This window comes from Vanellus vanellus, assembly GCF_965231255.1.
Source record: "Vanellus vanellus genome assembly, chromosome: 6".
NCBI classification, from domain to species: domain Eukaryota; kingdom Metazoa; phylum Chordata; class Aves; order Charadriiformes; family Charadriidae; genus Vanellus; species Vanellus vanellus.
In genome coordinates, this window is record NC_138911.1 from 36,898,077 (window position 1) to 37,042,255 (window position 144,179).

General features: G+C 39.2%; 2 protein-coding genes across 2 annotated transcripts; both read right to left on the bottom strand.

Moving 5' to 3' along the window:
- Window positions 1–499: 499 nt before the first annotated feature.
- On the bottom strand, window positions 500–16,730 carry FAM98B (family with sequence similarity 98 member B). The gene is made up of 8 exons (XM_082485824.1): window positions 16,649–16,730; window positions 15,685–15,833; window positions 14,704–14,838; window positions 13,829–14,007; window positions 5,746–5,826; window positions 5,232–5,348; window positions 2,730–2,897; window positions 500–1,237 (listed from the first exon to the last, which is right to left on the bottom strand). The coding sequence occupies exons 1-8, from the start codon at window positions 16,711–16,713 to the stop codon at window positions 899–901; spliced, it is 1,233 nt and encodes a 410-aa protein (XP_082341950.1). The 5' UTR covers window positions 16,714–16,730; the 3' UTR covers window positions 500–898.
- Window positions 16,731–45,720: 28,990 nt separating this feature from the next.
- Window positions 45,721–105,073, bottom strand: SPRED1 (sprouty related EVH1 domain containing 1). Its single transcript, XM_082485334.1, has 6 exons — window positions 104,941–105,073; window positions 70,028–70,202; window positions 63,116–63,284; window positions 61,780–61,829; window positions 52,471–52,629; window positions 45,721–47,641 (listed from the first exon to the last, which is right to left on the bottom strand). Exons 1-6 carry the CDS (start codon window positions 104,970–104,972, stop codon window positions 46,982–46,984), a joined length of 1,245 nt encoding a protein of 414 aa, XP_082341460.1. The 5' UTR covers window positions 104,973–105,073; the 3' UTR covers window positions 45,721–46,981.
- Between the last annotated feature and the right edge of the window lie 39,106 nt (window positions 105,074–144,179).

Sequence of the window (144,179 nt, forward strand, 5' to 3'; positions counted from 1 at the left end):
GGGAGGAGAAAAAAAAAAACCCACAACTTCTTTCTCAAGAAGCTCAGCTTATTCAACCTCTGTGTCTCAAGGCTGATTCAGAAGGAATATATAAATAAACTCTTACCAGACATGATGGCTGCAGAAGTTTCCTGCCCAATCTGATCTTAAAATATTTTTATGAAACACCAATAAAATGGAAAACAGGTAAAATGAAAATAGACACTATCAAAACTCACCATGATTCTCAGTTTACGGTACACGCTCTGACCTTAAAATAGTCTCCAAGATATTTATGAACACACAAACCAATCTGATTATATTAGTTTCTGTAGAGTATTTAAGTCAGAATGTTACTTTTATGTGAAGTTATGGAAGAGTAAGAAACCCAATTGAGTAATTTTGACCAAAGCCTTAAGGATTTTAACATCTGACATTAAAATTCGTTTACACGTCCCACATGAAAACTAGATAAAAAGTCTGAAAGCAGCCTTCTAGTCTTTTAAAAGTTTTTCCATCTGGTTCTTAGGCCTATTTTGTGTTTTCTACACGGCATTTTGGAGCAGGGGAGTGGACGTGTAACATGCAATAATTAGAGGCCTGAACATTAAATAATATTTTTTGTTTGTTTAGAAAGGGTTTTATTCAGTTTTCTGAGGCTTATTTTAAATAAAATGACATCTTAAAAAACACCATATGAGCAGTACGAAAAACAAGGACTTTAGTCATCACATTTTAGTATAAAAGTTCTGTTCAGTTAACTAAAAGAATTCAATGACAACATCAGTTGGTCTAATGCAATGATTCATATGGTCATACCTAATTCTAACCTATACCCACGTTAACATATCTAAATTCCTGATACTGGTAAACACCACCACTATATTTTGCCAGTTACTCTGTTAATATTTACAGTATTTTAGTATCTTCGGTATCCTCCCCCTCCTCTTCCACCATATGGATCACCATAGCCTCCCCTGCCACCACCGTAACCTCCCCTGCCACCGTAATCTCCCCTGCCACCTTGGAAGCCACCTCCACCTCTTCCACCACCTCTAAAACCTCCACCTCCAAAACCACCACCACCTCCTCCTCCTCTACCCCCTCCACCCCCCCAGTTGCCCCTTCCACCACCACCACCTCCCCAGCCACCTCTTCCACCACCTTCTTGTCTTTTTTGCCAAGGAGGCATTTCGGGAGGAGGTGGTTCAATCTCTGTTGGTCTGCCTCCACGGTCAGGTACTCTTCCCATCAGAACCTGTATGGAAACATAGGTCATTTTTAGTTTTAAAAACCAGTAATAATAACTTGACAGAACACAGGGTTCTTCTCTTATGGACAAAGACATGCTGCCTGCTCTTTACAGGAAAGATTGTCCCTTCAGAGTAGAGCTTGACAGCAGAATCCCTATTTCCTCTTCCTGTACCTTGCCACAACACAACAGAACTCTGAAAGTGATCCCATTTTCCACCTGCAAAACTGAAATAACTGCAGCTAGCTAGCTCATATTACTTTTGTGAAATCTTTATGAAGAAAACTACATGCATATGAAGTACACAATATACTTAATTCACATATAATATATATTAATATATAAATATATATTCATACAAAAAAGACTCCTTAGGATGTGGCTTTTCTACTTAAATTTCAAAGGTCAAGTTCCAACCTAACCAGCTGGCAAACCCCAGAAACTGGTAAAATGATATGACACTCTACAAGGAACGCCAGTTTGCCTTAGATTAGAAACTACTGACACTCAGTAGACAGCTGGAATGGACAAAATATGTAACATGCTGCAGTAACACTTTCAAGAAAATAAAAACAAAAAGGAATCTTGACTTTGGTGAATATTACTCAGTGCAGAAAAAGGGAGACCGTACTGGACAAAGTTACACAAAACATTAAATTGAAGAACAAAGATATATCCAAGTAGGTCTTCTTGTTGTTGTTTTTCTATTTCCTAAACTCTATGTGATGAATGTTAACATACTCTGGCCAGTCCCAGGTACTCCAATTAAAGTCCTCTCAAGAAAAAAAACTTTCTCCGAGATCCTACCATAACTAAGAAATTTCAGAATCTTTGGGATCAAAACATATTAAAGAGTACCTATATGAAGCACAAAACTTTAGAAAAATCTGTAAATAAAGGATTAATAAAAGCAGGCTAAGTCACCGTTTGAATGGTGAAACTAATGTAATTACTGACAAGCTTCAGCTTTTACCATACACAAGAATGCAGTACAATGTTGATTTATTACTGTAGCTAAACCAAGTAGTTTTACTTTGCAGCAAAATGACACTTCCACAGAAACTTCTGTGATTTATAATATACTGATAAACTAAAGACACTGGTTTATGAACTGAACAACATACTCCTGGCAACAGGTATTCCAGGAACTGATACCACAAAGACTTACACATATCCTTAACTTGAGGTGTGCGGTTCCACTGAACTCAAGACGTCATTGAAACACACACGCACGCATGAGTACACATACATCTACCACCACTGTTCCTTCTCATCTAGACTACCGTTTCATCCCGTTGCATGACTGACTGTGTAATAAGATAAAAAATAAGTTGCTCCAATCATTACTGGAATGCTGCAAACCTTCTTTTCTTAAAGCACCAAGTATCTCGCAAAGAGAAATGAAAGTATTAAGCAAAGAGTATAATTCCAGAATTACTTTTGATAGGTCTGTAAACTCCCATGCCTTTTTACCACATCCCAGAAAGAAAAAGTATACCTTGTTGATTGCACAGACTGTATTTTCCCGTGTTGATCCACTACTTGTTCTTATGATCTTTGACAAATCTTCTCGAGCAGCAAGAAGGTGAGCTAATGTAATAGTTGACTTTGGCGATAATGCATAGCGCTTGGGCTGATAGATTCGTGCTATGTCATCTGTTTTTACCTAAATGATAAAAATCAAACTCAACATACTTACTAGGCATAAAACACAAGACACGCTTACCATAAACCATGTACTGGCCTCAGTAAGTTTCAATTTGAACACAGAGTGTAATGTCTGAAAATCTAGGTTATCTTACAAAATATAGTGCCAGTTGTTAACAATTCTCTTCATACTAATGGAGCTATTGTAAAAAAAAATGCTGCTGATTATGTTTAATTGATGCTGAAACTTAGCACCACTACAAAAGAAACTCTCGTATGCACGGGCATCAAACAGATTCTTTGATGTTTTCCAACATATCTAAGGACTAAAATTTAAGAGTCCAAACTGCTCTCTCAAGACCTTTACACAGCCATATTTAATAGATCACTTCTAAATGTGATGAAAACAGAGCAGCTTCAAAGGTCAAATTGTGGAAAAAATGTATCAATCTAGCAAAACACTTGAAGCCATGAAAAAGTGAGACTGAGAAGGGGAGAAAGTGATTTTTTCCAAACACAATTCAATATTTAATTTCCTTAACAGAAAAGAAAAATAAATGCACTTTCTGGGAAAATATAGAATGATCTTCAGAGTAAAAAAAAAATTTCAATCTTGGATGGACAAGAAAACAGGCACTGTTACTTTACATGACTGTTTTGCTAGGCAATTACTACACTATTTATGGATCCATTTCAGTCTGCAAACTTGCCCCTCTTAGGGACTGAACAAGTTAAAAAAAAACAAACAAAAAACAAAACACAAAAAATGCCACACCATCAAAAGCAGAGAGAGGTATCAATACCTATTAAATGACAGGAAAAAAAAAGGCAAGCTAACAAATAAATTAAATAGGACAAGAATTTGCCTTTTGGCTTAAAAAAAAAATATCTATATTATATCAATGTAAAAACATTTTCAACTCCTAAAACCTTCTTGGAGAAGTTATAAACAAGTATTTCTACAACAAAAATAAGGAAAAAAGATCAAAAATCATAAGTAATTTTGAGTTGCTATGTAGCCTGGTTACTTCTGTAACTATTGCACATCAACAGTCTTTATCAGGCATGTTCTATTGTGAAAGGGTACTAATTGTTTTTCCACATTGTTTGAATGGAATAATATCAAGTGACTTAACATTGTAGTCTGTTTTAGTCATCAGTTAACATCAATGATATTTTAGAAGCATACTCTAATTTTACTTAAATATACCAATTTGTATTGGTACCGCTATAAGGAAGTTATGCCCGTTGGGACACCTCCTGGCTTCTGTGAGCTAAATACCCTCCTTTTCCTTTCTTGCAGCATAAAGGCATTCACAACCCATGCAGAAATTAAATAGTGAGGCATTCCAAAGAAGCACAGCAGCATCTAGACTCATGTCTTCCAGTGATACTTAGTGGGCTTCATGAAACTGATTCTGTCTGCAGGTGTCAATCACAAATTGTGACACCAGAAAGACTTGGAACAATCCACACTTTCAGTAAGTTTTCGAAGTTTTAAGATTTATTCATCTGAAGCTTTCCACACAAACCTTTGGGAGGAAAGTTGATCTTGCAGCTCATAAGCAAAAACATCTGCCTCCAGCTTCCCACATGCACATTCATCAAATTACAAACTTTTTGTATCTTATCTCCCTACTTGCTTGGATAGAAACAATATATATTTCTATCTCAGACTGATTACATCACTAGTTTTTAATATACAGAGTGCTAGAAAATAGTACAAATGAAATGATCACAATTAAAATTATACCAGCAGAGAAAACCCAGAGGAGTGGTTTGGAATTTTTATCCACCTGAAAGATTACAAGTAATTGTGTGCTTTTCTCATGCAAGCTGCTGTTCAAATACCCTGTGCAACTGACCATCTGTTTATTCAGTAGCTTTGAATCCTAGATAGGTAGCAGTCACTGCAATCTCCCAGTCTTTATGGGCAGTCACCCTTTGCACCCAATCTATTCATGTTAAGGCCCAGTGTTTGTCTTCCTCTTGCACCTGCGTTAGAAATGCTGAGGTTCCCTCAGTTTACTTGATGGGGGGGGGGGGGGGGAAATATAGGAAAGAAAAATGGGGAGATGTGAACTTATTAAAGTGAGAAACCCCAACAGAGGATGCCAGAATTTATAATTGTGAAACTATAAACAGTCACAAAGGACAGACTGTGCCATCTGGTCAAATCCTTCCCCTTCCTCAATATCTAGGATTTGGATGTTACAACCCAGGATGAGAAACTGGTTGAAAAGAAGACAACAGTAATGGAAGTGTATTTACATGGTACGTATATTCAGTAGGAAGATCTGGGGAATTGTAGCAGACTCCCACCTACAGGAAGCAAAAAATACAGCAAGCTTACCTTTGCTCTATCAGACCAGCCAAAAGACTGTACTGTCACGTCTAGCCTCTTCATTAACATACGTCGGCGACATTCATACTCGCTGCGAAGGGCATCATTGATTTTCTCCAATCTTTCCTGCAGTGTTACAATAAAAAATCCAAGCATTCAAATCTATTTATACAAGTCAATTTAAAGTTAACCCCATTCAGCAACTAAGATGTCTACCCCCAGGTGACCACTATAAACTACAAAAAATTAGGAGTGCATCTACGTAGTGCTACAGCAGTATGTATATACAAAAACATTTTGAAAGTTAATAAGTGTATGAATCAACACAAAGTCTGTTTTATAACATTAATTCTGGAAGTATCTGATTAGTATTGTTAATATTTAACAATTGAATTTTAGTATTAGTATTTTCTATTTAGTAATAGAACAGTGAGTGTAAAATGGACAACGTTAGATGAAGCTGTATGCATTAATTTTGACCATCCTGTTAAATACAGAAAAGAAATGCAGAGACTTGTTTTACCACTTGGTCAGAATTCAGAGGTTTTGTTAGCAGTGATTTCCCCACATGGTTATTTTGAACTTTTGAAAGAACGTCCTTTATCTGAAACAAAACACATACTTCTTCTCAGAACACAAATGACAATTAATTTATTTCAGCACAATTCGCTGCAGTCACAATTTGCTACTCGTAAGATCAAACATTTGTTTCAGCAAACTCATAACACCAAATACGCATCTTCTGGCTTATCATCCATTACAAAAAGATTTCCTGAATACTTTCACTACATGACCAACCTCTAGACAATAATATTTTATGGCACACAACTTCCCCTCCCAATTATAACGGAACAATATCTATATGGCAAATTTGTCAAGTGCATATAGGCAGTAGGACTAGTTAAATTACTCATTTTACTTATTACTAAGTTTTGTAACTACAACTAAGGAAATGTAACAACTGGAAGCTAGGAGTTCTGTTGCCAAATGCTAGACTTGGCCACAACAATCTGGTGATGGGCGCTAGTAAGAAAAGCAGGATACAATAGGTATGCCATCATTCTCTCTCACTAATTTTCTTCTAATCCTATAATTGGTTCCATTTAACATTATGTTTAAATCAGCCTCGCTTATACTTCTTCCATTAGTTTTTGCATCAATAACTGAGGATGAAGTATGCTCTCTCTTTCTGCCTTCTAAACTCCACTGCGTTCTCCTCTCTCATTACAACAAACCTCTACCTCCTCTTCTTGAAGGAACTTCCTTTGGCACAGCTCTTCTACAACTGTTATCATCAGTGCCCACAACACTCGTACCTAACTTTCTGGCCAACTGATTTTTCAGCTGGAGTAGACTGCATACATATTATTATTCCTGCAAATTTTGCACAAAGTCTGATGGAGAGAAAACTACATCTTCATTTGCTTTTGTAAATAACTATAGGGAACCAAATCAAACAAGACTAAAACTAGAGTTAATTTTCTTTTATGTGTTGCAAGGAAGGATTGAGGTAGTGCACAATCTGCAATAAAACCTGTAGCTGAGGACAGCCATTAGACACATTTGCAAGAATTAAGATTTCATGTATGCACACATGCATTTACATTAAATTTATGATAAAGGTATGGTTCAAAGCTCACTCTCCCAGAATTATCTTAGTTCACCTTGTCAGAGTTTTGAGCTCTATGTAGCACAGAATTATCACCTCCAGTGATCACTATGAAAAAAAAAATCTGGAAGACAGAACTCAAACTCTAGAGCACCTAGTTAACTGATTAAAGAAAGCTACTTGAAAAGGAATACTTGATAAATCAACTCTCATATTTCAGGGGTTTTGTAATTACCTCCTCTTCCTTTTCTTTTTGCATATACCATGGAAATAATCTGATCTTGAATTCTGTGTGAAAATCAAGGTATATATTTTGTTCTTTTTACGTCACCTTTGGGCAGCACCGTGGCAAGTTAAAAACAAAATACCCTCCGAAAAGGTCTGAATGAGCAGATTATGGGAAAACTGTTTTGACTGGAGCAGAAAGGACAGCCTAGTGGTATCTGAAAAGTGGCCATCCAGTTACTGTAATATTCCTTGCTATGCTCCATCCATATCAAAAAAGAGGTTACAGTAAGTTCAGTTCCATGTACCCTACCGATCCCTACACTCCTCTTTCTCTGCTAATTCTTACTTCTTTGCAACCCTTATTTACTTTACAAAAAGCCCTCCAGGGTTGTCCGATTTGTCCGTCTTCAAAATGTAGCCAACTTGTTTTGATTTTAGTGGAGCATGTATATGATGCCTCTCAATCTACTTCGAAGTCAAATGCACCGAGCACAAACTATGCTTGAATTTAAACAAATGTCTGAAGAATCAAAACCTAAAGTTAATAATCAACAATATATTAAGATCAGCATGACAGCAAGAGATGAAGGAATCAGTAATTAGTATAGAACAATGAATAAAGAGCAGCTGAATTAAAAATACTATTAGGCAAGAGGTTTCTATCCATATACTGTTACGGTCAGAAATAATGAGTTGAAAGGTTCTAATGAGTTGAAAGGAAGAGAGTCAACCAAAATGAGATTGGCTGCTGGAAAAAAACAACATGACAAAACCAAAACAAATCCTCAATGTAATTTATAACTACAGAGTGAAAGAAAATCTGTAAACCAGTGATGCTGAACGCTATCTAGAGATTAGAACTATTTCAAGTTTGCAGCTGCAAGGGCAGCTAAGAGGTAAATACAACACTGGGTTCCACATGCAAACGCCATACATTCTGCCATGACAAGTCAATCACAATTAAAAGACGTAACCCAGCACTGCCAATTTCCATAGAATGAAAAATGAAAGGAAGTTTAGAGAGAACAATTAAGGAAGAGAATCAGTGAAAATCAGAACTAGAAGAAACAAGAGCAACTAAATCACAGAATGACAGAGGTTGGAAGGGACCTCTGGAGATCATCTAGTCCAACGCCCCTGCCAGGCAGGTTCACCTACAGCAGGTTGCTCTGGACGGCGTCCAGCTGGGTTTTTTAATGTCTCCAGAGTGGGAGACTCCACCACCTATCTGGGCAGCCTGTGCCAATGCTCTGCCACCCTCAAAGTAACACGAGGAGGAACTTCTTTAAGATGGAACTTCCTATGTTCAAGTTTGTGCCCATTACCTCTTGTTCTATCACTGGGCACCACTGAAAAAAGACTGGTCCCATCTACCTGGCACCCTCCCTTTAAGTATTTATAAGCATTGATAAGATTCCCCCCTCAGTCTTCTTTTCTTCAGACTAAAAAGATCCAAGCCCCTCAGCCTTTCCTCATAAGAAAGATGCTCCAGTCCCCCAATCATCTTCGTAGCCCTTTGCTGGACCCTCTCCAGCAGATCCTTGTCCTTCTAGAACCAGGGAGCCCAGAACTGGACACAATACTCCAGATGCGCCTCACCAGGGCAGAGTAGAGGGGGAGGATGACCTCCCTCGACTTGCCTGCCACTCTTCTTGATGCACCACAGGATGCCATTGGCCTTCTTGGCCACCAGAGCACATTTCTGGCTCATGGTCATCCTGTTGTCCACCAGGACTCCCAGGTCCCTCTCCACAGAGCTGCTCTCCAGGAGGTCAGCCCCCAACCTGTACTGACACATGGGGTTATTCCTCCCCAGGTGCAGGACCCTACACTTTCCTTTGTTGAATTTCATAAGGTTTCTCTCCGCCCAATTCTCCAGCCCATCCAGGTCATGCTGTATGGCAGCACAGCCCTCTGGTGTATCAGCCACTCCTCCCAGTGTTGTGTCATCAGCAAACTTGCTGATGGTACACTCTATCCCTTCATCCAAGTCATTGATGAATATATTGAACGGGACTGGACCCAGTACTGACCCCTGGGGAACACCACTAGTTACAGATGTCCAACTAGACTCTGTCACACTAATCACAACCCTCTGATCTCTATCTGTCAGCCAGTTTTCAATCCACCCCGCTGTCCATTCATCTAACCCACACTTCCTAAGCTTGCGGATGATGTGGGAGACGGTGTCGAAAGCCTTGCTGAAGTCAAGGCAGACAACATCCACTGCCCTCCCCTCATCTATCCATCCAGTCATGCCATTGTAGAAGTCTATCAGATCAGTCAGACATGACTTCCCCTTGGTGAATCCATGTTGACTACTTCTGATAACTTTCTCTTCCTTGAAACAATTCTTTACTGATTGGGAAACTGCCCCAATTTCTGCAATCTTTTATTTCCAAGTTAAAGAGAATACCTATGTAATTTTATCCAGTAACATGTTTATTAATGAAATAACATTTACAGAGGAATCTTTTTACTCATGAACTGGTCTACGTTCATGTTTGTGACACACTGTAAAGTCATACCCAGATTACTGAATCTCCACTTTACTCCCTCAGTCCCATCAGCAGGACTCTGAAGGCACGTTCTGCAACTATAATGGTGAAATAAGCTGAGCTGCCTTACAGTTGCACAACACATCATCCAGCTTTGATGACAGGGCTATGAACACAAGAGCTTTGACACACACCTGCCTGTGAGAGGACAAAAATACAACTCACGTGAGAATCTATGCACATTCCTAAACCTGAGAGTTGCCCTAGATTAAGGATAAGCAGGACTTAAAAAAACCCACCACCATAACACAGAAATGTGCAAGTTGAACAATACCAAAAGCACTGCCCAGATAAAAGAGCAGTGAAAACATACTCATAGAAATGTAAAACATTGCAACTGCCAAATCATCCTAAAGTTCTCACGCACTCAGCTGTAAAAAGCAAACCAATTAAATAAAAGCTAGATGGACACAAATGTATTTGACTATTCAACACACTGTGTAATCAATGACCTTGGTAACATTAAATATTTGTGGAATTGCTTTGGAAGTTGATACACTCTCTAAAAATAGTTCAAAAATAAATCACTTGTTGGATTTGAGACAAAAATATTGACTTCAAAATCTGCCATATAAAAATATACAGTTATTCTGTTGTTACCAAATAAAGCATATCTTGATATACTGAACATGACATTTCTCATCTGTTTTATAAGTCCATACTCTAAAAAAATGTTTAGCTCACATGTCATTACTATGTTCCATATATTTGTTAATTACGTTTACCCTCTGTCAAAACGGAGCAGTAATTTTTATGCACATTTGCACAGATAAACACCATACATGCATGCACCTCCAGGGTTTCTAAGATTTTGAAAAAACCTTACCTGGAGAGAGATGTCATTTTATTAATTTAAGTTAAACTACCAACACTTTAAGGAAGGAACATTGTCTTAATTAGTCATAAGGTGCACTTCACAATTGCAGAAAGATCACCTAAAATCTTAAGCACAGAGTATTTTTAACCCATCCCCTGCCTCTCTTCCATTTACTTGCAGATCATTTTCATTTCAATATTTACCTAACTTAAAAGACACTTTTGTTGGATCTTTATGTCTGGTGAACAGGACAACTCTTTCATCTTGTTCCCTGCAACTACATTGATACTTAATGTACAGGCACCATTATGTTTGCAAAACTCTTAAACACTAACAGTTAAAAGCAACACACTAACTTAAATATTAATAAATTCTAGTAAGTATTCCTAAATATTTTAAAAGATATTCTTCTCGTATTTCACTTAAATGTTATTTTAGCTTAGTTTTGATTTAATTTCTTCGGTAACCCTTTATAGTTTGTTCTCATTCTCTACTATTAGGGGATTACTTTTCACATATTACAAAACAAATAATGTGGGAAAAAATTAGAAGTCTTTTGAATAATATTGTATTAAGAAGTCTTTCATATAAACAGTATTAGAATGCCACTTAGTGTGAATTTCACATCTACAATCTTTGACTCGAAAAAAAGCCAGATCCAAACATGAGTTACAAAGCACAACACTGGCATAACTCCTGAATCTTTGATCAATGTTTATTTAGAATTTGTGGGGGTTTTGGTACTAAATTTCAGACTACCTCCCTGAGTTACCCTTTGTAAATATACTTTACAAGGGAACAGCATCTTAAAACAAAAAATTAAAAAATTACTATTAATTTTTCAATGCTATAGAATAAAATAAAATATATTCAGTAGTAAGAGGCTGTAATACTGTCAATTCACCTCTCACATTGTCTTATCTATGTTGATAACCACTACCCCAGTTTATTACAGGAGACGCAAATTTAAAAGGCACTTCCTATGACTGCATATTCAAAGTTTGAGCTACTATAAAACTCACAGTTTGAATTAAGAAAGCAATCCTAGTCTTCCAAATACACTGACAAATTATTAAAAACAATCAATGTTCTAACGTTCCATACCAAAATACAATGTGTGATCTGTCCCTTTGGTAGATTGCTGCTGCACAGCCAAACTATTCTCAGAACTATTCCCACAGCTACTGACAATGCTGAAGATGCTAGACAGAGACAAAGAGTAGACATGTTGAAATACTGCAGACACATTAGGAAATTCAATAAAAATACTAGATTAGCATGTAAGTTTCTATCAAAAATGATGTAGTATAATACTAAAAACCAAACAGTGCAATTTTACACAGGACCTACTTAAATCAGAAGCAACAAAATATTTGGAAAAAGAAATTGATCATTTCAAGTGAATTTTTGTGAGAATCTAAAAAAAGGTAACAAATGGCACTCTGAAAAAATGTTTACAAAGCCAATGAATTCCAATTGGTGGTATCACCATTCTAACTCAGCTCCGTCTACAAATGTGTCTAACTCTGTACTGTATCAAAATAACTCTGAACGTGTCCTGTATTAAAGTGAGGGATGAAGGACAAGGAAACATATAGCAGAAATTCTACAAAATCTCCTGAGAGGTAGGAAAAAATACTCTGTGTGTAAGGGACAAAACACACAGAGAACAAATTACACTGTTAATTTGGAGTCACAGAAGATGAACAAGCAATTTGGAGTCATAGAAGATGAACAAACTAGTTTTGCCACCTTTCTACACTCTGAAGTGAGTACAAGTGGTATAACCACTGTGGAATTGACAGACCTGAAAACCATCGCAAAAAAGCCCAGGCAGTATTATTAAAAAAACAAAACGAAACACAAAACACAGGCTTTAAAGATTTTGCTCATTTTAGTTCTTATGGAAATGTAACAGTTTACGTAAACTGTAACAGTAACACCCTACACACCAATTCAAGCCTGTGATCCCATCTGAAAGGAACTCTTGGACTTTGCAAAAGGTGGCAGACACCACGAGTCTAATAATTCAAAGAAAACTTTCTAGACTCTCTATGCATTCCTGAAGGAACTGGCCCACCAGGTCTGGTTTTGCTGTCCTGCAACTGCAGAAGTAGAGTTCTACCCCCATTAACATGGGATGAAACTAACTCTGTACCCAAGAAGCAAAGCAAGGAAGTGAGCCAGGCAGGCCACTGCCCCTGGCTGCAGCTTGCAAACCCACACGGATGTAAACACAGCTAATGCCCTCAGAGGGAGATCAACACTACTAGGCAAGTTTCAATCAATTAGTTACCAGCTGGAACTCTGACATTTTAATCCTCAGAAAACGGTGCTAGAATTGTTTCTTCATCCTTTCACGAATATTTAGTGGGAAGACTGGATATAAAGATTTTATTCAAACTAATTAGATCAAGCACAGTTAATAGTGCAGGAATAGGCATTTTCACTGTCACCTGGACGCTGCTTTATACAAATGAATCCATTAAATGTTTGGTCTTGTCACATTAAAGACGTACAGATGTAAGAAAACCACACAAGTAACAGTCCCTCTCCCCAAAAACTCTGAATGTTCAACTGCCCACTGGCTGATGAGGAGGAAGAAAAAGAAGAATAATAATAATGTAAAATTATTAAACTCAAAAGACTCAGCAGCACAGAGAGACTCATTCCGTGTATCTCCCATAATTCTTAAAGGGGATCAGTCTCCCACTCTCTCCCCAAACACTACGGAGAAATAAAGATCAAAACTTCTAGCTGCCTGACAGAGAAGATAAATTCCACCCCAAGAGCCTATTTACATTCTGCAGTGAGGAAGTCAGATTAAGGATCACATCAGTGAAATGAGTTAGAAACTAACAGGACACAACTGAAAGAACTATCCTGTGGAATACGGTTTAAGTTGGCTTATTCACTGGCTATTGGTATTTCAGGCATTTTCATCCTCTTCTGCAACTACGGAAATGGCACTAACAAACCAATACTTGCAATTGAGAAATTCATAAACTAAAAAGCAAAAATTCAAGTTCTGGATATTAAATTTAAATACATCCCAGAAATGACTGCAGGTATATAACTACACAATCAGTCATTACCCGAAGCCTTCTGCTCACTTGAGCACAGGAAAACTATGTTACTTCAATTCATAGCTTAAATTTGCATGGCAAAGTATGCCTTATCAGGTACATCGCATCCTCGATGAAATGCTGAAATACTTCGCCTCATAACTAAAACAGTTTAACTTAAACACTAGGCTGGCTTTCAGAATAATTTCTTTGCACTGGTCAGATAGGGCTTTTATGGATTAGACTGTTCGGCCCTTAACTCTAAGACAAATGCTTACAGAGATAATGCTTACGGTTTAACAACAGAGAGAACACATAAAAGCCCATACCTTTTGTTCCACGTTGGTTAACAAGAGAGGAATATCTGAAGATGAGGAGTTTGGCAGGCCTAGTGCATTGCAAATAGCTTGCACTTCCTGATTAACTTCATTGTGCTTTTCCAAATGAGAGCCTTTAATTTTCTTGCTGTGCAATATCTTTAAAGCCTGAAGTTCTGTACTTAGAAATACTAGAGAGAAAAGTATCAAATGGCAGATTTAGAGACACTTGAATATTTCTGCATCCACATTCTCATATACAAACACAATATTTACATTTGTAATACAACCATGATAAAAGGGAGACTCTTCCTCAGTTCTCTCCTGGACAGGGCAGTATCAGTTTCAGATTCTTTACCAGAACTAACTCTCACCTGACCTCCTACTTTCAGTCTACACATTGTATTTAACTGCTTAACCCAATTCTTAACCCCTAGCTCCTTGGAAAGTTTCATATTATCACACTGGTTGCTGCTGCTACTCCTTTGTCCAAGTCCAGCTTAAACCTAGACTTTGCTTCTCTCGATCCTGCTTTCAGTGCCTTCAAATCATGTAGCATTTTCTTTTAAGCTGCCCAGAAACCTCTCAGAAACACAGGAAGCAAGGTCTCAGTTTCAGCTCAGCTGAAACTGGATCAAGAGAGGGACCAGGAGGCCTCAGAACATTGAACCATACTTCAGAAAGAAATTTTAGTTTCTACTAAAATAGTTTTCTAACAGCTTTCTGTTTTCCACTTCTGCACAAGTAAGCCAATGCATGCTCAGCTAGGTTGTAATGATTGTACACGTATACTTAAATAAAGAACTATTTAATGTAAATTGTACAATAACGATAGAGCATGTATGTAAAATGCTGTAATGTAAATGGGAAAAATGGTTATAACTTACAGAGGAGTTTAAGACAATCTTCTTTCTCTCTTAATCTGTCCTTGATGTCTCCAGATATAAGCGACGAATACGGACAAGCCATTTCTCTCAGAAAGCCACTAATCTCAAGCTGGAAGCTCTCTATATCTTTATCACCTATGGGAATAAATAAATAAATGCAAAGCTAATGGCTTTTTACAGAATCATGAAACCGTAATCTATTTTTCTTAACTTATACATTTAAATTGCAGGTTTCAATAGCCCAAAGATTTACACCTACCACCCTAGTAACATTTTCCTTTTTCTTAAAGAAATCCTACATACAAGCAGACAAGCCCTCTAATAGCTAAAGCAATATTGTACTCGTGCTCTGAACGAGATGGTGATGCTACAGCAGTCTTTGAACACATGAATGCAGATGTACTTCACTAGGAAGTGAACAATTTATGTCACAAAACAGCATAACATTGTAAGCAATTTTCTGATGAACAAGTTACAGGAGTCACGAGCCCATTATTTTCAATGGTTGGCTTTAGTTTTTACTACTTTTTTTGTGAAAACATAAGCAATATAAAATCTCATCCAAGTTCCAGCACTCAACAGAAAGAATCAGGCAGCACTAACGAGCAACTCACGTAACTACATGCAGTGCTGAATGGAACGCTGCACTGGACCAACTAGCTGAAAATGCTAGGCACTGGAATTTAAGCCATCAAAATACGATTACACGTAACAACCACTCACAGGATGTATGAATGCCCTTTTCATATTTATGCAGAGCTAAAAAAAAAAACAACCCAAAGCACCTTTTTTTTCCTTTTGAAAGAATCTTCACAAGACCTTAATCTAAGAGCCACACACATGCAAATATCACCCTCAGTTTGTCTACCTTTCTGCTATCTTCTAAACTTCAACACTGTAATTTCACTATCAGCTGAACAATATGGGTCTAAACCCACTGAAGAAACACTAAATTGCTTTAATAAATTAACATTCATATACCGTCTGCTGAAGTGATGCTTTCTTCCATATTACAAAGTGACTTTATTTGGGAACCTAACCAAACGCAAAGCTCAAAAAATTCTGGTGAAGACAATCCATTTTCTGCTGCTTTGTTCAGGGCTTCCTCCTCCAACAGGGGACCCGTGTACCTGCACAGAGAGATAAACATTAGTGATGAGAACCAAGTTTAACATAAAATATACACCTTAGTAACCGCACTAGCAGAAATTAAGCTTTGTAGGTTACTTTTGTCGAAGAATAATTCAGACTTTTTTTAAACACGCCAAAAAAATGAGTGGTAACTGATAAATCGGTTTGCCAGAGAATAGGAGGCTGGCACTTTCACACATCGCGTGCGCACGTAAAAACAAGAGTTTCACGTCTCAATACATCCCAAACGGACAAAAATTCAGGCAGTAACCCAAGCGTTTACTCAAACAAATTTCCCCCCAGCGTTAATAACTCGCCGCCCCGGAGCACTGGCCATAAGATAACTGAAAATTAAACCAAATTTTACACTGTTGCCGCTCTGGGCAGCCCGGCCGGTGCCAGACCCGCAGGCCTCACAGAGGGGCTGTCCCCCCCGCCCCCCCCCGCCTCCCCGGTATGGCCAAACCTCACCGCTCCTCAACCCGCTGCACCCCACGACACCCCCACGCCGCCGCCGCGCTCCATTCCTCTTCCCCCCGTTACCAGCGGGACAAGCCCACCCCACAGGCCGTGACCCCGCTCCCGGGCGACGCAAGAGGCCCAGCCCCGCCGGGCCTCCCCCGGCACCCGCCGGAACGCGGGGCCCGGTGCCTCCGCCGCCGCCGCGCTCCGCTCCCCTCAGCTTCCCGCCCGGCCTCCGCGGCGACGGGGCCCCCGCTCCCCACACGGCCGGGCAGCGCGGCGGCGGCGGGCTCCCCTCAGCCTCTGGAAGGGGGAGACGCCGCCGCCGCTGGTGGTGGTGCTCCCCGATTACCCCAAGGCCTCCAGCGCGTCCAAGATGTCGCACTCCATCTTCGGCCCGGGCGCCAGCTCTCTCATGCCGGCACTTCGGCTCCCCGCCGCCCGCCGCGCCGCGCTGTGCCCTCCTCAAACCGGCCCCCCGCAACCTGCGCCCGCCGATGCGTTCCGCCGTCGCCGAGCACCGGGCGCGGCGGGGGGGAAGAGGGGGAGCCCGGGCCGCCCCCGCCTCTTCTCCCGGCGGCTGCCTCCGCCGCCCGCCGGGGCTGCGTGACCGCCCGGTGCCACCGGGCCGCACATGGCTGGGAATGACCTTCCGTAAAGGCCGGGCCGTTGCTGTCCTCCCTCACTGGGGAGCCTCCATTGGGTACCGCCGCCTGGAGAAACACAGGACCGGGAGAGACCACGGCCGCCCTTCTTTCGGCCTCCGGACACGGGTCGTGGCGGGGGAGGCGGCCCTGCCACCCTCGCGGCCTGCCCCACGCCTCCGCCGGGGGGTGGTTAAAAAGAGGGGGTTCTTAGGGCTGGACCCCTGCAGCGATCCCTCCCAGTTCGGAACGGTGAGGTGCTGCCTGGGACGGTGCAGACCACGACTGCAGGGCCCCCCTCGCCCCGATTTTCCCCTGTGGGGGACCCTCGGCCCTGCCCCGGGCACCAGCTCCCGGAGCCTGGCTGAGCTTAAAATCCAGGCTGTTTATGCTATTTTTAATAAATTAGGGAGGGAAGCTGGGTTAGGTGGGTTGTGTTGTACTGACACACGCGATGGTGCCGGCTGTGGGCACGAGGAGCAGCTCCTGCCTGAGGAGCGCCGGGATTCCGGCCGCACGTGGCCGTTGTGGCGAAGACCTCGGAAGGGGCGTAGAGCTTTGTAGGCTGTGCGGGATTTGCGTACTGTATGCAACAGCGTGGGATGACGCGCTGCGTCCCTCTGGGCACGTCACTTCTCAGCCCTGTGACCTGAGCATAGGAAGTTCCATCTAAACATGAGGAGGGACTTCTTTACTGTGAGGGTGGCAGAGCACTGGCACAGGCTGCCCAGAGAGGTGGTGGAGTCTCCCACTCTGGAGACATTCCAAACCTGCCTGGACGCCGTCCTGTGCAACCTGCTGTAGGTGACCCTGCTCTGGCAGGGGAGTTGGACTAGATGATCTCCAGAGGTCCCTTCTAACCCTGACCGTTCTGTGACCTGCAGGGATTTCCAGTTCCGGTACTGTTAGACCTATTAATTGCAAAACTAGAAGGCAGGTCTCCCAAAACACGTGGCTTTGTCTGATCTTTGATTTTCTTATGTCTTCTGTTTTGAGATGTCTAGGTTCTCATTTCCAAGCTTTTCTCAGTGACAGCAATGTCCAGAGAGAGACATAAGCTAGCGCCAGCTTCTTTTGTCTGTTTGGTCCCAAACTATCCCCGTTCTATCCCTCACTCACAGACACTTCTGGTGAAGCATCCCCCAAATTCCCTCTAAAACAGTATTGCTACACTAGCTCCTCAGAGTTTTTTATTTCCTCTAGCTCAGATGTAGACTCCTATCTTTCCTACTAACTAGAAAGAAAATTGTGCTTTTTATTCTTTTTTTACCAGTGTTGTCTTATATGGACCCTCAGAAAATCCAGCAGCTGAATCTGTGATGAAGACTTGTAAAGGCATGCAATCAGATGGAAGTAACTACAGCATAGATATTCTTAATGAGCAAAATCTCCACAATTTTTGAAGCAACTATTTTGAATTATTTCCATTCTGCAGTAGATATGGCTTTATTGAGTACTAAGCTTTAAAAAAAAAAAAGGGAATCAGGACAGCCATGACATCCTCCCACACACAGAGACAGAAATCTAGAAATTAGAAACATTATTTATGGCAGTCGGTGGAAAGAAGAGCATCTTAAAGTCTGATAGGCTTATGTCGACCATATGATGTACATCAGTGCCAGTAGCTCAGCGGTCTCTTTCACAGCTCTCAAGCGTGTCTTGCTCCATATGACTGAGCTTTAAGAGGACTTTTGTTTCAAATGGGTTATATAATGGGTAATAATTTGTCTAAATGAAGGAGGATGCACCTGAGAACTGAAATTCTGAAAATAAGAACTCTTACTGCCGTTTAAACAAACATTAATGTCCAATTAATAGAGTGAGAAAACAAGATATACAGAAACAGACAGAAATAGCCAGTTTTCTTTCCCTTTCTTTTCTAAAGTTGTATCTTTATGCTACCTACAGTGAATCATCACTGTACAGTTGTTCTGAGAAACCGAGTAGTTTTCATGTCACCCGACAGTGCACGCTAAGAAAAACAACTGGGAACAGCTGGAAGTGAAACTAGCATAACTATCGAAACTGAAAAATCATCTGGTAATTTAAGCAGTACTGCGCGGTACAAGTAGGTGGCAGCACTATTCCCTGGGTCTCTCCCTGTCCATTTTCCTACATGCCATAAATATCTTTTGCTAATCTCTGTTACAGGACAATACATAAACTAGTAATTTCTCCTTCTGTCTTTTGATAACGTTGCATACATATGGTTGCCAAGTGGATGCATCAATCACTGTTTTAATTCCAGAAGATTGTTTTGAAAAATCCTAACTTTTCTGTATAGTAGAGATATTATGTGTATGAGGAAATACAAGTCTGAATTTCACAAATTGTGTCTTCACACCCACAAGTGAAAGACATTTTTGGTTGTGATCATACACTCAGGTTGCCTAACACCTTCTCACAACTTTGCCATTCATGCCGTCCACAACTTGCTCCATGTCCATTCCAGACTTTCCCATCCTCCTGGGGGAGGAAAAAAAGTTGTGATAAAGTTGGCTAAAAAATATTTTGTATCAGCCTACGCCCACGCCCACGGGAGTGAACCTTGCCTTTGCTCCACGCCCTTTGTGATATACAAACAAGAACACCAAAGGAAGAGGTCTCATCGTACAGCCATTACTTTCGCGTGAAAGGCCTACGTGGCTTCAGCTAGGCCATCAGCACCCTAGGGCTTTTGGGGTTTTGTCAGGATTTCCTTTTCACTCATCCAGGGAGTTAGCCATCTCCCTCAGCTGTCAGGGAAGTCCCGGTGCTAGCACGAGGAAGGAGTAGAAATGCACAGCCAAGGTTAGAAAATGAAGATGGCACTGGATCAGCGCTGGCTTGCATCGACTTGAACTCATAGGAAATGGCATCTTAATTGAGCATGCAGCTGCGGTTGCCTACACCTCTCTTAAATATATTGGAAAGCACCCTGAGTTGAAAGCAAGGTGAACATAGGAATTTGGGGGTTAGGTCTCCTGCCAGTTCATATTAAATCTTTGCAATTACAAGTTGCCTGTAATCTTACTAAAAACCGAAATACATAACTCAGTTTTCTATTGACGTTAAACTAAGGCAAACCTCCACTACTTACTGAACTACTTGTATGAATGTGACGAGTCATATGTTGTTACGCTGTTCAAAACTGCTCAAGAAGTGTACCTACTGCCAGCAACATGGGCACGGGGCCCATGGGCACGGGCATTCTCATACTGCCTCACGGCAAGGGTGGGGTGGCAGGGTCCTGCTTACTGCTGCAGCAGGGCCATCATCTCCCGGTCCCCGCACTGCCAACAGAGTAGGCTTTTGGTTGTACGGGTTGCGTACAATCCGTCTGCTCCTGGTAGGGAAAGTAAAACTGCCCACAGGTACACTAGCTGCACTTTTTGAAAGATTTGGTTGCTTTGTCCTTCTCATATGCAGCACAGGAATAAAAAAACCCATCCCTGATCTCTTGAATTCAAATGAGGAGGAGGCAGACTTCCCCTGCAGAAGAGGTACAAATCATTTGTAGTACTGAGAAATGGTTAGCAGACCATTATTGGCCACTAGAGGGGATCACAGGAGTGGAGAAGGAATTGAATATACTACATAATAAATGCTTTCCTCTAACACAAGCTTGCCTACGTGTGATGTTGTACTGTATGTGTGCAGACTGAAAAAAGACAGTACTTTATGCATGCTTAAGCTGATATAAGAAGCTTATATTAATTGAGATTAAAACAGACCAATAACAGGTTTAATTGTTAAAATGAAATAACTTCTTTACACAGATTTTTTTTCATCAGTTTAAACTAACACAGGTTAAACCTGTTCAACTTCCATCTGTAAAAAAGTACTAGCCATTTCTTGAACCTATTAAAAAAATAGGCTCTGTTCTTCCGACTTCCTGAGATTTAAGCAAGTGTAGCTTGCTTGTTTAAAAAACAGTGTTAAATCACTTTTAATCTTTCTATAAACTCCTTCTTATCTTTAAGGATGATTTGGGAATACCCACTCCGGGCAGTATCAGTAACTTAATTACATCATTGTGGAACCAGACTGCAAGTTAAAATTGATCTGTATATAAATTACATCAATCTTGCAAATAAAGTAGATGTGAATGATGGGTATACTAACTTCACTGAACCTGAATGGATTTATACTAGCTACAAGAATCCTGGCCATCAGTTTAAGGGCTGCCCTACTGAAGGTGAAGCTGACCTCCCATCATAAACACTTGGTTTAGAAATCACCCTTCTAACATCTCCCAGACCAAACCAAGCCACCTGAAGGAGTGACATCAAAGTCTTCAGTCCAAAACGAATTGTTTCGAGAAATTACGCACAGTGATAAATTCTGCAGAACGATAATGTCAATTTCTTGAAAATGGACTGCTCTCAAACTACTTTCTTGGGGCACATGTCTCTGCACAGATGGTGGAGGAGAGGTCAGAACCAGGCAGTCACCAACGTCTTGCACAATGACTGCAACGAACTGACTAGTCCTCTTTTTCCAGTACTTGTCTAAGGAGACAGTGGCTTTTCATTGTCCTTGAGTTGGAATAAAATGAATAAGGCACAGTCTAGCTCTGAAATATCATATATTTAATTGCAGATAGTTGAAGTTACTGAGATTTTTGTCATTTACTTTTGAAGGTGTAGGTGTGGGGCCTAAGTATTTCAGCGAGATGTGCTTGTACCTTTTAGCATCACTGATAAAAATAAATAATTCCTTGCAGACCAGGCATCTACATTTATTTGCTTCTGGTTTTTGTTTGTTTGTTTGTTTGTTTTTTTCCTAGTGGTGCATTACAAGAGAGGTGTTATGACTTTTGAAAGAATCTAGCTTTCTTTTTGCTTAAGTGGAGTCTCACATTGAATATATTAATACCCAACAATATAGCAGGAAAGGTGCTGACCATCAGCAGCTTTACAAAAGGAAAAGCTGAGCGACTCATGGAATTGCCAGCACCTTCTGCCCCTGTCAGGGGTTATTCAATTTAGGTGTCTTCTCACTACCAAGGAGGTCATTACACTCTGAGGACTATTTAGTTCTGAAGTTTCTCCTGGATTTTTTTTTAAAGGAGAAAGTGAGAAGATGATTTAGTCTATAGGTGCCCAGTGAACGTTTGTTTGCAGAAGAGGCTGCTGAGTACTGGTCATAATTTTGTGGACATTATTGCATTATGAATGAGACTGAAGCCTCAAACTAGTGCAACGTAAGTGAGCAAAAAAAGGCAGACCTGCAGTGAGTCTGGCCTCTGTTACAGCAAATGTTCAGCCTGGCAGGACAAAGCAATGAATATTCCAAGTTCGTATTTCTCATTCTTTTAAAAATAAACTGTGCCCGTTTTGCTCTTCAGACCATATGGCATGAATCATTTCAGTGAAGCATTTATCACATCATGATTTACACTGACATTATTTCTTAGAAGTTAAGTGGTGGGGCTTTACTGTGAGGAGCTTCATGTATGACAGCCGTTCTCTGTTCTCTTTCACTTGTTTCACTGAAAGGTAACTTTATTCATCTCGGCTCAAAACTAGAGTTACAGGAGTGAAAAACCAAGCCGGGTGTTCCTGCCTCTAGGTTTTCTGGTTGAAAATTAATCTCTTCAAAAATGTACACAAACTTTTATTTTAAGCTTTTATACTCATGTCTGATGTAGTCATAGGTGCCTGTTTGATACTTATTCTGTTTTCATTTTAAGAAAGTACAACAAAGTCTTATGATAGTTCTTATGCAAATACCAATTTAATTAAAATATGCTGAATAGTTAAATGGCGAAAGCTATGTGATCAGGTGTGTGAGTTGCCTGAGAGGGGTTCTCTGAGGTCAGAAACCTGCTACCGAGTCCCCACAACCTACATCAGTAACTTTGGAAGGATGCAGAGTTCTCCAGGAAAATGTACGCGCCAGGGCACCACAGGCGCTGTGCTGCCTCCATAGGGAAACCGGGCATATAGATTTGCAAGAGCTCCCTCTTTCAGCTCATGACTCTCTTGTTTATCACTACCTGTTTCTTTGTTCCATGGATTTGCCACAGTTAAGTGAATTTTCTTTGGTTGTTTTTCCCCCTATTATCTTCTTTCTGATGAGAACAGAAATTGGAGCAAGGGAGATCTTTTGCATGTAGTAGGAGAAGATGATTTCTCTGCTAGTCGTGTACACAGTGTGACCTTGGGAAATCACTGAAAACTCTTCGTGCTTCAGGTGTAGAAAACAGTGTTATCTGGGTAGTAAAGATGGTAGACCAGAACTTAATAAATTTAAGAAATAATAATCATCATCATCATACTCTTCTCAAGTGATAAAATGTAAAGTATCAGAATATCTGTCCCAGTTAAAATAAAAGACAGGAAACACGGGATATTGTTAAATGATGAGAATAGTTTACCTCTAAAAATACCCAAAAGACCAAATCAAAACATCATAAAGTGGCAAATTCTGGGTCTTGAATGTAAAGCTGAGACTCTCCAAGTATGAGACATCCATTCCACTGGGGCTTGACTCACAAGTCATACTTCACAATTTGTAGCAAAACTGGATTCTTAACATATTGGAATAAAGATTTTTAACAAGCTTCCATCTGTTAAACCGGCAAGTTGGCTTGGTCTGATCATGCTTGCTGTTTTAATAAATAGCCAGCATCATTTTTCAAACCACAGCTTTCGAATTAGTTTGGAGGATTTCAACTTGCACTCGTTGTGGCCAGTCCTGCAAGGTTTAAGTCGCTTGCAGGTTTGGAGGAGCCTCCACCACAAAGAGGGCCCAACCTCACAGCCCGGTGGCTTGGAAGAAAGGCATACCAGTGCCATTTAGGAAGGACGGGCTGAGAAGTGACCTCAGGATAGCCACTTCCTTGACTAATGGTGTTGCAAATGAGACGTAATTGGTCTCAAACAGGAAGGGAGTGAACCACTAAAGTCCGAAAGCAACTCCCTGTCTGGAAGGTGTGTTTGCCACAGAAAAAAAAAGCTACTCTGTTAGCATGGGAAAATGAACTGAGGGCATATTTGTCTTTTTGTTGGTTGTGTTTTGTTTTTTTTTCCAACGGCACAAATGAAAATGTCAACAAAGAAGTGTGCATGAAATGAAATTCTTGCTTTTCCCTCTCTAAAAGAAGACACGCTTCTAATTTAAAGGCTTCAGTAGCGCTACACAAGCAGTTTTCAGGGAGCCTGGTAATGGAAAGACTTCAACAAGCAAGATTAGAACCCAACGTTTTGCATTCTCTGATGGAAATTCCCTTCTAGGTAGGGAATTAAGCACCAAATCAAAGTGTGACCTGAATGTACATCAGCATAAACTTGTGATTCTGAAACTGTAAACAGGCTACTCACCTCTGTGTGTGCTAACTCGGACAGTTGATATCAATAATGGGTACTTAGTGATAATGGTGTGAGGGAAAAACCAAGAAACATTCCCCCTAACTTACCTGGCTGACACATTTATCCCAGCACTCACTGCTGCCAAATTGCCTTTCCTTTCTAATCACTGTATGTCAGAATAGAGAAAATTAGTTCAACATCCTAAATTGTTTTCTCTGGACAACAGACATCAAATTAATAACCTGTTGTACTTATGGTTATTAAAAATGAAAACTGACAGAGTTTGTGGATAACGACTGAAAGCAGCTGAAGAGGAGAAAGGCAACAGGAGGCTGTGAGAGGGTGGGAGAAGGGACGTTTAGGGTATATATATTTTTTTTTTACCCTTTCATATAGTAGTATTAAAGGTTAAAGCAAAGTTAAGATGAATGCTTGTGGTCCAGAGTAAACCATTCAAAAAGCCATCAAAGAGAAATCATAATGGCACAGGTGATTAAAAAAAAAAACAACAAACCAATTAAAAAAACTACTAAATATTAACAGCTAAAAAGATACTCTGGCTAGAAAGGCTGAGCACGCTTGCTTTATGCCCCGTGCCTCTGAAGTGCTGAGTACGAGGAGTATCCAAAATAGGAAGCGGTAAGGATTTGGATGCTGGCCTCCAACGCATACCATTAGGTGTTTTCTCATGAGACAACAGAAAAAAAATGAAATGTCCACTCTGTTGTCTCTTCACCATCTTCTCTGTTTCTACATCTAAGCTCATGAATTTCAAGATACCGCAAAGCATGGGAAGTGTTAAAGGTTCAATGGTTGCTCAAATAATCTAATGTACGTGAAGCAGCTGAGCTGACATGGCTAAAGTAATAAAAAATGCAGTAAATTAAAGGAGCATGAAGCATTTGAGCCCAAATGATTGAAGTCTGACAACATTAGAAGCAATTTAAAATGTATGATGTAGCCTTTAACGCATACAATCTTCCTCTCATGGAAAATTTAACACACATACATGCGCACATACATACATATACGTACGTATGCATAAAAACGGGTCACTGTTATACTTGAGGCTGGGGGTGGGTTTTGCTTCTTAGGCTCTCTCTTTCAAATGATTTACCTATGTACTACTTTTGTAAAAAGTTCTTAACCTAATTCTATTGGATTCTCCTAGAAAAAGAAAGAAGGTATTTTTAGAAAGCTTATTTTACTTTGCCTTGAACCGTAGCCCCTTTTTTTTTTTTTAAATAGTAACTCAGCCTTTTAGTTTTCTTTCACCTCTTTCACCCCCTCTGTTGCTATTCCTTGAGAACTGTGGGTGGCCGATGCAGCAGTGAACATCACATGATGTCACTTAGCAACATGATGTTCATAAATAGCAACAATCATTTTTCTAATGGCTATTTTTCCCCAACAAGAAAAATGCTCAGACCCAGTCCATTCTGACAGTGCCAAATTCTTCCTCTGACCTTCCGGCATATTTATTGCTTATACTTTCTTTTTTGGGGGTCCAATTGCAAATGCATCACAGCTGATGCTCTTAGAAGGCTCCTAATATATTTCTGAGCTTACTGGTAACGTATAATGACAATAATTGTTAACACCCTTGGAGCTCTTTAAGAACAGTCTCCTCTCCCTTTCCCCAAATATCTGCATTGCATAAATCTCAGATGACCTCAACATACTGTTGATGAGATGAAATCAGAAGGGTCATCCACAAATGACTTTTTTTTTTTTTTAAATGCCTTTGGGCAATACTCAGGAAGCTCAGAAATTTTTCAGTTCTTTCAGAAAGAATCTGGCAGGACTTTTGTGCATCCCCTTAATATTAGTATAATCCTTCAAAATATTGGCTGTGCCATGAAGGACTGCCTTTGCTAAATGATGGAGTTTTTCCAATAGCGTACCTTCACATGAGTTATTAAGACAGAAACCAAAAGATAAGATTATAAACTAAGAAAAGCAGAATTGTGCAAGCCTTTGAAAAGGATCTTGCAAAAAATTGCTTAGGAAACACAGCGAAATTATGCAACCACCTAAGCCCAGCTTGTCCCCAAGGAGATCTCTGTCTGAGAGCACAGAAAGAACCCAAATGCTGTCTGCGCAGCATCAGTTCCCCTCTCCCCAACCATATGGCTGCTCCTCAAAGAGCTGGGGGCTCTGTAACTGAGAAGAGGGAGTAATGTGGGTGAAACCGAGACACTGTCATCATGCGTGTGTGACGGCTTCCACAAACCCTCCAGCTACTCTGTAAATACTCTCCTCCTTCTCACTATTTGCATTGCTAGTTCATACACCAAAGTAACTAGTGGCTAAACTGCACAGCCGGGGAAAAGTGTCTGGATTTCTTGCTCACCTTATTGTTTTTTATTTCACTTTTTCAAAAATATAATATACTATGGAACAGAGAAGTAAGGAAGATTCAACTTCCTTTTTATTTCCAAGACGTCTTTTGTCATTCATACCTTCTTTCCGTGGAGCTGCGTTTCATTTCTAGAAAACTTGGGGAGAGGGGAAACCTACATGAGAAATATTTAGCCCACAGAGCTCTATACATCTCTCGCATGGCTGCACCATCTCCTGTCAGCAGACTGTTGTTACCTGAGCCACTTCAGGGACACAAGCTCATATCTGGAGGGTGACAGCAGCAAAACTACTATGCGCAGTCGTGAAATTTCAGTGTGTCTGGCGGGAGCCAGAGGAATACAAACTGTGAAATACATCACTTCCTCTTGTTTGAGGGAAGTAAGGAGAGGGGTACTTAATCAACAGCCCCCAAAGAGTCTACTAAAACCTTTAAACTCATCTTAATAGGAGAGGCAGATACAGTGATCCCTGTAATACATTACTTTCTACTGTTTCTTCCCACAAGCAAGAAAAGTTAAGACTACTGTCGTGAAAGATGAATTCATCCAAACTGGGATTTGGTGTAAATTATGCAGACTGAGAAAACGAAAGAGAGATTACAGCCTCTTCAAATGCATGTTTTACTCCCTTCCAACGCAAGAAGATTTTTTTTTTTTTAATTTACATTTTTATTATTATATACACAATGTGATTCCTCAAAGAAATCATCACGTTCAGGACGTGCTGGCTGGAGACATAAGAAGAGCAAGTCCTTAGCCTGATTACTTCTCAACATATTTTTATTTGCCTGATAGTCCTTTTACATATTATAGTGTGAATTAGAGTTGGAAGACATAGATAAATGAAGGACAGTTTGTGGGGTATAACAAAACAAAGAATGATAAATGAGCTGCGATGAAGACGATTTAGGAAGGAAGAGTATTTCGTGCTCTTTGTATGTCAGTAGATGGTGCCCTGTATGTTATCTACATACACAATGTATGTGCACAGAGTGGTTTTGTAGACAATGATTATTATGTAGCCTTCCCCTAGTGGATTGGAAAGGACTTTCAGGGAGAAAAATTATATTAAATTCAAGCTATTTATAATTTTAGCTATATTAAGTTCAAAATATACATTTTGCCTCTTATTTTCTTTCTAACTCCTCTTTCTGTTCAGATGCGTTCTTAGAGGGCTTTTGCTTCAGTAGATGTTCTGGCTTCTGCATCAGCATATAAGATAGCAACTACAAACAAACTAGTAAAGAAGTTTGCTTCCCAGCTTAACTGATATTCATTGTAACCCCCATACACACAGCTACATGTAGCTCCATACGAAGATCCATTTAGGTCCTCATTTGAGGAAGATATTCCTTAACAGTCTTTCAAAACCCTAATTTTAGCAATAAACTTACTTTTAATACATTTTATCTTAGCTCTTGATGCTGATCTTCACAAATTTTCATTTCCCTGATTTGTACCCATCATTAGGTGACACCTATACACAGGTTAGTATTTTTTAAGGGTTCTCTTGTAGAAGCTCAAAGCTCATCCTTGCTTTATTTTTTTTACAATGTAGACACCCATTCAGACATCAGACTACCTAGAAAGTTTCCAATTATAAATATGAATAAAAAAATAAGTAGTGTTGAGACACAACCGGACCTTGAGGTGTGCTGTTTCCTATTGGCTCTACTAAGATGAAGGGTTTAGCATCTTGCAAGATAGGAAGCTCTTTGTTTGGCAACAGTTACAAATCACAGCACGTACCAAGTATACAAGTTGTCAATGGCCCACTCTAGTCCCATGATGTCAATGGAAAAGTTCCTTTACTCTAAGACAAGTTGAGTACACTGTATTGGCACTCAAGGATCTTTTCACCACTCCTTTCTCGCACAGGGTTGGTGCTTCTTGCTGTCTTTCTAAACATAAAAGGTAGTGAAAAAATATTTTTAGATGGAACAAAAAAAAAGGTTTGGTTTGTGATCCCACTGAGACACTGCTGTGTTTCAAGAGGAAAAACATGGTGGACAGAAGGTAGGAATCAGGATAACATGCTGTAGCAGAGTTTCCAGGTCAGTTTTGAGCTCTGTCAGTCTCCTTGCAGACCAGTTAATGGAGGTGTTCAAATCTTCACGTAGGTTTTGCATGCTACCAGCTGTAATGTAAGTGCCCAGCCTAGACTCCATGAAGCCTGACAAGACTTAGATGTTGAAGGGTGAAGTTCATAAGACTGAGTGATCCGAGCACAAGACAGCTTGGTTATCGAGTAGGACACATCGAGGGGTGGGCAAGGGCCTAAGTGTCCCTGTTCTTCTAAGTAACAGTGAAATTATTTTTTTAATAGCTAAAAAAAGAGAGTTGGAGGTGGTACACTTCAGCTCTCTATTCCAGCATTTTGTGTATTGTGGGAGATCCAAATTCAGACCTCTACTGTGTAGCCAACAGGCTGAGGCTTTCTCAGGCAAGCCCTCTTCTTGAAGATTGTCAGTTATGAGTAAATTGGTTTCACAGAGAAATTTCTAGAACCCAGTCCTCCCCTGCCCAGCTGCACGCCTTGAAAATGCACCTTTTGGGCACGGCAAGTATGTGTTTTACAGAAACCAAACTCTGCTAAAGAAATTTGTCAGAGCACCTGATGGATGGAGCAGTCACCTAGGAGCCATCACACCAGCACTGATGGGGACCAAGCCTGGGACCCACAGCCCGAGTGGTTACTCGGACAGGCCCAACTATTGGGACCACCTCGCATGCCCGTCTTACCGGAGAACTTATACTCCAGATTTAAGTAGTAAATCAAGAATCAGGGATAAAAAAGGATGAGGAACCTCTGTTTTGTGAATCCCAGCAGAGCTCTGGAGCTGCCCAGCAGCTACCTGTTTGCAGTGGTTGCAACTTGATGCGCCTCTATGCCTGTCCAACAGATAATATAACTTCACACATGGAATATTAGGTATTGACTGACTTTAGGTGTCTTTCCGTGTTGAGTAGATAAGGCAGCTGAATATGTCCGTACATGCCTACAGAGACATTTGAGGAAAAAAGGCTTGCTCTGAAGTTAGCCCACAACCCCTATGAGACTCAGTTGGCTGTTCATGAAACGGGAATATTATCACATCCTTACTTCCTGGAAGTATTGTAAAGGAAACCACTTGGTAAGATTCAGAAGTGCAGAGGCAGTACAGCTGTATGGAAGGGGGAGAGGTTAATGTATTTGATAGAATAAGACACTTCCCTGAGGTACAGATTTCAAGAGGAAGAAATATATTTTCAGCCGAAAATGTTAAGTAAGTTTTTTTCTAGATAGTACAACTGTAGTAAGCATTTATAAAGAAATGACCAACTCTGGAATCAGAAGGAAGATTAACAGCTTCAGTTTTACATGCTCGCAGCCAAATTCTTTTCTCACTTTGTGGAATTCATCCAGGCTTCTACTCTCTAGCTTTAGTGAGTTACTCCAGATTTAAACCAGTGTAAGCAAGGGCAAGTTAAAAATACTGTGCCACAATTGGCCTCGGAAAATACATTTCTCCATGACAGACACGAAACTGACTGCTGAGGCAGACAGCATGTCTTGCCCATAATCATTTTGTATTTGCTTCTTTTCCTCAGTCCTTAAAACGAGTTCATGACTTCATGACTGCAAGAGTAAATACATTATATAATGAATACACTTTTTATTCGATATTTGGAGGAAATTAAAGTCAATGTGGTACGTAATAATACTGCATGGAAAAAGCAATGATAATTATCTGATGAGAGAGTTAATATGAAGGGTACTCAGTTAATCCTGTGGTTTGAGGTAAATGGCAGGCAATCAAGTAAACCTAATTAACATCATAAAACAAAGAAAAACAGCATTAGCCCACCAGCTCTTGGCTAATCTATTATTTTCTTCAGAATACCATTGCATTAAAAGGTTAGGGTGCATATACTCAAATAAACCCAATTCCATAAATGAATTAACACAGTGTACTGCTGAAAAAAATACCAGTAAAGACATTTTGTTCCATTTAGAAGATATTGCTTATATGGATTTCCTTTTCATTGGGAATAAGAAAGTTTTTTTTTTTTTTTTTCGTTTGGTTTTAAATGAAGCTAACATGCTTTAGCCAAATTTGACCCAGACTGTCAACCTGTACTATTGCAAGCAAGTCCTTATTCATGCAGACAGATCTTTGGAGATGAGTTTTGCCTAATGGCATTTCCTCCCCATTATTCTGGTAGATGAGCATTGCACAAGGAGAGGGGGATTAGCGAGAAAAAGAGACAAACCACACAACCATTGCAATAATAATGATATCATATTTCAGAGCAGACAGTTAAATGAGAGCAACTCTGCTGCTTTAGGTGCACTTCACCATTTGCATCAGTAATCACTGAAGGTGAAGCATCAGCAGCTGGGAAAAGCTCCTGAAAACAAGTATATTTTCTGTGGATTATATTTTTGGTAGGGGGGAAGGATTTGTGACATTTTCTTTGGGGTTTTATAAAGCTAATATACATAATGTATCATTAAATTTGATTTCTTGTCATCCTGTTGGTCCCTTCTGCTGTTCATTAAAACCTGGAGGACTCTACATCACTGGTAGATAGTCTTTTCCTGAACGTAGCACTGTGGAAGAGCATTATGAGATATGCTTTGGATGTGACAAGGGTCATGTCTTCATACATTTATACACAGAGACTTGGACAGAATATCAGAGGAGGGACATTATGAAACCTTTTTAAAACTGCCCATTTTCCCAAATGTACATAGAATGAGCAAATGGGACTCAGAAGCATTTCTGAAAAGGGAATATTTCTTTTCCTTTACATGAGCCACCTGAAGTGAACAGAGTTTCATCTCTCAGATGAGGAGGATTACCAGATAAGAATAGCTGTTTCATGACCTAGCATGTTCTTCCTAGGGAAAAGGGTAATAGAGTCTTTTTTTTTTTTTTTTTTTTTCTGTTCGTAGAGTACATATATGCTGCTTAAGAATAAGCTGTTCAGTTACTTCATTATGTTGATTGTTAAAGGGTAAAGGGAGTAAAATAGGGTGCCAGCCCTGAATCCTTGTCCCTCTTCAGTCCTGACCTGGCAGGTGGTCTTTCCCAGGGAGAGTTGGCGGGGATTTTGCCATATAAATGAGGAGTGACTGGGAGGGCACATAGAGTACCAATTGTCCATCTACTGGAAATCTCTGTTACGTTGTTCTGTAAACATGCTCAATTTTACCTGGATTTCTTTATCTACAAAAGGAAGAAGGGCATAGAAGACGACTGGAAGAGAGAACAGTTTTTCTACCTTAAACTGAGGATTTGTGCAAAATATTGGGTGGTTTGACCATGATTTATGAAATTCAATGAGCCTTAGCTATAAACAACAGTGTTTTGTTTCACATAGATGTGACTATGATTGACTTTGATTAACCTTTCTATGCATTTTGTGTTGTCATACTTTAACTCTATTGCCCTTTTCCTGTGAATCCTTCATGGTTTTTTTTTTTTAGATTTATACAAAATTTATCCAACTATTAGCCTTTATTGGGAACTAATAGAGTAGAGAACTCACTATTAAGAAAGAAAGCAAGTTAAGAGGGATACGTGCACGTAGTAAAGAGGTGGCATGGAATGACAGGAAAAGGGCAGCAGCTTTAAATTAAGAAAGGAAAATGATGTAATAATGATTAAACCACAAAACAGAACTCCAACACAGTGAATGAGCAATGAAAATAAGGTAATAAAAAGGAGTACTGAACTAGCTCATGAGACATGTTATTACAGTGAACATTATGCTAGCAGTGTTTGTTTTGCTTAGCATTATGGCCACCTTCAAGGTTGCTATGACAAATGTGTGTGAGCGTTTAACGGAAAGTGAACATTTTTTTTTTTAGCTAAGGAGGCATCCACCAGCTCTCTGCCTACTCAATTTCCTAAATTATGTGCCACATAAATTTAACTTTATTGGCACTAAACAAATGTTAACATTAACCACTTATGGCTTAAAACAATTTTGGAAATATTCCGTGTGTTTCTCTGTTGACATTCCCCAAATCCATACATTGAAATCCATGCAGTTTGGCTTGAAAAAAAGTCTTCCCTTAAAACGTATAGCACAATAACAACACTTAAATAAGAAGTTCTACTAGCTACAGGACTGATCCGGAGATAAAATGAATATATACAGCTTCTACTGGATTTAAGGGAAACTAAAGTTATTTTCATAACTGGCCTTTCAATGACATTTTTTTCAGGGCACTGAAAGAATCTTATTCATGTGTGACTAAGTGACACTAAAATTTATGCAAGCTTCTTACAGCAGAGGGAGTAAAGGAGGAAAAGCACAACAGGGTTTCTCCATGCGACGTACAAAAACATTATCAATGTGGTTCATTCATTGAGCAATGACAAACTCGGAGGCCCATTACCAGCTGGAGCGGCTGTAGTGGACCAAACAAAGAGAGAGAGAGGAATTGGGACAACCACAGTCTGAAAGCGAGCTAAAAACAGAGCACCACAAGGCCATTGGAACACAACACACAGGCATGTCACACATTGACAGTGCCCCTTTCTGGGTTGTTGTGTAGTGATCCAATTTCTAAAGATTAGACTAGCTATTTGGGAGCTTTGGTGGCATAGGAAGCAGGTGAGGGTTTCCCACCCGGCCTATCAGGACACGCGGGAGGAGCGGGAGAAGGCTAGATTAGCCTTGCAGCAGTTGAAGCTGTGTAGGTAGTGCTTAATAATGTACTAAAATAGTGAAAACACTAACTGGCAATAGAGTGGGGTCACAATGGAAGTTCTGGGGCAAGAAAGAATGCTGGAGTAAAAAAAAAAAAAAAAAAAAAGAATATGAGAGCAGGGAGCCCATCTAATCAGACCTCATCATTTCAAAAGGAATAGATCAGTTTCCTCTGCTGGGACCTCAAGCTGAAGGTACAATGATTCTAACCTGATAACTGAAGAATTTTGTGATACTGTTGTTGGAGACATTGATATGCACTTTCTCTTTCCTGAAACGTTTAGGAGATACTTTCTTTGCATGTTTTTTCTCTTTGTTCCTAGGGGATGACTGGTAGAAAACTCTGTCGTGGTCCGTGCATCTCAGCACAAGATTGCAATTTCATTGTTGGGGTTCCTAATGAAATGCAACTCTGTCCCTGCTAGACTAACAAAAAGCATCAGGAGGCTTCAAGTCACACCACAGGAACCTGTAAGACTACAAGTGAGATTGACCACGTTCTTGTCTGATGTTTGTTGTCAAAGATTCAAGCTCGTAACAGATCTCCTAGCTGGCCATGACCAGCACGACCCTGTCAAAAGGACTCTAAAGCAGCACACGTATAGACAAGACACTTCTACAAACATTCTCAAAGTTGATGTCCTTCTAATGCTACAGGTAGAAAATAGCATAAGAGCGTAACCATGTACAGTTGCTGCTCAGGACACACTGTATGTAAGCAAACAAGTGACTGAGAACAAGAGAAAAAAAAAAACCCAAAACCAAAAAACACTTTTCTGGGATGTACTTGGTGATGGGAGAGGAGCTATGGAGATGTTGCTTGAGATACCACATTCTGTTTCAACATAGGATTGGATATTTTTGCCATTCCTGGGGACATGCTGTGGTTCACGAAGCTCTGCCCTGCTGAAGAGAAACTTTTCATGCCATGTCTCCACAGAGTGCTGCGCGAGATATTTGTGTTGGTAGAAGAGCTGGAACGGCTGTGACGGAGTTGAACGCAAGAGCAGAACTCATGCAGGGGTTGAGGAAGGTTGAATACAAAGGTGCCAAGGTAAACCCCATCTCCGCTTTCTCATTCTAGTCCATTAATGGCTTGAAAAAAATGGAAGCAACCGTATACAGTTGATGTTTAGCCCTCAATAACTCATCAGGAGCTATTTCACCTGAAGATGACTGTCAATAAGCCATTTAAAGACATTGTCCACGGTGTTATCTCGCTGGCTGATAATCTGCTGCTTGCTCACTGACATAGCTACAGGATGTAAAAGTCTTCAGCAAGCTAAAGTTTTTGGAAGAAACCAAGGCTGTGCACTCAGCAACTCTTCGCATTCACCCCATTGCATATGAGCCCAGTCAACTTTTTAAGCCATTTTACATCCTGAAAGTCTAATATCTGTGACCACTGTAAGTTACCATATTCCAATATTTAATTCACTTGGAGGATGCTACCAAAAAAAAAAAAAAAACCCAACTCCATTTGGGGACAGTCTTTGCTTCAGTCCTGATTTGATATCACAAATTACTGTCAACTGTCACATTGTCAGTATCATAGACTGAGAAAGGTAAGACTAATTTTTCAGGTATTGTGATGATACCCAATGACATGGCAGGCTTTTGAATAGTTCTGCATTCTAACTATGTCCACTGATACTAAAAGAAGCATCTGTTGATACCTACCCTCCTCTTGATGAGCTTTCTCCACTTCTGTAACGAATCAAGATGAGAGCGAACAGACAATCTCTTATGATCTTCCTTCAACTGTCCCTGTAGATGCGTTATTGGCAAGCTACTTCCTGTCCAAAAGGGAAGCAAAGTACTCACTGAAAAATTGTATTAGCATCTTGTTACCAGCCACATTTCAGAAGTTGTTTAAAGTCTGGTGACTATCCAAACATGTCAGCAGCTGGTGAGCTTACTGCAAGTAGGGTTGATCTTCCAAGTCAGTGATATAGTTAAACCCTAACTACACCATGTAGTGGAAACAGGAAAAAAAAAATTAATTGCAAGATGGACTGTGGCCGATAAGGTGCCATCCGATCATCCATGTCAATATGCAAACTGAAATTCCCCTTGGGCTGCATCACAGATGTCAAAGTTCCACCAAGTGCTGGCAGCGTGTTCACCAAATGCTCTGACAGCCAAGACTCTCTTCTCAAGCGATGTTGTGATAGTCTGTCAGTCGCTCTGTTTTTGCAGACATGAATCACTCATGATGTCAGCCTTTCCTAAACGACCTTCGCAACACATGGGAGCCGTTTCATTTAAATGTTCTTACATTCAGTTACCACACACAGTTTTGAACCGGGCGTGCTTAAAGATCTTTTCTACAATATAATCATTAATTACACTAAGTGAGATTTTTCACACACGCAAAATTTTCAGAAGGCAGCTAACCCCAGAGGAGGTCCACAGGCGTAGCGGGATCTAGGTTTGACCATTCACGTATCTGTATAACTGATATCTTGCAAAGGACAGTTCTTTAACCAACAGCCTGATAAGGAAGTCTACATTTGTTAAAGGTTCCTTTGTGGATAAAAGATGGTAACACAAACTGTCACTGATTTAGTCCATGCTACTTGTGAATTGAAGAGCAAGCCCATATGCTGTTCCACCCAGGTTTCCAAAAAGACTCCACCGCGTTACCTAAAGATTGCCTGCTCCATGAAGGGGAAGGCTTCTATATCATCCTCAGAAGATTAAAAGTAGATTTTTCAAGTGCGGCTGCTTAGGAAGAGAGTGAAAAAAACCAAGGGATCAGGGACTTGAAAAAAGCCATTGCCAAGTGCAGGTGGCTTTGCACTTGAGATGTAACTGAAGCCTAAGCCCTAGGGGTCTGTTAAAGGTAACTTCTAGATCGTGCTTCAGCCAGTTAGAAATAGCTGCACTGGACAAAGCACATCGTAAATGTTGGTTTGGAAGATCTAAAACTACTCTAAGCCACCTAGAAATATAAAGTGCAACTGGTTGAGCCCGTTTTCTAAATTCTTCTAAATAATAGTAACTGTCCTAATGTACCGTTACAATGCAAATCTGCTAGCATTCTCACCCTCCTTTTCCCTCTAAATGTAAACGTATATGTTAAAGAAATGGAAAGGTAGAAACAGAGAAGCTGAAGAGAGAATGGAGGTAACTATCGCAGCGAAGGAATTTCAGTAGATACGTATGGGCCACACGGTCAGGGTGTGAAGTCAGAGCAAGCCTTACAGCTCCCAGTAGCTGACAATCCTAACTGATGCCAGTGTGACATTTCCTCCTGCCCAAAGGTATATTACTGCAAGACCGGGGAGTGGTAGCATGAAAAAGTACAACCAACACACCAAATCCCATCTTCCCTCAGCTTATACCCCACCTGGCTGGAAGAAGAGACCGAGTTGCCTTATGGTTTTGGATTTGGGTTTGGCTGGTTGTTTTTTGTTGTTGTTGATCTTGGGGCAAAACCATTCTACTTTACTTACACTACTGTAAGGTCTCAAGGCAGTGTTTACCAAGAAATGAGATCTGCAATTAATAAATATAGGAAGACAATACTGTCAGTGGTTAGAACTGCCGCCACACTCCTGAATGCTTGAGTCAGCTCAGAGGTATCAGGCTGAACAAACGAGGACAGAGAGGAAAGCGAAGAGGTGACAGGTCTAAAGGGAAGAGAGACTTCAGGAAATAATTAAGCATTTTTTGGAAAGATTGGACTTTTCTCTCAATGGAGAGAAAAGCTACAAGAAAGCATGAAGTCATCAAGGATAGCGCAGGAAGGACTTGAGTCACAATCAGCACGTTACTGAGTAAGCTGATGAGCCAGAGTTACTACTTCAGAAGTGGCCAGAGGTAAGCTAGCGGGCATCCATAGGCAACAAGATACCCGACAAGCAAATGATGCCGGTCGGGTACTTTCAGATTTTCTACAAACACAAAAAGGGCCAAGGTCTTTAGAATATATCATTATTCTAAATTTTGTAAGACCGAAACATGACTAGGAAATGTGAACAGCCAATTATATAGTTAAAAACTATTCTACCACTTGAGACAAATGTCTGTCTGAAACCAGGATGGATGTTTGTGTGCAGTGATACTACTTTAATTTTTTTTTTTTTTTTTTTTTTTTTTTTTTTTTTTTTAAGGAGAGGCATGAAGGGGAATGACTCAGTCTTCTCAACTCTCCACCCATCCTTTGGCTCCATTTTGTAGTAGGTACAGGGTCCCAGAGCCACAGCCAGAACGAGCTGCCAGCTCTGCGTGCTTTAGGACGCCTGTGTCCAGTCTCACCCTGACACTGATGCTTCAGTCTAAGCATGTGCGTTCGCCTTCTACTACACTCTGCTCAGGCATTTTTGCTCAGGAGACTTGCCTCAGTTTCCAGCCAGGTTTTAGAGATGTGTTTAAGATAGATTGGTAATCTGGAAAAGGTTTGGAGGGCCAGATTAATTTTTTTTTTTTTTTTTACTAAACTATCTTAAAGTTAGTTAGCAACTCTGGGAAAACATTTTCTGTGCCAAAAGAGCATGTGAAGCAGCTGTTCAGTACTTATGCAAACACCTGTGCATATTTTTAAGCTTACTAACAGTTGGAATAGCTTTCCCTCTCACCTCAATACTATGCTAATACTTATTACTTATATTGAAGCCTTTGTTCATGAAATGTATTCATATTTTAATAATTCTGTCAGTGAAAAATATTGAGGTATAATGATGACATGACTAAAATGACAAATTTTCTATGGTACTTGAAATATTCAAGCATTAAGAGTAGGATTTGCCTCCAAATCAAAGGCAAGATTTATTAGGCACAAGATCGCATCTCTTTTCTGAGACTACTCTCTTGCTTCTCTAAAAAAAAAAAAAATAAAAAAAAAAATCTTTGTTTTTCTTGAAAAACGAGCCACAGAATCGCTGAAGCTGTAAGTGACTTCTGGAGATCACCTAGTCCAACCCCACCTGCTCAAAGCAGGGTCAGTTTGAGCAGTTTACTCCGGGACATGCTTAGGCGAGTTCTGAATGTCTCCAAAGATGGAGACTCGTCCACCTCTCTGGGCAACCAGCTCCAAATCCACTAAAGCCTTCTGGATACTCTGTCACAACTGTGACTTTAGAAATATAAGTTTACTTTACTAACATAGCTAACACAGCGATGTCTATACAAGTCTGCCACAAGCTAAAATTATTCAGAAGTCTGAATACCACCGCCACTTCAGAACAGGGTGTTAATTGAAATGTCTGGAGAGCAGTCAACCTTCAATATCAATCAATTAGCTATTCATCTGTGCAAATCCCAGACGCGCTATTTATGAGAAGTGTTCTGTACTATGACCTGGTGGGTTTCAGAGACAGTGGAAGAGCCAGGACCTGGACTATAACAGACCTTACATATTAATTCAGGTACACAATGAGGCTCAAAGGCCCCAGGGAAGTCCAAAGCTGCATAGCTGTATTCAGAAAGTTTGAATCCTCTTGTGAGGACTGTATCGCTTGTCAACTCATCCAGAAGTTAATTTTGTGAACAGGACTCAGACGATGCTTCTCCTCCTCTGCTCTCCCTCTCCATTCCCATTATTCCACACACAAAATTTAACCTCTGTCCCACACTGTACCTCTTCAGCTCCAGGATCACCATTCTCACATCTCATGCCTCCACCAATTTCCAGGTTTCTTTGGACTTACTGAAGACCACTAAGCCCAAGGAAGAAGGAATAGTCATTTCATCATTCTCACGACAGAAGTAGCCCTGAAAGAGAAAGAGCGCTCTCCTTCATAAGCAGCACTTTAACACATGGCTGTAACGTCATGGAAGACAAGAACAGTGGATCCTGCGGAGCTGGTGAACCAACAGCATTTCTAGTGCTGTTGAAGGCCAACAGTGACAACACTCCCAAACTAAAGTGTTCCACCGTGTTGCTTTCAACATAGTTTCAACAACTGTTAAAATTACTTAACTGTATTACTGATGTGATTGTTAGGGCAGGAGAGCAAACCAAGGGTTGTTTAGAGCTTCAGAAATGGTTTACCCCCTTCCCTTGGAAAGAGTTGCCCAGTAATGTACTGGAGAGTTCATCCCATTACCCATCTTATAGACAGTCAAATGCAAATAAGCAAGAGACAAATTAAAACTTCGGTAAAACCATATCAGACTTGGAAACCAATTCTTTGGATTGGTCAGCTGTGGCCGGATGCCCACATAACAGAGAAAACTTCTCAGCATTACCATATTCAAGAGAGATGCAATATTTTGTACTCTTTTGGCCCTTGCGATACAACTTTTAAACGCTGTTTATAATGGGCATTCAGTAATCAGCAGCTACAGTCATCAGATGCACACACAGCCTGTAAAAACTCCATATGCCGGCAGATCAAGCTGAAGAAGACTTCAGACAACATAAAAGGACAAAGGAACAAGTTATGGAAAAAGCAAAGGGAAGATCAAGCCACTGGAACACTTCCCTCATAGGCAATATAAGGCGACAGCAGAAAAGCACCTAAGCACATTGGCAGATATGAAGGGACAGTCAGCTCTGGCAAAGGGACAGTGACAGCTGCTGACAACAGTAATATTGTTTCACAGCCCCTTTTTACTTCAGAAATAACGAAAATAGTCTCACGTCCTCAGTTTGAAAGAAACAGTTCACCCCACTACTTGCTGTTTACACGGGATACAAACCGGCAAGTTACCTACCTCGGGGGCGAGGAGGTCTTTAATACCTGTTCATGGATTTGCTTTCTGCAAACGTAGTAGTTGGAAGGAGAGAGCTCAGCCAGGACCGGTTTGGCTGGTCACAATATTGGACTAGGGGAGAGCAGCCCCTAATTCACGGCCAGTTTTGCGTGCCACAGGATCTTAACAGGCTTTCTTACAGCTCACTGTAGCGTTGACTGGAGAAACAGACTTGATCGATCAATGCTGTATCTATGTTTAAAAGGATCATTCCTTTTCTTTCAAACACTTACTGTCGATCCCACTAAATATAGTTCTACCATCACTCTCCCTACCCCCCCCCCCCCCAGTATTTTCTATTGTTAACAAGCTCATTAACATCTGCATATTGTACCTTGTGGTGCAATCAGAACTCTCTCTTACCGAGGTTGCTCATTATCATGGAAAGCAGCTAAATCTGTCTTTCTATAAGGTCTCCATTTTTAGACAGCAGGTGAGACCACACCACCTTTCATTTAGGAGTTGTTTCATTATCTGCCATGTAGGCCTGGGTAGGAACTAAAAAGAGCTCCCCCCCCCCCCCCCCCCCCCCCTTTTTTTTTTTTTCCTCTGCATCCATCCTACCACCAAACACTGAACTTTCTGGTCAGCTTACCTTACCCCAATACATATTACTTAAAATCAGAATGCAAAAGATTTTCTTTTTTTGTGGTGGTTCTAAAAATAAATAAATAAAAGCAGTAAATGCCAAACATGAAATAATTGTTCCTGTGCATTACTTTAAACTGACATAAATAACTGTACATTGCTAAAACCACATGAGATCTAATTTGGTGGGTACTGCGATGTGCCTGGAGTCTGCCAAATCACCACTTAGCTGATATCACAATTCATCTGAGGGGCTTATTCTGTCAGTGAAAGTCATTATCTTCTCAAATATTCCCAAATTTCTCAAGTCAGGGCACGGGTATGTCGAGCTACAAGCTTCTTGAAGAACTGACTTACCTCTTTCATTCTTTTCCTTCCAGGTAAAAGCAAATATTGCTAGTCATCCACGTTATGCAGTACCTCAAAGCATATTTTAGTCAGATTCCATTGTGTGTGAACGCACACACTCTCCAACCTCAATTAAAGGTATGAAACATGGAATTATTTTTTATTCTCATCCGTTTACTTGTTATGCGTGTTTCCAAGCTATTAAATTACATTCTATAGCTCAGTGTTCCCAAATGATGGAAGTGACTAAAGTCTTTCCGTTCTGGTACAGGAGCGCATAGTGATCCACGACAGTAAGGCAAAAGGTTCAAGGAACAGTGATACGAAATACTATTAGTTGTTATATGACAAGGACTAATTGAGATATTTCTATGAACTCTCTTTAGAAACTGGCCACTAGGTCTGTGGTCTACAGACTCTGGATTAACTTCAGTTTTTAATTTAATTTATGAACCCCAGCAATTGAGTTTGACTTACCTGTCAATAAAAAAAAAAAAAAAAAAAAAAAAAGCAACCCCTCGCCTATCCTTTTTTTCTTGTTCAAAACCAGAAGATTGTGCATTATCCATGACATTATGGTGGATTTGCCCAAGATCTAATGCTAGGGGTTTGATTTTTATGAAACCGTGTTTAATGCTGAGTCACTTCATACGTGGTCTTCACATAGTCCTACAACATTCTCCATTAGCCTCTCACCTTGTTAGTCACTTATTTCATTCCCCTGTTTCCTTTCTCTGGTAGAGCTGCATTTTCAAATCGCCAGTTAAAAGCTCAAGTACCAGCAGTTAATAGTCCATGTAGTGATTACAGCCAGCAATAATAAAATTCTTCGAGTTTGAAACTGATCAGACGAACAGCGAGAACTACTTTATCAGTTGTAACCAATAAGAAAACATTGGCAAAAGCTGGAGGCAAATGCAATTCAATTTAGAATAATTCATCCTAAACCCCGACCACTGAGCTTTCAAATTACAGTCTCGCAGATTTCTACACATTCATCTTCATTTTTCATCACTGACTGATTAGTTTTCCTTCCTTTTCTGGTGTACATCTTACTCTAACTTGCACAAAGCTTAGAATTATATTCAGAGATACACATTTTTGTGGTGGGGTTGAGTGGAAACTCAAATAAACATGATTTATATGAAGGAATCTTGCCCTCCATAGCATGACGTCAAGGACAAGTACTGCCGTGGATACAAAGCAAGCTCGTACAAGCACGTTTTTGTTTAAAACATTATAGCAACTCTTAAAAAAATAGTTTTTATGATGAGAGATGGTGGAGCTTGAAGGTAATACAATGCTTGCTTGACTAGCTTTAAAATCATAAAATGATTCAATTAACATTTTGCTTAACCAGTAAGCAGAATACGATGGCAAAATGATTACCTCTATTTACAACTTTTTATTCTGTTCTTGAGCTGCAACATTTAATTTCATACACAATGTTTTGAGTAATTCCAACACAAAATGGAAAGACATGTCAGTTGTTTCATTTCAAGATAGTTTTAATCAGGTAATTACAGGAAAAAAACCCATTTAAACAATTTTTATGGTGTTATCTGCTATGTCAACTTACAAGGATATGACATAACAAACCAGTTACAAACAAACTTAAAGGCATATTTACATTATATACTCAAAGTAACAAGCTATATTCATATTCATAAAGGAAACACCTATGGGATGAGTTAACTAAATTATACATCATTTAGTAGAAAGAAATAGCAGTTGAGATTTAATGGAAACAATATACACATGAGGCACTTTGAGGTCATTCGGGTGGAAAGCAATGGCACCAAGCGAAAGAAGGGTAACTATGTACATCTCATACTGCAGCTCTGAACATGAAGGCCTCTTCTTCACCGAATGCTTTGATATCTTAAACGAACCACAACTTTTGCAACTAAGAGAGAGAAGCTTTCAGGGAGGAAAAAGAACCCAACAAACAACAAACCCCAAACCAAACCCAAACAAGTCCCCCAACCCCTCCTTGTCTTTATCAGTGCACCAAAGGAAATGGAAGTTCTACCCACGCAGCTGCTGCACTAACAGAACCATAAGGAACCTTTTTAAAGTTATCGTTTTGTTGCCAGCCACCACCCTTGATCTTCATTTTACTAATATGAATGTATCACTGTACTGGCTGCATACTGTGCCATAAGCTCTGAAAAGATTTAAAGTCTAACTTAAACCTGTGCAATATTTACCCGGGAGTTCAACATTATCCTCCAGGTACACATGAACAGATCATTCTGAAGAGAACACATCCGAAATGGAGTGTTATATTCCAACACGCAAAATTAAGACATTCTTCAAAACACCTCTGTTTCTCTAGAGGAAACTGCACTCGTTAAGATGGTTCAGAACATCCTTTACATAAGCTCTGGAAAGGCATCCGAGTTTTATGCCATCCTTTGCTGCTGTTTACTAAACAGTAACCATAGCAATTGCAGATTATTATCAGAACACTGCTTTAATCTTCCATACAGCTGTAGGTATACCCTTCCCAACTACTGAATCGTGTGTGCGAGCGCACAGACCCACCTGCGCATACCCCAAACTTGATTCGTATCACAAACCAAAAGGCCGTATTCCCTCTGCATGAACATCTGAACTCCATCATTTTGCTGTGGGAAAGAACCTCAAGGGGAAAAATAAATAAATATAATAATAATAATAAAAAAATATTTCTTATGAACCCAGTGACAGAATCAAAAGAATTTTCATTTCATTCCTGATTTTTATGCTCTTGCGTAATGGGCCATCGTAACCATTTTAAACTTAACAAAACACACAGTTAAAGCATTTTTACTTTCAGTCAATAATGAAACTTAAGAAGCATGATGAGATAAAGAATCACAGTAAGAGTCCAAATTACAATTTTGTAAATTCATAACTAAAGCTTAACATATTTTTGTAGCTTAAGTCATGCACCGATAGCCAGTTAAATTGCCATGTAATCAAACACTGTGCCTGAATGCCACTGAATGTTTTTCCCCCAGTAGATGGTGCACGAGCGCTGCTATCGTCTAACTTCTTCCCCCTCACTTTTCAAGGGGAAACACTTAATTTTCACGGTAACTGAGTCTTTCAACAAGTGAGGGACTTAATATTCAGTGATGGTTTCCAAGGCTTGGGCCTCCCCTCCAAGCAACACAAAGCTCTGCTGCTACATGCCCGACAAATTACAGTTCTGATGTTACGGGTGAGGGGAGGAGTAAGGATTGGGGTAGAAATGTCTCTTTTCCCAAACGCTTAAAGAAAGTATTTCAGAAGAGACAGAACAAACGTTACAGGCCGTCAAAACCCAGAGCTGCACAGATGTAACAGCCCGTTCTGGAACGGGTTTGCTGCGTGTCCACCTCCACACTCCTCATCTCTTAACTGCAACAGTGGGTACGATCCCCACCACCAGAAGAAAAAGTACGTGTGCATCCTACTGAACCTGAGCCTTATGTAACCACGCATCTTCGCAGTCCTTTTAGTCGCTCTCAAACCAGGCACACAGGCTGGCACTCCCAGCACAAGGAGAAAAAGGGAACGCGTGTCAGTTCGGTAACCCTTTTTTCAGACGGATCAAGTCTTCAAAGAGGAAAGCAAAAGGTGAAAACATTTTAGCAGCAAAGTGGTTAAGCGCAAGGTGAAAGATATTAATGCAGACATTCGATAAAAATATTAAAGCGTATGTGTTTCATATAAAATACAGTACAGGACCAGGAGTTTCACTATGTTGTATAGTGCTCAGAGGAAACTGTTAAACTCATTTATTTTTGAAGTATATACACAATAGAATTCTACAGCATTTTCCTATACAGCCAGCAAGTTCTTTTCTTAGGTTGTTCATACCTCTCTTCACCTTGAATTAGGAACTTAGCACTTGCAAATATTAAATTCCTCTAATTCACTAGAAAAACATCACCTTTTTTTTTTTTTTTTTAAATCAAAGTTGGTTTTAAAGTTAACAGTCTATTCTAGGCAACCAAGTTTAGCTGAAAATGTGTGAAGCACGAAAACCAACCGGAGTAGCAGCTTTCAAATAGATAAACAGTAAAACCCAAGACTGCTGCTACCATGTCATATTCTTGGATTTAATTCGTTCAATCAACTCTTAATACAAAACTAGAAGCTCTTCTGTAACTTCTACAGTTATCAATATATTTGTCTTCTTTTCAATGTGAAATAATACTTTGAGATGATCTATGTACACAAGGTGGTCAATTCAAGCTGTAATATAAATATAAATGTTTTCTTTTAAAAAGTATTTTACAGACAGATAATGCTATATACACTTGCTCATTTTACTTCTGGGCTACAAAGGAAAATTAAGAGCACTGATACATGCAGAAAGAAAATGTACTAAAGAAACGCATAGGAAGTGAGAAAAGTCAGTCGTGCATCTTTTAAAGTCAATTAGGTTTTTTGTTTGTTTAACGACAAAGGTATATATACTGAGGACAGTCTGTCCCACTCCAGCCAGGATATCAAATAGGCACCTCCGCTAATGAATTATGACTGTTTTTAGTGCTTTACGTATCTTTAACGAGAAGTAAATGTTTCTGACTTTATAACGGAGCAAAGCATGTAAAGTTTTCAAAAATTCTCCACGGGTTAATTGGTTAATTCTTATCTGAAAGTTAAACAGTTAGTATGCACAAAGCCGTAACAAGTACCACACACAATATACCACCGTGCATACACATACACAGGCACACTCACTCTCTCTCTCTCTCTCTCACTCCCTCCCCCATCCTCCCTCCAAATTTCCTCAATTAAGAAGTTCACTCCAATTTTGCCTGGGCTGTAATTTATTTCTCAAGCGAAGTCTTTTGTTGCTGTTTTTGAACAAAACACACAGTACTTTTGTTCGTGCCCATTCAAATGAGAAAAAGTTGCAGTTCAAAATAATGAAAACAATTTCACTTTTGTTATTAATCTTTTGTTTTAATCATAGTACTTGATAAACAGCTGAACAGGATCCTAGTTTAACAGAAGGATAAACAAGAACACTGATGACAATTTGTTACAACTGCCTTAATGTACCTTTCGCTTAATGAACATTTGAATATGCAATAAAGCATTTTTGGAGGACACCCCAAAAGAAAACAACTTGCTGGTTGAGCAACAGAAACAACTTCCTTTTTGCTATTATGTTGAAATCAAAGTCATTTATATATAAAAATAAATGTTATGTTCTAACAAGAACATTTTAGACAATTACATCTGTGCTTAACAAAAAAATATTGGTCACTGAAGACTAGAATAATTAATATTTTAAAGGTTTTTAGATTATCAGAATGTATGGATACGACTCAACACAAACTGTAGCTGAAGGGAAACAGGACTGAAAATATCAATTTTTCCATCTGGAATAAAAATGTGACTAAATTAACTAATTAAATATTTAAAATACTACCATGGAATGTGACAGTAGATATGGTCCATACCTACTATATCAGAGGGAAGGAAAGTTTAACATGTAATAATTCGTACCTTACACATTTAGTTAAATATAAACATTTGTTATTTATACATAAAGTCGCTTCCAAAAAACTATTAATAAGTGATTTAGTTGCACTTAAAATCAGTTTCATTTCTCATTTGCCGAGTATTAACTTTTCTTAATCTTAAATCAACTGTCACTAGTGCACTTTTAGTTAAAATTTCCCCTCAGGTAAGTTTTAATCCTTTTAAAAGAGCCCCCTCACCTAAACCATGAATGTACAAAGTGGCAAAAGTTAATCCCTTTTAGTATAATCATAGTTTATATACTCATTTTATAGCCAATAATAAGAATAGGCTTTCCTTTGCAAAATCTCCTTCACAACTTGCAACAAACGCCACGCGCTCAAAGGAAATAGTTAGGCATGGCTAGCACTTGTAAAATGCCAAGGTCTGACAAGTCTTGTTGCTTCCTCCACATCAAGCATCTCTTACACGAAAGAAGATTCCCTTCAGCTTGCCAAAAAGCTTCCACAAATCCAAGTTAGATGCTTCCTGGAAACCAAGATTTTTCAGCTCTGTTTGGCACACGACCGATTCATCCCGCAGCTTTATGCTTTCCTCCACAGCACCCACATACCTCACCACAGTGATGGCATGCTCTCAAGGGGAGGTAGCAGCACATACACGGAGCAATGAACGAGAGCGCCACCAGCGCTAACCAGCGTAAGCAGAACTTGTCATCACTAGTGTCACACGAGCACGGGTCAGAGAAATCTCCTTCAGAGTCTGACATGCAGTGATACAGCATGCTCTCTGCGCAAAGCATGCAACTAACTTGGTAGATACATCTTTTAATAGGATCTGGCGCATCTTGACATTTTCCTCTGCCATTATCTTCATGATTAAACCTTTCCTGGCAGTATATACAGCGGGAACGCTCACCATCCTCTTTTCTTCTTTTTGAGTTTTTAAATTTTGATGAGGAAGGCTGAGTTTTAAATACCACAGAACTCTTTGAGTCTTTCAGGGAATTCAACTTAGTTCCATCCCCACATGGGTATAAATAGTCAGATTTTTTACTGTCTGATTTAGAAAATGGTATATTTGAGTCTACGTCATCCCTCTCCAGGTCGTTCTTCCACATGTCAGGATGCCTGTAGTCTGCATAACGACGTATCAAAATGTCACGAGGGTTTATTCTAACAATTTCATCTTCATCCTGAAAGCTAACGTGTCTGATGGACTTCAGCGGGACCTGAAACGGCAAAGCAAGATGGGTTTACTACAGTGAAGTCCCAAATTTATGTCCGCCAACAATGTAAAACTTAAAGAATTAAAAACCAGGATTTTTTTCCTTGCTGCTTGAAGGTAAAAAATTCAGCTTATCTTCTTCCTAGTACGATTTACAGACTTCCCCACAATAACGAATGAGCCTTTTGCACGATTTTCAACCCATGAGCTTTAGTATTCTTTCCTGACTTTTTAGTACCTCATAACGACTTTGGATATTTTGGTACCCACATAAAACTCGATACCAATTTTTGAATTATGCTCAAAATTCAGGTTTTAACATCTTACATTAGCAACTAATTCCACACATCAATCACGCCTTACGCGAATTTGCTGGTTTCACATCTGTGATGACGCACTGCTGTAGGATTAACTCCCCGATACATTCACTTTGAGTTACTCGTATTACCTAGGAGAAGCTTTCCTCTAAGTTTTCAAACTCCCTCCACTTCTGCAACATGAGTATTGAATACTGGTTACTTATTCTCAAAGCGGTATTCTAGGCAAGGATTTTGCCATATGAAGAATAATACTCATTAGCATGATCAATCAATAACAGTAGCTTCTAAATGCATCTCCCCTTAGCTAATATACAGTAATTAAATTGATTAGTTTAGGACACCAGCAGGCAAACACCCAAGTACTACTTTAATTCTCAACTTGTAATGAACTGACCATAATTCAAGACCTTTTACCTCAAAAGGCAAGTAAGAAGTAACATGCTAAACACATACAAAACAAGCAGCAGAGAGATAAGATAGAGTTCTTGTTTATTCTGCCTTACGATGAAAGGGCATGGGGGCATGGAAAAGTTGTTGAAGGTGGCAAATCTGAATCATCCAACTCAAAATATTGCAGACCTTAGATATAGCTGTAATACAGCGGACTGTCCCTAAATGTTGCTAAAAATCACACTACGAGTGACTTTCAAGAAAAGGTGCGAATAATGACAGGATAAAAATTTAGCACGCGTATGGAAGGAGCTCCTGAAAATTGCAGACAGCGCAGCAAAAAAGCGAAAGTCTCAGTATGTCCCAGTATTCCTGCCTTACAGACAGGCAATTATTTTCCTACACTGTAGGGCTATTATAATCGGAGCCAGAATATAAGCGAGCTTCAAGTCAAATTGCGCCTTTTTCTCCTGTCAAGTGCACAGCCTGCAAACCATCTCACAGAAAAGACTGAAAAAAAGAAAATCACTCCCTAGCCCATTAGCGTTACAAATTCTTCCAGGATCATGAATTATTTGGGAATGCAAATTTGGCATCAGTATCATTGCTTTGAGAGCGTTTACCTTATTAGTACTGATCAAATTAATGAGAATTAACGTGTCACCATTCTATAGTCTAAGACAACAGTTGAACTGCATGTTCCTAATCTATTGCAGTGTGTAACAGCCAACTGCTGAAGATGATTTTTTAAGTTGATACACCGTATTTCATTTTGCACGTGGCTATGCTCTTACTACACCGAAGTCTGCACACCCTGGTTTTGGGGTAGGAGGCAGAGGAGGGAAGAGGGAAGGCAGCTGGGAAAGAGGAAGGAATAGCTTCTTAAAATACGCCAGCTTCTGATTACGTAAGAATATCGGTAGCCTGCTCTAACCATCACTTCCCTGCTTGATAATCCTTGTGTGATATATTTTAAGTACAGAACTGTAATTAGAGCTGCTTTGCCCTGGGAGCTTCAACTGGAGTATGCTAACAATAATAATTTTTTTTTTCTTGGCTCCAAGCCACGTGGTTGGACTTCCCACAAGGTCTTGAGGATACAGGGTGAAGAAAGGTTATATCCTATTCAACTAACATCACCGCTCTTCCGTACTTCCCCAGGCTCCAATGTGAGCAGTTAGGCCTCCCCTTTGCTTATAAAAGCAGAGTGCTTCTCAACTCTATTCTGTTTTCAAACAAGAGAAAGAGCCTATTGTTTTAGCATCAATAACTAGCTATGGCTAATTGGCCTTTTTGAACAGTTAACACAGCATAAATTTAAGGGAAAAAGCAACAAAAATGTCATTAAAATTCTGTATGTTACAGGCATAAAGGATCCTTACCCCACTGTCCATGCAGAATATTACGCATGCATTTAAGACATTAAATAAAACCCATTGTTTAAAAGAAAAAAAAACCCAAAACCTCAAACCAAAAACCCCACCCTCAACCTCCCATTCCCCAGACAGCTAATAACCATTAAAGATCACTACAAATACTAACAACTGTAAAACTGACCTCTCCTTAGTCTTTGAAGGCTTTTTGTTTGTTTGAGCAGAACACACCACACGCATAGAACTCATTTATTTTTTTCAAGTCCCCAGCTAAACACCTACTAAAATGCTTAAGGTCCGACATGTTACAAACAAAGCAGCATTATGTTCTCTATGCAACTGATATTAAGAAATCATTTTTTAAGAAAGCAAGTGGGAAATGCTGAAAAACAAGCAAACAGGAAGACTGTTGGAAAAGCTTTATTTATAATGTGCTTGCGTATTGAGTGTTTAATAGGACCTATATGAAAGCACGAGGTACATGAAACCTTAAGAACAACACACAATCCAGATTCAGTTAGGTACAAATACCTGCAAAATTCAATGAGAATAATGCACATAGTCCTCTAGCCATTCAAAATTATAACTCAGTACAAGTGCCATCTCTGTGTAACAGCTGAAGCAGGAAGGGAGGAAGAATATTACAGCAAACTGAAATTCCACAGAGAATCTCATTATGAACTTCATTAGCTAACTGGAAATTAGGCAGAAAGTTTTTGTTGACGTGACTGAACTCACTAGTATTCCACCTTACTTGAAGGGGAGCACCTTTAAACAAGGCATGGACGCTTGCTTGGTACTGTAGCCTTCCTTCACTGTCTCTCCTTAGATAGACCTGGTTTCGCTCAGCTTGCAACTCCACAATACGAGGATGCCAGCAGCTGAATGTATCATTGCAAAGTACTAAATTTAAGTTAAACACACATTGGTCTATCAGAAGTTGAAGAGCTGAGGGACTTTAGGTGTTTTTTAGTACCAGTCAAAAGTATTACAGCTAAAGATCTGAACCGTCATTAATCACTTGTTCAGTTTGAGCATGTACTTCTTGAGCTATTCAACTTACAAGCACAGTAAGAGTATTCAAATTTATTTATATAAAATTAAAACAAAATAGTTATTTACCTCAAGATCTGCTGTGCCACACAGCCACGTGCATGGAGTTCAGCAGACAGTGCAGTGTGTGCACATACTGAATGTGAGATTTTGTTGACTTGCCTATGTTCTAAATGTGCGCACCACAGGACCATGCAAAAAGCATGGAGTGTCGGATGCAGGTGCTGCTACAATATGAGAAAAATATTTTAAAGAATATCTACTTAAATTTCCATAGAATCTCCCATAACTCAGTCTACAAGAAGTGATTTCTAGCATTGTCATTTCTAAGAAATTTCTATTTAATTTCTATAAGACAGGCACTAGCCAGTATACCACAGTTGAAATAATTGTTTTCTTAGTGGCCAATTCTATATGTGCTCTTAAGGCATACAGGTATTTCAGCTACTGCACTTTTCTTTACAACTCGATGAAGACTAACAGCATGTACATCAGAGGTTGCAGCTAACGCTTAACAGCTACTGCAATACCCATCTGTTCTATTCTAAGAAATTCTTAAATTCTCTTTGCAAGTAAATGGGAAGAGGCAAAAATAAGGTGACGTATACAAAGAGATAACTGGAGCAGATCAATGATTAAAAATCAGAAGTTCATAATCTCAGGCTCTTTAGTTAGTTCTCCAGATAATACTGCTTCTTTTGCCCAATAAAGCAGTTAGAAAGCAGCTGATACAAGACTTTAATACAATCCTATCTTTGCAAGAATGACCATGGGTATTAAAAGCTTTATTTCAAGGAGCAGAACTACTTTCTGATGAAGTGTCCACAACTACTTGAACTTGCATTCTGCTTTGACTTCTGCTATTAAGCTTCTTCTAAAAAGCTTCCCATGTGTTTGCTTGTAGGCATAAGACCCTCAAATTAATTATTATCCAACTCGCTACAAAGTCTACTTCTACAGTCTACAAAAACTGTCAGTCCTTTGAGGCTTAGAAAAAAGCAATATGTATATTGTTAAAGGAAAAGCTGTAACACCGCCTTTCTAACCTAATGTTGTATGAATAGGACCGTATCTGTGCATCAGCCTTCCTCATGTTAGCGTTTTTCCGTTTTAAGAATCTGTTTACCAATAGCTTAATACTTTTCACCCATAACTGATACACTGTTTTCCTTTCTGGACCAAAATAGAATATTTTAATTTAATAGGCAGTTAGAAAGCACAAACAATGTTTCACTAAAAATATTTAGCAAAGGGACCCACTGTGCATGTGCATGTACCCAAGGTATGCATTTTAAGGATACTTTTCAATATTTCTAATCAAAACAATATTAATATACATGTAACCCAGATTAAGCTGAAGGTCAATTAACATTTTCTGAACAAATTTAAACAGCTTTTCAAGGCTGCAGATACAGAAGTCTGTAACACAGAAATCTGACTTCAAAGAAAGTGAAAGGTCTATTCATATAGTCTGCTGCACTACAAACATAGGTAAATACCTTCACAAAGCTTTACCTCTGCCATAACAATGCTATAATATTTCAGCTGCAAAGCTTATATTGATCATTGGAAGAAGCTGAGAGTATAATACTATGCACACAGACTTAAAATGAAAGTGCTTTCTTGTCAGAAACTACGTACTGTGCCATTAATGCAGCAAGCAAAGTAAGAACTGCGTCTTTTGTTGGTAGTCTTACCTGGTTAGGTTGGCTAGGAAAACAGGCTCTCCTGGTGTTGAAATCCTCAAATGCCGAAGACCTTAAATTTGCACTGTTGTAAGGTTCACTGGTTACTACAGTTTCGTGTTGGAAAAGGTGATCTTTCATTAACGAACCTGATGTATTTTCTTGAGTAGCCTAGAATACATAAGAACTCCCTTGAAATGATTTTGCATTTATACAAAACCCACACCAAAACCACCGAGTTCATACATAAATGCATGAATATTCTACACAACATGTTAGAGGTATCTATAAAAACAAGTATTTTTAAACACACATTTTTAAAATACTTATAAGTAGGCAATTATTTTCTTTACTATGAGTCAGCCTTGGAAAAATGAGAGTTCCTTCTCTGCAGAGCATACACAACTTGGGCATTAGAGCTATGTGCCTTTATAACTCAGTTGCCAAATCAGATGGAGGAACTTTTTTAAGGAGGGAGAGATGAGACCAGTTTCCGAGATTATGCTTTCTCTAACTACCCACAAGGCTGCCAGTATTTACAAATATACAATTGGAGGAAAAAAATTCTGAGATTACTAAGGCAAAAGCTAGTCAGACCTTTTAATAAATTTAAAACAAGATCAGCTGGAAAGGAACAGAAAGTCAGTTTTAACATATACTGGCTCAATTAAAATATCTAATTACAGCAAGTGTGTATTAAACAAATAATGACTGTCTTTTTGAAATTAAGGCTATATCAGGCAATTTGATACAAAAATGAGACCATGTGGCAACATATAATGAGATATCTGCACAGGATGTGTGCCACTCAGAATAAGGAAGAGGAAGTATGTTTGGGTGGATTATTGGCTTGTGAGACGATCCAATTTCTGAAAAGAATAGAAAAAACAGACAGTTCTCACTCTAAGCTTAACTGACTGGGATATACTTAGGATACCATAGAGCACACTGATAAAAATCCCACTGGGCTGCCAAAAAATGTACTGTAGAATGTTTTGTTTGTATCTGGAGATGCTGTAAAGTTAACTGGCTGTCATCATCTGATAGCACTGAGAAAATTCTGCCATCATCCAACTTCCAGCAATAAGAACATTTCAGCTTTATTATAAGGATTTGTGTATAGCAAGAAAATATTAAGGGAGAAACTATATAAATACTGCAGAAAACTACTGAGGCAGAGGCAAACCTGATGCTTTGGCAGGTTATGTACTAACACTGAATCATTAGTTCTCATTATCAAAAACCTTAAGGAACTTATTCTGGGATTACATTAGCACCTCACATACATAAAAGCCTGATGGACCAAGTTCTAAGACATCTAAATAAAGTGGAAGTAGCTGGTCTGCAACTGATCTTTAGGAGAAAGAAAATCATTACATCACTAAGAATTTATACATTGTTCAGAAGCACTCTGCGTGGGAAAACATTAAAATAAGTAACTAGTTAATGATCAGCTTTAATTAATACTAGAGAGCATACACCCCATGAAAGACAATAGCTAAATCAGGTTAAAGTTACACTAAAAAATTCTGAAGACAGACAAAATTCCAGAAAGAAGTACTTTTTTCAGATCCTTAAGCATGCCAACTCCACTAAGCAATCGACCCTGTTGTCAAAATTAAATTTTCTGGTCAAACGCTGTTGGGAAAGGAGTACAAAAGAAATGTTGAAACGAATGGCAAGAGTTACATTTCATGGATGTATACTTATTTTAAGAGGAAAAAGCATCAAATATTAGTGCAATATCAAACATCTTCCTAGCAGGAGGTACTCCTGCAGATGCATTGCCCAATGACATAAAAAGCTTCCAAAACACTGGTTCAAACCACAGGAGAGCTGCATTCAGAATGAGGAAGAAATGCCTACAACTATTTTTGGTTTGAGCAATGTTATTAATGCTTACAAGCAGCTACTATTTAACCTAGGAACACACTTAACAGCTAGAAGCCATTTTACAGAAACCACAGCGAGAAGCACCACCTAACCCACTTACTCCCCAGCTATTATCAATGTGAGTAGGTCTAGGGAGAAGGATGAGAGCTGCAAAAACTACTACTCCTTCTTTCCCAGGGAAAAAACACATACTACCCACAAGCCAGTCTTTACCCCAGGATGGTATATGTAACAGCCTGCATTATTTCCTGTCCCTGCAGGTGATTCGCACCTTTTTTTTTCTTCTGAAATAAACTATCTACACTATAGGGCAAAAAGGACGTGGGCACATGCTCACATAGCGACACACATGCTCCCCTTGGCAGTCAAGAACAGCTCCATCTAATGAAGGATACAGGCACTGATCATCGATTACAGGGCTAACTAGCAGTGCCAGACACTGATGTACGAAATATAAACCCTAATCTTAAAGCGAGCCTTTGTGCCCTATACGCAGCAATTATAAAGGAATGCTTTATAAAATTCCACCACAGACACCACAATTCAAACTAATTGACTTCAAGGACAAATTTGGGGGTGGCAGGAGACAGAGAAAGGCATCTGACCTTTGTAAGGCAAGAACTTGTGAGACAGCTGTTCAGAAAGCACAACGCTCAGCCTACCAACGTAGACACTACAGGTAAGCAGACACAGCCTAACTGCTGGTATTTATGAAAAATTAAAAGCAATCAAGTCAGTTATGGTCCTACTTACCCTATAAATATTCACTATGCAGAACCACAGAAATGCCAGATGAATATCCTGAACTCCGCGTTTTTAAATAATCTGATAGCTTAGATACAGCCAAACCACATTTATTAGTATCAAAAAGGCGCTCTTTGGATGACACTTCCTGCTCCAGTGTGATGTTTTACGACAAGGTCATAAACACCTGAAACCCCACATTTATAACGGAAACACTGACAACCTGAAGGGAGAGGCCCTAGAAACAGAAATGCTATTGTATTGAAAATGCATTTGAGTAAAAAGCAAACATGTAAAGTTTTCCACAAGAACTAAGCTTGGTATATTAAATATACTGAATATTACACACAAACACAGATGCACTCATTCCCCTTTTCTACTGTCCAAAGCAATTACACCGCCCACATTCAATATCCTTTAACCACAGCCTGCAAAGTACAGTACTGGCATAGGTTATTCAGTATCATCTGTAAAGTAACCTACGCCAGTTTTTAATGCACAACGGAAATCTGGTTTGCTCCCAGCTGCTGGTATAATAATTACTGTCCTATGGTTGCTAAGAGATACTCTGAATTTTTTTCCAAGACTACTAAAACATTTCTGTGCGCGCAGGCAAAAGGATGCTGGGTAAAGCAATAAAATGACTCCAGCTGTAGCTCTCCAGCAGAATTCAAAGCCAGATGACAGCTGTAGAGAAAATGAAAACCAGACCGAGCTTCTCTTCTTCAGATTTTCTCTCCTTACTTCTCCCAGTTTGCCAGAGTTAAGTCTGGGAGAGAATTCAACATTGTTCTGCAAACATTGTTAAAAATGTTCTGCTCTAAGTAAGTTTAATGATTACACAGAAGGATGGATGAGACCACATTTCCGTTGCATCCCAGTTCTTGTATTTACTTCCCATGAGGCCTGAAAATCTGCTGTTTGATGCTAACCAACACAAGAAGCATTTGAATGGTTTTTCCTTAATTTTTAAATTGTGAATAAATGATAGAGGTTTCAAAAACATCTGAATAACTTCCTTCTGCCTTAGCTATTTCTAAGACCGATGGAACAACTATTTTCATATTTGGCAAAGAAAATCTATTATAATCAGGTATGTATTTCTGACACGGACTAAAATATTACCTAGATTACTTTGAGTGTTTCGTACGGTTTAAAATAAAAAAAAAAAAAATAAGGCATTTGACATGCCTCTTTCTTCCAAGGCTGTTCTACCTGAATATATAAAGCATACTAGAGGTTTTTAGGGACTCCAAGGAAGGAACTAATAAATTAAAACAAAAAGCATAACTGAGGAAATAAGAGAGAGATGGAGATGTAAAGAGGCTGTTAGAGATACTGGTGAGAAAAAAAAAAATCCCCTTCTTTTTTGAATACTACTCCACAAAAAAAGCTTAAGAAACCCAAATAATTTTGGCACAATATACTAGATTTACTTTAAATGGATAATAACAGTTAGTATTACTTTTAGTTCTAGGAACCACACCTAGCCAATATATTAAGTGCACCAAATATTACTAATCCTTAGTGTTTTATCATGTAGTATTTTCTTCTCCATAAAAACAATACAGTGTCAAGGGTAAATTACTTCACATTTTCCTTATAAAAATAACTTGGCATTATGATTTGTAAAATAAAAATTCTGCGAGTCTTTTGTTATAGATAAAATAAACTGAATGATCACTAAATAGTGCATTTACAAAGGGTTCACTAAATAGTGTATTTAAAGAGGCACGTGAACCATTTATATCCTCCTTGCCTGCACCAGAACCACTTAGGATGCATGTAAGTTGCAGGCCTTCTCCCATTCATATTGGCAAAAGGCCCAATGTACCTATTTCTGAAAGAACAGGCCAAACCCTTTCTGCTTATAATTTACCAGTCTACAGTTTTCTTCTGCCAGTAGTAAGAAACCCAAAAGCATAAATGCTCTATTTCTTATTATTTCACAACTGTTAACATGTGTTGGTGGCCTACAAATAACGCCAATATGGCTGAATCAACAAAGCCGGAAAGAAGTTAAGACTGAACTGATCTATTTTTCAGTACTCAAAAGCAAGAGGTACACATTTCAGTACCCAAACCCCACAAAAATACTTCTAGATGCATAAGCTCTAGATTTAATTTAGTCAGATTTACTTCTAAGAAGAAAACATTAGTCTGATTTTTACATTTTTTTAGTTAAGCTAGGTAAGTTTTAGAGCAAGAAGTTTATATTTGGTAAAGGAAAAGAATCCGAGCCAGTCTTTGAACTGGCAAAACTGACTTAGACAAGCAAACTGAGCAAACTGACTTAGACAAGCTGCTTGCCTACTGCATTCAAAATGCCTGGTTTTATACCAAAAAAATCCAAACCTCCTACCAAAATAAATTCCCAGTGTGTATTTCCATATAAGTATATATACATTCCCAGGATCCATTTACAAACATTACAGGAAGCCAGATAGCTCTGCATTAACTCATTTGTGTATTTCTATTTGAAATTAACCTAGTAAGACTAAGGCTTGTTTAATGATACAATCAATTTGCATAGAATATGTTCATTAAACAACTAACAGTAATTGTAATCATTTAATCAATCTCTACAAGCAAGTATGAACACCCTTAAGTGATTATTTTTTTATACTAAGATTTTAACATTGTTTGTGAACAACAGAGCATCTAAAGAAGCTATAATGAAGCTATGTCTTCTTAAAATGGTGAATTTGATCTTCCGTAAGAAGAATGCTTTCCCTGTGAGATCTTATTTGAAGAATGTTAAAAAAAAAAAAAAAAAAAAAAAAAAAAAAAATCAATCTAGAGACCCAAGTGTCCTGGTTTCAGCTGGGACAGAGTTAATTTTCTTTCTAGTAGCTGCTGCATTTTGGATTTAGTGTGAGAATAATATTGATAACACATATTGTTTCAGTTGTTGCTAAGTATTGTCTACATTAGTGTCCTGGTTTGACCACGACAGTTAGTCAAGGACTTTTTCAACTTCCCACAGAAGCTGAGAAGAAGCATAGACAGGACAAGCTGGCCAAAGGAATATTCCATACCACAGACATCATGCTCACTATATAAAGGGGGGTTAGCTGGGGGGCAGAAATTCGTGATCACTGCTCAGGACAGGCTGGGCAACCAATCATCAGGTGGTGAGAGCAACTTGTGTTGTATTGCTGCATTTTGTATATTCTTTTACTATTATTGTTATTTTCCTTTCCCATTATTGTTCTATTAAACTGTCTTAATATCAATCCACGAGGTATTTTTGCCTCTACTTTTCTCCCTCTTCTCCTTACCCTACTGGGAGGGGAGTAAGAAAGTGACTGGGTGGTCCTAGTTGCTGGCTGGGGTTAAACCACGACACCAAGACACAACATAGCAAGCAAAATGCTAGCTTAGAAAGCACAGGGTCAGAGTTCAATTTTTGGATTTGCATCCAAAGAGTTACATGTACAAGTTTTGGACAACGTCCATTTCTGTTTTGTACATCTATATAATATGATAATACTTATTACAAGTAGGCATTGAGATTTAACAGCAGTGCCACTGACGAGATTAAAAAGCTGTGTGTTTTGATCTAATTTGGATCATTTTATTTGGTCTCTGTAGCACCAAATATAACCATTCACTAAAATAACTTATGAAGCATGTTTGGCTTTCTTCATCTCGAAGCATCTTCATTTAAAAAAAAAATCACAACACCACCACTGTTAATAAAATTTATGTACAAACTACATACTATATTCATACTTCAAATATGCACTAAATATAGAATTTCTGCTGTGTAAGATGACTAGAACAGCATAGGCAAAACACCTTGACAACAGATGAAATAACTGACAAAGACCTATTAAAACTAATATTTTCAAATGTACCTTGACAACATCCTGGGGACTTTACCTACCATAAAATTAAACTGAAGAATACCAATACATATGACAGTTATTACAGGTTATAGGCAAAAATATAAGTGCATTAACAAATATGCTATGAAAAGTGTTATGGTTTAGGCTGGGCTGGCCACTCAAACCAGGACAGAAGTAAGCGTGAAATAACCCTTTTCTCTTTTTGATATTCTGCTATTTTAGAAACAACTTATGACTACTTAATATTTTTAATTAAACAGAGCAGTTCCACTGCTTATCTTTTATACTTCATTCCTTAGAGGTTACAAAGTGCAATTCTGGAAGACTGTTCTGATGAAACAACAAACATCCCATTGCCCTCATATCTAAGTGTCAACCTGCTCTTTAACATTCTATCCACACTCTAAAACTGCCCTTGCATAGACTAACTCAAAAATATTACTAGAGACTTGGGAAAACAGCTTACAGAATAAACGTGGGGGGAATCATTAAGCCTTTTAAACTATAGTGGGGTGGGAAGAAGGGGGGACAAGCATTGGGGACATTTGACTCTTCAAATACATAATACATTATCTTTAAACAAAATGGTCTTACCAGTCTTTCAAGTTAAGAAAAACCTGGGTTATCAAGTTCCACTTACAACAGGGGAAAGGAACTAATCATTTGGAAGAGAATGTACACGATTCGGTATTTCCAAGATATTCTTGATTACTAGACCTAGTGCCTGTAACTAAAATGCTGTAGCCTTTCTATACCGACATTCATAGCCCTGCAATTACGGCTCTGTTATTGATACATAAACCTGATTTAGATGAAACATAGCTAAACCAGGGTAGTTTCAGCCTTCCCTGCATTTCTTTTATTTTCCCCATTATGGTCTTGTTATCGATAGTCAATTCTAGTATCATTTATTTTACTTTGGTACGCAGAATTATGGTAAGAGAGATTGGCTAGCTTTTTTGCCTCTAGAAAACAGGTAATTCTTGCCATCTATCCACAGCACAAGTCCACAATTAAGCAATGTGTATAATGGTGAAATCATGAAATATGTTTTCCTGTCTGGAATGTAACAGATAATTCGACCAGCAGTTTGCACCAAACAGGATTGTTTGTACCTGGAAGTTATATATACAGAGGTGTTTTTTTAAATGAATGTATTTATTTATTTTTAAATTTATAAAAAAGTAAATCTACATCATCTATTTAACATATCTAAATATGTCTATATTTACATCTATATAGAATAGATGATGTAAATACACTTTTCTCCACTTTCCCAATAACAAACTTTGCAAACATAAAGAATCATAGATATTTGCTTCAATTTTGGCATCCTTATACTGAAATGTAATAACTAGGCAGCATAATCAAGAGGTAATTAGTTTTCTCTAATCTCATTAGGCCTGTAGAAATTGCTCAATTATTAATCCTTGCAACAAAGCGTGTTTAAACAAGTCTTTTAAAAGCTGATTAAGGATTGCATTAACTTTGGCACACATTTCCTCCACCTCGTCAAAATCTCATTCCTATTTTAAATCCAAAATATCTAATATTTATAGCAATTTTACTTTAAAGTGCTTTAAAATAAAACACTGCAAATAAAGAAGAACAGGTGGTTGCACAGCCAACACTTACGCAGAGATACATTTCTTCCACCATAAAATGGAAAGAAGTCAGGAGACCCTTCTGCATTGCCACTGCATTGCAGTATCCTTTCTAAATACCCGACTCTCAGTCTCCTATCATAGTTTGATTCTGACCCATATCTTCAAAGTAGGCCGCTAATTTTCTTGATTTTGTGTTGCAGAGGTTCTACACTGCATCTATCTACACCAGTAAAGAATTTAATATTGCATAAATGATAAAACCCTTTCCCTCAAGAAATCACTTAGCGATACAATCATTTTTCTGAATAGTTGCTAAGACCCCTGAGTCAACTTGTTTCTGTGTCAGCTTCATATTATTTTAAATATCTGCACTCTGAAAACTGAACGTATGTGTGAATAAAGTCAAAACTCCCTGAAACTGTAAATAGGAAAGAAGAGATGACAAGCACACATACACAGAAGTAGGTTTTTACTCAGTTGTATTACAGCTATTTACTGTATACATATATCTCCATATTTTTTTATACTGGCTTTTTCGTTACACGGATTCTTGGATATTACCAGGCAGTGCTATACATCAGTGTTACAGTACTTGATACGGTATTTGTGTAAAGCGTTGTAAATCTAAAGCATGGTGGGAGATAAGTTTTTACCTCTTATGCCATTATGACCTAGAGAAATTGAATGCTGCAAATAAGGATCAATAAAAATTGGAGTCTCAACAAGTGACTGCTTTATCTTCAGGGCATTTTTAAAAATCACCTGAACTTCCATCCTTGTTTGGACTAGATACTTTTAACTTAGCATCTTTTCAACTCTAACCATACAATGTTAGAAATGTCTATCATTGCAGAGTGAAATCTAGAAAAACAAATAGAACGTGCACGTAAAAGAAGATTCCTGTCCCCTCTTCCCCGCCCCCGCCCCCCCTCCCAAGAATTTTTCATGTTCATGAGTTCAAAGAGGACACATAACCTAGAACAGACATTGTAAACTTAAAAATTAAACTCAGGATGGTTAATCATCCTATTGATTAAATATTGACTACTCAGTTTAGGACAGATAATACTGTAAATCCTCTAGATAACTGTTATGGAACTTATTTCATTAAAGTGAATTTTGCTATTGCTCTCATTATGCTTATTCTCACTAATGGAAACAAAAATCGATCAATGAATTTCTTCAAAAAATAACTGCACAATTAATTTAAAAATTTTAATACTCACTTGAAAGCAGTCTTCTGCCACTTCAACATCATTTTGGGAGGGTGGATAACCTACAGAAAAAGTTAAAAAAAAAATTGACAGGGTTATTTTCTTTTTATTTACAGTTTACTGCTTCCAATAGTCCACACCATCCTTCAATATCGAGCTGTGATGACATGAATATGCTTGTTTACTTTTTTAACCAGTAAATCACTGTATTTCAAGTGAATTTTAATAAATACCATTCATTTCTACATTCTGTATTTTATATACTGAGTATTCCTAGCCACACTCCTCTCTCTCGTTCGCACCTTCCTTGTAAAAGCATTTTCAAAGTGTCATCAGAAGTCAGAAGCAAGAGAGTACATTCCTGTTAATGTAGCGTTTTGAAAATTAAAGGCAGATACATTTGGTTGGCATGAATGCATGCTGTGCTGCATTTTGCTATAAATCAGCAGAAATTGGAACTGCGAGACCCTAAGAGAGAAAGAGACTTACATGTTCTCTAATTAATTTCTCTTGCAGGGATATGGATGATACCAGCACAACTCAAAGAAGTCATTCTAGCATGTCAAAAAGCATTTCAATTCATAAACATGTTTCTCCCTTTGCTAATATAGTAACACACATTAAATCCTTAAATTTACAGCACAGCACAGAATATTTGGTTTAAATTTCTCCCTTTGAGTTACTTTTTACAAGCCCGAAAGAAATGTTCTTTCCATTCAATAGACACCTCTTCTCTTCCCTTCCTCCCTCTCCCCATCCAGCAAAACATTTATCATACTTTCAGCTCAGAATTGAGGCTTGATCTTACCTTTGCTCACTAGTTTCCATATTACTATTAGAGTAAATGCTTCTACCATCCCATATAAACTTCTCCTAGGACCTACTCTTTTCAGCTGGTCGTAAACAAACAAAACTATTAACTGAAAGTGTGTGCAGATGAAAAGAGAACTCAACGGGTCTCAAATCAATCAACTTCATAGCTTATCCTCTAAGAACACAGAAGCTGTAACAAGCTTCTGAGAAGAAGATCCAAGTAAGACACTATAACATTCTAGCTTCCTGCATTTCTTCATCTCTAAAATAAGGCAATGCTTTATGATATAGTGACGTTTTGGGGAATTACCTTATTAGTGTTTGTGAAACAATTTAAGACACTTGGATGAACGGCACTTTAGAAATGCCAGAAGTACTATTTAAAAACTGCTAAAATCTCAATATGTTATAGATCAATCCACATCCTTAAATACTGTCAGAATTAACGTTATGCAAAGTGCTTTGACTTATCTCATTTACTAAACACTCAAAACACACCCCTCTCCCCGCCAACCCCTTCACCTGAAATACATACCTTGAGAAATATCCTCTACCGCTCGCCGAATACCTCTGTCAAATGCTCTTGCATCAGCAGGACTCTGAAATGTGAGGCCAAACTTTTTGTCATCAATCTTCCAGTGGTAAAAGGTAGGAGTAACTTTGTTGTAAACGAGGTCCTTCTTTAATGTGCATTCCAAGACCACCTTCCAGAAAGAAGACAGGAAGAAAAAGTATCACTGACTAATGTATCAAATTTGAGAACAACATGTCTTCATGAATTACCTGAACATACACATCGTAAGAGCAGATAAAAGTCTCTGTTTAAATTTTTTCCAGTTACAAGGATGTAATTTTAACTTTGTTTCCATTATGGCCAAATTATTCACTAACAGTTACTAATAGGTGGTATGGGTTAAGGATACTATTTGTATACCAAATAAATCTTCCCAGCTTCAAAAGCATCTCATACCCGCAGCGCACTTCTGTCAGTACCGACCTGCTAGACGTTCAGCAAATAAAAATGGCCACACCCCCAAAAAAACATTACTGTACTGATATCAAGTATTACTGTATCACTAGGAATTTCATTTGTAAAATTTCTGAGCACTGGACTCACTTTATGTTGCTTTCAGGCAATACCTGTTTTCTCCCAGAAAGGCTATTACACAAGAGAAAATAATACAGGAGAATTGTTTTAAAAAATGAAATTAATCAAAACTAAAATCTTTTTGTATGTATTACTGCCCAGACCTAGACACAAATATATTTATGGCTCTTGTTCAACTCTAATGAGAACAGTAATTAGAAATAATTAACAGATTATTTGGCTACAAAACCATTACAGGTATACACACACGCGCAGTTATGAAGCAAAATTGCAGCCTTCACATCATTTCCCCACTTTAAATTGGCTGTTTTTTAAGATACATTTGCATATTTAATTTACCTGTAAAAATTGTTTTATGCAACATTGTTATATTGAATGTTTATTGATTAAAAAAAATCCAAGGCAAACAAGAAAGTACGGAGGGACATACACTGATCTGCTCCTGGAGCACTAGGTATAATAAAATGCACAGCAAGACGGCCTGTATCTCTGTATTACTTCTAGATTCTGAAAACCTACACTGAGAGGTGAATGAGGAATTTAAATATTTATCATTTCAACATTAATGTATTTTCAGAATTTTCAGTTTTATTTTTGTTACATATGCAGCTTTTTGAGGGAAAAATACAAAATTTTTTACAGCATGTGGAAAATTAGGTTAATTATAAATGCAACTGAAAAAAAAAAATTCATGTTTAAAAAAACCTGTCTGTACTATGATTATTCTTACATATGCTTTGTGTTCTTCCTCTCCTTTCATTGTTTCATTACATAGGCAAAGAGGTTGTTTTTCTCCTGCTTTTCATTATTTATTCCCCCTACCCTATACCCCACCACTAATCATCTTGAGTTTTACTGCCTTTTAGCTCTGTCTCTAGAATGATGACATTCCTTCCACACACAAACTCTTTAAGCATTAAAATAAGTTTTGTTATTCTGCTCCAAATTCCCTAAATGGTCAACAATACATAGATACTACTGCCTACAAGAAAGCATAGGAAGGAAGGATGGAGCCAGGCTCTTCTCAGTAGCAACCAATGATAGGACAAGGGGTAATGGATTCAAGCTGGAACACAAGAGGTTCCACTTAAATTTGAGAAGAAACTTCTTCTCAGTGAGGGTGACAGAGCACTGGAACAGGCTGCCCAGGGAGGTTGTGGAGTCTCCTTCTCTGGAGACATTCAAAACTCGCCTGGACGCCTTCCTGTGCAACCTCATCTAGGTGTTCCTGCTCCGACAGGGGGATTGGACTAGATGATCTTTTGAGGTCCCTTCCAACCCCTAGCATACTGTGATACTGTGAATCTATTTGCTGTAGATGTGTAGGAAAAGGTGCTGCAGCAAAAAAAAAAGTATCATTCTGCAGTTCTAAGGTGTATTAGAGATCGTTCTTTGTTCCTTTTGATGATTTCAAACTTGCTTCCTCCTAAAAAGAGGAGGAGTTAAAAATGAAGATTTCTCACACCACTGCATTTTCTACGTCTGTGAGCACTTTTGGGGGATCTCTACTATATTAAATGCAAACTGCTTTCACGCTGTATTTTGTGTGTAGTTTCACCCAAAATATCAACAAAAAGTTCTGCAAGACTGGTTCTACAGCATCTCAGTGAATACCTGCTCTCAAAGGAGTCTATCCAGATTACTTTATACTGAAAATTTGTACCGGGATGACAAATATTTTTACAAGATATTAACACTGGAGATAAACTACCGGAGTAAACTGCAGTCATAGAAGCTACCCCACCAAGTCTGTGATGCCAATAAGATCATAGCTCTGCAGGTGTGCGCACCTCTCTAACTCCTGTTCGTTCCTCACACTAAGGTGGGTTTGCATAGAGGCATTTAAGTGTGGCCTCCGATAAGCTGACTTTCTGGCTCGAGCGGCTGGAATTCCTTTGTGCTCCAGGTTCTCTCCTGCTGATCTGTGATCCTTCTCCAGGCTCTGGGCATCTATTGCTGGCACTGGCATCAAAACTGGTAGGAGTGGGATGGACTGAGGTTCCCCTCCCCTAGCGATTTTTGTTTGAAGGCCTCTTCAGTCTAGTCTTGGGACCAACAGAGCATGTGGCCCCAGTACCACCATGACCCTGTGATATGGTTATTACTCAATGCATGCTTTTTTTTCCAATTCCAGAAGTAAGAGGTAAGGAGTACACTACATCCCATCAGAATCAATCTTTTCTCAAACTTTAAAGCCAATTTAAAAAATAAACGATACATTATGTTTTTGAACAGCAGATTTTTAAGAGAACAGTATTTATAATCAGTTTCAGCTTTGTATCTCTCATTTTACACAATTACCAGTTCTTCAAAAGAAAGATTTTAAATTTTGATTTGTCACTCCTGACTCACAATCCAAAAGACACTAGTCACTGTTTTTTTCCTCCTTCAGTAAAAAAGCGCATGTTAAAGGACTGGAGAAGAAAATAAAACAGAACAGAGAAGTCTATTAGACTTTTCACTCAAGAATGCAACATTCACCAAACCCTAAAACAGCTTGAACCTAATGTATGTTTAACACTACTGCTATTAAGATAGAAGAGAGCTACTGTAAACACAGTAAAAGAGAGGACCAGACCTGACCAGGTTAGGAAGGAGCACAATTGTTCCAAGCAGACTGGCTGGAGCCAGATCTAGGAAGGCGAGTATAATAAAGGAGGAAACGTGTAATTATATCAAAGTCTTCACAAAATACCCTTACATTCCAAAGCAGATCTAAACAACCTGAGCAAACTAGCAGGGAGCATTGCCTCTCCTAAATTAATTCAATGGTGCCACCACTTTGATTTTCTTCTCAGATAACTAGGATGCTTTTTGTGAACCCCGTGAGATGTTTTAAATAGCTCAGTACTGCACGAAAATTTTGGAAGTTCCACATATAGCCTGAAGCTGGTTCGTTAAAGGGTCTGACAGCAATCTAACTCTCGGGTATATAAAGAAACGATAAGAACCCCCCACCCCCAACAAGGAACTTCAAATTCTGATGTTGAGTCCCAAAGTATTTAATTCATACAGCTGACTTACATGCACATACTATAAAATTAGGACTATAGATCTCAGTCTGTATTTAATATGTGGAGAAATCTCCACATGGCAATTGCAATGTGCTGTCAGAAGCAGTACTTGGAGAAGCAGCACCTAAAGCTAGTTCACAAGAAATAGAAGAGATAAAAGATTTCTCATTCTTTTTGAGTATAGCCATTTAAAAGACACCTGGAAGATACCTCCATCAAATTCTTCACCTATGGATTTCAAGTTGGTTTAGAGTAAATTCCACCTTTCTACTGACACATATGTTGAACAGTAATACTGGTGTTATGTTTCCCATATATCTTAAGTAAAAGCCATAGATACAAATTCCATTTACTCTCTAACCTGAAGTATTTCAAAACCCATGCTTCTCTGCGTCCCAGAAAAGTGCTCCAAGTTTCACGCTGTAAGTGTTCCAGGGTAAGGGAATTTCTGCATCTTTTCTCAAAGCTGAGCCAGTTCACAAAAGAAAGACTTACTGCCCAGAGGGCATAAAAATACATTCTAGTTCTAAAGGTATTTTTAACAGTGTGTAATGTGACTTGGGGAGTAGGGGGGAAGACTCCATTCGTAAGGATTACTTTCTTCTTTTAATCCACAGAAGTATTTTCAGAAATGGCTGTGTGTACCTTGCAAAAGTGAGTGAACTGGAAATCAGTGGTCCAGCTGACTGAGCCAGAATGACTTATAGATACTACAATAGAGTAAACATTCCTGAAGACACATGTGCTCAAAGTCTTAATAACTGAAATGTTCAAAATTGTTTAAAAAACTTGTTTTAAAACAATATTGCTACTTTCTCTTTGCAAATACAATGGCAGGGCAACCAACTAAACAGCATACAACTAACTTAAAAGATTCAGATATACAAATTTACACACTGAGGCCATTCTAAAATGAGATTAGAGTGATGTCTGAGCACAGAAACAGCAGATTCAGTATAACTTCCTCAAAATCAGAAGACGATCAAAATACTTGGCCCCTACTCAATAGTAAACTTGAACCCTTAACAACTTCCACTTTTACTTCATTTTTAAAGAATAAAAAATAGCATTTTATATCACTGAAGTAATCTTCCACAGTCCTTTTCAGGGTTGCCTCTTTGAGAACACAGCCTTCTCCACTATTTCAGCTGGAACAGACAATTACACTTCAACTTCTTCATGTTGTTTTCCTTGGTCTTTTCTTTGCATTATGAAATATAGTAGTCACCTGTCAGTTCTATTGGACTAAAAACCCAATTGTTTTGGCTTCATTAAAGAAAAGGCTAAAAATTGCGCTTGAACAGCGAATCCACAGGAATATCCTAAGAACAAATGTGAAGCCATGAACTATATCGAAAGCACAAGGATCAGAACCGTTTTAGAATAAGCGACTGGATCCCTGTCCAACAGAATGTCTTCCAGTCCCTGCTACAGTCCTTCTGAAAAAGTGACACGACTTAATAATGTCCTCACATACCGTGGTGTATCTTGCTTCTTTTATGCCAACAGGGGTCTTGTTGCATACTGTGCAACTTTGTTGTTTATTCATTACACTGTTGCTTATAAGCGCATTATTTGAAGGCTGAGGAAATACATGCATACATAGCTTCCTTTTATTCTATTACCAAAGCATCACTGGCTTTACAGTATTCTTCCTCACAGCCTAAATCTGTATTTGTTGGTTAGCTGAGCTTTATTCAATATACATTGGATAGATGTTCTTCACAGCTTAATTTCTTTTACACTATGTTTTTGAGGGGCTGACTTCTAACAGCAACCTCTTACAATTGCAGCAAGATCAAAATCTGCCCTGACAGACTAGTAGGTCACACTTGGGGACGGGAAGGTGGGACAGATGGACACAGGACAAGACACACAATAAAACAGAAAAATAAAAACAAACCAAAAATCCTTGCTCAGGACAATAAAGGCTCGGAAAACATATTCATTAACATGAGCTAGATTTTGGACAGGAAGAAGAGCAGGTACATTGTACGTTTAAGCCTTCTACCAGAAGTGGAAACGAAACAAGGCTTGCCCAGGGGAAGCAGGAGTGAGAGCACAAACAGATCAGGACACTGATGCCTCCGACATTTTCATACGCACGCTAGAGAAACATTAAACCAGCCTTCAGTTCTGAGCATTTTATTACCCTCAGATTCCAAAGGCAAGCTGTGAATGTCAAAAGTATTAAGAATTAAAGAAAATTGTCAACTATTTCTAAATGCAATTAGGCTCCTCAAAACCAGCCTCAATAAGGCTAAAAAAAGTTCTAAAGGGAACTACTGCAAAGTGAGGAAGGAACTGCAGGTGCACATAGCTGTGCAGGAACACAGGGTACTAATAGCACTACGCCTCGCTGAAACAACTGAGTCAGCAGAATTTCTATTTATATGCTCTCTTCCTACAACAGTCATAGTCAAGGCAGAAAACTCAGCAGTCCTGCCTCAAGGGAGAAATTGGTATGCTTGAGAAAGAATCAGCAGTATGGTATAAGAAGTAATTCTACTTTTTAAGCTTACACAGGAGTTGTAAATTATCTGCAGAAAATAGTAAGTTCTCAATAAAGTCATTAAGATGGAGGTTTTGTGCTTTCCCCACTTCTCTTTGTTTCCACAGTAAGACACCCCCCCTCCCCCCCCCCCTTCAGAAACCTATTTGGCACACAAGAAACCAAGCAAGCCTTAGTAAGCCAATTTTGTCTTCCGTAGGTCTGCACCTAGAAACAGCTGAGATCCTACAGCACAGGTTTCCTTTTGTGAGGCTGACTTTCGTGATGCTATTTAAGAGAAGTTTATTACTGGTATTTTATTTAATGTAGCTGATAAGTCAGATCAATTTTTGGACCTGTCAGCTTCATGCTTTCTTCCAATACAAAAGTTGTTCTCATGTAAAGCAGCTACTTTTTGTCATAGCCAAATTCCACAACTAACTGAATTACCAAGCAATTCATTCAGATTTTGTGGTTTTATCTCATTTTCCAACACTCCTATTAAACACTGTATCATTGGTGTATAACCAGGTTAACAAGATTTAATTTTAACCCTCCACTGGGAAAAACTGAATAGCAAAATGGATAGAAATATGCAGTAAGAAAAAATATGTTTTAAAGTTTCTTAGACACCAACATGCTTCATTCCAGAAATGCATTATATTACACCTAAAACAAATAATTGGCTCTTTAGGTGTATGCAATCATTGACATGGATAAAAGCTCAGCTTTTATATAAATTTACTTTCTAAGCTAGACCCAACAATAAGCAAACATCTATTCTTAGGTCCTATGTAGTTTTAATAGCAACACTAAATGGATGTAAATTGTTACCGTTTTATCCCTGAGTCGTTCTCCATGGATAAGAAAATCAGCACAGCTATTCTCTTCCTGGGGAATGACTTTGAAGACTGTGACACAGCTTAGTCCACCCCCTCCAAGTGGTAACCATCCACCACTTGAGTCATCCCGGGTCATCACCACAGCTCGCACTCGTGCATAACTATTACTGGAAGAGATGCAAAAGAAGAAATTAGTTTTCCATAAATGCAAATCAGCTAAGTCTAGTTAAAAACTAAATCAACAAACCCACAACCAAGATCACGGTAACTAACATCGTGGAGGTTCAGTCACCACTTCCATAACAGTCACCTAGAAGAAACCAGTCTAAGACAACCCTCTAAAAAATGTTCCTCTGTACTTTTATGCCTTCATTAGGACTTCTGGGAGCTTACACGCGATTCCTTGTAAAGAAACTTAACCAGACAATATAGTTCCTCAGAGTCAAAACTGATATTCCTCTAAAAACTCTACAGTCAGTGATCTAGCTAGAGAGGGCCAGAGGCAGGGAGAGCATAAGAATCAACTCCCTATTTATTTTAGACTAATCGTGAAGCCAGTCAGCCACCATGAAATTGCACAGAAAAGAGAACAAGAAAGCAGAAGGAGGTCAGGCCTTCTGCCACTGAAATCTGAACACGAACAGGCTTCTAGCCAGAAACCCCACTCCCCTTCGTCCCTCCCGCCCTCCTCCCCACGCACATAACCCGTCCTTTGCAAGGGTAGGTCAGGACACACACACTGTGGGGTTTGACAACAGAACCAGTTACAGCTACTTAAACCCTACTGTTGGCAGCATCTACTAGCTGGTTCTCTCCTGTATTCACAGTGTGTGGAAAATTACTTGCATTTTACAATTTAACAGCTTTTTCCATCATTTAGCATTTTTATAAAATAAATGGTTATCGCTTCATTACTTAAAAGCCAAATTCTTTTTTCAGAGTCTTGGAAAAAGTTTTTGGTGACCTTTCATTTCTCAGCTTTTATTTCTTTCTTTTAAATTAAACGACATGTTTTAGTTTTGGTTATGAATTTGCTGCTACATCAACTGGAAAACTCCATGGTTTACCAAGGAAGTTATAAGATTCCGCATTTGAAGTATGGTTTACTGCATCAATGTAATAGTGCATGAATGAGTATTCCAACATTTTAAAAGAAATAAGCTTCACGATATCTTTTGCAACATATTTCTGATTGAGGGTTTAAGTACTCATGCCAGATAGCATTAGTGATGTCAAATTTAAGGACTGAACAGGAAATTAGAAGAGGACAGATTTGCTCCTTTTGTACAAAAATATTTGTGATCTAAACCATTCCCTAAACTGTTGTATTTTTAAAAGATCACTGCTTTATCCCCCCCCAATGTCCCAAAATAACTGAAGGTAGGCTTTTTTGCGTAATTAATATATTACGTTCTCACACACACATATGATTCACACATCTGATTCACTTACATATATATATAAAAGAATTTTGCTGCAAGCATTTGAAGCTTAAATACATAATGGTTTGCAAAATGCGAAATAAAATAAGACTATCCAATTTTAGCTTATAGGCAAGTGAATTTCTTTATAGACTTTGCTTGCGCCCCCCAGAAAAAAGTCTCCTCCTCCCCCTAAACCTCATAGTTAAAATGACAGTTCAGTCAATGTTTCTCACCATTTCTGTACCAACATCTTTTAGTAACTCCTCCCACACAGCAGACAAATATAATCAAGAAAAATCCAGTCCTTCATTGTATGCATCTACCAATTCTAATACCTGCAAATAAAAATGGCTATATCTCGATGCTTAGTAATAATACTGAAAGTTGAATCATCCATTGTTCTCTATCACTGTATTTCACTCAGAGGTAAGCTCAGATTGTAGTTGTACACTTAAGACACAGGTAGTGATTTGTCTCTTGTTTCTCTCAGGTGAAGAATCTTTTCTGACAGAAACTGAAGACACCAGGAATTTCCTGTGAAACAGTAAGAAACAGGACACACTAACTGGTTAAACCTACACACTCTTTTTGCTATTCTCCACTCAAGTGAACCAGAAATTTAGCTTTAAAGTTATTCTTTCTATAAATTTTGTTGTAAATCTGAATTAGAGCTTCCTTTTGTATACCACTGGATTGCAGCAGGAGTTCAGTTAAGCACCGTTTTGGGGTATCGCAGAACTTCACTCAGGCTACATAAGAAAACTTGACCTACAACAGATTAATTTATTTTAAAATGAAGATTTACATTCCACATCCATTTTCTTTTGAAGAAACTGAGACATCTAGTCCAGTCTAGTTAACAATCATGTTTTGCTTCCGTATTTTCTATTCTTTAAACCGTTTTAAACAACATTCATCCTTTCAAGTATTTTACAACCTACTTTGAAATCCACTGCAGCAGTGGAAGAGCCCAAATAAAATTCCCCAACAGGTAATATTTAATGAATAACCTCTTAAATTGAAACAAAACAGTTTTTCCAGACAACCATCCTGTAAATTAACTAGACAAATTCATTACTGTACTTGCAACAAAGCCAAAAATATGAAGAGATTGCTCAATTTTGTGGTGGTGTTTGGTTTTTAATATTTTTTACATTTTAAAGGAACTCACGATTGGTAATGACAGCTATTTTTAGTAACAATACAAAGCTGGTTTGCAATTAGCTGCAAAGGAGCAGCAGGACTTAGAATGATTTCCATTTCCAGAATCCTCTGCAAACAAAACAGCATCTGCCTGTCACACTACTGGTGCTACTGAAACCACCTAGATTTTTTGGGTCTCTGTAAGTGTTATAGCCCCATCTACTCAGGAGAATTTTAGAACAAATTGCTAAAATGCTGGTGTAGTTTAGCTGTAAGAGTGAGGGCAGACAAGGCACCACTCCTAGAACCTGTCATTTTTACCTACTCTTGCAAGTTTAGCAGCTCTATCAGGAATATCTAAACAAAAGAAAAACCAAACAAACACAGAAATCAGTTGAGCATTGCTCTTATGAACTTTTTACTAGACATACCACAAGCACATGAAATATAGCACGAAGAGCAGCATTGCAACAACAGGCATACAGTGATACCTACTGTATCACATCCAACCTTTACCCAAGATCCACTGATTATGGTTGTGGCCACTGGAAACTCTTGAGGCAGGCTTATAGGAAAAGCCAAATGGTATTCTATCCCTAGGAGCATGCTGCTTCCCAAGAGGCAGTGCTGAGCACCAGTGAAGACTGGGGACAACCACACCATAATCCAAGAGCAATTCCAAACAACTATGGAAACAGACCTTCTCTCTAACAGCTGCGTGCCCATGGAAAGGAGATGAGAGTAGGGTATTCTTATGTGATTACAGTGAGTTATAAATTGTGATGAAGTGTGTGTGTGTGTGGAAGTTATCTAGAGTATGTTTTTCCCATTGTAGTTGGGAATCATCACAAAGATGATTCTTGCACCAAAATCAAAAGCTGGAGTGGTGTGAACTATGAAGCCTGAGAAGGCTTGACGGGGGAGAAACAAAGGGCTACAAACTGTAAAATGGACAGGAAAGATACAAAAGTTGCAGTTCTTGCCTGCCATCAACTCTGTTTTTAAGAATATCAAGAACTAAAATCTGACCACAGATTTTAAAGGCTCTCTCCTCCCTCCATAAGCTGTGTGTTTCTATTGTTGCAATGCTCTCGGGCCCAAAACAACTTATGACCTGGATGACCAAGCTGTTGTTTGAGCCCAGGAAGCACTCCACTGATCTCGACAGGCCGGGACCTTCAGCTCAGCAACTAATGAACAATCCTCCTTTTGGTGGCGGGGGAGGGGTGGAGAGACACAACATCACTACGGCTTTTTTTTTTTTTTTAAATCAAAATAATTTATTTAAAAATTTGAGGTATTTCTTATGTGTAATATCAAGCCAATTAAAGATACCAAAACATTATTACAACATTTGTCCTTTCTTCTATTAACGATCCAAAAGAGAATGAAGGTTAAGAATTTTCTGCCAAAATATTTTTCCCAGAGAAAAGGGGGAAGAGATGTTGGGGGGGGGGGTGGGGAGAGGAGCAGCTATCTTGCTGCATTACATTTATTTTAACTCAATTTCAACAGTATGCAAATCTTCCCTCTCCTAGATTCCTGTGATTCCTATTAGGCATTACCATTCTTTTATTTGTATTGCATCTTGCACATTTCTATTTCCATACGGGACTGAAAAATAGTAATAGTGATCTCAGAAGTGTTTGTTAAGACAACTGAACTACAACTTGTTTTTCAGTACTATAAATCTACTACTATCCCCATCAAGAAACCTGGATCTTCAAGTGGAATTATAAAATGCAACATACAAGAAACTGACCCTCTTAGTTTCAGTAAAAATATTTAGCATTATGGTTCACTTTCAAAGCTGGAAAGCAGATTTACAGAAAAGGAACGCAGATTTCAGGTGGACACCAAGTCGAACATGAGCCAGCAACGTGCCCTTGAGACAAAGGCGGCCAACAGTGTCCTGGGCTGCATTAGAAGCATTGCCAGCAGGTCAAGGGAGGTGATCCTTTCCCTCTACTCAGCACTGGTGAGGGCACACCCGGAGTGCTGGGTCCAGTGCTGCACTCCCCAGCACAAGAACAATATGGAGCTACTGGAGGGAGTCCAGCAAAGGCCACAAAGATGATTATGGGACTGGAGCACCTGTCTTTATGAGGAAAGGCTGAGAGAGCTGGGCTGTTTAGCCTGGAGAAGGAAAGATTCGGGGGTATCCTATCAACATATATAAATACCTGAAGGGAGGGTGCAAAAAGGACGGAGTCAGGCTCTTTCCAGTGATATCCAGTGACAGGATCAGAGGCAATGGGCACCAACTGAAACACAGGAGGTGTCATTGCAACATCAGGAACCACTTTTTCACTGTGAGGGTGCCTGAGCACTGGCATAGGTTGCCCAGAGAAGTTGTGGAGTCTCCATCCTTGGAGATACTCAAAAGCTGCCTGGACATAGTCACGGGCAGCCTGCTCTAGGTGGTCCTCCTTGAGCAGGGGGGGTGGACAAGATGACCTCCAGAGGTCCCTTCCAACCTCAGTTATTCTGTGATTCTTTCATTTATTTAGTATCATATTCCAAAGCACAGCAATTTCAATAAAATACAACCTTATAAATATAACTAATGTGATTAATTTATGAGAATTCATGATACATTGAAGTAAGAGTTGTCACTGTGCACAACTGCTATTTAAACACTTCTGACAAGGCTAAGAAAAAAAAAAAAGGCATGCTGAATTCTGAAAAATCGTGACACACTGCTATGAAATTACACTATCTTTACTGGCATGCAAGTAGCAGCTCCAGACTGATCTCCGAACGTGAACTGGTCATGGATCAAGGCTCTTTACCTTTGACTGGTCCTTTACACACGTACTTTAACCCCTCCAACTCCTGGTGCAATATACTTGTGTTTGTAGCCTCACCCGAAGAGCATACATGAACCACACTTGGCTTTTTATGGTTCTTATTATCCAAACAGCTTAGCAGATGATTTTATGATTCCCAGCTAGAGAGGTGTTCATGAGTACGTGCATGCCCGGTGTACCAAAAGGCAATATCAAACCACTGAGCTAAAGACTATTTTACTTGCAGATAACATTTGTTGAGTATTGACTCAATTTAGAAAAAAATAATTAATTTCACCAGTATCACATAAACATACCAGTACACTGCTAATGATATAAAGCCCTTTGTTACTAAAGGTTTAGAGAACGACTGCCACTGGCACAAAACATTAATGACTTATCCACAAGAGGAGATGTAAATATAGCACAAGTACTAAAGACGACATAATTTACAAGAAGAAAGCATGACAGTATACCCTATTAATTTTTATTAAAAGGAAACTGCTGTATATACCTTTTTTGCCATAATAAACACTATTACATGAGGCTCTGCCTGACATGACTGTTACCTTTCTCCTCTCAAAATTGTACCAGCAAATCAGAATATACACCACACTATTATGCTAGTAGAAGGCAAAACTTTACAGATTTTCTCCTTTAAGAGAGAGGCAAAAGATATTCTTCGCAGTAAAGACAGGAGGTACAGCAACCATGCCTGTCTATGATGCCCAGGAAATTTATTTTTGTGAGAAGCTTAGGAAGAAAAGACATGGATTTCCAAGAAGAACTATAGACAAATACTGTTACATCTAGAATACTGGTACCCACACTGATTTAAAAATGAAGAGCTTTGGACTTTGACAAAATACCTGAATGGGACATTCCTGCTTTAACAACAACAACAAAAATATATATATACACACACACTTACAGAAACCTGAACTACCAAGCAAAATAGCTTGAACCCAAAATGGCAGAAGGCAAAAGCTACACAGGAAACTGTATTATGCAAGGAGGGGATAACTGGTATCCTGAAAGAGCCAAAAATACTTGATTACACAATTATTATTTAGCAGGAAAGGTTTTAAACAAAAAGACGTTTGACAGTGCATAAGGGAAAATGAGACACAAATGAACAAGTGTCCAAAACAGGAAACTGTCAAAACAGTATATTGTTATGAAGCGTTCACTTGGACACAACATCAGAAAAAACCAAAACAAACCCACTAAAAAAAAAAATAGCAGCACTAGAACCAAATTTCTATTTGAATACAGATAACAAGATTTGTGATCGTGTAAAGTAACTGATGCTGCAAGGAAGAATGGCTACTACTGCAAGAGCTTTTCCAAAGCACAAGAGCACATGAAGAATGGAACAGCTATTAAAAAGATTTGAAAACCATGAAAATTACACACAAAGTTGACATTTGACATTTCTGCGAATAACGTTAGCCCTGCTCCCCAGCATCTTCTCTTGTTTAATAAATTTAGCTAGTTTCTGTTACTTCTGTATGTCATCCATGAGGATTGGTTATATAAAGCAACTTTTTAGCAGATTAAACGAGATCATGACACATTTGGATTCCACCTCTTTTAGAGAAACTGCCTTCTGGAGGCCTACAGTTTCATAATAGTACTGGTTCTGTAACACCGTACAGTAAAATTCATATTACCTAGAAAATTTTGCATCTGGTATCAGATACACAAGCAAATAAAAAACCCAAACAAACTTATTTTTCTTTCTACCCTTCCCCTCAGAAGTTAAAAAGAACCAAAGTAACATTCAAAGATGGGTCGAGAGGTTCTGGACACATGGAGCAGAACTCGGAGAAGAGTAGTATATAGTGCGTAGTTCCCCTTTGTAAGAGTTGGTGGCATGAGCCGGACATGGATGACGCATTTTAATGACTTCCACAGCTGTTTGCTTATCAACAGAGAACTGCTGGTACCAGGGACTCCCAGATAAAATTCCACCCAATTTCAGGCAGATGGGATAACAGAATTTGAGTGGTCAGATCCTGCTATTCATATGCCCCCAAAGCTTAACAAGATTCCTCCAAGACAACCTACATTTGCCTCATTTTTACAAGATGACATCCATAAACTCCAGAAATATGCACTCTTCATCCCAGCCTGGCTTCTCCTCTCTCTCTGTATTCTCATAGTTTTTTCTTCCTCCAGAATTTCTGAAGATCCAGAGGAATCTCTTCACTCCATTTATAGCACAGAAGTGACTGTACCTCTTCTAATTTTGTGAAATCACTAACTGTTTCTTATCAAGTAGCAATCAAGCTGTTGGGTACTGATGCCATGTATTAACTGTGACTTGCTTACCATGGAAACACGTAGATAAAGAATAAAAAGCCAACAAACAAAAAAAGAGAAAGTTAATTTTTTTAGATAAGAAAACTTACCATTTCTCTCCAATCTTGCACAGACAGAGGAACATCCAAAGAAACTATGGAAGACAAGCTTTTAATTTTCTTCGGCACTTCAGCAAACTTAGGACAAGCACAAGTTTGTAGACTAGGGCAGATTCCACTGAAACTAAGACAACTTGATACTTCCAGTAAGTGTCATCAGACAACATCCATCCAGTCTAGGAGGAGTATTTTTTTAAAAATGAAGCTTACAGATTGAATTGTGCCTTTTATTTTCCTTGGAATAGCAGTGATTACTACAGTTTATGATACGTAAATTAAGGAAAGTTTTTTTGATAATTGTATCTTAGCAAGTCAGAATTCTCTCTTCTCTCAGGGCTGTTTTCGTCCACTCTTACATACTCAGAAAGTCCCTGACCTTCACTCAAGTATGCAAATACAATTAGATCACCCTCATAGTCAAAGCTATTAGTCATCTAGCCTTCAAGATAAAGGATGACAAGACTCTGGAGACCCTCTTAACAGGAGATGTGAGCACATTAATCAACGTGTCATTTTGTAATAAAGTTCTTGACCACTAAAATAAAATGAAGGTAACTAATACATTCAAAGACCATAGTAAGATTACTTATGAACAATCTTAGCTACTCTAAGAAGGTATGACAGGCTGTACTGAATATATGTTACTTTCAAACAAGCACCTGTGAATTTTTTATTCCACCGCTCCTTGCGCTTAAGAGTAGGGCTCCACAAATGTCCAAAATGCTATTATTCTCCTCCTAACACACCTATGAACTTATTTGCAAACATAAAGAGCCTGCTGTACTTTCTCTAACACACTAATAAACATTGTCGCAGATTTTATGTTTACGTGTCTGAGTTTCTTTCAGCTTCACCTGGACACTACACTCTTTGGAACAGGGACCATTTGTAATGAGCATAATTCAATAAAGACCTGAGTGCATGATGGTATACAGTATATACAGTTTAGCTGGTGAGCTGTTACATACTCTTAATCTCTTGACAATGCATTTATGGAAGAAACAAGCATCAGTCCCACTCAGATTACTCACCTCAAGCAACACTTCGTGTTAGGCAGGCAACCACAACACTTAAATTTTAATCTTGTCACATTAAAACAAATTTATAAAAGGTCCAGTTCATTCCTGGCATGTGTTTCCTACTCAGCCTGCACAGAAAAGGAACACAACCTGAAACCAAATAAGGCATATCCACGCTTACAAAAATAATCTTCCTTTAACTGTCTTGCTGAGCTGTGAGATTGTTAATGAATGCTGTATAAGAAATAGTGTTTTAAAACTAGGTGAAATAAAACTGTAACATCACTTGTTGATATTGTTCAATCTAAAGCTTGTCTCAACATTTACACTGACGTAGCTTTTCAAGGACTTTAACCTGCCCATATGAAAGTGATCTTGCAAAGCACATTATATTCCAGGAAAGTCCCTAATACTATGTTAAAAAGAGTGATTTAGCAAGAAAACAACAAACATACAAAAGGATGTTTCAAACACACACAAACAGACAAATCATATATGTCCACACTAACAAAACAGAAAGACTACAAGCCAAACTGCAGAATGTTTAACAAACAGCACCAAAATCAGAGTGAAAAAGAAAATCTGAACAAGCCTTAAGGAAGACAGCTTGTGAACTTACACATCTATTTTAAAGGTCTATGTTCAGTGACCAAGAGGAAGCTACTATTCCCTTGCTATGCAGTACCACACTCTGCAGTTTGAACCAGTGTTTTTACATTTTTAACAAACCATGAATATTTGGGATAGAGGAAATAAACTGAGACAGAGAAGTGAAAGACAAATGCAAAGACTTCTATTACAATAATCCATCAAAGGAGAGGAAACAGAAGATTAACAAGGTTATACAAAATGTTTTAATGGTATGCCCTTCATATTTGCAAGATGTCGGCATGAACAATATGACTTACGTAGATCATATAATTATATATTGGCTATGTTTGATAATCTCAGCAATAATTAGCATCATAGCCAGCAGTCTCAAGCACAGAAATAAGTGATTCACAAGTCCTAAGGTCAGAGAACATAGGAATGTTAATAGTGAATCAAAATAGTGTAACTAAGCCTTGTGTAACTACGTTCCCTGCTCCAACTACTGATAAAGTAATACCTTTTACAAGTTTCTACAAAAAGCCTTATGTAATGAATACACGGGTCATGCATGAACATAACATAGAGCAAAACAGAACACTGAAAGGCTTCTCAGTTCAAAAGGAAGATTTAAGTTGCATTATTTGCTGCTGTTCCAGAAGAAAAGTTTAGAAACTTGTAACCAACTGCACAGAAAAAGAATAAAAAGTATATGTGCATTCCCCCCGTCCCCAAAAATACGTAACACAACAAAATAAGAATACATTCACACTTCATAAGTAATAGCTAGTGATGAGAACTACAATAATCACCGAACCTCTCAGTCTACTCAGTAACTGAAAAGGGATCCACAAGCTAGATCTTCCTTGTTTTGGCAAAAACAAAGTCCTAAACAAAGGGTTACAACACTGAGATCATGAGTTGATTTAGTGTTATGATTATATCTTGTTGCTTCCTCTTTGGACTTTTCTAAACCATTAATACCATTAGAAGTTATGGGTCTGGGGTGGGACTTCACCGCAAGCAGGAAGTTCTGAAAAGGGTGCTGGAGATAGCCAAGTCAAACTACACAAAATATATGATTAGAGCATCAAGAAAGCAAGTGCAACATGCCCCAATGCAAGCTCAAAACAGTTTTTAGACAGTAGAATCCAAGCAAGGAGTAAAACAAAGGTCATTCTGCTCCAGTCAATCTAGGAGACAAAAATGTCATGTAGGAACGAGGCAGGTTTTTTTTGGTGCAGCTCTGACATCTATGTTGCACAGTTTTACTAAACAAAATAGACTGCTGTCCAATCTAAAAATGTTTTAAGTGGCTATTTGCCAGTATTACACAAAACACGGTAAAATAAAATAGTTTATAAAATAAAGTACAAAATTGATACATCGTACTAAGTCAATGAGACATACATTGGGCGGTTCCACAAATATTTGTGTTCTTGTATTTAACAGTACTGAAAATGAATCCTGACTGCCTAAGTGAGGAAATTGCATAGCTCTGCTTAGAGAGACAGAAGACATTACATATTCAAAAAACATAAGGAGAAATTAAACTTGTGGAATGGACAAATAGGTGTAGATAGTGAAAATCAAACTCAAGAAACAGGAATCTAAATTTGGCCGTTTCATTTGTACCCCTGTGTTTTATTATGGACTTTTGCTCTTATTCCATCAACTGAAGGACCTTCTCTATTCACATCCCAAGCACAGGGTCTACTATTAAAACAGTAAGAATTACAAATAAGTTTCCCTCATTATAAATAACAATGAATTTTGAGTACTTTTATCTGCAATGAGACTGTCCAAATAATCTCAGTAAACCAGAAGTCATTAACTGCTTTACTAGCTAAAGAAAAGCAATCAGCGTTTTATTATGCATCCTGAAAAGCAAGGTCAAAAGGCCAATAACATATTACAAGTAACTTCTGTAGTGATGCTAACAAATAATCTCTAATTTTTGAGCCAAAACTTTCACTATTTAGGGACTTAAACCTAAAGTACTGGCTGTATCTTAAAGGCTCATCTGACAGAATTCTGTAGACTTTGTTCACAACCCAACGTTGGGAATGCATTCATCACATATAAGCTTTACATACAGGATGTACAAGAGTGGTTTTGAGGGCTCTGCTTCTTGAATTTGGTTGCTCAAACATCAAAAAAGTATTGTGTTTGAAGGGAAGAAAGAATATTCCCTAGTCATGCAGTAATTCCTAGACAGAATTCCTCTACTTTTTATCCTTCCCTCCCAGAGTTATTAAAGAGTTCTTATTTTTAAAAAAAAATTATTGGCCAAAAGAAAAATCAAGAGAGAAGTGATTGTTTGAGTCAAAGGATTCTAGAACCGCGACACTGCAACCGTAACTACCTGATTACTTAAGTAGCTCATCCGTGTTTTCTTCATCCATATGTTGACTGGGAAGTGTTGTGTGACCAGTACTCAACACAACCATCTCTGAGGCATTCTCACAAAAGACGGAGTAAAAAAAAATGACATTGACTATTCCACATAAAAAGCTGATGTTTAAAGAAAAACAGCTGACACAGTTGTTTCTTTAGGAAGCACAAAAAAGAAAAGATTGCACAAGAGTTATTTAAGGGGAAGAAAGGGGAGCTAAAAATGCCAGAACTCAAGTAACAAAAATGAAGTAATAGATGTTTCAAAAGTCAGCGACATGAAAAGATCAGGGGTGGGGGAAGAATACTGCTTGCATAAATTCTTCCCTACCAAGTAAATAACATTAAAAAAAGGGGGGTTGGGGAGGGGGGAGGAAGAGACGGATAGGAGATAGAAGAAATTGCACCTCCTTTTCTCAAACAAGAAGCAGACACATGGGAAAAAACTGGGTGCCCTTCTTCAATGCGTGCAGCACGAAGTATTTGGTTTTAACTGTATGCCAGAAGCAGAATCACAAAGCATATCACTGTTCAGCATGCAATTCTTATGCTATGGCTTTCTATAATGCATTGATTTTTTTTCTGCATTAGAAGGGAAGTATAAAATGTCATAGCTAAATCTAAACTAGTAAAAATTTGGTTAGGTTGGTTCCAATACCCACCCCCCTCACCCACCCCCCAGTAAAATACTGAAATTTTTCATTTATAACTGCATATGGATTAAGTAATTGCCAGCCAACACAAGCTATTGTATCAAAACTATTAATATGATATAGATTGTAAGTAACACAGGTGGAAAACTGCTAGGGATCATGAAGGAGGGGAAAGAAAGGTTCCAAGAAGCATTTGCAGAGCAAGTAAGCAGAGACAGATTAAAATGCACAGCAATCGGATTTCTTCTTATTTTTCCTGTAACCACTTTCTGCAGCCTGATTTAAGGAGGTCCTTCAACGGAGACTGGTAAGGGAATACAAAACTACTGATAGTTCTACACTATCTCCTGTTAACAAATCCAAGGCAACTGTCATACCTGCACTACCTTTATTGTCATAAGCATTTTAAAGTAATATGATTTAGCATTGGTGCTAGAAACACTCTCCATCCTCCTCTTGCCCTGAGCATTTATTCCTGCCATGCGCTTTCTCCACTGCTTCTGCAACTTTGCAGTGATCAACACCAGGAAGTTCATTTGAATCAAGAGTAACCCAGAAGAAAGGTTGACTTCAGTCCAGAACAATCATCCAACCTTAATCAGTAGATGACTGATTTTGGTCACAAGGCACTCTCATAACTGCCCAAAGCGGTTCCGTAGATAGGATACCTCAACACAAGTTCCAGAGCAGCGTCTAAACATGTGTATGAGTGTTTGCTTCACCGTTAGCAACTGCTGCCAAACTCTCATTCACTTAAGTTTGTACGTATGTGGAAAAGGTCAGTCACATTCAGGCCAGTTGGAGTCTGACTGCTTCTCTACATGTATGTATTTTGAGATTAAGCCACAAGCTTAATCTCATGAACATCAATGATTTAAGTCACAAAGTTTGGCACACTTCATCTCTTTCTGCAGTACTAACATAACTTAAGTCTTAAATTTTCCTTTTTTTTTTTTTTTTTTGGCTTCATGCACATGGAATGATAAGCACCAAACATGTAATAAAGTTATGAATACTTTCCTTCCTCCCAAGAAATGTACATTTTCGGTCTCTAAATTCTTACTGTGAGAGGTTTTGGCCTTCTTTGTACTTAGTAAAACCCAGTTTATATTCTAACAAAACAGATTGATTTTCCTTTATGTAATGACTGAATACACAAACGAAAAGCCCTCTTGATTCCAGAAGATGCAAGAGGATTAACTCTGGTAGTGCAGAAAATAGATATTCTGAACACTGCAAAAAGTTTATTGCTGAAAACTGAGATGCAGAGAAACCACAATTTTCCAGAAATACAGCTGAAAATACATCACAATATGAGAATCAATTATAAGCACATCCAACCGGCATGTAGCTTTTATTTTTGGTATCATTAATCCATGTAAAACCTAGTATTTTCAACACAGAGAACACAAGGAAACAAGCACTATCTTGCTGCAGATTAAAACACTGATACAGCATACCTGGCCAAACTTTTATACTCATAAAACAGTAATTTTGCAATAAAGTAACACTAAAGATTGTAGTCCTACTGTATGAATTTAGAAGTCTGAATGCAAACTGTAAGACTCAGCAAGGGTTAAGAGTACTCAGTCTGGATCTTTTTATTGGAAAGGAGTTATTGCAACCTCTATTTGGAAGAAGTTTAATATATACCAAACAAATTTGATTTGTCTGAAGTGATTCATCAGCTCATCTTCACTGATGCAGAGTCACCAATATTCAAGGAAATATCACCCAAAAAAAGTTTTAAAATAGAAAATTAGCCTTTAAGAACAACCTAGAAAAATTCATTTGACAAGTGAACCTTTCCTGCTAGAAAACATTTATTCATTTTAAGGAATACCAAAAACTGATGAAGTGACTACACCATTAACTACTTGCAATGGAGACTCTTTAAATTTTACTTGAGACTAGTCAATTTACTGGTACAATGCATTTTCCAAACCACAGTACTACTGGCATCATGAACCACTGTTACTTGTTGCCACTTTTTTTTTGTTGGCATTACTATGCCAAGCACATAAGGGAGAAGAAATACAAATCTCACCTCTTCAAAAGAGGAAGAAGAAAAAAAATTACACGAAACCCCTTAAAGTTTTGCAGCTATTTATCCTTTAATAAGGATCATCATTTACAGAAATTTATTCAGTATTTGTTGAGAATGTAAGGAAATACAAAATCCATTCATTTCAGGCTTTAAACACTGGGTTCCAGTACACTGGCACAGAGAAGAAAAACAGTTTCCAGATTACACTCATGCAAGCATTTTGACACAGACAGATGAAGCATCTCCACAAGACAAATTAAAGGGCGATGCTCCATTGAACAGTTATATGATAGGAGTACAGTATACTATGCATAGCACATAAATGCTACATAGATCTCTCATTTTGTGAGCTCCTTATTAATTGCAAGATGTCTAAACAGTCATACATGTAGAGTTCTACCTGTGACTCAGCATCTGTAGGTCTGCAGCAAAAATAATTTGATTTTTGGGATAATGGGAAGGCAACTGAAGCTAATCACCTTAATCCAACCTGAATCCCTATCCCTTCCTTCTTCTCCAGACTTGGGGCACAATTCTGCTACTTCCTGTGTATTAACTCAAACCAGTATGCAATTGTGAATTGAGCTGGTTCTGCAACTGAAACAGAAAATCCATCATCCCAAAGATTGTTCTGACAGATCAGTGCCCCAAATCACCAGCAGTCATGCGCCCTTTAGATCTAAGGCCAAGGCTGTGTAGATGAATGCAAACTACCCCTTTCAGTGGCAGCCCAAAACTATACTTCAGCATTAGAAATGCAGATTTACACAACTATTTAAAGACTTATCTAAACTATTCAATTGGGGGGGGGGGGTATTTATATATAAATTCATCTTTAATCCAGAGAAAAGCCATAAAGTTATTCTCTAGTCCATACATAAATTCTAATTCTAAATAGTTTGCTTTTTTTGTTTGTTTTGTTTATTGCTTTAACTCTGGTTTAAATCAGTTTGAAACTGATGACCAATAACACAGCCATTTGTCCAACGTAAAAATCCATTTGTTCTTCCTCTACAGTATGGAAACAAAAGACAAAATTACCCCTTTTCCTTTAAGAGACCCAGAAACAAAGAAAAATTCTCTGTTGCATTTGACATATTTCAGTCACTGTAGAACTGTGGATCTATTATACACACACTTTCACCACCAGGTGCGAATCTTAGGTCTCATTCAGTCAGGATACCGCTACAGTAGTGTCTTCCAGATACAGCCAGTAAGTGCTTACATTCAGCTGTACATAAAGTTTGAAAAAAACCCAGAAATTAAAAACAAACAAAAAAATGAAGCCATGATTAACTTCATAAACTAGAGGCTGAGAGCATCACAGCCTTGTCTCAGATATGAAATAAATACTTTTATCATTTTAACGTGAAATTAGACCTATAAGTCTATTTATGCGTTTACTCTTGATCCTCATGTTCTAGCTTCCTGAGCAGCAGTTACACAGTTAAAACCCGATGCCTATTAGAATAAACTTCTGGTGGGAAGTGCTAAGAATTCACCCCGCTGCCTACCAATCTATCCATAAATCTGTTCTCACTCCTACTTCCTCCTGTCTGTTCCTTTCTGGAACAGGAGTAGGGGGGTTGGGAGTTTGCCTTTCCTCTACTGGATCACAGTTGTGTACATGAACTCTACCGGACCATATGGCAATCTCTTTCAATTCGTAAGAGGCAAAACAAGCTGCCTACAAACCAAATCTGAAGAGATCCAGGTAAGAGAAAGCATGCGGAAACCAGTGTTCACGTCTCCGTGTTCACAAAGACTGGTTACTAAATTCTGCCGATATATTAAAGCAACCATAGAAAATGTTGCTTCAAGGACAAGAGCCGCCCTGCCCATACTCAGACGAGCATTTACAGCACACTCCAGCTTCTCCACCATACACAAAACTCGCTAGCTGCCTACACGCAATTTTGAGTAGTCCGGAGAAAAACAAAGACTCAGATGCATTGTTCAGCATGCAGGAAGGCTTTGACACATGAAGAAAATTACTGTATTGAAGGAAACCCAGTGCCTGTTTAACGAGCAACGTGTGCAGAGGATGAGCCTACTCGCAGGAGAGCAAAACTGAAAAGCAGAAAGGTTGAAAGCTGAAAAGAAACCTCTGTAGCTGCCTAGAAGCTGCCAGGCGGAAGCAGGCCAACCAGAAACCTAGTGAAAATGGATTTTCCTTTTGTGAGAGGAAAACATTAAAATTTTATTGAACATCAAAGTGCAAAAATCCAATAGGAAAACAACCCCCAGACAGAGCACTTCAGGAGAAATTCCACTGTTTGCTCTCAGTGAAGAGAAGTTTCTCGCAAGGGCCCAACCTTTGGATACATGAAGTTGTGTTTAGCTCTTCAGTAAAACTAGGATTGTTTGATCAAATACACTGGAACAGGATCTTGCTCATTTCCTTTTCTGGAAAGTTAAAACAGATTTTTACAGAGATTGTTTTTTCAATCTTACAAAATAATAATTGCATTTTACAACAGCTTTTAGCCCAGCAACCAAGTTCTTGTGTAAAATAGTGCAAAATTTTGTCTACATTTCCATACTAAGTTTTAGGCAACATGACTCATGCAAACATGCAAGGAACTGAAATAGCTCCTTCAGCTGGACCTGCGTAATTTTTACTTTTTAGTTTAATTCAACTAGTAGAGTCATTAACTACATAATTATATTTGTATAACACCACAATAATCTAATTTTCTTATTTTAACTTTACTATTCATGACCAGGTTCTGAAGTTCTTTACAACCACATAGGTAGCCTATTGAGAATAGCAAGAAGCAACTATATCAGAGGGAGAAGGGTGCAAACAAAAAGCAGCATAAGGCACTGCCCATTACCTGCCCTAAAGAAACACAAAAAACACCAGAGAGAACTGCCAAGTAGCTGGAGATATATCCAGGATCTGCCTACATTAAAACATAACTACAATTAAAATAAAAACTAGAGTACCGTTTACTATTGCATCATTTCTTTTTCAACTTTAATATTGTACACAATGTGGGGACAGACATGGGCCACATAGGATAAGACTGAATCATATTCTGCCTTTAATTGATAAGTATTAATGCACCTGTAATCTGCAATCACAGACCCATGACAGTGTTATTGTAAAGAAGCCTTCACTCCTTATGTTAAGGTTAAATATTCATCCCTCTCAATTTAAGAGATTTGAACATTTCTCTCTGTCCACACTTCATAAAAAATGACGTAAACAATTAAAGAAATAAGGAATGAGGTGGCCAAGAGATTTTAACAAAATCCCTAAGCACTAAACAAAACTAAGCTTTAAACTAAGAGGAAGCTTGACCACATCTGTATTTGCCTTAGACAGAAAAAGTCATCCTTTACTGAAACACTGTTCTAGACATGACTAAAAATTGCCACTTCCAGAATAACAAAGAAAAACAATTTTACTTTCATTGATAAGCAGCTATGAAAAGAAGGCAGCTTTGTATTTTCTTGGTTCTGCTTTATGTCATAATTCATGTTATGAAGATTAAACATCCAAAAACCTCAAGGGTTCAAATGTTAGTGTGAAAAAGTTGATGGGTTATAATTCTCCCTCACTTAAACCTTACAGTGAACACCAGCAAGAGGATGCCAAAGATGCCACTAGCGTATTACACTTTTACCCTTTCAACCTTCAGAAGATGGTTGTAAAAAAAAACAAAAAAAAAAACAAAAAAAACCAAACTCACAAACCCAAACAAAGCCACTTTTGAAAGAAACTTCAAAATCCATGTTTAGCAGCAATGAGTTAAAATACGAACCAGTCCAAAAGTTAAAAAGTTAAAATACTAAATCTTAGAAGTCCTACAGGGCAATATAGATTTCAGAAAGCTCACAGAACCTCTTTAGGAACAAGGTTCTCTAATTCACGCCACAATAATTTAAGGTTCAGTTAATGTCAAGCACCATTATTTCTTAAGGGCTTTTCTCAAACAGATTATATGTCAAATAGATTTAACCCCAGAGATGTAACATGATCTTATAATAGTTATGACTAAATTACAAGTTTTAAAGTAGACAGCCATCAAAGTAAGAAGAACAGGCAACCGTGGATTCAGGAAATGTACATTCCCCCATAGTCAGCTAATGGCAACTTTAATAGGATGTGATGGATTCTTCTCCACCAGGAGAAAATACTGCCTGCATTTCTGCTTCAACAACCCACGCCAGCTGACTAATGGAGTTATATTTTTGTCTCATATGAGGACGGTTACTTGCCCATCCTCTAGCAGTTGCAGAATGAAACATTAACAGCAGCTGTGGGGTGAACAGAAAAGCTGCTCTATTTGGTAGCCAAGATCCAAAGTACAGGCCTTTCCCCTCGAACAGTAGAGCTCATTTTCTGTCACAGGGTGACGAAAAGACAACAGAGAACAAGACCACTTTTAGGGCTTGAAGTAGCTAACTGAAGATACTTTTAAGGAGTAATAAATCTTCATGGGGAGGAAAAGTAAAAGATTCACACAAATTAAAAATAGGGTTCTTGGACAGATAAGAGCCCTTAGGAGATCAGAAGAAGTTATTAGAAATACTGGTGGATCAAAACAGGTTTCTTAAAACAACTCTTATCAAATCCTACTAAATGTAAAAACCCTTTACCTTGGCGTAATAACAATCCTAATCGTAACAGACCGATCCCAAAGAAACACTTCTGCCACACTACTGAATAATCAGCATATGCCTGCAACTAGAAACATCTTTTTATGCAGGCACTTGGGCTTCAGTCCTGCAAAAATTTAAATATATCACTCTGGGTAGACCTACAGATCTGTGGAAGTCTGTAGAGTTTATCACACGCATAAAAGCTAACACATATTTATAAGTCTTGCAGGATAATTGCTTTTGGCAGAATATAAATAACATTGCTCTAATGTGTTTCAGCATCATGGTCTCCTGCCTTAAGAACCAGGCATTCTGGTGAAGCCTGTCATTCTTCATATAAAGACTGGCAGCTGCATAGCCCACAGAGACATTTAAACTTCTCTTTGCATTTTCTTTAAAGTTTCAGAACAGCATTTGGGCACTCTTTAAAAGTAGCAAGAAAGCTAACAAGTGAAGCTGATAAAAACTCTGGAAATGCTTTCTGACTAGTGCCATGGATACCACTGGTAAGACTGGAAGCAATTCTTAGACAAACTATCTATAGCTTCCAACACTTCCAAACAGTACATCAATTAGGCTGTAGAGTTTACTAGGTATTTTTCCAGAACCCAGTGCGCTGGCTGACAGGGCAATAACTCAATATGAGAACTAGTCTTAATAAAGGACTCTAATGTTCACTGTACTATCCTTCAATGAAAAAGCTTAAAAATCTGCTACAAGAAGAGCTTTCAAATAGCAAGACAGGCACCTGAAATAATTTTAGAAATTTAATGCCAGTAGTTTGCCTAATTGACTTTTAAATGCATACCTAAAACTAGGCCTTAGATTTCTCTCCTTGTCAGTCTTCTTTATCTGTTCAGCATTGTCTTACTGTCTCTATTGCCTTTCTTTTTAACTTCTAGCAAGGATAAACTTGAGCAAAGAAAGGGAACTTTGGTAACTGTCAATGCCATTGAGAGTTAAAAGAATGGTGTATATCACCTCCTGCAGTCACTACTGCTTCTGCAAGCCCCAGTTGGAACCGTCGATCTGTCTTGGCAGAAGCCCCAGTTCTAATAAGAAGAAAGGAATTAATATATCTTGTAGACATAGGTAGCTCTTACAGCAGGTTTACTTTTGCCCTTCCATTCCCCCTCCCCCCCTTAATTTCATTTGATACCTTCATCTCTCTAATCCTACCTTGAAAAAACAAGACAGCTTCACTGATGATACATCATCACGATTTTACAGCTGAGAAAGTGTTGTATGCAACAAGAACAGCCCTGGTGTAATTTACTTCTAAGAAATGGTCTGCAAGAAGTCCAACAACGCTAACAGCAATGAGGGGGAAAAAAAGTATTGTAAAATACTCAGCAGCTCTCTCAAACCCATGATTTCACATTTCAGTTTGCACTGCCCTGGCCCAGATAACTAGTTAGAAATTCCTTGCATTTAATTGATTTCTATTAAGCACATTTTGGTTTGTGTACAAAAATGCCAGATGGACCTACAAGTAAAGGGAACACAGATAAATTTTGAAGTATTCACTTAACTTTTAATCAAGAAATCTTTTGTTTGCACCTCAGATGTATCTACTGTAAAGTAGCATCTCAGAAAGTAGGTTAGATCTGATCATAAGAATATACAGTCTTTGAAACATAATTAGACTGCCCTTCTGTCCTGGTTTTCCTTTTCCTCCGCTGCCTGTCTCTTTGAAGAGGGGTAGAGGGGAGCATCTGTCGGTCCCATCTGGGGTCCCTCAGGTCCCCAGTAGTGGATTTTGGCCTAAACCACGATACCTTCTGATAGCCAAGGTGGAAACAAAGCAGTTTCCAAGTATTAATGAGCCAGCCCTGACTGAATGGAGACTGAAGGAAGGCAACAGGCGATCCTCTCCCCACTTCGTGAGGTCCTTGTTCAAGGCCGAAGCCCAAGAGCACCAGGACCTCCCAATCCCCTTTCTCCTTCTGCTAAAACTCTACTTTAGCATCAGAAAGCAAGCAGTTGACACTGACGTGACCATAAATTCAATGCATTTCCTAACAAAACTGAATTGCTAAATTCCTCCCTAGAACATCATGCTTACCATTTTATCTCATCACTTTATTCACATGGTTCTTCCAAGACAGTTTCAAGAAAAGAAATACCCATCCAGTACACAACACTGAAATACTCTGTTTAGACACTAAGAATAATTTCAAGTTCTAACACGCAAATGTGAACACCAAACCATACCAAGAGATTAAGACTGAATAATCTGGCATAGCAATTTCAATTTGCTTCAATTTATGAATGCCTGAAAACATTGTATTAAGTACAGATAAGACATCCAAAACTGAAGTGCTGCTAAAGTAAAATGAAGTCCTACCGAACAACCACATGGTGAAGTTCTCCACCAAAGAATCAAAAAAAAAAAGTAATATATTTCAGCTCAAACTTCCTGATAAGGAAACAGATGCATATGGAAGTATAGCACGTGGAAAAGTCAGAGAAAGGACGTCAACAAGAATTTTTGCCAGATCCTTTATAGCAATTCTTATGTTTTTACATAAAGCAATAGTATCTTAAGGCAATAGCAGCATTACCATCTTAAGATCATAAAATATGGTACTAAATCAGTATTAATTTGTGATGTCCTTGGAACATTTTGTGCAGATATTAATTGCATCTCTGAAGATCTTCAGTATCTCAGTTATCAAGTTTCCTGAACATTTTCAAAGGGAGATTTCCAGTCTCCCAGAAAGGAGAAACTGTAGCTGACCCCTCTGTAGTTTTCAAGTAGTTCCGAACTATCATCTGCCTTGTCACAAAAACTTCCCCAAAACATTTCAAACCACAAATCTGCTTTACCATTAAAAAGCAAACAAGTGAGCAGTTAAGTTCAGTGCATTTTAAATAAATCTACTCCCACTCTCCCTCATTAACTGATCTCAACTGTAAATTTGCTTTAGATGCTTTAAGAGGTGGCTATTAACTACATAGAGACTAAGTTATTTTGTGTGTCAAAATGACAGCACTGGTGCTATTTATTTAGTGAAACTGGATTTGTCTATGTTGGTAAAATGCAGGGTATTAATGGAATTCTTTTTATTTCTATTTTAAATGGCTTGGTACTTATGCAACTTTAGCTTATTCTGAAATACTTCACAGGTTGACAGAAAGGATCTGGAAAAAAAAAAAAAAAACAAACGCAAGCCCATTGTGAAGTTAAATATTTCAAATTATGTAAATAGTCTATCAAACCCCATTAAAACAAACTCGGCCATAGCACATATCAGTAATCCTACTACAAAAATTCATACCATTTGGGGGACTGGGCATTTAAAAAGTTTAGATTTACATCTCTTAAAAACACCCACAGAATTATGAAGATTTGCTTGTGAGTACCTGTGCCGATTTGAGCGACACAAGACTAATTTATCTTCTAATGCCTGGGAAAATTGCACTTTTAGAAGACTCTAGTGTCTTAATTTGTGAAAATATTTATTTCATAGCCAGCTACGGTATGTGGGTTTCAAGGCCTCAGTGTTTTCGAGTTAGCCAAGTGCAGGGATGAGGAGGAGCAAGACCTGGGCACTTTACCCAAGCTGGCCAACAAGATTATTTCATACCATGAATGTCATTCTATATAAATTAGAAAGTTTGCTGAGGAGTTCTGTCTGTCCCTTGATGGCTGCGATCCTAAGAACTTCTTGCCCCAGTACCAGATCCCTAAAGCCTTCCCTTCCTCCTGAAGTTGTTGCACTCGCAGTGTCCAATATTTTCTGATTGCTGCTGGGAGTACACAGCTTCCTGCTGATCAAATTGGCTGAGTATAATCCTTGTATATTTTATATTGGTATTAGTATCGGTTCTTTAGTATTATTAATGTTAATTGTCTAGTCTTATTCTATGAAATCTGTTTATGTTTCAACCCTTGGGTTTCCTCCTCCCCCCCCCCCCCCCCCCCCCCGCTCCCCTTCCTGTGTGTGGAGGGCTTATTGGGTGATAGAATTGTCTGAATGACAACAAACTGTTGTGGGTTCCTCAAACCATAGCAGTACCCTTTTCTGCAGTTTTACAAAGGAGCATCAACTTCCAAACCTTCAGAGCTACAAACATAATTCCATGCAATCGCATGAGCTTTCTTGTGATATACTAGAATAATGCATAAGAAAGGGTTAGAACAAGAAAACTTCCTACTTTTTGACCAGCATTGTTATTGCCAAAGGACATATCCCAAAGTCAAACAGAAGCAATTCCTGACAAAATTATTTGCTGAGCTATAATAAGAACTCATTATGGAAGAAAGCAAAAATAGTCCTTTGGAGACCACCATTTTATAGTGCAAATAAAGACAACAGAAGTTGCATCCTACTGAAAACACGATACAAAGAAACTGATGGTTTTGGTTAATGATAAAAGCTTGAACAGAATCTTTCAATTTAACTGTTAAGATTCCATTTCTCAGGAATCAAATATACCATTTTATTAAATAGACAAAATAAGGGAATATTTGTCTCAGGCAAGGAATATCAAAACTGAAAAAAAAAAAAATCCCCTCTTACCAAATACACCCTAGATCATAGATGTTAATGCTGCAAGTGGGAAATGACAGTTATGCTTTCTTCACTGTAAAATACCTAACTGTAAGTTAGACCAGAAACAAAAAATGTAGAAAGCAGATCCTTTCTACTGTAGGACACTATGATTTCTGCACTATCTGATTGTAATTGCCTTGGAAACAAACTGAAGCAAGTTCAGAAAAGCTGGCCAAAATTACTCTTGCCCTTGAGAAGTGACACTTGTTCCTTCCTTTGACATGTGACAGTTAATTAGGATCTCTCTTGCAAGTTCTCTACTGAAATGATCTTTTCCTGAAGCACATAGCAGAGATTTGGATCATCATGCCTTATTTGGGATGATACACTGATCAAAGCTCATTGTTTGCACCCTCCAGCTGGAAGGAGCATGAGAACCTTAAAGCTTACTTAAATCTTTTACTTCATCCATTGAGCTCTGGTTGTGGGGATCAAGCTCATGCAGTACAGATTTGCCAAAAGACAATTCTATATCTTGCAGTAGCTGATCAGGCCCAAAAAAAAAAAAAATCCAGCTGAAGTAACAGATTTGGTAAACTTATTTCGAGGTATTCCACAAGTCTAACCCATACATTTTGATTTTGTTCAGAAAAGAAGCTGTATCTATAGTTGTAGTTCTACGTCAGGAAGATTTGTTCACAAACGTCAAAAAAGTTGAATTTTCTGTGGTGGAGAAGTCACTCAACACATTGATTTTCAACATTTCTGTAATGTCTTCTCCTTTCACTGCCTGTGGGAAGCATTCTGTCTTTCTACAGCAAAGGAAACACATGTTTTTATTTCGGTTATGTTTTTGTTGTCCCAGAGTGGCAAAACCCAGGCTTCTTGCTAGCATTGCTCAAGGGTAAAACCCTGGTATTAAGACCTGTAAGGGTGCTCAGTGGGCCAGTCAAAATGTCTCAAACAGACATTAACCAGTGTCTTATTTTCCAGAGAAGCTTTTCAGGATAAACTGTATGAGAACACTAATACAGAGAAATGCTCAGAAAAATGCTTTCCAAAATGCTAAAAACAAAACCTACAAGGATGTGTCTCTCCAAAAGCCAACACACTTCAAAACACAGAAAGAGATACCACTTTCACCAGTAAAAAAAACCCCAACCAACCCACCAAAAAAAATCCAAACAAAACCACAAAACTAAATAAAGTAACTAATGCAAGAAAACTACAATTTTAAAAAGGTACAGCAGAGAAGGAAAGAGGGGAGAACCTGAAAAGCTCCTCTAATTAGACAACTAAGTCTATCAGTTTTCCTCTAGTTAACCACAACTTACTCCAGAAGAAGGATATTAAAAGGCCCCCACAGGAAATTACACTAAACTACAGCATTCATGTCTTGTTCTGGACTAGCTTCCTTGAATAGACCTGTTTTTCACGCGGAATTCAACTACTAGATGAAGAAGAGCTCACGTTTTCTATATTGCTTCAGGGGAGTAAGAGTGGATGTATTCTCCCTTTGCAGGCAGCCATGACAGAGACATGAAAGGCAGTGAATTCCTGCACTGTCAACCCAGGGAGTTCAAAGAAAAACAAACCTGGTTTTGTATCTGTGACAAACATACAACATGCTTGCACAAGCATCTCCTTTACACCGTGCAGAGCACCCTAAGTATACGACACAAGACACTTAAAAGCACGTGATAAGGCAACACTACTTCAGCTTCTTCTGAAACCATTTCCAAAAAGTCCACTTCGCCCCCCGCAAACAGCCTGAAAACAGAGAAGCATCGGAGTCCCATAACAGGATTCCCTCAGCCCGCGTGTAGCCAGGAGGCTGGGGTGCAGGTATGGTCATGGATCAATTTTCAGTGCCCCTGGCAAACGCTTAACTGATTCCTGCAAATCCTCCATTACCTAACGCGGGGCTGTTAACATGCACGATTCTTTTCCATCACCATAGTAACAAAGCACGTACATTTTAAGGTGCATATGGGGGCTCTTCTAGAGGATGTGTCAAGTTGAATACAGCTAAGACAATGTAAGATATTTTAAGCTAAACTCGTTCAGTACAAATACAGAAAGTATGAAAGTACTGTGCTGGAGATGATCACAGGACCGTTTAAGCAGTGGTTACACATCCATTAAAAAGTTTTCTGGAGGCTGAAAGAAGTAGAAGGTGAAACAACATTGAGCCAGGACATTTATGGGCCTTAATGCATAAGAACAGCTGTGTAATAACAGCCTGATTTTAGACGCTCTAACTTCTTCATGAACCACAGAACAGAACATAGTAAAACATTTTAAGGACAATACACTTTTACACTTCACCCATCAATTTCTAAAAAAAAAAAAAAATAATAAAAAAAAAGTAGTAAAGGAGATCTAATTAGAAAAACATATTTACTGATTAAGAAATGACAACCAACTGGCATTTTTGTTTCAATGAGCACTGCAAGTACTTTGCACTTACATGCCTGAAGTATGACACTATTCCTGTAGGATACACGAGTGACACCACAGAAACACAGGCTTAATTGTAATCCATATGTTAGGTGCCTCCACAGTAAATATGCCCATACATGTCAACAGCCTAACTGGCACTCTGTGACTAGCATGCTAGACACACATATCCCATAGTGGCATGACTTCTCATAACAGATGTCATTATCGCCTTAAAAGAACCAAACCAAAAGCAAGTTCAACATAACAAATGTATTATTCCCCCAAATAACTTCTCATGCTGTACTAGAGAGAGCTTCCAAATTGGGGGAAAAAAAAAAACAACACCAAACCCCCAACTTTCAGATAAGGATTAAGAAAATCACGCTAGCAGAAAGAATATAAGAAACAGCATGCTACAAGTCTGGATAGAATTACAGCAATATTACCAACATCTGAAATACTCCCCTAGTTAAAATCTGAAGATTAAAGACTAAAACCAGACTAAAATACAGAAACAAACAAACAAACAACCTAACAAACTTGTTAGAACATTGTTTTACTTTTTGGTATTATCATTTATAGAATTTTAGCGCTTATTAAGATGCCATCTTCAATTACATGGCACCACCTGCATATGATCAGAAGGTGCAGTCCTCCTCTCTGGCACAGGATGAGCAGCAAACGAGGCAAGGGGCTGAAACAAAAGAAAATGGGTGTTTCCTAGGATTGAAGTTTTGAGAGAAGAACCCAGGCAATCTGATTATATTCCTGGCTCTGCCTCATTATCAAAATAATCAAAATTCGTACCCCCTGACCACATGAATTATATTTGCACAAACAATTTCAGTTCTCAAGCATTTCATTTTGCAACTTTGCATTCCCTTGGCACACTCACTATGTACCACTGGTACCAGCAATCATAATTTCTTTGACAGCTTTTTTTTTTTCCCCTTAAAAAAGTGCAAAATTAAAGTAGGAGATAGCAACCCCATAAATTTTTGCATAACATCAGCAGCACAGATCAGTAGCATTTGAACTGTAAGTGGAACTTGTAACGAGATAGATAATTGCCCCCTGAAGAGGGCACAAACATACCTATGCCAAGTCTATCCTACCAGGAAACTTCCAATCTATTCCTGGTCCTAAAGGGAGCAAAACCCAGTGATAAGCAACAGTAACTAGAGCTTAAAAACATACAGGTTTGGTACATAAAGTCAGCCACTTAGAGGGATTAAAAAAAAACAACAGGATTTCCCATTTTAAATGTATAGGCCTCAACTCTAAATCCTGAATTAGCTTCTTTACACCTTTCAAAAATATGTTCCTCTTCAAGGCTCAACATATATCGGCCTCAATCACAGGCTTCCTATTAAGGCACGCTTTACTGGGATCCAGAGTAAGCATACCATGCACAGAAACAGCACAGAGTACTTCATCATGTCTGAGAGGCTGAAAAGTTTCTAGGAAGCTACATAAAAATGCCTAAATCAGAGCAGGCTCTGTACTCCCACCTTTCACTACCCTTACTTAATCCTTTCAAAAGGTTAAAGAGAGAGAAATCACTTCTGCCCTCAAGGTTTGTACTACTTCACCAAAACAGTCCTGCACAATTTCTGAAAGAAAAAAATCCCAGGCAGGAATCCTCACTGAGAGTTATATCTTACCAATTCTGGGTTTATTTAGGGAAGGCAGTCAGTCTCAGTAACAATTTTTAATAAACTTGACACTAGTTTTCAGTAATTACTTGGTTTATTAATGAAATTCTTGATACTTCTTGTTGCTACACTTGTTTACTCACAGCATTTGACTGTACTAAAACTGAAATAAATCAGTTTCATTTTTGCTTTGACAAACTTCAGTTAGCGTCGCAACTCGTCTGTTCAAGACAAAGAAAAAGGGTAATTGTCAACAGTTGTCAGATCATCTTAGGGAAGACCTATTTATTTGGTACTGTTTTTTGGTACTATTTTTCTGGAGTTTCAAAAAGAAAAAAAAAAACCCAAGAAGAAGAAAACAGGACAACTCTTCCATGACTTTAATGACGCCTGCTCTTGCAAACCATTCAAGCCAAACATCATCTCACCTCACAGAATTTCTTCAGGGGTTCTAAATAAGTGTTTGTCTCACTGTAGCAGAAGTACAGATTACAAGACTTCCTCACCTAACTAAAACATCACAAACAGCAGTCAGCACTCAAAATTTTCAAACACAAGAATGAATACCTCGGGGTGGGGGAGAAGAAAGATACCTTTACCACCTCATTTTTAAGACGGTTTAGATGTTTCAACAGTACATATTTGGGGAACTCTTGTGTAGTACACAAAAGAAAAATGTTTTCTTCTGAATGGAAGTTCGACATCAGGCAGCAATACAGAATGGAGCACAGTAACTGCCGAAGTGTCTATGACCTATTTTCCTTGTTTGAATTGAAGTATTTACTGTCATATGACAGTGAGTTCTTAGAGAAAAAAAATGCTTGTGATCTCCTCGCATGTATAGATGCATTTATCATCATTGTAATAATTTTTTTTAAAGTCCCAATAATTTTCCTCACCTTATTTGGAACATTACGAATTAGGGCCTGAAACTGTATGTAGCAAGTCAGTTATTACTTAAACTGAGCCACATTTATAAAAAAATTTAGTACTCAAAGCACTTAAACGCATGTTTTCTTGTCTCTTAGCATATCTAAAGACTTGTTCATCCTTTTTTGGGGTGTTTGTTTTTTTTTTTTTTAAATTCTTTTCCTGTCATATGTAAGAGAAAAAACAGTGACTATAAAGCACGGCATTTAAATAAATTAATATATACGTTCTTTTAACAAACTGATATCACAAACATCAGCATGAACATTATGTAAAAGATAAGCTTGAAAAGATGTGAAAACATAAGCACTTAAAATGTCTACTTACTTCTTACAAGTAAGTGCTGTTCTATACCACCGTCATCGTAGAGACTGATTCCTATTACAGATATTTTTCAAGTAGGAGTGATACCATGTTTATCCTGGTACCATATACCATAAAATATGTTACCATATACAGCATGATACCACCTCATGTATGAGAAAAGCCATAGGGAGTAGTGCCAGCCAACAGATTTTATTAGATCATAGTCTAAGCACTAGCAAAAAAAAAAAAAAAAAAAAAAAAATCTTCTCTTACAGAGTACAAGAAGAGTAAGCGCAACAAAGTATGTATTGCTATTGTCTTAAGTCTAGAAATATATCTTAATAAAGCATATCAAAAGAACATCCAGTCCCCTTCCTCCCCTCAAAAAAACCGAGCATCGCTAAAGATTGTACCTTCTAATACTTTTTTAGGTGTGTTTTCTAACCAGTCTTGGTATTCAGCAGAAAAAAAACGTTGGAAATAACGTTAATTGTTAAATTAAAATTTTGAATATTTGTACCATATTAGTCACCAATAATTAACTAAATACTTCACAACTAGAAGTGCTCTCAGAAAAAGGAATGAATATTTTCAAGGGAGAGAAAGGAAGAACAAATTTGGTATTTTCAGGGACCATTTAGTTTTTGTTTACAACCAATTCCAGCCATTCAGTAACTGTGCTAGTTCAAATTTTCTTGCCTAAATGTTGTTGCACATTAGAACAGAGAGGAAAAAGACAAAGATAGATCCTTTTTAATATATCCACAAAAAAACTGGGATCCTCAACAACATGGCAATTCCCAGCCATCTTTCAAATTATTTTAAGGAAACTGCAACGTGTTCCAATTGAGAAGACGAAGGGGCAGAAAGCAGACATTTGAACATTAGAACACCACCATTTAAGACAACATACATTGTATGCTGTATCATAGTCACTTTTCTCAAATAAGGAGAATGAAAAATGAAAGAGACAAAAGAATTCCCCCTTTCCTTTTTAAATTTCTGTCAATATTCTGAAAAGTATTTTTTGTTTCTGGTGTTTGTCATACACCATCATGTCATCACCAATGCATAGGATTTCTCCAGATATACACAAGGATGAGCAAATAACAAACAAAAATGCCAGTGTTTAGCCTAAAAACCACCAGGAATGCCCTCAGCTTTAATCCTGTGACTTCCGACCCTGTCAAGATATATTCCTTTCAAGAAACATGTCTACTGTTGAAACATACACTAACATTCTCACTGGTACTTTAACACTTCAAGAACATTAAATTTTGAATGAACAAACAAGGGAAACACTTGCCATTTTTTAATTCAACTGGTATTGCTGGCTCCAGTTATGCTGAAATATCCAGAAAACATTTTTCTGCAATACCAGAGTAATCAAGCTAAGCTAAAATGAACCTTTTTTTTAAATAAAAAAAAATCATAAACAAAACCCCCCTGACTACCAGATTACGTAACATGCAAATTCAGTTTCACCTTCAAAATAGTGTCACATAACCCAATGCCAAAGAGAGAGCAAGAAGCAGTTCATAAGATTGGAAAAGCCTCCCCAAGACTCTATAAAGAACAATTCCCCCAAAGAAAATATATTAGAATTACAATGTTTTCATATAATCAATCGGTTTAGAAGATGCTTTCCTAAAAAAAAAAAAAAAATAAAAAAAAAATCTTCCTTTTTACAAATTCCTTATGTTACAGGATGAAGAATTCCAAAGTCTATATATGCCCTTAACAGCAAAAAGAAAATTACCTGGCTGAAAAGTGTTAAAATTCTCCCAGAACAAATATAACCAAACTAGTTGGCTTTACTTTCTGCGATATGATTTCACGTTCACCTTTCAGTATTTGGGCTCTTAATACAAGGAATTCTGAAGCACAAATGAAGTATAAACAGTATTTTCATAAATACTGAAGGAAGACATGAACATACCAAATAAGTATTTTATTTAAAAAATGTAGTTCAGCTTTACTTTTTCAAATCAACACTTGAGGATGTTTATAACATCATCATCTAGAGGCTGTTAAGCACATCGCATTATAAACTGAAGAAACACGGAGTGTATACTAATCTATTAAATTATCTAGGGAAATGAGCATAAGATTGCCTATATTTATGTAGCAAAACAACAGGCATATGACAGTCCAAATCTGTAAAAATACAGTATGTAAAAACAAGTCGAACATCATTCCAGTGCACAAGTATTCCCTGAAAAAGAAAGGGGCCACCTGCAATACAGAGGAAAGTAAACAAGCCAATAAAGCAATGCTCCTACTTTTCAATAGTAGCAACTCAGACTCCATCTTAAGCCTGTCATCATTCATCCCTACTGAATGGAGACTACATAACGTAACAATTATTCTGTTTTACCTAACACTGAAATTCAGTAGTGTTTCTAAACAGCAAAAAAGGGATTTTGGTACATTGCTTGCTGACCTGCCTGCTTTGACATTATGTTAAGTTGCACGAACAGCAAATTGACCCACGAGTCCACAAATCCTACTAATTCCTTCATTTAAAAACTGATAGTATTTGAGAACACCACATTCTGTTCATGCTGACCACATTGATTGCAAAACACAGAGTGGAAAAATATAATTATCTGGAGATACAGAAATACTCTCATTTAACTAATATCTAACTGACAAATGCAAAAACATCATTACAAGAACAATGTAAAAATCACCAATGAAGACTAATCTGTGACAATCAGAATTTTATACGGCTGCCTTCTATATGTTCATGACTGACAAGAAACCTAGAAGCCCTTAATGCAGCTTTTTAATTAATCTTTCCCACCACCACTGAGAATTTAACGTTATTAACTGAGGTCAAACTGTAGACACCGCAGATACTTATATCTTACACCATAAAATGAAGTTTTATAAGCAAAGAATAATGCTCAATTACTAGAATATTCCTGGTAGCCACAATGACACAAAATGCATTGCAAAGTACCCGTATTCACCCTTATATGCCAAGAGATTTGTTAATGAATTCAAGGCCATTGATGTAATCAATTATCCTGATAAAATTAAACACAGAGAACTTTTAAAATATGATGAGGTTCAATTTGTAGATCTGCCCTATTTTCCCAAACTGTTTATTTGGAGTTTCAATCATATTTCCCAGTCATTTAAAGTGACACGCTTGTGCTCTGTGCAGAATCAACCGAAGAGGAACGATGACTCTAGCCTCATCAAAAATGAACCGAGAAGGGAAATATTTTTCTTATTTTTCTTCTGATATTTTAACAACCAAAGTAAAAAAAAAAATATATATATATTCTTTGAGAAAAAACACTGTTTATAGTGCTTTGTAAGGTTATACACATTTAGCTCTATAACAACAATGACTTTAACCAAACACTGTATGTGAGCCTTCCTTTCTCATTTTAAATAAAGATTAGTAATCTTTCAGGTATTCTCTTAGGTAGCACTAAAAACAAAGCCTCTTCCACTCCGCGAATATATAATTAAGGATTACCTTAGTGTAATTTGTTAAGATAATGAAATAGTGTATTCACGAGCAGTGAACATCACCATTTTAATACTGGCAACCACAAAACAGTTACATCAAACAAATAAATTGTCTGCTTCAGGGATCCTTCATCACTATTGATTTGATTTTTTGAAAGATTTCAAAATATTTAAAATCAAAGTTAATACACTGACCTCTTAACAGTTCACGCCATAATAAAAACATTTCTCTGTTATTCTGATATTTCAGAGGATTCTTCAGCTACGGCATAAGTTAAAGAGAAATGACGATAGCTAATCTGCTGTAAAGTTCTCAAAAAAAAACAGACAAAAATGAACCACATTGCTGATCTCTATCGATTTAGTAGTCTTCACTGTTACCTGTATTTCTTAATAGGCAACATTTTCAGACGTCTCATTGGGTATGACCGACTTCCTTCTATACTATGTCGATATCTTGCAGATGTAAGACAGTATTGTTCAATAAAATGCAAATTACCCCAAATGGATTAACATACTGGCTTGAAAACACGTTCGCAATAATGAATTTGATTTTCAACATTTTATTTCTGAGTCAGTATTTCTGGTGGGCAAAATATTTCAGCGTTTTCTGAATAAAACTCTTCCCTGCTTAAACGTCAGGCGGTACAGCGAGAAGGTACTTCCGAACTAACGCTCAAACATTAGGAGCTAATGAACAAACACAAACCATAAAAACAACTCCCCCCCCGCCCCCGCATCTTTACAGCAGCTTCCCATGCTCGCAGCCATAAGCCCTCTTTCCGCTGCCCTCTCCGATAAACCTGCCGGCCTGGCCGCCTCTCCCTTCCCATGCAGGTCTGATCTGCCAGGCTGCTGAATGCAGACACTGTACTGCACTGTGAATGGACAGCCAGGTATTTTATGAATGGAGCGGATCACGTGCTCCCAGCACCTCCCCGAGCTGATATTTCCCACATAACTGTGTCAACAAGCAGCGAACAGCACATATTAATACAGCAGGTCCTGGAGACCTTCCTCCGCCAGCCGCTGGCTACTGGCTGCTCCTCAGCACAGCAGCAGCAGCTGCTTTAGGCACTGGGCAGGGCAGGTTTTGCCGCAGGTCAGCGGTGATGACAGCAGATTTCCGCCCCCCCCCCGGTTATTTTTTTTTTTTTTTTATGAATGGAGATTGTGGTATGCAAATGAGAGCGATTCACAAAAAAAAAAAGGAAACATGGCGGCGGCCCCGGCCGCCGGCCCCGCGGGCGCCGCAGCGACTCCCTCTCTCTCCCTCCCTCCCTCCCTCCCCCCCGCCCCGCTCCGCGCCCCGCGCAGCTCCCGGCCCCGCTGGGCTCTGCCCGCGCCGCTCCCCGGAGAGCGAACCGCCCGCTTTTGGGAAGTGCCCGGGAAGGTGCGAGGGCTGCGCCGGGAGGGAGGGAGGAAGGCAGCGGCGTGGGAAACCCGACCTCCCGCCGGAGGAGAGCCGACCCGCACCCCCCCGCGTCCGCCGGGCGGCTGCTCCCCCTCTCCGCCGACCGGCCGCCTACGGATACAGCGGGCGCCGCGCTGCCTCCCCACCGCCATGGCCGCGGCCGGCACCCGCATCATTCATAAAAATCAGCCTCGGCAACACACCGACATCGCAAACCGGAACGCTAAAGCCCCGCCGGAGGCTGCAGCGATCAACCTTAAAACTTCCCGATCACAGAAAAAGTTTCAAAATACTTTATATTTGTTTCCCAATGCCATAAAGAACTCGGATGTTTCCTGACAAATATCTCCTCCGACCCCAAATGTATTTCACAGACGGATTACATGCAGGGCGATGCAGCCGCAAACATACACTCTCCTCTGGATTTCTTCCAAACCAGTCACATTAAAAATATTAAAGATCCTTGAACTGCCCCCTTCTTTAAAAAAAAAAAAAAAAAAAAGTCCCAAGTGCTCATTAAAAGGAAAAAAAAAAAAAAAGGCTTTAGGGTAGGTTTAAGCTGTATTTACACTGACTGACTCATCCAATTAAAATTCAGGAGCAGTTTCCTGCAGGATGAAGCTCCCACACACTAGTTTCCATGTGAAATATCTACAAGTAATAGGATATTATCAGAGGTGGTACGTGCCGATACCTCTCTGGGCACTCCAAACCCGTCCTCCCCCTCCAAGACACCATCGTTACCTGCACCGTTTTCTACCAGGCTTTAATTAAACCACGCTTTTCTGTCCGCTGGCTCGCAGCCCTTCTAGACCGAGCTCCTTCACAAAGAGGGAGCTTCTGGGCTTCCATGTACGCGAGCAGCAATGCGCAGAAGGCGCAGGGGGAGGCCAGGACACGATCGTGCGCGGCCAGCGGCCCCCGCGGGGCGCGGAGCCGGGTGGGGGGGGGGACACGAAACGGGGACGCGCCGGGCCCCGGCAGCCCCTGCCCGACCCCAGGGTGGAGGGGAGAGCCGGGGGAGGGGGACGGGGACGACGACACGGGGGGAGGGGGGGTGGGTGTCGGGACTGGCCGCTTACTCGTTGTTAGAAGTCGCCGTCTCTTCGCTCATTTTCTCCTCACCGCGATCCGACAGGGAGACGGAGCAGCACCGACGCAGGCAGGGCGCAGCCAGAACTCACCAGAAACTTCACCATTGTTACCCCCCCCCGGCCTGCCGCCCCCGGCCAGGGCACGGGCAGGGCCGTGAAGTGAGGGATAGGGAGGGGAAGAGGCGGGGGGGGAGTGGGGGGGGGTGGAAAGCGATCTTTATCCTGGAAACACGAAATCCCGTTGTCCGGCGCTGGAGCGTATTTCCCCCTGTCTTTAGAGATGATGATGACGATGATGAAGAAGAAGGTGGTAGTGGTGGACACAGCAGCAACAACCACGGATCTTCTGCTCTTCAGCTGCTCCCAGTTAAAGGGGAACGGAGCGCTGGAGGCACGGGAGGGCTCCCCGCCGCACAGAGCTGCACCGCACCGTCCTCCCGCTGCAGCTCATCTCCCGCTGCAGCCGCCCTCGCTGCTGCTCCTGCCCTCTTCCTCCTCCCTCCTCCTCCTCCTCCTGCTGCTGCTGCTCGGCCGCCTCCCGCGCCCAGCCGGGGCAGGCGGCGGCGGCAGAAGAAATTCCTCCACACACCGGAGCCGCCACAGGCCGGGGCAGGCGGCGGCGGGGGGAGGGGGGGGGGGGGAGGGAGGGAAGGGGGAAAGGAGGGGGCCGAGCGGCTCGGTGGGGGCTCTCCCACCCCCTCCGAAGCGACGCCGAGCACTGCGGAGGGCGGGCGAGCCGGCCCCGAGGAGAAGGCTGGCGGGGGGAGGGAGGCGTTTTAAACCAGCCTGGGGGTGGGAAGGGGGGGACGGAGGGGGGAGAGAGAGAGAGAGAGGCGGGGGGGAGGGGGGGGATGCGTCACGGCTGTTTGTGTGAGGAGCCGAGCGGGGAGGGAGGAAGGGAGAGAGGGAGAGGAGCTGCCGGGGCGACAGAGGAGCCCCCGGCCGCAGGACTTGGGGGGGGGGGGGGGCGGGGGGGGAAGAGGAGGGAGAAAAGGACCCCGGGGGAAGTTTCAGCGGCAGCGCTGCCTCCCCGGCAGCAACTCCATTAGAGGCCGCCGCCGCCTCGGCTCCTCGCAGCCGCCTCCGCCCCCCTCCTCACAGGAAAACTGGGCGGAAGCGTTGACTTCAAGCTCCTTCCGCCGCCACAGCTTGATCCAAAATAACCACGGGGGAAAGGGAGGAGGGAGGAGAGGGAAGAAGGCGGGGGGGGGAGGGGGAGGGAGGAAAGTAATCCCCGTGACCCTGCGCCCGCCGCCCTCCCCGCGGCGCCCGGCGGCCGCCCTGCGCGCGAGTTTCCTGAAAGTAGTTCCTTCTCTCCCTCCCTCCCGGCGCTGCCTCACGCGCTTCCCGAGGAGCCGCCGCACACGCAGGCACGGCGCCGCGGAGGGATACGCGAGCTGCTGCGGCGTCCCCCTCCTTCCTGCTCCGAGGGCGCGGGGCCGGGGGTTGCTCCCGCCCTTGGGCTCGCGCCGGTCCCAGGCCGGGGCGCACAGGCTCAGCGCTGCCGGCGGCTCCTGCTCGGCGCGGGGCTGCCCAGACGCCCCCTCCGCACCCTCCCTGGGGGCCGCTGCCGTGGGCCGGGGCGGGCGACCCGGGGTGTGGCGGGAGCGGGCCGCTGGCGGAGAGGGGGCCCGGCCCAGCGGCGGCCTGCGGTGGCCGGGGGGCTCCGGCGGGCGTGGCTGAGCGCCGGTGGGTCGCTGCGTTTCCACTCTTTAACTACTTTTTTTTTTTTTTTAAAGCCGAAATGAATGTAAACGCCTCTGGGGAGCGCGGGGGGCTGGTGAGGCGGGACACCTCCCCCGCCCCGTGTCCCGTTCCCCATGGTGGCCGGTACCGGTGTCTCCTTCCCCGGAGGCCCCCGTCAGCCTCCGCGTTCAACCGAAATGCCCCGGTAAGGAGGACGGACCGGCGAGCAGAGGAACGCGGTCACGTCGGCCTGGATCTGCTCCGCTTCTCGGTGCTGCCGTGCGGGGCTGTGGGCAGCGCACCGCCTCTGAAGATGGGGTGCGCGGCCCACCGTCGCCCGGCGAAAGGGGACCCCCTTTCTAATGAGTTCATTAACTCTAGATGTGGGAGCGGTTCTCAGCGGGTGCCGGCACGGGAGGGTGTGTGGCACCTTGGCTTGGCCTCTCTTGCTGAATGTGCGCTGAAATGGAGGCGTTCGTAGTTGGCCCAGGTGAGCCGTGAAACCAAGAAGCGGCAGCAACCGAACCCAAATCCCTTTTGAGGAATTTACGTGGGAAACGTGCTGCTTGATCTGACGGAAAAGTGGAGCGGCGCTGCAAACCCCGAGGACTCAAAAATCATGAGTCAGACCATCAAGTAAATTAGATTATAATAAAAGATTACATTGTGGTTTTTGTTTGTCGGTTGGATTTTGATTCCTTCCTGCCTAGTCTGTGTGCGTGCTTGCCAGCAGATACCTCTCGTTGTCCGAAATTTATGGAGTAAAATACTGTGGCACTGCTGTAAGAGACATCACTTCCCCGATGTGCGTTCGTTATTCTCAGCTTCTCGTGTACTTCCTCACTTTTCCACAGCTGCTCTCCAAGAGCCTTCTCTGTCAACTCTAATCCTATTTCAGTGTTTCCTGTAACTGCCGGATTTCTTCCCAACTCTGGTGGTGTCATAGGAGCAGCGATGAGCTGTTCTGTCTTCCTGTTTGAAAAAGATGGGGCGAGCTCCCTTGGCAATAATAACGTGGCCGATTCCCACACTACCCTTAGTTGGCTGCTTTTCCCAAGGAAGGGAGAGACTGGAACATGGGAAATCGGGAGAGGGAGTTGTCACCATTTCAAGGGAACCTGGAGTTTTCAAGGGAACCTGGAGTGCCTCACGTCATCCTAGGCCAGACTACAAACTTGCAGCATCTGTTTGAATGCACAGAAGCAGAGCAGTATTGCATTTATCAAGGGTGTTTGTTAAGGAAATTCTTCCTTTTCATCTAAGGTTCAAAAGACAATTTGTCTCTGGGTCTTAATGATGTTCAAAGATTTTTCTTGAAGACTTCTTTTTTCTATGTGATTGAAAACTGTAAGAAAATGTTGCAGTGAGGAAAAAGCATACACAGTTTCAGTCAGGTTTTTATTTTGAGGGGTGGTTAGTTAAAGCATTTTAAACATAAATTTATTTTTATCTTATAGCAGGCAAGAAGAGGCATGTTTCAGTTCTAGATAGTTTATGTTTGTCGCAGTATTCCTATGGATTGAAATTCCATGTTTCTATAAGAGGGTTCTACCATAAGCATAATGGAACAATTATAGCAAACTGCTATCACGCTCTCTCCGATAAAGGGCCTAAACCACAGGTTCTGAGCAGCACACATCCCAAACCTGCCGTAATAATGCTTCCTTCCTCATCTGGGAGGCTTTTGGAGGAAAGTTTCCAATTGTTTTATAAAAACTTTTTTTTTTTCTAAAAGAGTACACTCATAAATGGATCAGTTATTCACGGCACAACCTCATCCAAATAGTAAAAATACATTACAAGCCCATTTTTGTACAATTTCACAATTCACATGAATCAAATTGAGTATTTAATGGGACCCCATGTAGTGTTTTAAAATTCAGCTGTGGGGATGTAGTATTACTCTCCTCAGCAATGAGAATCCTTTCAGAAAACTTTCTGTCTTGTGACTGGCAGATAATGTGACTTCCTGCTAATTTAATTCTAATTTTCTACTGGCTTCAAGGTTGAAATATTTAACATTCTGTAAGGTAATGGTTTTATTAAGATAATTTGATTAATATGATCCTGTACAAGAATACTCAAGAATCAGCTGAGTTTGTCAGATGGTGGTGTAACTCTATTCAGATGCACCTGGAGAGACATGATGATAACAAGAAAGAGCGTTAATCTGGGGGTTTATTTTAAATTCCTTAAATATATTTAATGTAAAAATAATTCTCATTATGGCAATTCAATAAAATGAACTGTTGTGTAATATACCTCAAACCATTTCAGTCTCCTTAAGGTTTTTGTGTCTTTATTAAGAATAAAATGTGTATTCAGTTGTCAACTGAAAATGTGAGACGCATCCTGCGACTTTTAGTTGTCTGTGTGGAGGAGATTGAGGGGAGAAGGGCCCACCGCTTCTTCACCTGTGGTGGCTCTTCAGGCTCTTCAATTTCTGCAACCGGTCTCATGCCGCAGTACGCGTAGTCTTGCGAGCAGTTTCTCTCCCTTCACCTGAATATCATAAAGAGGGCAGAAAAACTGCACTGGTCTGTGTCTTGATTTTGAAGAAATCCTGTTTGTTTACCTCTGCCCAGGTTGGAAAGATCAAAGAACACAATCCTGGAGTATTGGCGTCTTTTTGCTGAACAGCGGTTGGTTTCAGGGCCTTCCAGGTTTGGTTTTTTTTGGAGCAGAAATAAGTGATCAGGTGTTTTCAATGCAAATGGCTTATTTCAGAAGTGCGAGTGAGCTCTGCCTGTGCAAACGGGGCTGAAGCGGGCTGGGCACGGGTGACACCGCTCAGAAACCTCAGACAAATGGCCGCCTCATGTCCCGAGCACCACGTGTTTGGGGGTCTTGTCTTTCTTCGTATGCTGTGTGCCTCTTTGCTTTCTGATGTTCCAGACTTTACAGTTTAGGTATCCCGAACTGAAATCTGACCTTCCTGTATATGACCTGGAGAAGGTAGCTCTAAAACAGCGCTTCTAGAGCTGCTGAGGTGTACTCTCTCTGTGGCGTAGGTACAGGCATGACTCCTGAGCTAGAGACAAGATATGCCCAGTATGGAATGGGACAAATGTGGTTAAAAATTATGATATTTTTATATTGCTTTTGATGTTTTCCTACATCCTATTTTAGTTGTGCTTTACAAAACCTGATTGATACCTCAATGCCATTGCTCCGCTGTAACGTTTTGATAGTGGTGGACCTCTGAGGTGCAAGTGTTCGCTGGCTTTGCTTCCAGACCCTTTTAAGTGAGAAATGGGCAGGCGACAGTTACTGCTAAAGGCAAATGAAGGCAATGTATGTAGTTAGGATGTTTGTTCTCCATGTAGTTAGTATGTATGTTCTCCATGTAACATACAAGGAGAAATCTATGGAAGCAAAATAATAATCTGTATTCTGAATTTCTGTATTTTTGTAATTTTCACACATGTACGTATGCCAAAGCCATCAGCATGTGTCCTTCTGTGACTAACACTAGTCTTGAGAATGCTCAGTTAACCAGGAGTAATTATGATAAGGCAGCAGTCTGCTCTATGTTACGAAACGTATTCACCTGAGTAAGTGGGACTAAAGCATTTCTCATATACTACTACAGAATGTGGAGCCAGCATACGTCTGGCCCGATGTGCTTATTTACTGTTCCTTGAGACAGTTCTACCCGTGTCGGTGAACGTCTCTGATGAAAGAGGTGGTCAGGAGTGGCCGTGGATTGTAGCAGGACTCTGAGTCTGTGGCAGAAGACTTATATATAGAAGATGTATTAGGGGGGGATAGGTTGCATAATTCTGGTCGGCATGGCATCCACATCTTAAAATCCATAATAGGATCAGTGGAAGTTAAGTACTGCCATCCAGATTAGTCGGTCATTGCAGAACTTAAGTGACCAATTCTTAGTTGAGGTTTTAACTCCTAAATATTAAAGTTTTGAATCCTTTCTCCACAAAGCACAGCGATGCCTATATTCGTATCCAGATGCTAATGATAAATTTATAAAAAATGGAGGTTGGACAGACGTTCTGCCATTTTGAGGAAAATATTAGGAGGTCATTTGGGAATTTCTTCTGTAATAGCTTTTATTCAGAATCCTAGAGTGAGTTAAACACTGGGTGGTCATTACACGTCTTAAAAAGGATTAAGCTAAACCGAGCTGATTAAACCTATATTAGTATTTCAGCAAAGTCAGATTTTGTTAAGTTCTAACCAGGAATCCCGTTACTGCATACAGGATAAAGTTGTTTGTTCTACTTGATGCTACTCTCTCAAAAATTGTTTTTCAGCAGGATACAAAACCATGTTAGAGTCAAATCCATATCAATTCTAGTGTATTTGAGATGGATAATTTAATTCATAAATTATTCCAGTTACCAGTTTGTAATAACCTAGAACTATTTACACTAGACAGAAAAATGCTAGCAATTGCTTCTACGTGTTGGAAAAATGGAGTCGCAGGTGGGAGGATGGGGGGGACATCTTGTGTGTTTTCAGCTGTCTCAGGTGTTGTACCTTTGATATGGCTGATGTGCACCGCAATCGCAGTGGTGATCTGTGGTGCCAGTCCTTCAGTAACTTTATTCTGTGCTTTTGGGGCATGCTCACAGGATGTTTTGGGCTAAGCATACGTTCGTTTTTCTGTGATCCCTTATATGCCTTAAGGTATGGCCAGCTTAGGGCAGCACTGCCGGTGAAAGAAGCAGCCTCACCTTCCTCCTACTCTGCTCCCTTCCCTATCTTGCACCTTAGGTGGCCCGAATATTTGTGTGTTGAGCAATGAACTGCACTGGGAAATCCACCCAGATTAAAACCAGTGTGGGAAATAAAAACTGTCCACTAGTCTTTCAGTATTTCCAGTTAACTATGCAACTAGATAAATACCCGTGCTCACCCAAGAATGGATAAGTGGAAGGGGGAGCAAGAGAATGGTGGCAGAGCAAAACTGCTTTTTATGGAGGCAGTGGTGATTTGTGCCAACCTAAACTGTGGCTTGGTAAAATAACACAGAATCTGGGTAAATAAAAGGAAGAAAACAGACAATCTAAGTACACTGAAGAAGACCGCAATCCCATTTGTTTGCTAATGGTTATGTTAAGAAGTAAATATTCTGTGAAGAACACGCAAAAATCTTATTTAGAATCTCATTCTAAATTTAGTATAATCTTCCACGTGTTTCTATTTTGGACTTTTTGGCCCGTTATTACCAATAGTCACCTAGAAAATCAGGCCCCAGGATCCTCCAAAGGGAAAGTCCCAAATATATGCAGAAATTCCCGTGGTGCCTGCTGGCCAGCAACTGGGGACAGATTCATTGCAGTCATTTCAGTCTATATAAAATGGGAACCGGAGATACGTTTCTGTTCCATATGCAGAAATGTGTTGGCTAGGGGAAACTGTGGTCTAATGTGCCAAACGCAGAATGACTCGTCAGCAGTTCTAGTTCTCCTCCCAGCCCTGCCACCCCTGTGTTGTGCGATCTTTGGCAATTCATTTAAAAATCCGCGGGGTATGGCCCGACTGAACAAGAGCTTGCAATGTAGTTGAAGAGATTTCAGCTGAGACGCTGTGGCCGGTTGTATGCGGACTTTTAATTCATTTCAGGGCACAGCTGGGAGATTAGTTTCAACCTACCACTGCAGGGGCTTAAAGCAAACCTGTTTCTTTTGCAGTAAAATGAACAAGGAGCATTTACACAACCGTTTAATATGTTCAGCCATGAGGAAGTAGGTTCCACGGGAGGACAATTCTTACCCCACCCTGATTTCTCTCACTTCTAGAAATGAGAATGGAAATATCCACCGTATTTTTAAAGGTTCCTCAGAGATTCAAACGGATACATTACTCTCTCAAGCTTTTCGATTCCAACAGAAGCAGGAAGGATTCAGAAATGGATACGCAAGGTCTGAACACAGTGTTAGCTCAAGTGCAAGTGAATGTTGTCCATAGTCTTCACTTTAGAAAATAGACCACGTGGTACCAGGATTGCAAAGAGAACAACTTGCCTTGCACCACTTCAGGCGCCCAGTTACTCCAGTATCTTCTTCCACCACGCTTATTATTGCCATTTTAATGAAATTGTTTCATTCAAAAGAATGTTAAAACCTGAGACTTTCTGCATTGTGCTTGTTTCTTTTCCTACAAATAGGCTTGTGCCGCAAAGCAGTGTGACAACTAAGTTGTACGTGCCATTATTTCTAGGAGCCCCACAGAGTTGTGTTAAATTAACTAAAGGCATGATTATACCATCAAACAAATTCAATTAAATTGTTATACGTGCATGATGCCTCTTGTAGAAAAGCTTTAACTCAGGGAAAGAGAGCAAAAATTTAAGCCAGCAATATAAACTAATTTAAAAATCAAGAATCCAATATAGAAGGGTTTTTTTTTGGTATTTATACTGCATGTTTCCATTCCTCCCTCTTTACTATGAAGCATAGTAATATGCTTCATATATAATATGAAGCATCCTTTTATTTAAATAAATCACTGTCTTTCTTCTTAAGTAATGGAGATTGTGAACATTGTTTTAGAACTGCAGTGTGCTTCAGATCTGGGCTATTCTTAATTCCAATTGCCAGAGAGATTTTTCTTTTGGCCAAGCAGGTCTTGAAGCAAAAAGTCCTCTTGCTTACTTTGCCACTTCAAGCTCACCGTGTGTAACTGTAGAAAGTCACTGCTTCTGGTTATCAGCACTCGGACTAGAATGTATCTCTGGTTTAGTGGCTATCTTAGACCAGACACCTGGCTTTTAGATGGCTAAATAAGCCCGACTTGTGAGCACTTTCTGTACTTTAAAAAATGATCAGTCTAGCAAATTGGTATGATACTCTAGGGTCTCTCAGATCCTGAATTGCTCTGATGTCTCTCAGCTGAGAAATAAAACAAGGTCCTGATTAGCAGTGTTTATTAAAAGCCCTGTGGCACTTTTTGCCCGAGCTGACTATAGATGGGTAATCACATCCACGGTTACATAACGAAGATAAACATTTCACGGCATTATAAACTCTCCTGCTGTGAAGCATAAGCCACCCACCAACTGCCTGATTTTAGGAAGAGCCCTCTCTATTACATAAGTGTTCAGTATGGGGGTTTCTTGCACCTGCCTCTGAAGCATCTGGTACTTGTCACCTTCAAAAACAGGATTCGAGACTCGGTGGACAACTAATCTAAGCCAATCTGTCAATTTTTATGTAACTGAAGGCTCGTTGTGACAGGAGGACGTGTCATAGTTCTTGCTGATGTATCTGCTGAGTTCCCAGGGCTATTTAAAATGTGTATTGTATGTTCTTCCTTAAAAGTTCATTTTTAAGCTGCTTGATACAAGGTAATATTGTAGGAATCGCTATACAAATGTGCAAACGAGTGGGACTGTATTCATATGTGTGATTGTGGGTGACTTTTAAGTACATTTCTGTTCATGAAGAAGCAATGAATCGCTAGCAGAGAAAGTGGGAGTACTATTACATAAGTTGGAGCTATCCAGGATATCTTTAACTCATTCTCATATGCTTTGTGCATTTTTCCTTTCATCGCAGAAAGGGCAGAACAGGTGTGTAACTATTTAACATCGGCCATATCTCACCCTGGATTTGACTCGTCCCAACAGTGTTTAGCTAATGTGGATTCCTGATTGCTCCCACAAGCGGATCACACAAATGCTACCAAAATGCTTGTGAAAGAATTTACATGAGAGATCTGTATCAGGGGATTTCATCATTTACAGGAAGAAAAAATTTAGATACCTTCTATTGAAGTAACATCTTTGATTTCAAAGCAATCTTCAAATCCTAGTCAGGTAACCTGTTATTTCTCAGGAGAATGTATTAGGTTCTGGGACAGTAAATGGTCATGTTTAAATAAAAGTATTTTATTTCTAGCCCATGTTTAAATCTCACTGGTGTTTCTGAGAATTAAGCACATGCATAAAGCTAAGCACATTCTTGACTGCTTTGTGGCTTTAGGATAGTGTAACTTGCTGCCTGTATTAAAACACGTCTAAGCGTTTCCTGAACAAAAATCTCATAGTGCACAGCAACACAGTGAAACATTTCATTGTGGGACATTAACAATACCATATCTAACTGAGACATAATGCTCTTTAAATAAAAAATTGGCAGCATTAGATGCTGTGTGCATGTTCCTTGGTAATGATATTTAGTATTTTAAACATCAGATTAATCTGAAGCTCTCCAACCAATAGACTTCGTGAAACGCTCTCCAAACATTTTCATCCATCGCTGTGGGTTCCAAATGTATCGGCTCTTTGTCTTTTTCCTGGTTGCACTGATTGCAACTGTCACTGAGTCACACAGCTTGCTTTGGGCCTGCAGCCAAGTTGATTACAACAACAGCTTGTGAACCATAAAAAGGTAGTCTCAGATCTCATAGAGAGCTGAATGATAAAGAAAAAGGACATGCTAAATCCATCTGAAAAAAAAAATTTACTCAAAAAGTCTTTTTGCATCATTCTCACTACTTTCTCAAGAAAGAAATTAGTTATCAATGGTGAAATTAATTCTTTTGAGACATCACAGGCAGCTACAAATGAAAAAGATGTTGAAGGTGTCTGTAGTCTATCAGATGTTAAGGCGGCACCTGTTAGTGCAAAGATCACACACAGTTTTAGGGGCAAATGCGCCAAAATAATTTTTCGTACTTTCAGTGTTATTTATTTCTCAGTAGAAGGACTGCTCACCAGCTGTCTAGGAATATTTGACATCTCTAGGGTGTAAACAATAAAACTAACAAATTTCTTTATATAGTAGCATTTACATGGATGGTCTTTATACAGTGGATGGTAAACATACCAAGGAGGAACAAACTAAGCTGTTGTCTTTTGGGGGGCCCTGGAAAGCACTATTATTAAAAATAACATCACAGCCTTTTTGGATGACTGACTAAAAAGTTTTCCCCCTATCTTCCACAGCACAGCATGGCTCACATGAATCACTTAAGTTCCCAATGGTTTAACCCATATAGTTTAATTGTAGGAATTCAATGGGGGTTCGGTATATAGATAACTTTTAAAGGTTTCAGTCCATCTGGTGAAACACCACTTCAATTTAAAGATGAAATTCTGCGTTAGATGAGCTAAAAGTATTCTACAAAGTAATAAAGAGCAAGACATTAATTTGACTTACATGGCTGCACTGACATGAGCACCTATGGTGTATAATTTTTCTTCTGTAGTGACCAAACTTTGTGTTAGAACAACCCAACTTGTTTCTCCTCCATACTCACAGTGGGAAGCTGATCTCTGTCTTCATTCCCTAATCAGGAGAAAACATCCTAATTTCCAGCCTAAATGTATTCATGATCAGATTATACCCACGTGTTCTCATGACAACACTATCTGCTGGCTTAAATAGTTATTTTCCCCCTTGATATATTTATAGTCCATCATGATGTTAGTCCCCATACTCTAGATGAACCAGACCATGATCTTCTATTTTCTTCTCATATGCCAGACTCTTAATTTCCAAGACTGGTTGAATAGCCCATCTCTGCAACTGCTTTAGCTTGAATCCATCCGTGTTGAACACGAAACACAGGAATTGTGCAGAATAGTTCATATGAGCTATTGCCAGGGCTCTGCACTAATGGTGTTAATCCTTCCATCTCTCTGATATGTCCTATATACGCATTCATCTTTTTCCTTGGTTATAGCAGATTGGTAGCTCAAATAGTTTTGTATCCAGTTAATGTATACACATCATTCTCCTCCTGAGTTGTCTCTAGCTGAGGAGCTCAGATTTTATAGTAAAACTTTTGTTCCTAGTTTCTAAATGCTTGATTTGGGCCTTTGAATTTCATGTCATTTCTGTTATTCCAGTCCTCAAAGTTATCCATTTTTTCTGGTGTGATATCCTCCTCTGTTGTGATCACTTGGCTTTGGCAGTCCATCTCATAACCACAGATGTTTCTGTGACATCTACATCCATCCAGATGCAAATAAGACTGATCCCAAGAGCAGCGCTTCAGGAACTCCGCTAACTGCCTCTCTCCAGCTCAATGCTTTGCTTTCAACATTTGATGAAAAACATCTGCACTTTGTAAAGTGACATGGAGACCACTGCTCCTGCGTGTATTTTTAAATGGGATTTTAAGATGCATTTTGTAGAAGAAGAAGAAGGAGAGACAGAATAACTGATTTTTTTTTTTTTTTTTGTCAAAGAATTTAGAATCCTCATTCAAGGCTTTAAAGCTGTTTTGGTCTGTCAAAGTTCCCCCCGCTCCCTCAGGCTGCTAACATTTGCAGGCAATTCACCAGTTTACATGAGAGCATTTTAACAACTTCAGAACAATTAAGGGCAAATAAACAATATTCAGATTAAGTATAAAGAAGTATAATCTAATTTTGATGCTTCATTTGATTTAGAATTCAGATTAGAAGGCATCAGAAAACCTACAGTTTGTTTCCCCTTTCATTCAAGTTTGAATAAAAACTATTAAAGCAAAACTAAAAGCTTTTGTGAGAAAGAAGGTCGTCAGGTTCATTCAGATCCAGAAATTCAAATACATCTTGGAACAGTAAGGCAGAAACCATACTTACTGTTTCAGTTTAATCTGCAAATCACAAAGCTGCATCAGAACTAGCAACAATTTATATAATTCTTTACAGTTTCAGTATACAAGGCAAGACATAAAGACTAAACTAACACCTACTATCTGCTTTCTCTCATTTCTTAGATTGTAAACTGTTTGAGGTAGGGCTAGTTTTAAGATTATTCTGTTTCCATAGTGCTTAGAAAAATGGGCTCTTATTCTTAGTTGGCACTATTGTAGGAAACACCATTTCTGAAGAAGTACGGACAAATACTGCCCTGTTGTCAATGAATCATGGATAATAGTAATGCTTTACATATTTCCTCTTACCCTCCACATTCTGTAAAGATTTAAAAAAAATCTTCCACTGTAAATAGCAAAGTACACATATTTGCTGTACAAAGAGCAGTGTTCAGTTAATGTAATGAATAAATCCGATTCACAAATATACCAAAATTTAGTCAGATTTTAGAAACTATTTTTAATTCTTGCCATCATACACACAAGCTGCAACATGTATGATATGACATTCTTACATCTCTGATCTGTATAAGAGAAGAAGGGGGGTTTTAAACCCTCTTCTTGATTTTCTGATATTGATTAAAATGCTTCAGCACAGCTGAATCGTGCAGGTGTAAATTGTCTGTGTGTGGGAGGAAGAGACAGAATTGCTTCTCTTCAGCCTGATCTGACTTACACTACAGCAAACAGCCTTTTCTTCTTTATGAAACGTGTGGTAGTCAAGAAGCATCCCGCTCCCCTTGTGATCTGGGGTACTGGCAGAGTGTTTCCAGTTATTCATTCTAGATGGGAAATGCAGACAAGTACAATGCAGAACACATGGTTGGAAATGTGCTCTGGGTTTTTGGTGGAATTCTTCCATCGCTAAATCAATCTTCTCCTAAATGTCTGTGCAGTGCCCTTGTTTTTAAGCTGTGTTTCACATACACACAAACTAATTCGCAGACACACACGCATGTATAGCTATGCATATGTACGCAAGCATGTGCACAGATATGCATACATATGCATGGACACATATCTCTGTTGTTCCTGAAAAATGAAGTGTTTGTAAATTAATAAACATTTTCAGCTATTTTTCTTCCGTGATATTATACCTACTTGGTAGGCTTTGATACTGCTGGTGTCAGAATGCCTACAGGGCTCAAAGATCTGGGCTTTGTTGCACTAGCCATTGAATGTGCACATGGAGAAGAATAATCCAATAAAGAGTGGAAGTCCAGTAGTGTTTGCAGAGAGAAATGGGAGGCACCTGCAACTATTACCTGTCCATTGCCTGGAGATGGATAGGGAGACTGGGCTGCAAGTGGGGCACCTAGATCATATGCCTGAAGATGTGTGTTGTATTTTTTTTTTCCTGCTGTGATTTGCCCAAGGTTGTACCGAGCCTCTGTGGTAAGAGCAAGAATTGATTCCAAGTCTCTTGTTTTCAGTCTAATATGTTAACCGCACATTATTCTCCTACTGTTACTAGAAAATATGTACCTGAAAATGCTGTGTATCTGAGATTGCTGGGAACTCTTACATGGCTTGACTGGCTATGAATCAATTTAGAACAATAAGAGCTGGCATACTAAAAGTGGATTGGTAAAGCATTTTGGGAAATTAAGAAATTTTAAAAGCCCCGAGAGAGAATCAAAGAGCAAAACTGTCTTGGAAGTCCATGGAGAGAGCAGCTGATTGACATATATTTTGTAGAGAACTCAAATCCACCTCGTGTGCAAGTTAATGTAACAGCAAATAACCTTTGTTTTTTCAGTCACCTGACTAGAAAGAAACTTCCTGTTCACAGGACACAGACTACATGGAGAGCTGCAAAGGGTCATCCCGTGGAAAATACGTTTTGAGGATGTTCCTCAGACTGTTGTCTTTTTAGATTCCTGTCAATGAACTCTCGAGATATCATCTCTTTGCTGATAAGTCCTCCTGAATGAATGTAGTAATTGCCTCTATTAAAATAGCCAATAACGTCTGAGCAGCACTCCTATAACCACCGTTCAGGTTTCAAAACAGAAAAAGAAAGTACGTTTATCTTCAGGAATGAGGGGGAGTCAAGCAAAACACTCATTCAGCACATATGTCTCCTTTATGTCCCCTGATCTCCTGAAACCATCAGAAAGATTCGGCTGTGGTGTGTTTCATGATGTTAATGGTCTGACAGGATAAATGGTATTTGTTAAAAAGTGTTTAAAAGTCCAGGAATAGACAAATTGGGTAGAAAGAATCAAGGAGGGCATTTTTCTTGGTCTGGTGCTAAATCTCTTAGTACTTACAAGCTTTCAAAGATCAGCTGCTGTATTTTGCAGTGGAGAACTTGGATGCAATACCTAGCAATAAGTTTTTGTTGGTTTTATTAGGTTAGCATTTATGTAGTTAACATTGACCGTACCAGCTAACTTGCACTTTCAGGCAATAATTGTGTATGGCCTACTATTCCTGTAGGTGTTTTCAAGTGCTATGTCGTATGAATCCTACTGGCACAAACTTTCTGTCCTCCGCTGTATTACTTTTCTAATAAGAGTTACAAATATTCAACCTGCTAAATATGCAAATGTTTACATGTACATTTTCAATTTTGCTTTTAGAAACGTTATTCTATTTTGTATGGCTTACAAAAGGTTTGGGATCAAATTTCTCCCTGGAGGGAGAATGCAAAATTATATTACTGGAGAAACATTAACTTACGGCAGCCATAAGTGTATATGAAATGTAAAGAAAACATATTCTTCCCGATTACAGAAAATATGCTCTTCAATATCTTCCGCCAACCCAGCAGTGCAAGACACATTTCCAGAGGAAAGGCATTGTTACTGGGAATATATAGTTTTGCAATAATTTGCTAACAAAACGCTCTCTTGATCTCATGATTTACTTGTAAGTTAAGGCAGCCCTGAAGCGATCTGACCTTGCGACCAACAGCTTCAAGACCTGGGGAACGTAAAAGGAGCAGCCTCTTGCCACTACTAATCCTCTGAACGTTTCAACTGCATTCAGCTAGGTTCAGCTAGATCAGGGTGTTTTTCCTTTGTCCTCTAATCTTCCCACAGCTCTTTTTCCTTCCTCCAATAAGGTCAATGCTGTTGGTTTTTATTTTATTTTCCATTAGTAATAGAGTCATAATCAATATCTTTCAGGATTGGTGAGCAGCTGACATTTGCTTTGGGATTACCCCAAACTGTCAGACCATTACTATCTCCTATGCTGGCCATGACCGTATTTCACTGCTTATATATATGCTAGCCACTGGATGATGATTACTTAGATTAAATGAAAGACATGGAAGAAGCTTTGCCAGCATCCTAATGAATCTTCTGAGAACGATTCTCTTGTGGTTCAGCTGCCTTGCTATAGCTCCCAGATCTTTCATTTTCAAATCTACCACTTAGTTTTCCACAGGCTTTTGTCATTTGCTCACAGATAAGGAGAAGAAATGTGAAGTCCGAGAGTTGGTGCATGCTGTTGCTTTCCAAATCACACAATGATTCTTCAAACGCTGTAGCCCATAGCAAATTTCTTAGGCAAATCAGACTATTGTAAATGAAAAAAGTCAGATGCAGAACATGATGATGTAAAATTATATACATTTATGATTAAAATGCTCTTATGGGATACAGAAACATAGAAGATGTGCTGCTCTCAAATTACTCACAGGATTGCTAAAGAAGTCATCCTGCTATTCTTAGAAACAGTTCTGAGAACATTTCTTTTGCTGTATGATCGCAAATAAATCCTACTTCATCTCAAAACCCACAGAGACTCAGAAGCCCTTTCTTGGCCACCTTCAGATTGATCAGGATACCCCATTCCATGATTTTGGATGAATCACTGAATCTTTTTGAGCAAGATTGTTACTATAACATAACTACCACCCAGATAATAGAAATGATGCTCTCTCTTATTGCTGACTGAATAATCACCACCTGGAAAAAGCAGTAGCTGGTATCTGGCCATATACAAAAGGCGCGAGAGTTAATATTCGTCAGCCAATGTGACGAAGAACTGAACTAGATTATTTTTCTCTAGCTTCAAATAATTATCTTTATTTTTAATATTACATTTTTAACATGAGACTGAATAAGTGGATAGTTATTCACGTGTAGGTTCTTTACATAGATCATGGTTTCAGGCTCCACTTTACAAAGTGTGATCAGCATTTAAAGTAAAATTCCTTTCCTGGCCGCTTGTCTGCAAAATATATTTTAAGGAGAGATCCCCTATATGGGATATGACTACTTCTACTCCTGTTTGTATCCGCTTGAAAGCTCTCTTTCTAGATGTCAAAACCATCCCTGAAGTGGCTTCACACTTTTCTGATTTCATATTCTGTTCTTCCCATCCATTTCCCAGTTTTAGATTTTTCCCTCTCTTTTTCTGCCCTTTTCTTCTGTGAATCATTCTTCCATGTGTACTACACATCTTTTCTTTCAAACAAATGTGTAACTCTTACATGGAAACTAGAACTGGTGAAAATTGGAGTAATGTTCCTGAAAAAGGTTCAAAATTTTGTCATAATGGTTTCACTGAAGATCTTAATTTCTTAATTTCTACTTTAGACACATTTCCCCTGCAATATATTGGTGATTTAGTATATTGAGTCAGGTTTTGTAATGCAAAAATACATGAATAAACAAGTTCCTAACAATCAGAAAGAGGAATGATATCTTCACAGAAAACAGCAATGTCCACTAAGACTAGCAGGTACACTAATGGTCCCTTAGACTTCCATCAGACTATCTGCATGAGAATGCCTTCCCTAGTAAAGCCATGCAATCATACAGTGCAGAATATGCCTACAAGGCATCTGCTTGGGGTTTATTTTACCACTTCCATGTTGTGCTATTTTGGCATGACCATCGTTAGGCTTTTGAGGTCTGAAACAAACCTACAATAAAATGCTATTTTTTAAGTATAGTTATAAAGCACTCACAGCATGAAGTCCATCACTGCCTCCTCATACACCACAAGTTAGGAAATGGTGTGGGATCACATTTGCCTGTTGCTATTTTCTTAATGTAATTTGTTTTTTTTTTCAGTTTGGTTTTTTTTTTTTTTTTTTCATTTACAGTCCTTGTATTGTCCATAGAGGAGGGTGAGCTACCAGAAAATAACACATAAAAAGCTATTCAAGATATATGAAAGAGACAAAAAAAAAGAAGTCTGAGGAGACCAGAGCTATGTTTTGTGAACAAACGGCATGAAACACACTGATAAAATGTAACGTGTGCCCGTTCTTCTTCCTCTTGTTTGAATTGCAGTATTAGACACTATCTGAGATTAGAAAACACACAAAACCAAATCTACATATGCAACTAATTTAATCAAAGGCATGGGAGGAGTGACTAGAACAGATCAAATGCCAAAACCATACTTTGCCACAAGAAAAAGTGTAGAGCTGGGAGTGGAGTGGGTAGAAATTTAGTCCATATGGTCTAGTTATTGATGTTCAATGCCTTTGTCATCTGCCAAGCACAGGGACATGCAACTGGAAGTACGTTGTCCTGGCTGAACTTTCTGATGGTTGCTTTCCCCATATTTCTGTTTAAAGAGTGATAAATCACCAAGGACTACTGCATGACAATGTTTTCTTCTTACGCTTGGAAGGGCTTTGTCCCCAGTCCCCTCCAATTATAGCCTAATATAAAGTCTATGCAAGAGAAGGACAAGAGAGCACGGGGTGTTTCTTACTGTGCAGGATGGTCTGCTTGCCTGTGGCACCTAGAGGGGTGCTCCAAGCAACATAATCTTTCTTTTTCATCCTGGCAAAGATTCAGTACTAAAACCACATTGTCCTTGCGAGAGCCCTTGGGTCAGGGTAAGCTTCCCGCTGCCGGGCCACTTGCACGAGGCCACGCCGAGCTTGCCCAGGGGAAGTGCTGGGAGTTCCCACGTCTAGGGAACTGTGCCAGGCAAGCTCTAGAAAATGGACCTTGCAGTTACGGAGAGACTGATCAAATATTTTTCTGCTGACCACAACTGTTTACAGTATCCCAGATTCTCTTGGATTATAAAATAAGGATTGTGAAACACAGGGGCAGACCCTTTGATGCAGTTGCCCAGGGAGCAGGAAGGAAAAACGAGCAGGGGGTATGAAACAACCCAGAATGCATGTTTTTAGCTGTCAGATAGTGCTTAAATAGTTGATGCCATTGCAATTGGTTCTCCTAAGCTACAACTCCAGCTCGGGAGTCATGCGGCACAGAGACATTGCTGGCAGTCTTTATCTCCGGGTTCAATTTGGCACAGGAGCGCGGGACGGAGGATGGAGGGTCCGTGGGACCTGACCGGCTGGTAGCACAGCACAGGTCAGCTGCACTGCGGACAGCACGCTCTGCGCCCTCCAGGTTGTCTCATTGTTCTTCTGGTGCTTTATCACATCTGCGTGGGATGTGTTTTTTCCCACTATGAGAAATAAATTTAACTCGCATTACTCTCATTACTCAAACGGGGTGAGGCATACATGTTTAATATCAGTGCTGGCATTTTTGGAAAGCTTTGTAGATTATGTTTCCTGCTGTGTTCAGAATTCTCATCTGCTCAATAAAACAGTTTCTACTCCTGTCCACCCCCCCAGGCAATCACAATTGCCAATTTTCGAATCAAAATACTCCAGCTCTTTTGAGCTTCTTCCTCTTAGAAAAGGCATATCTATTGCCACTACTAATAAGCAGATTTAGTGCCAAGCTTCTGCTTGGTTCAGTCACACATTTTAATCAGACTTTCAGAATTAAGTAAAGCATTAAGCACACTTCTTCCAGTATTTTAGTGGATTTTTTTTTGTGACTTATTCAGTGAGTATAAAGCAATAATTGGCTACTGTAGGTTGTGACAGATAGCCTCCCCCTCCAGTAAGCCACAAGTATGAATATTGAAGGAGCCATCTAATTCAGACTCAGGTTGTTAATGTATTGTTATACAGATATTTTTTTTTCAGGTGGGCCAATAGCTGGCATCTCCACTTATAGGCAAGAATGTTTTAATCCACAAAAGGATTAAACATCCAACTGATGTTTACATGAATTTTACCAGCAAATTCAAAAAGATCAAGACCAGCACTCAAAGAAACCGTTGGAAATGTAAGCAAATGCACTTTTACTACCCAGATTTTTATCACTTCTGTGTTACTGGTTGCAGATAAATTCAAGTCCATGAAAGGGCAAGTATCTGTCATTTAGCCCTCTAAGAAAGGTGCTTGTATACAAGCTGCAATTTGCACCTCCTTCCTTCTGTAGAAACAATATCAATAGCCCTGATCAGTGCAGCGAACTATATTGTGCTCTAGAGCAGTCTAATCAATAGCCAATTTTTAGTTTCCAAATCAAAGCTGTTTATTAGACATTCAAGAACAAACCTATATGCATGCAAAAGTATAATTTTTTAAAGGAACTCAAATAACTTTGAAATAACTCTGCTTACTAGGAAAATAAACAAACCCCAAGCCATGAAAACCTGAAGTAACAAATGTGTTCCCAGGCTGAAAGTATTCTAAGTTTGCTGGAAATTTAAATATTGTCTGTCATTTCATGCAAAGTGGTTAAAGTGTTACCATTACAGTTCCGAATGTTTGCCCTTCCTCTGCATGAGTGTAATGACAGTCAGACCTACCCTGATCAGAATAATTAAGTAATATGGTGATAATACAGTGAATAAACATTACAAAGAAAATCATATAATTTCTTTCATTAATTCTGCATGGCATATTCTCTGGCTAAGTATAAGAATGTCAATGAAATGCATAACACCTTATCATGCAAATATTACACATGCTAAATGAACTGAAACCTGATCATTTAATTAACAATTATCTTGCTGTATAAAAGACTTTAACTACATTTGAGTATATTAAAATATACAGTAAAGATTTCCTAAGTTTTAAATCCACATTTCACGCAGCAAGCAGGGAATAACTCTGCTTGTGTGTCATATTATTATCTTGGAGCTTCTGCTTCCCATCAAAGATCAGTCAGATTGGTTGTACTGTTAAGACTGAAGCGTTACAAATTTAGGGAGCAATTTGCAGATTGGATATCTGTGCATATTTACCAGTTTTCATCTTAATGTATGTGTTTGTTTCTGTGCACATGCACACACATATACACATTCACACAATAGAAGATGGAGAGGAACGTTGTATCTTCTAAATAAGTAACTTGATAGATCGACACCTGCATACAAATATAGAGAGAATGTTATCTTAAGGACAACGCAAAAGCTTTGCCTATAGGTTTGCCATAATGGAGGAGGCTGTGTTGACTGTATATTTTTTACAATGAGGATAGGAATGTTCAAGTAAGTCTCCTTAGGGTAGATTTAGACAAGCTCATTGGAGGAGTTCATGTGCTGTAGAGAGTTTATGCTCACCGCTAACCTGAATTAGCGTATTTTTAGCGCTGAGGAAAAGAGAATCAATGTAATTGTATCAAGTTTGGAATATCCACTCTCCCCACTTAGGCACAGGTAATAAAGCACGAAAGGTAGCACAGTTACAGAGGGTTTCAGGAAGTGCTTAGTTTTGGTTAAAGGATGGAAAATAGGTTAACTGATTTTATTCATGAATGAAAACAATTTCAGGCCGGTAATATATCACAAAACACAAAAGCCATGTCAGAGAACAAACAGTCACATTTTATAACTGAACACAAATAATTGTCAGCTATTGCCTGACCAATTATGTATTTCTGAAATGGAGTTTTACAAACAATCATGTTGCCCCACAAGAAAAGAAATACAGATCCTAAAGAGTAGCATCTGGCCGCTAATGTGTTAGCACTTACCTTGACATTATTTTTAAGAGTTCAGGAAATACGTCATACAAAACCTACTGCTCGTAACAGGATTAGTTCTAAACAGAAACCTGCAACTGTACTTTCCTGTGACAAAAGTCAAAGATCGAAGCCAGGTTTTGGTAATTCTGTAACCACAGTAACCTATGCACTTCCACACAGCTGTAAGTCAGTACAGGTTAGCTTTTGTCCAGTAACCCAAATTTTCGCACGTCTGGGACCATGAACATTTGGGTATTCTTGGTATTCAGAAACTGTTTGATGTTTTGTACATGAAGAAAATAATAATAATGCATAATAATGCATAATAATAACAACAATATCAATAACAATACTAATATTAATACTACTACTAGTAATGATGATGATGATGATGATGATGATGATGCAAACCTTTCATCACTGATCTATGACAAAAGTTCTCCAGCACTGAAAATGGTTCCTGAGATGCATGGAGTTACAAATCTGAAAAGACTGGAAGCTTGAATCCAGCCAAGCTGGACCTGGCACCTTCCTTGATGTTTGCTTTGTTGACTCCCAAATACAAGGCACTCTTCAAATTATATTCTTCTCAGCCCTGGGTGTTTTGGTGACAACAATGAGCAGTGTACCTAGTATCTAATAGTGCTCTTTCTGTACTCCTGCACCCATGCTATTATCAGTATTTCATGCTAGAGCTGTAAGAGGTATTTTAGAATATTTGTACAGTCCCTTAGAATTCACTCGAAGCTTTTATGCAAAAGACATAGTGGAAACAGAAGTTACTTTCACTAATGCAACTTTTACAATCATCCTTTGATACTGTGAAACATGATTCCCTTCTACCTATTTTTTAAGTCAATAAAAAAGAAAAAACTAAATTCTGACTTGCATACTGACTACCAGGAGCACTTACAACTCAGAAATGATGCTACTAGCAAAAAATTAATGAAGCAAACGTTCAAATTTTTTCAAAACAGGATCTTTCTAAAGCCAAGTTAGCACTAGTAACTGATTTGAAATATGTTCCTTTTCTCTTTTTCATAAACATAAAATTCTTTCTAAACCCTAATCAATAGAATCTTTGGCCCAAAGCAACACAACAAATAATGAAGCTACAAAATAAGTAAGAGTAAAATATCCTTTATTGTGTGTGTGTGAATTCACACATATTTTATCCCATAGAGCCTGTAACATAAGCAGAATAATACTTGCCCTGACTTTTCTTCTTGAAGTCCTGTTCACCATTGCTCTATATCTTGAGTGACGATTTACACTTGAACTAACTGAGTGCAGAGAGTGTAAAATAGCATCTCCACATTTAGGAACATTTTATATCCAGTTTAGGATGGCATTTGTGCAATTGCTGTGCAAGAAGAACAATGAGTGAAGCCCTTCAACTGTAAAAATGGATGATTCAGCAAACTGTTGCTTGTATGAGTCACCCTTACTCTGCTGAGCAGATTTTTCGATCTTAATGACTCTCTACACCATCCTGAGAAAGCATCTGGAAAAAAAAAAGTAAGAAAAGTAACTCCCACCCATTGCACCCCTCCTTTGCAGGTAAATAGTACGAATTACCTATAGTCACCTTGCGTGGATCAAGCTAGCAGGTTATAAAGCCGCTGGACGCATTCAAATCCAGATTTGTCTTGCTACAACAAAATCCGTATTTTCAGGTTTGTTGTCCACATGCATAAACCCCGCATCGGCCAGTAAATGTGCAGCACAGAATGGTTTTGTTTATCAAATCACTAATTTATCACTGGGACAAAGTCCGTTCCTACAAAGCAATTTGAGCAGTTAGGCTTATGACCGTGTTTTTGCACAGAAATCCTAGGTGATGACTTCTTATGCATCTCATATAGCATGAAAGGACAGGAAAGGCAAAATAAAAAGTTCAGAAAAGGGTTTAAATTCTTTGTAGGGCCAGATTTACCTGCTGACCCCCTGAAAATTTAACTCTTTAGTTATAGGAAAGCATTCTATAATTGTCCAATTTTAAAATACCTTCTGGAATGACCTCCACGTAAATTGAAATCCCAAATCAATTGTTGCCTCCATATGGGCAAAACTCAACAGTTGAAATTGTGTCTTTTATTCTCAAATGGAAGTTTTCTATGCAGGTCATAAAAAGTTCAGTCCTAAATGAGAAAGTTTTCAAAGGTTGTGTCCAATTACAAACCAGTAATTTAGGTCAGCATGACTGTGTGGCCAATTTGTAAGGCAAGATGATGCAAGGACTGGGTAACTGAGTTCACCACAAAAATGGTATTTTTTTGAAAGTAAGATTAATTTTCCGAGGTTGGTTATTTCTATATCTGTGAAATTATTTATCCTAGTAAAGAGCATGGTTTCTTGTCTACTCTATTTACATAATTGGCAATGACCTGCATGTGCAAAGCGGCAAAGATTAATTCACTGTCCTGTGTTGAGAGGCATCTGCCAGAACTGCATGTTGCCTTTTAAAGCGGAGGTACTTTTTGGTTAAAAAATGCTTACTTGACAAATTCCATTCTTAATCCTACAAATATACATACCAATGTGGAAACCTTTTAAATCCTCTGCCGTTTCATTTATACGCCAGATCGCAGACTAAAGGTGAACAAGGGTATCCATTTTGCTGGAACTTATCAGATAGACTGCTCCTTCATGCCATACATCAGCTAGCAAGTATGTCTGTCACTCATGAATGGGTAATTACTGGGAGGGCAACAAATGTGGTCTAGCCAGTTTTGACACCCACAAAAAGGCTTTATTTTTGTGCCTATGATGAATGGCTCATCAAAAAAACTTCCTTCTTTTCTTGCATAGTTCGCACCCACCTTCTTACCTTGATGTGTAAATATTGTATATATCTCAAGCTTATGAAATATCCAGCTTCAAAAATCTGTTGCCTTACTACCTAAGTAATATTTTGGAATAGTCATTAGGCTGAGTCCAGAGGAGGTTGCTTTTTTAAACCAACTTCTGTGAACGAAAGTCTTTTGCTTATATTCAGTGCAATCTTTCAGGTAATATGTTTTCAAAATCTAATACAGACCACATTTACTATAAGAAAACTCAGGTACTATAGAACCATTTCACCAGTTTATCTCGTAATACCTTACAAAGAAGTAAAGTTTAACACCATTTTATAGCTGCAGAAATTGAGTGTGAGAAAGATAAAGTGACAAGTCCGTGGCCATGAAAACGGCTAAGCAGAAACAGAAAACAATTGAAGCTGTCTATGTTGCAGTACTTTAGCCACATTCATGAGGGATTTATACAATTTTCAATAGAAGAGATTCAAAGATTGGGATCTGCTCTGAGTTTTGGAATTTTCAGTTGTTATCTCAGCTAAGATCAGTCTCTAACTGATTTATGGTTATTTAATACTAGGCTATTTTTGCAAGAATGAAAATATAGATGTTGTCTCATATGTTAGCTAATACCGGAACACGCTTGTAATCACAAGGAAGAGAGAATAGCTTAAGAGAGAGGTGAACACAGCTAAAAAAAGTCTTTGTGTTTACTAAATTTTGGGGCTAGGGTACAACACAGTCCCACCAGAAGCTGACAGGTCGCATTCTCCTTCAAATTAAGTGACTCTGGAAAAGAACAAAGAGTGGACAAAGGAAAAACTTTTCACTCCCAGAAGTTAAAGAACCAGTACTTAAACACCACATTTCAGGCAGAGAGATGAGTCTGACAGGAACATACCCACTTTCTCCCAGAGAGCTGTTATGCCAAGTCCTTGGAAAAGGGAATGCTGAAGAAGTTGTAGCCGCTGAAGCTACTCTCTGACCACCGGGGAATTCTCTTTATATAAAGCCTATCAGCAGTTAAAACTGTTTTGTCTCACTGGAGTAGTGCAGAGCTGCTAAGCTGGCCCGAGGGTCAGTGTCTTCATATTACAGATGAGAAATCCAGAGACTACTCAAACTATACATCACATAAAGAAACCTTCAAAAATCCAGTCTTCTATTTAAAGAAGAAAAAGCCTTTTGGATTGATTAGCCGTGCCAAGGAGGGATTTGGAAATACCAGAGTAGAAACCTCTAGCGTTGCTCTAGTTCAAAAAGATAATTGTTAAGTAAACAGAACTTTCAAAGCAAGAGCTTTGCTCGACATAGCAAATAAGCACTTAATCAGGCATGTAAATGGAAGAGAGGCATCTCAGGTATTTTCTGAAGGTAATTTAGGGGCACTTAGGACTTCTGTTATGTGCTCAAGTTGGTACCCCTAGTAGATTTATGGAAGTAGTCAAAAGAGATTTTGAGAAACTAGATAAAGATTCTTCAGAGCTACACAGAAGGCTGAAGATCATCCTGGAAATGCCAAAATTGCTGGGTAGTGCTTTAGATTTATTTTTCAGTGTTAGTCCTGGAAAAAGGGGCTCCGGTAAGTCCCATGTTTGAGAAACATGGGAATATTCTTGCTAAAGCAGAAAAAGGATAGTAGGAAAAATCACAGAAGAAGCTGTATAAAAAAGAATTGAATTGCGCATGCATATTTTTGAAGTTCTATATACAGAAAGAAAAGATGGCAACAAGGAACATGAGGAAGTTCTGGGAAGAGGATGCGAACGTTGTGAGGGGAATTACTGTTGCTCATTTCTCTTCCTCAGCTGGTTGGTCTGCTTTCGGGTGAATTACTGAGAAGATGCGTCACAAGTTATGTGTCTACCGCTGCAGGGATTCTGCTTAAAGGTGGAGTTCACCCATGTAATTTTCTCAGGTCTGTTGCTAGTGTAGGCTTGTGGTTAGGAAAGATGGGGTCCTCGTTGAGCAGGAACCATAGCACCACTGGGACCCGCAATGCCCACTGGTAGGGGAGCACTGAACGCTGTACCCCCGTACCTCCCCTCTTCCACACAACGCTGCTGTCTGTGGGTCCACGCTCTTAGCCAGCCAACATGGAGCCACCTTCACAACTGGAGCTCCATCGTTTTTTGGGTACTGTTACTAGGGAAGGAAGCAATGTGGGTATTCTCTGTGGAACGGACTAAATGTGCTTGTTGTCTGTTAGCTGTCTAGTCAAAACACAGTGTAAATTCACTTGTGCAGCTGAGGTATGACTTCTGGAAGCCCCTTTGTCATGTTCTGTCCCCTACCATGAGTTTCCTGTTTGACATCAGTCACCACCAGTTTCCACGAATACTTAACAGGATGCGATTTAGATATTTTTTCCTAGGTATAAACTGAACATATTTAGAATAATCACATCAGTGATTTCCCTCACCTTCTTATTTCAAGTATTGTGAAGGAAAGTGATCTCATCTCCAAACTGGACAAAATTTGTCCAACTTATATTTTTTTCAAATTTTGACTTATGCATCCATAAAAAGAAATTAATTGCAAAACTAACAGAATTTTCTTGTTAACTATTCACATTTCCAAATGGCAATAAATTGCTGTTAGAGACTGTCTCCCAAATAAATAATGCTAACTTCAGTGGATAAATTGAATGACATTTTACGCATCTACTCAAACAAAAGTATCTTCTGTACAAAAAAATGAATAATGAATATAAAAAAAGAGCACTTAGAGTAGACACAAACATTTAAAGCCAGTCTCAGACTTCAGCCCATACAATAAGACATGTACCACCAATGTAGGATAATTCAGGGGTTCTTAAAATTACAATCTATTATAGCGTGCCAATCATTTTCTAAATCTGCCATCAAAACCACATACCTCACTAAGAGAACGTTTTTTTTAAAGGCAGCAAACCTGTTATTTTCATGACTTAAAGCCATATGGTCTCTCTCAGACTTTCCTCTGCAGCACAAATTCACTTGTAATATTGAGATTAATTCTCTATTCAGTAAATGCTTGTGAATCACACCTTTACCCATCTGCCATCCTGTGTCAAAGAAGTGGCACTCCTATATCTACAAACATTTAATTCACCTTGGTTTTCCGAGTGCTGCTTTCAGACTACGTTTTCCACAGATCTTATTTTTATTGATTCTACAGTTTCATTTCTGTCTGTCTCATGTGTTCAGTCTCACCGTGGATACACTAAAATGTGATTGTAATGGGTGAAGTCACCAGACTGCTGACCTGACTCAAGGTAGATTTTCTGAAAACTGACCAAAGAATCCCATTTAGTAGACAATAGATCACAAATTGTCGCCCACAGAAGTTCTTTGCATTGCCATTAAGCAGTTGTGCTTGTAAATATGTAAATATTGCTTTCCATTTTTGTAATTAACTTTATTTGGACAAAAATTGTTTTTCTGTCCACATGATAATAAAGTCCCCAGGTTGTTTGCAAAATAGTTTATAGAAAACAGTTCTTCTTTTGATTCTTCTTAGAGCATGTTTTGGCAATGGTGAGTACATTACAGTTTCCAGTCTCACACTGAGCGAAATAGGTAAGGTTACTCTCTAAGGAGGAGACAGTCCTTTTCTCTGTGTGTGTATGTACGTATACAGAGCTTTCCATAATCCTCGGTGATGTTGGTCTTTTGCTGGAGCTTGCAAAGCCAACTGTATAATGAGAATAATATGACATCAGGAGAAGAGTAAGGAACATAAAGCAAGTGGTTTATGTTCCTGATGAATATAATAGATTTCATGTAGTTTTTAATAGCTACAGGTTGAAACTAAGTTGGCACCACATTTAAAATATCCCAAGACCTGTTCTAGTTCCTGTTTTCAGAGGTTTTGCCACCGTTGATATTATAGAAGTAGAAACTACTGGCTTTACTCCCCATGCTTTTTTGTCTTCTTTTTGCTACGTAAAAGGCTGCTGACATTTCAAATGACAAATCTTGTTTCTTCCAGTTCTTAAAAGAGGAGGCCTGACTTCAGTGAACATGTGAATCAGATACTGCTGCCAAATGGAAATGGTGTCTTTTGGGGCTAAAGCTTCAAAGAAAGGATCCTGTATTAGTAGCACTGAGCTTGCTGCTTATCTTGAACACAAAGTCAGATAATGACCTTCAAATCTGAATATGCAAAAGGTACCTTTACTTGCGGGTCTCCCAACTCCCACAAGAAAAGAAGCTTTGGTAGCCAAACTAAGGGAGTTCTGTAATCACCACTGTGTCCATTAGACAAGGAAAACCTGTGTGGGGGTAAAAAAGGGCAATTTAGCTGGATGGTAAGGTGGGGTGGGTATTATTTTTACCTGTCCTTTCAAGTGGTGAGAGGAATCACTGCATAGATGAATTAAGTCACAAGCCACAAGGATAATTTGGTGACTCTTTCTACTTTGTTAAAGCTAAAGTGGCAGGGAATCAGGGGTTCAGAGTGCTTCTGCATTTTTAGAGATAAGGCCACCCATTAGTTTCACAGACAAAGGCTGTTGGTATCTGAAGAGGGAAAAATTCCCTTGTTCTAGTGAAACAGCCTGCACTGTTTCACTCTTATTTCTTTCTACTGGGTTCTCTTTCACAATCTTTACTATGATTGGGATGCGAATTAAAAGACAGGGTGGGGAAACATAAATTATGACCTATGGCAGAGAGGTTTAAATACAAGTGTAAATAAAAACAAGGTAGTATAAATAAAAGTAGAGGTCACATCCACTCAGCACAGTCACTGTTGTTTTTACTGTGGGAGTGACAAGAGAATCCAGTAGAAGCACAAATTCCTGCTGTGTTCACTGCTGCTCAAAGACAGAATGTAAAAGGTATCTCTGCCCCCAAGAGCTTCTAAATACAGCCTCATTTTATTCAGCATCTTTACAGAAGAATGGGTTCTAAAAGAAAGTCACGTTTCTTTGAAAGAGGGAAGACACCGTAGAATATTACGTACTGTCACAAAAGGAATTGTGTCAGAAATGATTTCACTGATTTCACTGCAAAGAGAACAAATTTATATTTATATCTTTTTCACATAGATCTCTTTAGAGATCATGTTATTTGCAGTTCTCAGGAAAGTAAAGCCTTTCCCAACCCCCTTTTGAGAAAACCGTATATAATTATGGAACAGCACTGAGTGGCCTTAAAGCAAAAGTGTCCAGTGTGTTCTGAAAAAAAAAGCTACATAATGTTTAGGACACTATATGAATAATCTTTATTATCACAAAAGGAAGCATCCAATTAGAAACAGACATCTGAAATTTTGAGTGAGGGCATGGTAGACCACAGAGATTGGTGAAGTGAGAAAACGCGTAACAACGTGCTTGTGTTAGGCTGGTATACTGTTTAATACCAGTGCAACCATGGATCAGAAAAATGTTACTTGCCAAATAATGTTTTTGCTTTAGTGGTCTGGATTCAGTTACAAAGTAACTGTGAGTGACAACCTTGGCATATAAATGGTTCACAGATATGACAAGCTTGGCATATAAATGGTTAGCAGATATTCATTCCAGAATTTAGGCAGCTGTCTGGTGCAACCCGATATATTTTGTAAGTAGTTTTCCTTATAAAATGTCCCACAGAGGCTTTACAGCTAATCACCCTTTGTATATGCACACACAAGAGGATACCAGTTGCAATATAATCCATATTTGGCATATGTATAAGCAGAGGCCAATGAATTAGGATCTACTGTAAAATCAGACACTCATAAACAGCAGCTAATTAAGAGTTTATCAGCATGTCACTATGCACAACAAACCCTAATATTTCAGTGAAGTATAATAGTGTGTGGAAGCTCAGCTGTCGCATCTTATGAGATGGGAGGCTGATGCGAGGTGAGGACATGGCGCTGCGCATAGCACGGTGCTGTACGTGGGAGTAGCAGGGCTGAGTATGACAGGAGGGTTCTGCTGTAAATCCTCATCACTGCTTACATTTTTCAGAATTAAAACCTTACAAAAATGCCTACTCTATACAACCTCTCATCTTTAGTGAGGTAAGACGTTGGGCTCTTTTTCCTAAAAACAGAAAGCGAGAACTAAGTGTAAGGTGTTAATATGAAAAAGCATCCTGTGTTATCAGAAAGCAGCTGCTTTCACAACAGCAAAGAAACAGCTGAACAAAGGAACAATGCCATTAACTGCTGCTGGACATTCAACAATATGCGTATGATGTGATTGTATGAAGTATGTAAGCACATCATTCTTTCAGTGGGAGGAACACGGCAGAACTCAAGTGGTACTTTTTACACCAATATGAAGAATATTCTCGTTTCCTTCCATTTTCTGTTAGTCCTACAGAACTCCCATTTTCCTCACCACAAAGTAGCAAAGATTGTACAGCAGTGATATGAAATAGGTACGTTCTATTAAACAGTTTAACTTGTGAGCCCTCCATCATGATCAGTAATTGTACAGCTTAGGGCTCATTCAAAGTCTCACAGCTTTGCTATATTGCTGAGGGGTCAGCTGGGACAGAGTCGAAGTATCGTGAACGATCAGACTTCGGTTTAGCAGTGGTGAGTCTCTAACTGTCTGATATCAGTATCATTGCAAAAAGTCTTGTTTCCGAGTCTTCCCAATCTGTTTTCTCAGGGTCGGAAGAAGATTCATTACTCATGCTTGAAACCTTCCAAGCGGACAGCCTGGCTTCTGGATTGCCAGGGGCATTAGACAAAAAGCACTGCTCAAATCCAAAACTCTGAGGGAATGGGAAGAGCCTTTGATCTGGAAAACCTTCTCAAAGAAAGGAAAGAGTCTGTCCTTTCTGTCAATGCAGAAAATAGACCCGATGGAGCCATTTGCTTTTTGAAAAGGAGAAATGTGATTCTGAGCTACATCAGAATCCAAGTAACTGTAATTTTAATCCTTCCAATATTTGTTAACAAGAACCAACTGTCTACAGTCCCTATCAAATGCCAGAAGTAGTGGCCATCATATGAAGATGTTATCAGTCAAGTTCAAAGCAGAATGGATATTAGATGTGTGGACCTTGTTAACAAAGGATGCTGTGGATGCACAAAGTTTACAGGATTTCAGGGAAACGTTGGCCAACTGGGAGAGAGATCTGTTGGTGGATTACTGAACAATGGTATCAGGCTTAGGAAGTCTTCCAATCTGAAAGAATTAAGAGGCTGGGAGAGTGCTAGAGAGTATATGTTAGGTCCGTTTTTACTGGCTTTTATGCATCTAGTTATGGACATTGTTAGAGACAGAATATGGGGCTCTTCTGTTCTTTCTTAAAGAAATGTCTAAATTACAAACTGCTGGTTATCAGGATCTTCCAAACACCAGGGAATGTTGACAAGATGATCATCCTGTTCTTATATTCCTGCTGTTGACCAGTGCTGGAGACAGGATGTGGAGCTACATGGACCTTTGGATCTAGTATAGCTGTTCTCATGCTCAAGAACAGAAATCTATTTCAGGATACTCCTCTTCTAGTCACCCTTTTTATCAAGACTTCTCAAAGTCATCTTCTGGCACATCCTACTACTTTTCATCTTTCAAGTAATCTCTGTGGGTAAATCCAGAAAAAGGAAGTAAAACCAGAGTACTTAGGAGAATGACTGTGATTGTGACTTGATTCCACAGCTGCAAAGCTTTGAAACCCCCCACTATTCACAGTCTCACAGAATGTAAGACCATTACAATTGGTCTCAAAATTTTTAAGAACAGTTTTTATGTAAACAACTCTTTTATCTTCAAACAATGTCTTTTGGTCTAAACACTGTACCTATGATCACAAATTTCTGCTTATTATGTGGCTGAAAATAAATAAACAAAGGACAATATAAAAATTGCAGTAGGCCCTTTTGCTTAATTTCCTGAAAATACAGAAGTGGCTTCTTGGTGGGACTTTCCAGACGTATGTACTCAAGTCAGTTTTCGCTGAAACCACAAAAATGTCTCAAAGTTTATGCCTGTTTGTAATTGTACATTTTAGAACATTTCTGATTCTCTGTTAGTCAGAACTTGATGAAATATTACAGGAATGTGTGCTTCATTTTTTTTTTTAATGCTAAAGCTAACAAAGGATGATTTTCAAAAAATATCCAAGTCAGGCATCTAAGCTCTTTTTCAAAAGTGAATTTTCCATTCAGAAGCCAATGTATTCATGAGATGTTTAATCAAGGGAATAAATGTTTTAAGTAATTAACTAGGACAGTTTTCACACTCAAATGTAAAGTGTCATCTAAGGTCACCAACTAAACTTGTAGGAAAGGCTTTTTTCTACCCATAGTAGCGCCGCATGCAAAATGCATGGAAAAAGGTCTACAGAAATTACCAGAATGGGAATTTAAAATACAATTTTAATAATGTCACAACAGAAAGACTTGTTTTTTTCACTGTCTTCTACATGATGAAATTTATTAACATCTGTGCTTAAAAACACAGTGAGTGAGAGTAAAGGTTTCCAAAGGTCGGTGGTGATGTTTAATGACCAAAAGCAACAAGGTAGCAAATGTCCATTTTCAGCATCCTCTACATGTCACCGCTTTCTTTTTCACTTAGTCACAGTGGAACGTGGCATTTCCCTAATCCAAAGGGTCTATGTATTTTACATGCTGTCCATGAACACGTTGCAAGTAAGCTGTGGTTGCATTTTTTCCTGGTTTCATGTCAGACACTGTAAATCTACAATGTGAGTGTTGAATTTTGTCCTCAACATGTAAAAAGCCTGTTCTGTATGCTCAAAAGAGCAAGTATTCTGCAATGTAACTGTTTCTATTAGTCATATGCATTTATTATTTCATTGAAGATGTGTAAAGTTTTTGCAAGAAGGCACAATGAATGTAGTTTTGCCAAAGAGGCTGCTTAATTAAGTGGCAGGGATTTATTATACTAAATGTCATTGTTCAGTAGCTTGCTCCTGTAGTTTGAGCAGACGCTTTCTGGCAGTTCTCTTCATATTGACCCACTGAAAGGAGTTTCTGGATTCCTTTAATGAAAACATATTAGACCATGAAAAAATTCGTGAGTTAAATGGGAAAGAGGGGGAGTGTAGGTAAAACATAGAACCGTGTGGCTATACTGTGGAAGCACGTAACAAATAGCACTACTAGGGAACATTAAAATCCCTTAATCTAAGTGAATCTGCATCTGATTTTACACATAAATGATACAAAGACTGAGTTTCTAGTTTTCAAGAGGATCACGCAGAAGATAATTTCTCAGTAAGGGCAGGAAGAAAGGAAGGAACTATGAGCCAGGAAGGAGAGCCATTAATGGCTTTTTTTTTTTTTTTTTTCTCAAAATAGCACAAGAGAAATGGCAGCTGAGAGAAGGAATTAAGTCTAAGAAGCTTTTGGGAATTTGCATGGGAATTGATCAGTTGTGAATGAATGTACTTGTCAATTTTTGGTACCATTTACTGGAGGAAGATGTAAAAACACAGTCGTTTATAACTCTGATAATGTAGGAGTGCTTACATTCATTTTGCTATCTTTGCTCTTGCTAGCTACCTCTAATTGCTGATAAATTTCCAAGTAAAGCCTGAATAGCAGGTCGGGTCTCAGACCAGGAAACTTGAGCCATTTTTGTGGATTACAGTTTCAGTTCTGTTTTTAAGCATTTCAGAACACATGGCTCAGATTTTTGGCTATTTTACGAATATCTTGAGAGTATCTGGTACAGAAATGGTCTAGTTCATCTGTGAGATGAAAGACAAAAGAAAGTTTACTCTGAAATTCAGTATATCTTACAGCCCCATTTATAGAATAAGCAGCTGAAGTAATTAAGAAACAGACAATCTGCCTCCAAAAGAATACAGTGCAAGTTGGTTTCTTCTAAAACGAAAAAGGATGAATTTTCCTAAATTTGCAAAAGAATGATTATTCAAGTCTATACATCTTTTGTAGGTGTCGACAGAAAACTGTTCACAGATGTTGATATTGTATTTTGGCCCCTATATGGTCACTTAAACAGGGAAGCAAGTAGACTGATGAATGGATTTGTATTTGAATAGCTAAGACAGAGGTGATTCTTAAATACAAACTTTGAAAATATTAAAAGCGGAGCTTCTTAAGGAAGTGTTGGGAAACTTCTGCAGTACAGTGGGTACGTAACACACCTCAAGGATTTCCAGGAATCAGACTTGTGCACTCCTTGATGTCTCCTATATGTCCTTCATAGAACAAGTATTTCTGTGACTTAGCTTTTAGTCACATATGTTTATCACTTCATTGAAGAATTCTGAAAATGTTACAAGCAAGTACAAACAGGATGCTATCTGCACATGTAACACCTAGGAATTTGTCTCTCCACATAAAAGCCTACCCTAGTATTTTTTGGTAATGGCTAGACAGAGCAATACAGAATATGTCAGCAAATATGAAAGTCTTACCAACAATATGTCGCATGCTCAGTCTTGAGATGCTAGAATCAAGATTTTATTACTCTGTTATGTAAAGTGTGGCCATTCATTCCTACATAAGATATATATGAATTGCTACAAAATCAGACTTTCCCTTTGATCATTGAACACGGGAATCCATAATGAATTTTTGTTCCATCTATTTTTATGTTAAATTTCCCATCAATCCATATTGGGAAGTCTTTATTCAGGAATGGATAGAAAGGAAACATCTGGAGCCAAGCTAAGGCAGTTTCTAATGGATGGTTTGTACAGACGACTCTGTGAATTTGTAGCCATCCAACCCTGTAGATTGTGCAAAGCAGAGTGAAAGAGACCCTCACTCTGTGAAGACAAAACTTCTTTGCGTGCGCCTGCATCCATCTTTACCACCATGCTGGTGAATCTTCTTGGTAGCAGCTGCAGAGGTAGCTTCAAGGAATATTATGCTTCTGCTTTGCGCTACCTTCCTATGAGTTTTTTATACAGAAATCCAGAGAGGATTGTGATTCAGAGAACAGCTGCTTCCTTGATTTGCCTCTTCCTGTTCTCACTCAAAGGCCCTTGTACGTAAGCAGAAGGGCACCGGCGGGGTTGCAGGCTGGGAGGGGTGGAAGCCCTGCCTGGAAATAAGTGCTGCTTTCCTCAAAACACAGGCAGAGAGACACTTAAAGAAAATACTGCCTCTTTTTTTTTTTTTTTTTTTGTGTTCAATTTAAAGAGGAATTTTGCTTGAGTGCAGCACAAAGGTTTTTGGACACTGAGTATCCCAATTCCAAAGTAAGAAAGTAAGAGGAAATATATGTGAAAATTCTTGACACAGTTAAGTGAGGAAACACACACTAATTGTTCAGAATTGGTCTAAATCTTCATGAAAATCTGGGTTAGAGTTTACATGCCACTCAAAATATGATTTCCCTATGCTTCACCAACACCTGGAAACTAGTACGTATTTGACTACCCATGGTAGGCAAAATTGTTTAATTTAGCTTTCTATATACAGCCTGTAGGTTAGGAACAGCAGACAGTACTCTGCAATTTTAGTGATTGTTGTCTGTTTACCATAATTACAGAGATATTTTAAACTTCCACATTTTGTTGCAGGCATAATATTAGGTAGGGAATAGCAGCAGAACATTTTGAGTAATCTGTTATTGTGGACACATCCTGAAGACTGGCTGATGCTATATTTAGTCACTATGTGGTTAACTGTGACTAGACTGAGGATGTTATTTTCTGTTTTGTGTTTGAAGTTTCAAACGTTGATTTTTGCAGTCTGAAATGGCTCAATTAAAGAAATAATAAACTCAGTTTTAATTCAAAGCTGTGCGTATGCGCATACATGTGCAGATTTTCCCTTTTACTTTCTGGTGACTAGTTTATATAGCTGCGAATCAATTTAACTCAGTTAAGTTTCTCTTGAAGCAAACTAGCTGAACAATAGCACTGGCGCAGGCTGCCCAGGGAGGTTGTGGAGCCCCCTTCTCTGGAGATTTTCAAGACCCGCCTGGATGCAGTCCTGAGTAATGTGCTCTGGGCAATCCTGCTTTAGCAGGGGAGTTGGACTAGATGATCTCTAGAGGTCCCTTCCAACTCTGAAACTCCGTGATTCCATGATAATATAAAAATATAAATTCACAGCCAACTCCAATATAACCTTTATTAAGGATATATCCTTAATATATTCTTTACATATATGTATACAGGTCCAGATCCTGTATTCTGATCTTGTTCCCGCTAAATAGAATCAAACAGAGAACACTGTAAAGGAACAGAAGTTTAGGAAAGACATACACAAAAGTTATTCAGCGGGTACATTTAATGATCAGTCTTTAAAAAAGACCGATACAGCTTTATAAAAAATCTTTTAAAATTGGAAGCATTCTTAGCTGCAAGGACCTGATTTAGTATTTTGGGTTAAGCTGTGACTATCGTAACCTCCTCTTAGTTTTGTGGCTACTGTAAGTATCAGCAGCAATTGCAACCTGTGTTCAGGGAAGTTCGGGCATTCCTTTTCTACAGGATCGGGAGCCCAGAGACACAGAGGGATAGAGAAAGAAGCAAAATCATGCTATTTCCTCTGCAAAAGACAACAGTTAGTAAATTATAGGCATTATTTGTAAAAAGCATAGGCTAGCTGTGAAACAATTTAAATTGATTTGGGGCTAAGGCTAAAGTCCTCTTTTTATCAGTGCATTTATTGCACTGAAGCCACAAAGGTACCCTGAAATTTTGTGGCTAACGTTTACTGAGATGTGCAATTGATAGGTGTTTATATAATCTTGTTATATGTCTGGACCCTACACCTATATAATGTCTTATTTGTTTCTGCAGTAATTCTTTGGATTTTTCATAAATTGTGTGGTTGCTCTTAGTAAGATGTAGAACATGTACCTTTCTTAAGACACAAAGGATCACCCACAAAAACTCTGGTTTTCAAAAGAGAAATATTAATTTTGCAGCCATCAGTCAGTGCTTCCTGATATTATTTTTCCCAAGTTTGTCATAACCTCTCTGCAAGAAATTCCCCTTCCTGCTTCTCTACTAGTAGAATGGTTCACAGGGATGCTTCCTAATCCTCATCAGGCAAAACTAGGAGGTAAATTCAAGTGTTAGCTAAAGTAGTCTGCCTGGTTTTAACACTGTGAGTGAGGGTGTGCTCCAAGGAACCTCTCTGCTGACAAGCAGAGGACCAGCAACCTTAAAAGCAAGGGAGGTGATGCAGCTGGAGATACAAAATCAATGTAACAGCATAAGAATTGCAAATTGCTCTTGCCCTTTTCAAAAGAGTATGTCCTCTGTTTAAGTCACGCAGGTACTCCTGAAAATTTTACCTTTTATTAGTATGAAATGTCCCTGCCTATGGCAGGGGGGTTGGAACTTGATGATCTTCAAGGTCCTTTCCAACCTAAACCATTCTATGATTCTATGATTCTATGTTTCCAGGAGATCCAAGCATGTTAATTATGGGAAGATCCTAGGCATCTCAGGAGCACACCTGGTGTTTTCCAGCTTATAGTATGTATTCAATTCAAGGGACCAGTCTAGACACAGTCTGAAACGGTATCCCTTGAAATATACATAGTATTTCAAATCCTCAATACCAATTGTTTTATTCTCCATAACCCTGCTTCTTTTTGGCCTCCCTGCTTACTGGTAGCAACTCTAGCTCTGAACAAATTGGAATTATTTTGTCAGCTTTCTTTCAAAAATAGTCTCTCAAAATGCAATTTAGGCAGCTGCTCTGCTGCATTTGTTTCAGATTTATGCCATAACCTTTTCTTCCTCATCCGTATGCCTCTAGCCTCTTTCAGCTACTTATGAACCCTGTGATCATTGGACATCTATCTCTGCTCCTAATCAAAACAGTCAACTGTTTAGCAAAGACTGAGGGGCATGCTCACAGAAGTTGACTTTAGGGATAAATAGGGTTACTCTTCCTCAGTCACCTACATTAAATGGAGAGAGAAGGCCTCAGGAGTGAGGGCTGAGGATGATAAAGCAACTAGAATTGTCAGCTGTCAAATGTCAAGATGTCAAATGTCAACCCCATGTTACATACAGATGAGAAAATCCTGAGTTCTGAGATAAACCTTTCCACATGCCAGACAAAAGCGTGCTCTGTATTTTCACACAAACCTGCAGTAATCATCTTAAACTGCTTTGTAAAGTACAAGTAGCTATAATTATCCTCATAGTACAACTTGGGTAAACCAAGGCACAGACAGATTCAATGATTATTTGAAGACACGAAGCATGTCAGCATCAGAAAATATGGTGGTTTGATTTCTGTGTACCATTTGACCCCCTTACAATGCATATCTTCTCAAGGCAAAAACTGTTACAGTAGGTAACACAAGAATACAGTTTTTGCTAAAAAACATCATCTGGCAAAGAGTCAGTCTTAATCATGATTAATATTGCAGCCACCCAGATCCAGCTGTACCACATTTCAATCTAAGATAATGTCGTGGTTTAGGCCAAATTGGCTGCTGGGGACCTGGGGGACCCCAGATGGGACCAACAGATGCTCCCCTCTTCCTTTCTTCAAAGAGAGAGGCAGAGGAGGAAAAAGAGACTTATGAGTTTAGAAGGAACTAAACTACTTTAATGAAATATTAATAATAAAATAAAAAGAAATAATGAAATATGTACAAAACCATATCAAGCTCCCGAGATGACAATCACGACACCGGCTGGCACTGGGGCAGTCCCAGGCTGGACTCAGTGACGGACAGGAACTGGATTCCGGATCTGGATTCAGGATCGGGATCACAGGCAGACGAACAGAGAGAGTCCTCCTCAGACGTTGGCCATTGAAGAAAGAGAACCGCCCCTTTGATCCCTCAGCTTTTATACTGAGCATGAGGCAGATGGGATGGAATACCCTGTTGGTCAGTTTTGGGTCACCTGTCCTGTCCGCTCCTCCCTGCAGGTGGGACCCCACTATGCTTTTCCGCTTCCGACCCTCCAACGGGGCAAATAACAAAGTTGGTTGGCCTTGGGGGTTATAGCTATAAGTATAAGCAGGAGCCTCTCTGCATGCCATGCCTGGGCATCGGCTATAAACATTTGGTCTTATCACTCTGAGAGAGCGAACACTGTCTGCACAATATGCAGTTAATTTCAGTAGTGAGAAGAGGCCCAGCTAAGAAGCAAAGTTACTGAACAAAATTGATTCTGTTTTACTTCAAACCAGGACAGATAAATAAAACCTTCTTCCTATATGATGTGTTGGCCGCACCCATATGACCTTGTAATGATCCCCTGTGCTGTTTAGTGGCTTATATACACCTGAGCAGAATCTTGAAGAATCACAGAACGGTTGAGGTGAGAACAGACTGTAGAGAACCGATACCAGATGCGGATTTGTCTCGACATTGCCGCCGTACTGCCATCTCCCGAGGTCGATCATTGTGCTCCATGAGAACCATCTTCTTCACAGTTTCGAGGTGGATGGCCTCATGCACATGTGCAGGGACCAAGGGCGCGAAAAGAGCAGGAAGAGGCCTTTAAGAACAGTGCGTCTGGCACAAATCGCATGTACACAGTTGTGATCTGCACATGAGCAAGAC

What these genes read in the sequence shown, in the direction of transcription:
- SPRED1 (XM_082485334.1), bottom strand. Translation starts at nt 104,972, where the DNA reads ATGAGCGAAGAGACGGCGACTTCTAACAACGA. An exon ending in GGTAGAGGATATTTCTCAAG is followed by an intron (nt 61,830 to 63,115) that starts GTATGTATTTCA and finishes CTTTTTCTGTAG; the next exon opens with GTTATCCACCCTCCCAAAAT. An exon ending in TTCCTAGCCAACCTAACCAG is followed by an intron (nt 47,642 to 52,470) that starts GTAAGACTACCA and finishes TTGCCGTTTCAG; the next exon opens with GTCCCGCTGAAGTCCATCAG.
- FAM98B (XM_082485824.1), bottom strand. Translation starts at nt 16,713, where the DNA reads ATGAGAGAGCTGGCGCCCGGGCCGAAGATGGAGTGCGACATCTTGGAC. An exon ending in GACGCGCTGGAGGCCTTGGG is followed by an intron (nt 15,834 to 16,648) that starts GTAATCGGGGAG and finishes CTCTCTGTGCAG; the next exon opens with GTACACGGGTCCCCTGTTGG. An exon ending in CAGTCTGTGCAATCAACAAG is followed by an intron (nt 1,238 to 2,729) that starts GTATACTTTTTC and finishes GTTTCCATACAG; the next exon opens with GTTCTGATGGGAAGAGTACC.